At 36.9% G+C, this 144179-nt stretch overlaps 1 protein-coding gene across 2 annotated transcripts; it reads left to right on the top strand.

The window, feature by feature from the left end:
* The first annotated feature begins 2819 nt into the window (after nucleotides 1–2819).
* LOC116171816 (insulin-like growth factor-binding protein complex acid labile subunit) lies at nucleotides 2820–114163 on the top strand. 2 transcript variants are annotated; one of them, XM_031488818.1, is made up of 4 exons: nucleotides 2820–3007; nucleotides 57751–57783; nucleotides 102623–103256; nucleotides 112150–114163. In XM_031488818.1, coding segments are annotated over exons 2-4 (1797 nt in total). In that variant the 5' UTR covers nucleotides 2820–3007; nucleotides 57751–57781; the 3' UTR covers nucleotides 113311–114163. The 2 variants fall into 2 exon arrangements, with proteins under 2 accessions (XP_031344678.1, XP_031344679.1); XM_031488819.1 differs by lacking the exon at nucleotides 2820–3007 and adding an exon at nucleotides 33413–33508.
* The last annotated feature ends 30016 nt before the right edge of the window (nucleotides 114164–144179 follow it).

Raw genomic sequence — 144179 nt, forward strand, 5'->3', positions numbered from 1 at the left:
TTTTTAAAGTCATTCATACCAGCTTGTAAAGCACTCTTATGTTGCGGAGGTTGTTACTTTACGTAGTACACTGTACATTTTTGTTTCTTTAATAGATTATGCTTATCTTGGACACTCTTTCCAAGCGAGAGAAAGCCCGTACCAATGAGTACCTCATCGTACCCACTGTAGTTTATAGTAAATCTTAAATTACTTCTTAAACTTTTGGTAAATTTAATCCCTTTATGGCTTAATTGTATGTTGAGTCGTCCTCAGAGGCACAGGTTGGAATGAATTTTGTAGTCACGGCAAACCTTGCCCTTTTTATAAATAGAATTTGCGGACATGTTTTTAAAGCAACTGCAGATGTAGGGTAGGTATGTACGAATTTATATTTTATATCTTGACGATTATTTTCCTAAATTAATTAGGCTAAGAGTTTCCTATTTGCTTGGCTTAGAGAGCGTCACATGTTTAGATAATGCAAGCACAACAAAAAAAAGAACTATCTTATTTGATGCGCGTAAATAAAATTTGAAACAGGCTGTATACCTATACATATAACCAAAAAAAAGGTAAGGTTTTGTACCACGAGTTATTAACCATCTTAGGAGCAACTACTACAAGTGAACGAGTCAGCAAGCAGCGTGGAGGTGTCAATTTCTTCCCTATACATTGTGAAACATCACAAAGGATATTAGTGTTCCTCTAGGTCAAATATTAACACCAGAATAGAAATGTTGGTAAATCTGAAAAATCCGAGTTTTTTAAAATATTTCAAAAAACAAAAAAAAATTCAGGGATTTCTAAACGCTATCTTCTTAGACCTCGGATTGCGCAACTAATCTCCTATATAACCACATTTGTATTTCAACCCTTTCTAGAATACCCATAGTAGCCCTCCTTGTCTCGGACGCAGTTCATATATCTGTTGGATCTTTTCAGGAAACAGATTCAAACATACTTCGTTAGCAGTTTGTAGAGTATTTGGTGAACCCCCCCCCAGCCATTTTCTAAAGTTTAACTTCGCATCACTAAAGGCATGCGTATGCAAAATCTGAGACCAATTGGTTGTCGTATGTAAAAGTTATGCATGTTTTACTTTCAAAAACAGCATCTCAGGAAATAATTCGTAGGGGGGCTTTTAGACAGCGAAATTTGATGGCCGTCTGGCACACCTTCAAGGTATAGGGTACCTACTGCAAAATTCCAGGACTCTAGGACCATTCCCCTAGAAGTAGTTCAAAACAGCAGAAGTGGATCCGGACGGACGGACAAAACGCAAACAAAAGCACATTTTTTTAATTCTTAAAAAATGCGCTAAAAATTCTGATAGAATACTGTCTAAATATGAAGACTCACTTTACCTGTTAAACAATCGACTATTATATCTGCATTGTATTATACCAGAAAAATTGGTACAAAATGAGTAATGTGACCAACTTTCCATGTTAAAAAATCGGGACACTGCGCACCCCCCCCCCCCCCCCACTTGCTTCACCATTTTCAAATTAAAAACTCACGTGAAGTTAAAAAATATTTATATTATTAAAGAGACAAGAGACATGCATACATAGTAATATCATTGAAAGTATTTAAACAATGGTAGGTATTAAAAAACAAAACGTTAATTTAATTATCTTTAATTTTAAATGAATACTTTTTTTCAGAACTGATGGCATTCAATGTATTGTCATTAGTGAGTAATAATGAATGAAATTCATTACAAGTAATCGAGTAATCGCTTTGCTCGTTGGCGTTGGCCGTTGTCTCGTTTACATGAATTTGGGTAACACTACTGCAAAAGCGAAAAGCGGGACTCGCGGGACGAATTGGTTTAATTCCGGGACATATTTGTTAATTTTTTGAATGCGGGATTGCCTTTGCCATTACGGGACTGTCCCGCTGAATACGGGACGGTTGGCCGCCTTAAAAATGAGCACAAAATTAAAACAAAACATTTTGATTTTGGCAATGCTGACAATGCTGTACAGGTACATTTACCACTTTACGTATACCTCCAAATGAGCATCAAGTGCTAAATTGTCAATTCCCTCAGATTAGTCAGATTGAAGAGTTTTATTCGGAAAGATTGTAGGTAGGTTAGTAGCAGTTGGCCCTATACTTGATTAAAGTGAATGATGTAGTAATTGACAAAGCATTCAACCAGATAATTTCTACATAAAGCATTTGTGTCGCCACAAGATGCTCTATTTTCGCTTTAAACATAAAAACAGACACGTATGGGGGATTTTTTTACCCACAAAAAATCGCAGCTGCAATGATTGACAACTGGCTAATTAAATTTTAAACTAATGCTATTTAAAGTAACGCGTCCACTAAATAAGTTACGAATTTGCAATGAGGTACTTTTAATTTCCTGTCCGAAATTATTCCCGCATAGGTATTCAGCCTTGATTTTTATAACTGCCTTTTATCCATTATGTTGTGAAAGATTCTTTGTATAATATTATACAATGCGCTACCTATTAAAGCAACACCTGTCTGAAAACTTCAGGTAATCGTGACTTTTGATCTGCCAAGTCTCATATAAGCAAAAAATTGGAATACGCCACTACTGACTACTGTATTATTACACCCTACACATGAAAGCTGTATATAAGGGTAACCTGATGATAAGCAGAGGGGTTGCGTACTACTACTACAGGAAGGGTGGTAAGAAAAAAATTGGAACCCTTATTACTGCTTCGTAGTACAAACGAGAGTGTTGCAGACTGAGTGGTGCTTGCATTCAGTAAAGCTGTCTTAAATTTGGTAGGGGAAAAAGGACAGAATTTCAGGATGTAAACAAAACTTTGCGCGTTAGTTGGTGGCGCAGCTTGAAGCAATCGAGCAGGATTTGAATTTTGTAGCGCGATGCGCGAACGTTACCCTTCTAGTGTTCCTAATACGTTTGATGTACATAGTAGGTGTTTTAACTAATTAAAATCACGTGCTATTTAGTGAGAAGTTTAAGTTTAGGAGCTGTGGACAATAACTTTGTGTACATATCAAACGACAACGAAAGGTAGGTCAAACTCACCCATTTCGACTGTTCATACTTTGGAAATCGCTCAAAGCTTTCGTATCAATAATTATTTGAATTGGACGTGATTGCATCTGATTTATTTGCTGGTATCAAGGGAACAAATAATCATTTCATAAGGAAATTCGGCGCATCCTTTACATGTTTGCTACCACGCAGCATCCAGAATCATTGATTGAATCCCTACTGCCCTTGTAAGGTTGCCTTGCATTGTTCATAAACCTCAATTCTACACGTACTTACGGGAGAGATGTTTGTTGGTGTACTACTGACTGAAAGGCATTGCTAAACGACACAGTTTTATAGAATACAAATTCTCCCACGTTGAATGAACGAATGAATGAAGGCGCTCAATTAATTTCCACCGCAGGTATTTTTGAATAAAAACAAAAAGTAAAAGCGGAAATCGTTTACGCTGACATAATTCAGGATGTTAACTATACCGTAAATAGCCAAATTTAATTTGTAAGGGGAATTTATTACAGTTTTGCATAAATTAATACTAAATAGGGTTGTTTATATTAATCGTGCAATGAATTAGTCGCACGTAACGTGTATGAGGATGTTACATGCTCGCTCAGTACAAATTAACATAGTTTTTAATTGAATCAATTAATTCAAGGTAGTAATAATAGAGCGTGGTGTTTAATTATAGTACAAACCTTAAATAAAAAAAATTCAATTGGGATTATTAATAGGTGCCGTATTAATTTCATTCAAATTGGCATGCGCCTGATTTTGAAAGAGATTACCTCGGAGATTACTTTGTTGGAGCGCTAGGCGTTTTTTAGGTACAATCTATCACGACAAATGAGATGAAAAATAAGGAGTTAATTAATTTAATCTTCGGAGGGCAACCCGATAGGATTGAGAAATCCCTTTTTCATTAGTTGGTTGTACTAAGATTTAGGTTTTCTTCGTCTAGTCGCACATAAAACATTCAAACTAACAGGAATTTTATATTCATACTAGATCATCCCCCGCTATTCGCCGATATATAGGATATACGGAAACCCAGCGAACAGAATGTAAAAATCGGCATAAAAAAATGTAAACAAAATCCTTCCAGTCATTTATGTTGTCACAAAGATTTATATTTTTACTCAATTATAAATTCTAGATTTACAGCGAAAATGAATAAACAAAAATGTATACAGGGTGGCGCAACTGATACGAGACAAAGATAAATGTCGCGTACATAAACAGTTATAAAAAGACCACGAAAAAGAGGAGCAAAATTTATTTAAAACGTTAATAAAAAATTATGTGCTCCTGATTACTGATACCACTTTTCTTTTATAAATGTATAATTGACATCTTTTTTCGAGTCATTTACCTATCCGTTTGCTTCAAATTTGCATGCCACAAGCTACTGGATCAAGATCACAGAAACTCAAAAAAACTGCAACATTATTGAAAAGCATACATTTCTTTTTCAAATATTAAAAACTTTGTGCTAGGATCAGAGAAATGCAAGTTGTAGTATTTACTGATACTCCTGATACAAATTTCTTTATTAGTTTATTTAATTTTCTTAATTCTTCGGAGTTTCAGCGAAGGCTGCCCGATCAACCCAACCCACTATACATTTACAAATATTTTATTATATTCTTTTCTTTCCTTTTCTTTTCTTTTCTCTTCTTTTCCTTCTAGACGTCCGGCTCCTGTCACAATGAAAAATCTCAATCACTCTAAAATAACAGTTTGGAGACTCAGTAGCCTCGATCAACTTCCGAAAATTCCAAACAATTAACTGCACAAATGTGCTCTAACACCTGACATACCTCTTGGACACAACAAAAATCTGACATGAAAGCTAGAGCATTCGGGTCGCGCGATGGATTCGAAATTATTCCGAAACATATGAAACAATTGAAATAAAATCCCTGAATGAAAGAAAAGCTTACAAAGCTTGTTTGGACATACTACCCCGCACGCAGGCTGCGATAATTAAAAATAAACAAAATCTTGAATTACTTACAGATTTTTTTCGATAATCTCATGGTGGGGCCGCGGAACTCGAAGCCTTGTTTTTACATTGTCTTCAGTATTTAACGAAACACCACTTCCACTACACCAAAATCTTCTTCAACCATTTTTCAAAAACATCCCCAATCACAATTATATTTGATTACGTCGAAGGAACACTTACGCCGAACGCGTTTAACGCGCATATCGTAACGTCTGCATTTCCGTTATCTCTTAACAGCGATAAAACACGTGCGTTAATTAAATTTCGTTGATAATAAAACTTCTTATTGCAAAAGATCAGATATGTCTTATATTTCACGTTTTACAGTTAAATACATAAATCTAAACAAACAATTAACAAAAGCGATAAAATTTAAACAAGAATTACTCAATTACGAGGTAATTCCAAAAGGAAAAACAACACTGAGACACAAATTCAAATATAATTAACCAGCTTATTTCCTAAATAATTATTTAACAAAAGGAAAACTTCTCATATACAGGATGTCCCGTCATTATTTCTGGTGCTTAGACCGAAATAACGTCGACATGACGTTATTTACACAACAGTATAATGTATGATGTACTCGTAACATAGAAACGCCCGTACCGTTTGTCACAATAAGTGATTAACCACCCCTCAATCGTGCTAATTAAAACGAATTTTCAACTGCAAAAACTCAATTTTTTATCCAAAGACACTAGTTGAATGATGGCTAGCTTTAGAAATAATATTCGCTTCTTATTGGAAATTTTTGAATTTTCTTTTTGATCGTAAAAATTAAAATTAGGATTTTCTTTTGATTTAATTGATTGTAGGCAGGAAATGCAAAATTAAAGTTAAATTTTGATGAAATAATGTAGATCCAAATTCCACATTTTCATTTTTTTACTTATTTCAATATTTGTTGTGTTTACGATGGACATTTGCAGTTAAGTTATTGTGGCCAAGTTGCTTTCTAACTACCCTTATTTAAATTTCAACCAACAATAAAAATTATGGCAATTTTTCACAAAGAATGCACACCTTATGGCTAACAAACTTGAAGCCATTTACATGGAAATTCTCATTGAAACTGACTAAACTCACCTTAAATGGAAAAGAAAACCAGATTCTTGCGAAATGGGTTCGTGCGTAATAATTTTACGGAATACAGGGCGGCTCCAGTTAGCGAATTTATACAGATCGATACCTTTAATCAATCATTTTGTATAAATTAAGAAAAATTACAGTACCTCCCAGTACCTAATCTGGTATTTCACTTATTGTAGTAACGCTTTAAATTGCCCGATGGCTTACATGATGTTCTCGTGGTCCAAAATCAAAGTTCTCCAACGCTATACCGAAAAAACTTATTTTTGGACCATGTACTTGACGGTCTGGCGGCCCAAAACCGAATGCTCTAATTATGTTCACCCTGGATTACTTCATTTTTTAATTTAAATTTACAAAACCACCCACAAAATGGCACTGAGTAATTAAATCGGCCTTCTTTAATAATAAACGAATGGATGATATCATCCTGTGTAATCCTGACTGGGCTGTATTAGGCAAAGCCCATTAAGATTGTATTATCGCTTGATAACACCCGACAGGATGTCGCCAGTAACTTTCCTAAGCTATTAACCAGTGGAAACTAGTGGCCCATAAAATAATGCTACGCGCCATGCTGGGTACCATATGTTTGTTCTGCACTTCAACTTGCTGCTTTTCTTCTTTACTTCGACAACTTCCTCAACTTGTACTTCAACTTTGTTGTATAGGATCTTCAAACTGCTATTTATTTAACTTCAATTTCTTGGTGCTTAACTTCAACTGTGACCGCTTCTTGTTTGTTTATAATTCTCAACTTCTACTTTGTGAGATCTTTGAACTTATTCAACATCTTGGTTCGGTTTCTCTTCTAACTGCAACTTATTTTCTTCCTCAGATCCATTTACCGTTACTTCATTTTCATCTATTGTTTTCTCTTTTACATATTTCTTTTACCTTTTCATATTCTTCTTCTATCTCATCAGGTTCCTTTTTTCTGTCTTCTAATTTACTATCTTTACTATTAGTTTCTTGCACTTCTTTCTCCACCTGGTTCAAGTTCCGGTCCACCGTCTTTACTCGTCCTTGCATACGATCTAGATCTTATTTCATCCTTCAATTCCGTATCTCATCAAATCGCTTAATTCTTGTCGTGTCAATTTTATTATTCAATTTCTGATGCTGCGAATCCATTTTTTCATTCATGTCTCTTATTATGTCACTCAATTCCTGATTTGCCTCACGGTTTGGGCGCCAAATAACTAATGCATTAAAACAACATTTCTGAAATAAAGAGAAGCTTGTTTTTACACAGTACCCCGTACACAGACCGTCGAAAGAAAATCTGAAAATTACTTAGTTTTTTCTTTTACTAATAAATGAACTGGGGTGTTGAATCCGATGATAAAAAATTGTGGGCGGCTGCTCGAACGGTATAACTTTTAATTTAAAAAAACAAGAGAATCTCAATAGAAGGTCTCCCTTTACTTCAACTTGACTAATTTTTTCCGCCAAACGGACAACACGCTTTAAACTCTGCACAACCTCTAAACAACTTCAATAAGGGGTATTATTATTGAGAACTACCTATTATTAATAAATTTTTCTTTTAGGCGATCGATTTCGACTTTATTGTCATCTTCAGGCCGTAGCGTCAAAGTTAAAATATAATAGAAAGTGGATAAATGGTGGTAGAAATTTTTTGTGAAAAGATTACAACCACAACATGGTCAACCGCCCCATCTACATCCACATCTTTTCACAAAAAAAAAATTTCTTATGTTACCACCATTCATCCACTTTCTATTATATTTTAACTTTGACGCTACGGCCTGAATATGACAATAAAGTCGAAATCGATGGCCTAAAAGAAAAATTTATTAATAATAGGTAGTTCTCAATAATACCCTTCATTAATGACCTATTAACAATGGAGTCATACATCAAGCAACTTCAATAAACTTTCTTCTATATTATGAAAATGATGAACTGCGTTTTGATTCACCCGAAAAATAGTGTAAAGAGACGTACACTCTCTTCCAACCGTTTCGAACTAGCCCGCTTTTTTTTCGTTGTATTTCAATTCAAGTAAAATGAACCAACTAGGTACATGTTTATTCTTAAATAGCCCCCCCCCTGTACTTTACTAAATTGAAATATCTCTCATATACAGGGTGTCCCGTCATCATTTCTGGTGTTTCGTTTACAAGACGTTGTTTACACAACAATACAGATCGTCAATTTGATTAAGAAGCTACTGATTTTTAAAACATTGGCGCCCACGCCCATACACATTTTGTAGAAACCAACCCTCTAATGGGAACACCCTGTCTACACCTTAATAGCGAGCATCTAAAACGGCGCTACCCTAACGAAATTTTAAAAAAATCAACCCTATTAAGGGGGGAGATTTCTCATAGTTTCCTTGTTACAGTGTTCCAGCCTATGCGCCGTCATTGCGTTGTATTAATAACAACTCAGGAATTCAGTATAAAAAATGTATGTAAGTTTCCCAAATTTTACGGAATGGAATTTTCTTTGTATTGGTTGTGTCAACCGCTGATGGTGCGTCAATTGGGAACGTAAAAAATTCGTATAGTTTAATACTCCTCATTGTCCTCCTACCATCTGTCCCTATCGAAAGTTTCTGAATAAAAGTTATCCCATTTGAATGCAAATACCAGTTCTATTGAAATCGTCATTCCCCATAAAGTTTGAAATAAAGTAGTCCGTAAAAGGTCTAAACATTCTTGACGTTACACGTGCAAAATAATTTAGAACGTCGATTTGCTAGCATCGCAAAGTTTTTGTGCGGAAACCCAGTTTCGCATCGAAATGAATAAGTAAAGGAGCGAAAGGCAATTAACCTAGGAAAAGGAATTTTCCTTTAATGCGCAAAAAAATTGGGTGATATGAAGTGTAGCTGACTTACAACGCGATCATCTAATTAAAGCCGTAAACCGTCAGTTAAGTTTACACAACGGCTCATTTGTTTAATCGTACGTGGAAAGTCAGCTTTTCTTGCGAAGCAAGGACGGCGAGCTTTTTGCGGAAAATCCTCTTATCACTATTAGCAGTTTGTACAAGTAATTTTATTCGGGCTTTCATTTTTTGTGCTAAATGCCGCTACCTCATTTTAGGTGCTTTGGCTTTAGTATGACGTCGAAGGAAGGAATTTGCGATAATAGCGAAGGACGGAATTGTAGTAGGATTTTAATGAAGGTGGTGGTTGTATTGTCTAAGTAAGAAGTTGCTGCAATGTGTCCCAAATGATCTATACAATTTATAACGACTGTGAAAACAACTTGATTCAAGGAAACACGAAGACGTGTTTTAGTATGATTAATGCCCTTCAATTGTATTCCTTTGCCTCGGGTTTCCATTTAAAATCGCAATCAAAGGAAATGAAACGAATCAGGTTGGAAGTTCGACATTGTTATCTGCAAAAGCTTACTTTTTGCTGTCCCATTAGAAAATTGACACTCCAGTCCAATTTACGAAATCAATCGTAGATTGGGTGACAGAACAGTTGGTGAAATAAAGTGTTTCCTACTACGTATGGTATGCATTAAAAATTTCGATTTTTGAATTTAGATTCCAGCCAATTCTAAGTTAGACCATAGGTAAAAACAGAAAGCTTCGTGGATGTGTTCCTGCAAATTGACATCGCAACATATTTACTACGGGCGCTCAGGTAAAGTAGGAAATATCAAATCTCTATGCGTACTTGGAAAAAACAAACTCTTTGTTCCAAATAAAACACAGTAACTGAGAATTATTTTTAAATCTGAGACTAAGGGTGGAATTCATTTAATAATTATATAATAGATTATCTTCAACTTCGTCTTCAATCTTTTTTAACTATCGATATTGCTACCCTACTGTTACCCTAACATTCGGTCGCATAAAAAATAAATGCAGCTGCCAAAAATGAACCATACACACCTTCAACCTAGCCAAGTTTCTCCTAGGGCACATCTGAATCATGGCACAATAAAAAATTTCAATCTCGACTTCAAACTCTAAATTTTAAGGCAAGTAACGACAGCCATCAAATTCCGTAAATCAACAAAATTAATCATAATTAAGGAGGAAACAGAATCTGGATCGTTAAAAGGGTTCGAATAAACATGCGACTTACCTAAATTCACACAAACAAAATTTATTTTAAACACACTAATTAATCATAAAATTAATAAAATTGAACTATCGAATATCAAAATTTATGACGTAGGGCAAAAAAGTAAAAATTAGTAGAAGAAGAAAACGGTACGTGAGTTCAAATTTGAGAAGGGCTGTAAGTTATTTGAATTCCGAAAAAGCCGCGACAATAAACTGCCTTCTGTCAAATACGCATATGTTCAAATTCGTACTAAGCGATAGCATAAACTTTCGATTAATAAAAATTCTAATTTGAAGGCAAAAGTAACCAGTTTCGGAGATTAGCCTTGCGCTAGTTTGGCCCTATAAGTGATAGCGAAAAGCTAGTTTGAATGTAGTCGAGATAAATAGAAAGTTCATTTCCATACAAAAATAGGTAATAGTACGAGGAATATTCAACAGTTTTCCCAGGAGATCCAATTCTTCGTTTATATATTGTCCAGTTTTTTCAAGAAGGACCGCATCGTTTTGTACCATATGGAAATCACTGATTTTTGAAATTTTAAATTAAGGCGAAGTGACATTTTTTAAAAATTTGTATAAAAAAGATCCAATTTTTTTAAGAGATTTGTTTTGTATAGACCTTTGTGTTCATAAAACATTTCCGAACAACTCAAGGAAAGTGTGCCAAGTTATTTGATGTCAACTGACGATATCGACCATCCTTGATTTTGGTAAAATTCCGCTAATCAACAGGAAGCAAGATCGAAGGTAGAGGTTCCCATTTGTATTTTTGAAATGCAAATCTGATTTTTAGAGAAAACGGAGTAGTTCAAAACCAAAGCTAATACCCTCCAATTAACTCGATCATTGGGTAATGCGACTACTTGCGTTCCATAAGAGTTCGCAAACAACAGAGTACTCCTTCCGCTATGAACGCGGGATTAATTTCAATAAGTAAATTGCCATTTTCTCAAATCCAAATAAATTAGACGGCGATCCAGGTGTTTTCCAGGGTTGGACGTGTTATAAACACGGTAATGTGTATGTTTATATTCAAAACAGAGTGTCCTTCAAGTATTCTTATGTAAAATGTTGAACCGTAAATTACAAATTCGATTTAATTATTTTGTATTTGTTTGATGTTATAAATATAAAAATTTGTTTATTGTAAATAAAAGTCGTGTCGAGCCTCGGTTAGCAGAAGTTAGTCTAGTTGCCCGTTTTTTTTTGTTATATTCAAAATTAAATAACGGAAGTCTTCTAATTGAGTCACGTATATGTGTATTACAAATTTTCAATTGTTGTGTAAGTTTCATTTCGTAAAATTTTGGAAAGTGGACATAATATTTATTACACTAAATTTCAATATATGACAAATGTTATCAATTATTGTCTTATTCAGACCCAATTACTTTTAGAACACATGTCCACAAATAGAGTCTAACAAATAATTATAAAGATAAAGAAAATTTACACAGAGAAGACATTCGCACTTTATCAGCTTAGGACGTCTTATCAAATTAAATAAAAGCAATAATACAGAGTAATCGCCCAAATTCAATTTAAATCTTTCTCATACACATAAAATAATAAACTAAACAAATATAGAAAACGAGCTCTTGGGTATAGCTATAGCATGTGCAAAACCAAATTTTAAACCTGATCTTAGTTTTGCTTTTATTTAAAGTGTATATGTATGAAATTTCATTTAATTGCTTCCATAAATAAGAAAGTTGCCACTGCACATCCTACACAACACCAAATTTGGAAAATGGCGCTACATTTGCTTTTATTCTAAGTGGCTATGTATCAAATTTCATTTGAATCCCTCCATAAATAAGAAAGTTGGCACTGCGCATGCGCAAAACCAAATTTTGAAACTGGCGTTATATTTGCTTTTATTCCAAGTGGTTATATATCAAATTTCATTTAAATACCTTCATAAATAAACGTTTGCAATTCGGTTCATAAATAATCGAAATTCGAATTCGAATTAGACTCAACTTTGGCATTACCTATTTTATGGCTAAAGGTATGTCTATATTGAATTTCATGCAATTCAGTTCATAACTAATGGAGATGCCAAAAGGGCCTTCCTTATATTTTGGCCTATATTGCCAATTCCGATTTACAAATTTTATAAAGGATCCACCTGATCGTTATCGGTCCACTCGTTTTCGAGATATCGTGCTAACGGGCAGACGGGAGGACGGACAGACACAGCAAAATTATAAACTCGCTAGGAGCTTGTTAATAACTCGGTTAATAACGCAAACTAAGATTATGCGTGGTATATCTAAAGATTGACAAATGCTTTGAGTTTAACAGTCCATTTTATATGAAAAATGCAGCTGATACCTACGTAAAGAATTCCCTCTGACTGAGGTTTGTGATCTCAATACTTTACTTAGGTTATGTAGACAGTTTTTTATCAGAGTCATGTCAGGACCCCATAAAACTTAATATCTCAATTTCCAGATTTTCATAATTATCATAATCATTTTGGTTTTTTAAATAGCGATGTACAGGGTGTCCCATTTTCGACACTTATACCGTATCTCCGTAATTATCAAACTATCAAACAAGTAAAATAGGTGTCACGTGCCCTTTTTGGGTCAAACTTAAAATGGTAAAGTCAAAATTTGAAAATAATCGCACGCTTTCCAAAAAATAAAAAAAAGATTTAAACAAATTAAAAAAATCTGTTTGAATCAGTAGTGAATTTTTTAAAATTTTTTAGTGATATTTTTGAAAAGAGAATTTAATATGCAATCATTTTAGATCAAAATCTACAGCGTGTTCCATTTAACAAATTAGGTTAGGTTCCATAACTTTTTTCTCTGACACCATATACATACTTATTTTAAAAGCGGCGAATTGCAATGGCAATAAGTTTTGCAGTTTCCTCGTCGAAATTGGTGTATAGGTAGATAAATTAATAAATAAAAAGCAGTCTAGAAAAAAATGCTTCTTGCAGCTATATCCATCAAACGAGTTTTCTACGATTTCCCATTGATGCGATCCCGTCACACACAGATGGGCCGACGAACAACATTAAAAAAATTATCAAAGTCCTCGTGTGAGATCGAAGGGACTTCAGCGCATTTTTGTGTGGCAGATCAGTATTCTATTAGCCACTTTTGACTCAACCATGAATAAAAGATCTTGTCGAAGAATACCACAACCACATTCCCTTTGACGGTACCCACTTCCGACGTCCCGTTCACCCACAATTCGCGTTTGAAGATTTTTCTCCACCATCAGTTAGATCTTGTCGGAGGCTACCACATTTCCTTTTTCGGTGCATACTTATATTACACCCACATTTTGGTGGATCTCGCTAAAAACCTTCCACAAGATAGTACTTAATTTTTGGGGGGCACTTCTCATTGCTCGAGCTTCTATTGGCGACACGAGAAAGAGAGACAGCCATTCGAGATTTACGAAACGTTAAAACGCGTGACAGAATTCGCAACAGAAGGTAAAAGGTGCCCGAAGTTGACTACCTCTCGAAGACGCGCGCGCGCGCCTTGCAACAAGTCGTTAATTTCGCCCCTAGGACAAAAAACAAAATTCCGCCACGCAGGAGTCTTGCGCGTTTACAACATCTTTCCGACGACACCAATTTGAAAAGAATCGGACCAAAACTGTAGTAGAAGATAGGAAAAAACTGAAAAACCTTCACGTTAGTATACTACGCTCGAGGACGACGCCCAGATGTCGCCAACCCCACATCATGTAGCCCTGTCCCCAAGGTTTACAAATTACACTGCCTTGTAGATACACGTACACCCGTTGCCTTTCTACAAGAGTTCTTCTACGCGCCCACATTTGCTACCAGCCAGCCAGCCAGCCAGCCAGCCAAAGTGAGATTAAAAGCTACTTTTTACAAATAAATTTGCAAAAATGCGCTAAAAAAACACCAATTTGGTGTATAAATGTAGTGCGCTAACATAAATCTACAGCTTCCTCGCGCAAAGTGTGCCGGTTACCACATTTAAGCATCGTTTCATTATTAAGTTTGGGCGAAAACTTTAGAAGCTGTAATTAACCGTTTCCTATTACTATTCAAACCGCATCGCAGTTGTCGAGATTTCCCACGGAAGCACGTGCTAGGTTGCCCCTTATAAATGGACATGGGATCCCTAACAAAGAGAAATGGACGTTTTAGGCGATCTACAACGCGTGTCATCCGTCGAGAGTTTAATTTCCCTACCTCTAAGAGCTATGATTGATGGAAGCGTTATCCTGTTTCACCCTCACACTGTTTTATTACTACCGGTAGTGATTCTACCCCAAAACTTTATAACGGTTTTAACACGGATAGATACCGTCTGAAACATCCACAGGCCTTGACTTAATGATGAATAATCATTTTTGAGCGAGCGATGGTGTTCCGAGCTGTGGAATTAAATTCATACACGGTAGGTAAAATAAGCTTGATCTTTTAACTTGTTCGAATATACATATTTATGTCATATAAAATTTGATCTTATCGGTACACCGGTTAAGTAATAGGTGAGTAAGTACATAACAATGTTGGTCAACACTTATATTTGATACCCATCTGTGGTTACGTGGAAGTATCCTTTCAGCTGTAGTAACATGCAGTAATACAGAATATAAAATTAGGCACCACTGAAGTAAATTGTTTGGGGAGAATAACGTCTTCCGTCCTAAGCGAGGTCCTAAGTAAAAGTTATTGTCTTAAATACAAGAACCGACACGTCCTCAAGACATTAATTTGTGCCCGTTTTGTGGGCCAAATTCTCACGTTTTATGCATCAATATTAACCAACATTCCCAATCGAATTTATTTTTCCAGGGCGAATTGTGTTAATTTGTGTGCAAAGTTTCACGTTTTGTGTGTCAACTACGAGCCGATCCGATCGATCGATCCCATCACGATTACTCTATAGAGCGATGTAAATAAATGAAGCTACGTTTAGTCTTGTCTATTTATAGACTTCTCAGGCTGTGCTGTTTGAATCGCGCCCGCTTTCTAAGAATTGATACGGGGACAATAATTGTTCTACCTAGACTTATTGGATCTTTAGGTATAATATCTGTGTCTTGATATATGAAGATGAAGATGAAGAGGACAGAAAAATGTGAACTAATAGCTCAACTTTATTTTAAGGAAACACGCTAAAAATAGAAGGAACCAAAACAAATATCTTTTTTCAAAAACTTTAAGGGCACAAAATATTTCGTTTAGGAGCCGCGCATTATAATAAAACTTCAAAAAATTAGGCTTTGGGTATGTCCCTTTTGATTCTGTAAGGATTTTCCAATCCTGCTCCTTGTTGGTGCACTCTAACGCAAGATGCGAAAAGTTTTGACTTCGAAAAAACTTCGTTGCTCTTCGAGATGAAAGTAATAGTAGCTAAAAGTTAGTTTTTATTAAAAAAATTCAAATCAAGATTTTTTTCCAAACAATTTATTGGACTGTATTATACAGGGTGGCGCAATGGGTATTGACGATTTCTGAGACGCCACTGTCCGAATATGAGTAAAGTGAAGGGGGTAATCTATCGCTTAAAATATTCCTCATGTAAGTGACTCAGTGAATCAACGCAGTTTTTGCGTTTGAGCGTATCACCGATCAGAGTCTGTTATTGAGGTCCAGCGACAGTTTCGGCGCAAATCAGATTTAACCAGCCCTGACTTTTTCTTATGGGGATATTTGAAGGCCAGGTTTTCGAAAATAACATTATTCGCCAAACCAGAGCCATAAACCAGGAGATCCTGCTACGAGTTACAGTGAGTTTTTCTTTTCATTCACGACTGCAGGAATGTTTACACAAACGTGGTGGCAACTTAAAAGACATTGTTTTTTAAAAATAAAATTTGTTGTAAAACTGCATTATATGTGTAATAAAAATATATGTTTCTGACCTTAGTCGTACAGTGTGTTTTCAAGATAAGAATGAACAGCATGTAAAAATCGCAAACCATAAGAGATACACAGTGGGTTGAATTAGAAAAAAGTTGTTTTAAAAATTCGAAAATTCCGATGAGTTCCGAACATGTTTGAAATTAACTATATTTGTTTTAATTTTTTTCTGACCCTATTTCGAAATATATCAATAAGCAAATAACAGTTCCTCATAGAAACCGTGTAAGCTCTACACTACAAGAGGGTGCCAATGGATCTTCACTACGACGTTTCGTCTTTAAAAAAACCACAATCAACAATTCATATTTTTATATGGATTGGAAAAAAAGTACATACTGTATTGAGTAACATTTTTATTACGAATACAATTCGGAATACAACGATGCATGGCACAATGTGGTTCTCTATTATGTCATTGAAAGGAACCATCAATGAATTATTTTGACATTTTGTCAACGCCTACTACACCGACGATAAGGACTCAAAGCTGATGTGACGCATCGTTTGGGGGAAATGTTCATTCGAGAATGCTCTAGAAGTTTTATGTTTGCTCTCGTGTTTGCTATATAGGCCAATTGAATCGTCTTTTAAGTGTTAAAAACTAGGTTAAAAAGTCCATGTTTTGAGTAAGTGATAAATAATAAATTATTGTTTATAAATCAATCTACATACATAAGGATCGCTATAAATTCATTCTTAATTAAGTCGGTTAAACTAGCAAAGTTAAATTGTTAAAGTTTAGGTGCTCGGATTTGGTAGAACTATTTACCGCACGTGTAAAACTTCATTAAAATAAATTTCCATAAATACCCACAAGATCTATGAAGGCAAACAAGTAAAAAGGTCTAAGGCGAGTAACTCAACGCATTGTCCGTGCATTGACTAGTACTTTCCAAAAGTCAATAGCTATGTGCGCTATGTTTTTCTTTACTAGAGGCATCTATGGTTAAAATTTCAAAGAAATATCTCCATAAATAAGAAAGTTGATATTGCGCAGCATGCACATGCGCACATTAATCGTCAAGATTTTTCTTGGCTCAGGTGCAGAGCTATAAGTCACAGGTCACAGGCTTGGACAAAGACTAAGGTGAAAAATATTTCATTGATAGTAAATAGCAATAAGGGTATCGCAGGATAGGACTTTTTGTATTATCTACTTTTTAATTTCAAAGGTTGCTTTAATGACCACAAACAATATCAAAAGATGTCAATATCGTTACACAAATTTCAATGTGAAAAAGTGATGTAACTATGTGTTTATTAATTAACGAAAACTTTGGATTGGCCAATCTTCAAATGCGGATAGTGTCAAGTGTCAGAGAGAGTACCTACTCTCAAAGGAGAAATGGAAGGTCTGAACAAGACGTATCTATTAGCGGGATCAAAATTTCAAATACGAATATTTTGAGACCGGAGTGTCGGAAGCCGGTGCGCTCTAAGGCAAAATGAAAAGTGTGGACGAGACGTATCTGTCAATGTACTATTAGTGTGTCAGGTGCATGGCTGACAATGTGTCACTTCCTGTAGTCATAGTTGATACGAAAAGGTAACTTCCCAGATAGGGAGCCACGTGAAAATCCGTGTTGAATACCAAAATGGCGGCTATTACAGATGTACGCTGTGTCAGCTCCTATTGTTGAGATTTAAATTTTTTTTTTTTTTGCTTGCAAGCTCATCTGAAGAGCACATTTGTTTGTCCCTAAATATTCATTCCGTCCAAGCGTTTGACAGTTATCGTGTTCACTGACAGACGGACGGACGTACAGACGGACACCATCGACTCCCCTATAAAGCTTGCATGGCTTTGCTCTGCCGCTTAATAAAGGCCTTAGACAAATTCTCAGAAATATTGCATTTTCCCTTTTTCCTCCAACACTTCCGAGATATTCAAAATTACGTTTTCATATCGCTAGTCGATGTGTTTCGTCTAGAAGATTTTTCCACCCCTGGAGAGTACACTTCGTATTGAAGATATTCGCTTGAACTTCACCAATCTCGTCCAAACGATCTATTTTGCCTTTGAGAGTACTCCTCTCCCACAAACCGTTTTCGGGACATCCGATCTTAAGATTTTGCCAGCACCAATGAATATCGAGATGAATATATTTCTTCCAGACGTCCTAATCGCGCTTATGCTTTTTCTTTGTAAAATTTGAAATGAATAATTACTCATTTTTTAAGAGTAGCGTTGCCCTCCTAAAGTATTCATCCCATTTTGATCAAATTTGAGATATGTATCTTCTATAGTATTTATCCCGCCGGGAAATCCCTTCGCCAAGGCCACGACCTTGTGACGTTACTACATCCAAGATGGCGGAAAGTCTCGGTATTCTACTTTCGTTATGGAATTGTTAAATGGTTTATGAATTTCTTTACTTACAATGCAATTTAAGTTTTGTACTTCAGCTAATTCATCATCAGGAAAAAGTATCTAGTCGCCATAAGCTGAAAATATTGAAGTATTTGAATTTGGCAAATTATACTTCAGTTTCAGAATATTATTGTCCCATGACCTTTATTGTACTTTTACCATGTCTCCGACATTTTGTAAGTAGTCAATTAGTCGCTTAATTAAAATATTTATTATCCAAACTTAGTATCAATTTAGCCCGGATGATGCTAGATTATACGGTCCAATAAAGCAAACGTTTCGTGAGATAAGGTCTCCACTTTTTTAAACTAGACAAATGTGCCGGTCTCAGTTTTCAAGCACTCACTTAGAAGTCGAAAAATGAAACAATGAAACAAAAACAAATTGTGCTATTTTTTTCTTAAATTTACGACTCTCATTCCGAACTTCACTTGTATCGAAATTCGAAATATACACAATTTCACCTAAAACCGGCTCTGTTGGTGTTATTTGTTTACCTCAAATTGTGATGTGAATAACAATTTGGTTTGTGTTTTTAGCGCATTTTTTAAGAATAAAAAAAATGTGCTATTGTTTGCGTTTTGTCCGCCCGTCCGGCCCACTTCTTCCGTTTTGAACTACTTTTAGGGGAATGGTCCTAGGATTCTGGAATTTTTTGCAGTAGGTAGCCTTTACCTTGAAGGTGTGCCAGACGGCCATTAAATTTCGCTGTCTAAAAGGGGTGCCCCCTCCACGAATTATTTCCTGAGATGCTGTTTTTGAAAGTGAAACGTGCATAACTTTTACATACGACAACCAATATTGGTCTCAGATTTTGCATACGCATGCCTTTAATGGTGCCAAGTTAAACTTTAGAAAATGGCGTGAGGGAGGGGGGTAAACACATGTTCTACTGTTCATGGTATTGTACAAACTATAACTTTCCCGTGCGACTCTTTTTCGAGATTAGTGAGCGACGGGGCATGAGAGGGGGGGGGGGTTAAAAATTAATTTTCTCTCATTGTATTCTAATTAAAGGTCTCAACGAAAGGAACCGTTTTCTACCAACTACTACTGCTGGGGGGAGGGGGAGTGGAACTAGTTTTGTCCTTCATGGTACTCTAATGAAAGGTCTCAACGAAAGGAATTAATTTCTACCAACCATAGCCCTCCTCCTCGACCTCTTATCGTGATCGGGTATATTCCCTTATACCTCAAGAACGGATTGTCGGAAGAGAGTACTCACAAAGGGCGATTGAGACGTCTGCAAGAAATATATCCATTGGTGATGTCAAAACAAAAGCTATATCGGTTAAAAATGCGCTTTATCTGCACAAGAGTTGTGCACAATTTATACCTACTTGTTTTATTTTCTAAAAGTAATTCTTAATATTAAATTCAACCGGAAGTAAAATTACTCTAGAATATTCGGTGCATAAGCTACACTGAGCAATTGTTTTTCGTTGTTAATTACACCCAAAGTGAGACAAACGCGTGTTTAGTCCTTCAAGAGTATTTCAGAATCAAAGATCACAAGTAAAGACTGGACCGCGATCTGCATTGCGACAAGGCACTCCTTAGTATATTTAAATCTGTGGTCCTAGTCTTTAACTTTAGCACAATAGTATATTGAAAGACAAGTGTTACAATGCGACCTATTGTAATACGACTATCTTGTGGCACGAGTGGCGACGCGAAGCGTAGCCACGAGTGTCCGCAAGATAGGAGTATTACAATAAAGCATTGTAACACGCGTTTTTCATACTATTTTTTCTATTTCGGTGATTTAATTTAATTATAAAAATCATTATCAGAAAGTATAGGGAACATTAGAACTAACATGTTTTATGTTGGGAACACTTTTGTATGCCGTTAAGTTTTAGGTTGGCAGCGTAGTAAGACTGAAATTTTGAAGTTCAAACATGGAAGTACCCAACGAAGTACCTACTTGTACTAACTAGTAACTGCCAACTTAAGAAATGAGTTACCAAAAAAAAACGACTATAATCACTGTCTTTGTACAACTGTTTTCGGCCGAAAACAGTTGTACAAAATCATCATTGTGACACCGAAATAGAAAAAATAAATTGCGCTAAGCTGGGAAAAATTGCCTTCCACTTTCTTAATTGCTAGTATCCTGTAAAACAATTACGCTAACTGAACTGGTACTACCCTTTAAAAGTGAGACAGTAATTTATTGTGGTGCTAGCGTTAGCATAGCACCTACTTGCGATAGGTAAGAGCTTTATTACAAAATCTCTAATCGCGCCAAACCAGCAGTGGCCCTCGCAATTTTTCTTTAGCTAAAAATGTGATGGTACTAAGTTAACGGGGCTGTGTTGCCATGGTGAAATTTTTAGCAAATGTGTATTAAAGTTGCTTACATTATGCGTTTGTACATCCAAAGGGCGGAGGTATCGATTTCGAATTTAAACCTTCCGAATTTTATAACTCAACAGGATACTGTTCAATTACATGACACTGTTAATCAACAGTTTTTGTTTAAACAAAACATCCTACAATATGTGTGTCTATTTTGAAATGAACTCCAAATGAACAACTGTATGGCCCCTTTAATAATAAACATTAATCAACATGTGAAAGTAATAAATTTTTTCGAATCTGCATATCGAACAAGCACTAAGGAAATGCTGTTATGATTCAAATTACCACATGAATTAGATACCCCCTACAAACACTACGAGGGGGCTTAAAGCGTCTCTCCCCCAGTGAATAATAATACTACGCGGATTATCTACTGCGTTGCCATTCGAATTTGGCCGATACATTTATTTAATCTGATAACAACTTTGCCGATGCACTCTCAATTAGTAGCTTTCGTTGATACAACAACGGAAGTGCTACGAAAACGCCACCGGAACCTCGCTATGTTTTTAAATAAAATCGGTTAATGAGTTGTGGACATCCTTCATTATACGGAACGCATTTCGTATTTGTATCTTGTGCTGTACACCAGGTGTTCCACGCCTGACTTGAACTTCAATACGCACATTTCCGACCCTACTATTGAGTTAAAAACCGATTACTATTACCCTCATAATTTTAACCGTCACGTACCTACTACGCATTTTGATTTTTGTGTGTAGGAAGTCATCAGATTTTGATTTCTCTTGCATAATTACGATAGTAAACTTCCGTCTCTTCCACAAGTAACAATAAGTTGACGAGAAGAAGAACGCGGCATTCAATTTTTCCTTCCAAAGTTACAAGATAGTAAGGATTATACCTAGATAAGATGAACCTGAAGCTTTTGCACTTTAACGACTCCAAGGTTGACACATGGATTTTTCGCATTCACCTCGCTTTTCACTCCGGACTATTTTCCCACTTGGACTACTAATGATGATTTTTGAAAAAAAACTTGCTAACTGGACCACGAGGTTGCCCTGAATTTCCCACAACGTTTCCTATGCTCGAAAATGCCAAAACGAGAATGCCATAATTTCGTGCAGAATAATCCCATCTTTGAACACTAAGTCATGTTTTACGCATACTCAATGGTGGAATAGCAATGGCGATTGTGGCGGTCTGTTATTAATCTTTATTGGTTCATCTGGGTTTCAGGACTGTATACTGAAATTCGGATTCTGCGATGTCAGCTCATGTTTACCAAGCGGTACTTTAGTACTTAACTTGCAAAGTTGCGGAAGTAACTTAAAGCGACCTATTTCCAGCGTGTAATTCAAAACCAGAACCATATATTGGGGCGAGTTTAAAACAATTCATTCGCGCTGCTATTACAATCGACAAAATTTGAACTTAATATGTAATATTTGTTTGGTGGAATGTTCATGAAACATTGACTCTTTTTTACTTAGAAATTTTACTTCCGCGTAATTCGACGGGAAAATTCGCAAATAAATGCTCCGGTTACAGTTTCCAGTAAAAACAAACATATCGCATATTATAAACATCAGATGTGCGCATGCGTAGATATTTATTTCAAATTTGAACCATAGATGCATCTGGTAAAAGAAAACAGCGCATATAGGTATGTCCTTTTGGTAAGTAACTTTAGTACTTGTTTTATGTATCCTTCATAGAGTGACCTTTGAAAAGAAGTTAGGTTAAATTTCTAAGGGCGTATTTAAATAAATTTAATTGATATCGCGTTCAAACGAGAAAGTTTTTCTCAGAATATTATTAATATTATCCATTGTTACTGTCGTTATATTAGAGGCACATTAAAATCATGTGTGTTAAATGATTTTAAACGAGGCCGAAGCATGAATGTTTTCGAGTAACTCCGTGCGGGCGGTGCCTGTAAAACAAAAACACAAACATTCCAAGTAAAAAGAATAATTTCTTTGTAAGGGTAGTTTGCGCGGTGTGTGCCTGCCGAATCACGATCATTAGTTATCCATTAACATTTGTGTAGTGCTGTGTAAACAATGTCAGGTTGGGACGTTGAGGTTTGGATCTAGGCATTTGAAATGAAATGAATAGTGCAGTGATTAATTAAATCGTCATTCAAATTCAAGCTAATCAATTTCTTTGGGATTAATTACGAATTAACACAAAACAATTTTGCGAATCGAGCCTGTTGTCAAGGTCTTGTTTGTTTATTTCATTGTAAAAGAAAGGGTCTTGGAATTGAATAAAATTAAGAAAATTTTTATTTTTCAATTTTGTTTCGTTAATGCGTTTGTGACTTGATTTATTGAGCTTTTCGCTGATTTTAGAGAAGATTAAGGTAATTTTTTCGAGATAAGGTGGCGTTTTAATAAAAAAAACTGTTGTTTTCGTAATTTCGTAATTGGTTATCAAATCGGGATACAATGTAAGAAGGGAAGACCGTTTGAATACTGGAGGACGCGTTTAGAAGGGGCTAGTTTGCCAGTTTCGAGGCCGAGTTGCGGTCTGCTGTGAGGAAAGGAAGTTTGTTTTGCTAAGTTCGAGGCCGGTTTGCCGCCAGGTTAATAAACGAAGTTTTTCGTCAGATTCCGAAGCCAAGTTTGATTTTTTTTTTTGGGATTTAAGAATACACGCCTGCCAACGTTAAGTTGGTGGCTAAGTTTAGTTGCCTTTCATCGCTTTAAGCAAATTCGTCGTCGTCCCGACTATACTAGCTAATTGTTCATTGAAGTTGTTATTTACCTAATTCGCAGAGTCATTCGAATCGTCGGTGGGGTAAATTTCCGTTGGCCAGATACAACAATGAATGTCGCTGCAATCTGTTTGGGGATATGAAGTGAGAAGATCAAGTTTTATATGTCGAGTGTTGGGTGTTTTGCTTCCCGAAATATGTTTGGTGTGTCCGGATTGTTTTGGGATATTGTAACTCGAAAACTGTAAGTAATTGTAAGATTGCTTGGTAGTTGTGAAATGTTTTGTAATTGTACGCAAATCCGGGATTTATTTATTCGGACGCTGTAGTCCAGATAGGATTTTATTGTTTCATTTCATGGTTGATTGTAGAATACATTTTATTTATGTAAAATTATGCAAGTCGTGTGTTCATTCGATCCCCTTCAACGACGATAGTGATAGTGAAGTCTCGTGCTCAATTACGTTTAAATTTATTGATTCGCGCCCAAAGTTCATTTTAAGCATTTTTCAAAATTTGGTAATTGACCGTTTGGAATGATAATCTTGGCCATCAGTGTTTGTTTAGAATCAGGAATTTAAAGTTAGAATTGAATTATTTTGCTCTGCTGGGGTGCGGATGTGTACCGAGAAAAATGTTCTGCAAAGAGCTAGCTAGCTTTGAGAAGTGTTGTAATTGACCGAAGTCACAGCATTTTTATTTGCTTGCCCAAACTCAACTCAACATATTGGCCGCCATCTTGGAAAATGGTGTAGGTTAAAATTATTATATTACTGTAGTTCCATAACCACGGGTCCAAATTGAATAAACTGTATCTCAAAATGTTCTGAAATATGTTCGCCATCGTTTTGTCTGCACCGGAAGTGGCTAAATTAAGTCGTTTTGAGTTTATCAGGCCTAATAGGAAAAAAACAAAAAAAAACGGATTTATTAATCTCTTGTATTATATTATAGTATATCTTCTCTAAATAAGCAGGGCTGCTAAGCCCAGCATTATTATTTACATTTTTATATCTATTCTGGTTAATGGATGCCAATATTTTGGACATGCGCACTTACAAAGATGCGTGCAATTCAGTTATTTGGCTCTGCAACGCACCGACCTCTGCAGTTTTCCTTGCAACTGCTCTTGACCATTTCGTCACCCACACAGGAAGTAATCTGTCGCAGCTGAGCTTCCATCCATGTAGGCAAGCATCTAGAACCTTCATTTCTGCTTTATGCGAAGATGCCCAAATTCTTGCTTGATACGTAGCACGTCTGCAATGTTGTATAAGCGCATCCTGCGTAGGAGGAATCATTTCAGGGTTTTGGTTTTTGTAACAAAATATGTGTTTTCTCAGCCCGCTATTTTCTTTGAGCGAATTTTCACTGAGGAGGTGGAATCACAACCAATGAGCCATTTGTCCGGCATTAGTTAGTTATATGTATGTCTTTTCCTAATAATAATAATACAAACATTAATGAACTCGTTTTTTTTCCTATTAGACCTAATTAGCGGCTTTGTAGCTCAGTAGTAGAGCGGTGGGCTACAAACCCGGAGATCAAGTGTTCGAACCTGGGCTGAGGTAGGAATTTTTCATCTGTGGGAGAGATGGCAATTTCTTTAGATCAGTTTCGAGCACTCTGCCGGCTACTCCGAATGAGGTTTTCCTGCAGTTTTTCCTAATTCGTAAGGTAAATAACCGGAGTAGTATATAACAACTTAAGACCTTCTGCAGGGGCACCTCTAAAAAGCACTATGCGGGTCACTCTGTAATTGGGCGTAAGCCTGTTGAGGGCATAGAACAAGAGGGACAATCAATCAATTAAATCTAATACGCTCAACCGACTGAATTTAGCCACTTCCGGTGCAGACAACATAGATGGCGAATGTATTTTGGACCATTTTGAGATACGGTTTATCCAATTTGGACCAGTGGTTATGCAGCTATACTTAGTAATAATTCTAACCGACGCCGTTTTCCAAGATAGCGGCCAATATGGCGACCACCGAGTTTGATGCCCTAAAAAAACTGATCCTCGCACCCCACACAACAATCCTAGAAGGGTAGCCAAAATTTTACAAGCACGTAAGTACTATTACAGGGTTTTAAAATACAGTGCTTTAATTTAAAAAAAAACGTATGGTTCTGTTTGTCCGGGCTAATGCACAGAGCAATATTTTACTTTTCTTTTCCGTGGATAGAGATTTTGTTTGTTGTTTTTCTTAACTGGTCTTGAAATATGTAAAATATTGCGAAGAAGGGCGAATACTGTCTTTTTATTCTTATTGCCCAATGCAAGAGCGAATTTGGAGTGCGTGTCTAGGCACTCCTTCGTTTATAGCTTTTTGTAGTTTTTTTTTGTTAATTTTTGTGAAATTGTTTTTCTCTTTTGTTATTTAAACGGCAAAACTTTGTTTTTCCTGGAAGCCAGCTTGGGGCTGTAAATGAATTTTTACGTTTAATTTTATTTGAACTCGTCAGGTTCGTTATTTTTTGATATATCTGATTTCGCCACAGGCGTTTGGAAGTTTTAGAAATACATAATTCATTAAATCCTGCAGAAGGGGGGAAATTTCGCAATAAAGTACATTATTTCAACATCGAAAAAGTTGCCACGTGTATTTTGCAAATGATCAATATGTTTATTAGCATTTTTGTCAAGAAAGTAAAAGCATAATATGGACTCATCCGATGAGATGTTGCTGAACTCGACAAGTTTCCATTGGTATCGTAGGGACATTTCGATACACTTTCTTTCTGTTCTGCTCATCACTGCCGGGTTTATTAGTTAATGAAAATAATTGCCAATTAAAGAGGGCATTAGCTCGGGGAATAAAAGAAAATTACGTTTGATTATCGAACGCAATCACACTTCCCTCATCCATTTCGTATTTCTGTCGTGTTTTCATTATCTCTGTCATTACCAAACAGTTCGATTCTCTTGCCTAAGACACAAAACAAGCGCGACACAGTTTCCCCGTTTAGAAAAACCTAATAAATCACACAAAAAAGATGGAGAGAAGATAAATTCGTAATCAACCCGCCACTGAACCGAAAACAACACGAAGAGCTCGACAAATTGAAAGGGTGAGATTTTTGTTATTTCCTTATTGAACTTCGCCAATAAATTACATATTTAAAGCACAACTCCCCCAAGTTTGTCTGTGGACACAAAACATCTTCAAACAAGAGTAATCTAATATTCCAACCACCTTTTAGCCGACGCAACACAAACACGCAATGACTTAAAATGGCAGGATACATTAACGTACGGCAATTTAGTCTTACGGCAACAGAGGTATTGACAGCTTTTAACTTTTTCGTCCAACACCACCCTTTATATCTTTTATTAAGTTAAACAGGGCGTTGTTTACATTGCTGATGGAATCAAAGCGCGAGCTTTCTTCCTATATACATTGTGCAATTTTCTCATCTTCGGGAAGCCAATTAAGGAATGCTACGGCTTGAAGTTTTGAGTTTCTCATTTTGTACCTTCGCATTTAATTGCGCAATTCTTTTAATTACACCCCAATTAGGAGTTTCGCCAAACACATACAAATTGTCAAAATTATTCCGGCGTTTACAAACGTTTCCTGAAGTGCCGAATGTGATTTCTCCGTAGCGGTAAAAATTTTAATCTTGGTTTTGAAGTTCATGCCATAAGCGCGGGTGTTTGTGAACTCTAAGCCGTTTAGCGACTTCGAGAACGAGGTTAAACACAATTTAAGAGCATGGCTTGAACTTTGCACGCTACTTAAAATTTATGGCTTATTTTCATACATGAACTACCCACTTCCACGTTATTAAAAGTGATTTACGTTAGATAAAAAAGCAACACCCGATTGGTCACATCACCCCTTTCTTAATGTGCGTCAGAGTTCCTGGAGTCGAGACGAAAAATTGATTATTAATAAGTACATGTGTACATTTTATTTTTATTTAATGGCGATTGCACATGGATGTAAGCGTTACATTATAACGTGTATAGGTAGGTAATTACAGGTGGAGTTTTGCAAATGGAAGTTCCTGGATTGTTATATTGTGTTAGTCATGTACCAATTAATGGCAAAGTTACTGACCCGCAACGAATGTCGCGAGGATACAAACAATAATGCTTTTTTTTTCGCACGATCCGTTTCGTCACTAGGCTAAACTTTTTTTTAAAGGATTGGGACACCTTTTATAGACTCCCCCGCAAGGCTCTATATCGGGGTGTATGTGCGACTCCCTTCCGTCAAGGGAAGGTATAGCCACTAAAAGACGGCCTTCTTTAATGCACTAGGAAGCATCTCCTACAATTGGGGCTCGGGGTGAAAATTCTTTTCATAGCTTGGTCATATTCTGACATTCTTCTCGCCCCGAGCGCCGTTCGTGCTTCGGTTTTCAGAGTCCCTCCTAGTTCTGTTTCTTCTTCTCTGTATTAGTTTTATATTCCTGTCTAATTGATGGTTTTTTGATTTCGAAAAGGACGGAATGGTGTACCGTTGAACAACATTTGTTTGCGGACTTGATTTTGTCTTAAACATTCATTCTTAACCTTCTTTTCATTTAGGATTATCAACGACAGGTTCACAGGCATTCATTAGTTCAGTATAGATGTAATATTGGCTTTTTGATGGTGGACAAATTCCCTTTAACAACTACTAAGAAACCCTATAGAAGGGACTCTTCCTTTTGGGTTAAGCACTCGATAAAAACAAAACTCCGACTAAACTTTTTCGCAAACGTAGACAAACACTTCCGCTTAAACTCGACCTAAACATTTACTTTAAATGACGGAATAAAATCTGTTAGAGGACTATATAACTTTCTTCTATAACCACTTCTTTATCACCAAGGCTGACTGTCAAAAACAAACTCGATTATAACAGTCAATATAAAGCGACTATCAAAAAGCAACGTTACACGACCGTTTCTTCGAGTCGCCCTGACCGGAGATAACCTAACAATAACAACACTGAATTATTTTCCCAATGATTTGTTACGTTCACTTTGAGCACATGTAGTAAAATTGCCTTTAGTTAAGTAAGCTCACACAAAGTAGAGGTGGGTCGGGGTGAAAAACGGTGTTCTCGTACACTAGCCAAAACGAAGAAAATGGAAATATAGTAAACCGGATAGGCGCCAACTAATTTACCATGCAAAAGCAATGCACTAAACCGGTAAACAGACTAACATAAAGGAAATGAAACGTAGTTAAGCTAGTACGAATGAATGTTCGGTGTAAAAAAAGTAAGTAAAGTAAAAGTAAACAAGTTAAAAAAGTAATCGTAAACGATTTACAAAAAGCGCATTTCCACTTCATTCATTTCCCATTTGTAAGATGCAACTTCTATTGAAATCATAAAAATCCGGTCACAAATATGAGAGATAGCGTTGCATAGGTGCAATCAATTTTTGACGTCCTATTTCAATTTCAGTTTATAAGAAGAGTTTAATTTCAATGCTTTCATAAATAAGAATGTTGCGCATGCGCAAAATCAAATTTTGAAACTGGCGTTAGATTTTCCTTTATTCCAAGTGCCTATGTATCAAATTTCGTTTAAATTCTTCCATAAATAAAAAAGTTTGCAATTCGGTTTATAAATGGTCGAGATGCGAAAACGGCACTGAATTTTGAATCGATTCCACTCAACTTTTAGCATTGCGTATTATACGGCTAAAGCTATGCCCATATTGAATTTCATGCAATTCAGTTCATAACTAACGGAGATGTCAAAGCGGTCGGACATTTCTAAACAAAGTTATCATTCACACGGACAGATAGAGGGACAAACAGACAAAGGAACAGACGGACAGACCAACAGACAGACGACAGACAGCAATACAAAATTATAAACGATCTCTAGGATCGTTAATAAACGGCAAAAGTGTAAAATTATGGAACATGTAAAAAACGGTTTTTTGTTTTTTTTACAATAACTTTTTTAGCAATAAACACAGAAAAAATTCCTTCCTTGGTGCAAGCCTCGACACCATGACGAACCAAATAGCGAAAAAAGTAGAACAATATAGCTCTTAGGATAAAGAACAAGTAGCGTCTCATAGCAAGTAACCACTATGTATGCAGGATCTTCTATGAAAAGTACTCAAAAATGTGAACTCTATCGGTAAACTAAAGAACTAAGGTAATAACAATTCTACCATTTAAACTAAAAATGACATTGACCCTAATATGATGGAGTCTGTGTGCAATCTCAAAAAACAACTACATTGAAACTTAAACAAAATTGAAATTTACATTATACAGGGTGACCCATCGTTATTATACGTGGTGAATCGAAAGAAAACGTCCGCATCGCGTAGTTTACACAACAATATATTTCTTTCAAACGTCCCAATCGCTTTTTGTTAGTACCCTCCTCCGACATGCCGCTCCTGAGATGTGAGAAATTAGAACCGATCACGATACGGGGTCAAGGATGATGATTGCGGTTGGTAGAAATTAATTCCTTTCGTTGAGATCACCCTTACCGCCAACACTTCCCCCCTTTGATAAGCTAGAAGAGCGGTATTTGGTGGAAAAATTTCCTTTCGTTGAGACCTTTAATTATACTACCATGAATTATACCACTAATTTCTACAACCAGGTATTACTCGAGATAACGAATGAAAACGTGAGCACAACTCCGCAAAAGCACATAGTTTAAAACCACAAAACGCGTAGACTGCGCTAAAAATTAATGGATGAAGTGAAAATTACAGTACATTAGGTACATATTTTGAGAAGAGGATGATCTGATGTAAGTTTCTCATGGAATTAAAGTACTTCCATTTATTGATAAATGGTCTTATTATTATATTATTATCCCTTCCGTGCTCGAATATATCACAATATAATGCCCACAGTATCCCCCTGCGTAAATCATTTGGTATTTCGCGTGTCGAAAATTGTTATAATCCTAATGTGAGAACACGACCTGTCATTAGAGAAATTAAGTGCAATTTATTGTGAGGTTAAATTAAGATACAACCCCAATCTCAAGTTTTGATTAGTTTAATTAACTCGATTATACCATCTACAGGTATGATTCAATTTGTCTTGCTATTTTTACCAATTCTAATTTAGCGTCCAGAGATGCAGAAGTGCTTCAGAGCCCTGAAAGGATTAACCTCCCTCCACGTCTCAGCGTGAAGTGCACAGGTTTTTAATAAGTCATTTCCGTTTCTCCACAATATTAATTAGTGATGCGTTTCAGAAATTAGTAAAGAATTTTAATTAAATTTCTGGGCCTTCGCTCGCAAATACCATTTTGTTTCCAGTTTGTTTTTTATACCTAGGTGTAGCTGTTTTTTTACTATTCGAATACGAACTTTAATGTTATTTACGTAGCCGTTTCCTGACTGTGCTGTAGGTACTTAAAAGGATGTTGCTTCTTTTTACAAACTACTAAAAATGTCATACGTGCCAATAGTACGTCTACTGCACATACACAAACAAACTGTATGAGAGGAAATCTCACGCCGAAATGAGCTTGAAATAAATTAAATTGATTGCTTTTTAGCGCATTTCCACAAAAATAAAAAAAAATGCGCTATTGTGGCCACTTTGTCCGTCCGTCCGTCCGTCCGCTAACTTTGCGACGCTACTAGTTTTTTATCTTAAGAGCTATTGTTCTACTTTTTTCGCTATTTGGTTCGTTATGGTGTCGAGTCTTGTACCAAGGAAGGAATTTTTTCTGTACCGCTTACAAAAAAGGTTATTGTAAAAAAACAAAAAACCGTTTTTTACATGTTCCATAATTTTACACTTTTGCCGTTTATTAACGATCCTAGAGATCGTTTATAATTTTGCATTGCTATCTGTCGCCTGCCGGTTGGTCTGTCCGTCTGTTCCTTTGTCTGTCTGTCCATTTATCTGTCCGTGTGAACGATAACTTTGTTTAGAAATGTTCGATCGCTTTTACATCTCCGTTAGTTATGAACTGAATTGCATGAAATTCAATATGGGCATAGCTTTAACCATATAATACGCAATGCCAAAAGTTGAATCGAATATTCAAAATTCACAGTGCCCTTTTCGCATCTCGACCATTTATAAACCGAATTGCAAACTTTTTTACTTATAAAAGTATTTGAATGAAATTTGATACATTGGCACTTGGAATAAAGGAAAATCAAACGCAAATTTCAAAATTTGGTTTTGCGCATGCGCAGTGCCAACTTTTTTATTTATGGAAGAATTTAAACGAAATTTGATACATAAGCACTTCGAATAAAGGAAAATCAAACGTCAATTTCAAAATTTGGTTTTGCGCATGCGCAGTGCCAACTTTTTTATTTATGGAAGAATTTAAACGAAATTTGATACAGAAGCACTTCGAATAAAGGAAAATCAAACGCCAATTTCAAAATTTTGTTTTGCGCATGCGCAGTGCCAACTTTTTTATTTATGGAAGAATTTAAACGAAATTTGATACATAGGCACTTGGTATAAAGGAAAATCAAACGCCAATTTCAAATTTTGGTTTTGCGCATGCGCAGTGCCAACTTTTTTATTTATGGAAGAATTTAAATGAAATGTGATACATAGGCACTTGGAATAAAGGAAAATCTAGCGCAAGTTTCAAAATTTTATTTTGCGCATGCGCCGTGCCAACTTTTTTATCTATGGAACTATTTAAGTGAAATTTGATACTTAGGCGCTTGGAACAGAGGAAAATCTAACATTAGTTTTAAAATTGAGGTTTGCGCATGCGCAGTTCCAACTTTCTTATTTAGAAAAGCATTGAAATGAAATTCTTCTCATAAACTGAAATTGAAGTAGCACGTCAACAATGGATTGCCCATGTGCAATGCTATCTTTCGTATTTGTGGCCGGATTTCTACGATTTTAACAGAAGTTGCATCTTACAAATGGGAAATGAATGCAAGTGGAAATGCGCTTTATGTAAATCGTTTACGATTACTTTTTAACTTGTTAATTTTTATTAAGTCACCCAAACGTAAACTTATGTAAATCGTTTACGATTACTTTTTAACTTGTTAATTTTTATTAAGTCACCCAAACGTAAACTTAAATAATTGAGCTACTAAATTCCTTATAATAATAAATTAATTTTCACGTAATTTGAAAATACAACTTTCTGCATTTTACGCCCTCCCCATTACAATTGCCGTAATCATTATAAAGAAGTTATCTTTACCTTAGGACCCATTAACTTCTGTAATTGCGTTCCTCAAAATTTACGTTGTGCGCTCTCATAATATAGAAAGCAAACAAATAATTTTCCTTGTAAAGTTTCGCCACTATAAATTAGGGTTATAAACACATAACCGTTAGATAAATTTTGCATCATTATGAAAACGGCTCAATGCAATTGCTTCTTCAAGGGTTCTTATTACCATGAGTGCCGTCGGGACGTTTATTATATTTACGCCTTAATAAAAATGAGTTGTTTGTCCATATTTCTCACGTTATCGCCAAAATGTGCCGGGAAGTGCCGAGCGTTGCAGAAAGATCCCCCCAGGAGGCGCATAGAAGGTACTTAATGTGTCATCGATGAAGCGCCACCTCGTAATACTGGAACAAAAAAGGACCATGAAACGAATAAATCTAATCTAATTGTGAAGTTAACATTGAATTACAGTGACTTAATAAATGTCGGTGCCACAAAAAAAAGTTTAATCATCCCTCATCTTCTGACACACATACTCAGGTTGTTATAAACTGTGATAGAAAGTAACCAACCATTAACTGCGTGTACAACATATGGGAGATGAGCCTGAGAAAAGTGGTGCATCCGAAGGGCATTCGTCATAGTTTAATGTCCGTGTCATTGTAACAAGATATCTATCGAGTTTAGAATTAATATTAGTTACCTACACCTTTTTCGGAAAGATACCCTTTGCGTTCGATAATACCTATCGATTTGGTGCCGATTTTGATAATAGCAGTGTGCAGAAACTTAAAAGGTGTCTTTAAACTTTTGACGAAGGTTAGAAGGTTATACCCTGCCCTACCCTCGTTTTAGTAGAAATCAGTAAGAGGGTGTAAGTAAGGCAGGTGGATACAATTCAGTTCACGAAACTATCGAATAACTTATTTTTGGTGCTGTGAACTGTGTTTGGGTAAGTTTCAATTTCTATTTTAAGACTGTGCAAGTATTTGTCATTCAGTACTAATTTTTTTGCAATATCTTCACATTCTATTAAGTGTTTTGGCAAATTAGTTTTTTTACGAAATTTATGCAGCCCTGAATGTAGCGAATTCATTTGCAGCAAAATGCCCCTAACGAATCAAACGGCTAGATTGCAATAGAGTTTGCAATACACATTTTGCGGCACGTCACGTTTGGTTTGTTTGGGGGATTTTGTTGCAAGAATGTTTTTTGTACAATACAAGTGGTTTATGTCAGGTGGTAAGTTTTGTATGAATGGCAAGTGGCAGGTGTATAAACGATATTGAATTTAAATAGAATTGAACTTTTTACCTACATCAATTTACATACAAAACATAGTTGTGTGAGCATCCACGTGCTGAAATCTATCTGGATTTGTTAGGGGGTTAGCACACAAACTTGCGTGTATAATCTTTCGTTAAAAGTTTGCGGTTACTTTCTCAATTTATTTCAGGAAAACTTTTTTGCGGAATATTCACCTGTGGATATCCGCTCCTTATTATTTGCGGGGTATTTCGATTTTCGCCACTGATGATGCCGCTCGAGAGAAAATATATTTCTCTAAGTAAACAGAATATGTGCCTGAACTAATTCACCCCGAGAAAGGACAATGTTAATTCGTACCAGACAATTCTAGTGTTCCTCCAATTTGTTTCCTTGTCATATGCATTCTAGCGGATTTAAACAAGTGTAAATTGTGCACAACTGATGTTCTGCAGATAAAGCGCATTTTTTTAACCGAAATAAAATTGTTGCGTTATTATAAGCTTTCTTGTTGACTGGTTAATGGGGAGACTTAAGTAATAGGTATGTCTCGTCCAGCCAATTCATTTTGCCTTTGTGGGTACAGAGTACTTTCCACAGACAAAGCGTTTTCCAGATATTTGCTCGTAAAGCTTTGTCATCACAAATATAAATATTTCTTCCAGACGGCCCAATCGCCATTTGTGAGTACCATCCTCCGGTAGAAAACAGTGCTTTTTGTCGAGACTTTTAATTGGAATACCATGAAAGATAAAATTAATTTCTAATATCTACCACCTCACAACCCCCAGCCCCCCCTCCGACAACCTACCTATCTCGGAACGGAGCCGCGCAGGAAAGTTATACTTTGTACAAACCAATTCATTTCGGTGAGACCTTTCATTAGAATACCATGAAGGGTAGAACGTGCGTTCCTTCCCCCCTCCCATTTTCAAAAATTTTACTTCGCTCCACTAAAGGTATGCAAATTCTGAGACCAGTTGGTTGTCGCAAGTAAAAGTTATGCGGTAAAGTTTGTTGCCTTACACAGTAACAAAATTTTGTGCTCTGGACTCTGCCATGGGGTTCCCATGGTTAGGTTTGAAGAGCAAATCCATCAGACAGATTTCGGACATTCTCGGCAATCCATAGGATATCATTGGAAATTCTCGGTTATTCCTGGAACTCCATGGATATCGTCGGACTTCCATGGAATATCTTATATTCTGTTGTAAATCCGCCGACCGCTTTGGATTTCATCTAGGCATCGGTGGATGTACCTACATGCATTGCAATACCCTTTGGTGACACCTAAAAGTTTGCAAATATTGAGTGGAAATTCTTATTCAATTTATTTTATTGCGACACCTACCGTACCATCCGAAATTTGTTGCAATCATATAAATACACTAAAGATCGGGTTGCAAGTTCTATGTAATAATCGAAGTATACAAAAATGGAAAAAAAGATTACTTTCCGAAAGGTTATGTTGCGGACTATTTATACGTACAAAGGTAAATTGTTCAGGCACAAATATTCTTATAAAAGAAACTTAGTACTTCGGAGTCTGAGCATGCGCACACCTGATATGCTACATGTTAGCCTTTATTAGAAGAATCTTTGGTTAAAATTTCAAAAAAATATCTTTATAAATAAGAAAGTTGACATTGGGTAGTGTGCGCATGCGCACACCTGATTTTTACAGTATGCTTATCTGTCATAGAAACCTATGTGTGGTTAAAAATTTAAAAAAATATCTCCATAAATAAGATAACATTGCGCATGCGACAACTGATTTTTACAATATGCGATAGGCTAGAAGCATCTGCGGTTAAAATTTCAAAAAAATATCTATAAATAGGCATTCCGCAGTCAGAATATATCAGTGAAAACCGAATTTTGATATCTGCTCCTATAGGCAGAGATATGCAATATTTATCTTCATCCAAGTTGGCTTTGAAATAAAAGAACACATAACAAGCGATAATTAAAATTAACACTCAAAGTTTTTAAATTATGAGCAACAAATAAATTATTCAAATTTTAATATAAACAGAAATATACATTAAACAATAAAAGAAACAATAAATATAACGAATCTAAATGTTCAAAATGCTTGCTATCATCAACATCAAGTCCTTGCGGAGTAGTTTTTTACGTGGAAGTGTGTTTCTTTTGTTTCAAAGCCAACTTGAATGAATATTGCAATTGAAATTTTTTATTTTATTTATTATTTTCGCGATATCTCTGCTTAGGAAACATATAAAAATGCGGTTTTCACTGATATTTCTCTTTTTCTTCTTATTTGATAATATCAAATTAAATCGTTCTATTTGAAATTTTCAAGAAAACCTGTAAAGCGTATGTTAATGTCAAACCGTGCCCTTTACCACTCATCACATTTACTAAAAAGACTCTATTCATGTAAAATATGATTAGACGAAGAGCTCTTTCCAACAAGACCAATTATGTTAAAATCGGATAACCTAAACTGAAGTTACATTCAATTCCAGAGATGTCCCCCTTCCCCAATCCCTCATAGTTTATGAACTAGAGCAATATGCGTTGCACAAAATAATAATACTAAATTCGATTCCTACAAGATTGCGGTGCATGCATTTTTTATGCATGTTTGATGGTGTTGGGTATATTTTAGGAAAAAAAACATGTTTCTACTTAACCATGAATCGTACGCCCTCTAGCGAAAAACCTAGAAACTTGAACATAATTTCCAGCGACCTGTTTTTGTCTCTTTTGTTAACAAAATCTTTTTTCCTCAAGCTGTGCAATTGACGGCGCATGTAACCAGATCTTCTGTTATTTTTGAAATGTGAGAATAAATTTGTTTTGTATGGATTAACGGTTAGGTAGCTTTTGGAAGCGATCGATATTTATTGAATTTAGGTATAACTTTATTTATTGAGTAAGGTATGAGCAACAAAATTATGATTAATTTATTATATTATATTAACATTAATTAATTAGTCAGCTTGCGTTAATGGACGAGGGAAAAAACTTGCAAACACTTCGTATCCAAATGCGGTTTTCGGTATAGTGTTCAGAAAAAGACGAAGAAAAATGGTGTGCGATACTCGCTGAGCCATTTTTTGAAAATTGCATAAAGGGTGCAAAAATTCATTTTATTATTGCATCAAAATTATAAATATATAGGTAAGTATGAAAAGCCGGAAAAATCGTTTAGAAATCATTGCTCGGAGATTTGGCGGTCTGCTGTCGAAATTTTCCGGGGATGCCCAGGGGTAGCGATACGGGAGACGCAGCGTTGACTTTTGAGCAAAAATGTCGATTGCGATTTTCTAGCAATTTCCCGACACTGTTAATTTTTCCAGGGCCGGCTCAAGGCAAAACTTACATATAAATTTGCGCCTCTGTCCGCCACGCTAAAGCCTGAATAATGGGCACTTTTGGCAACCATGTTTTGAAAATACAGGGTGTTAATTAATGTCATGCAGATATTTCAGGGGGTTCATTCGTCAAAATAAGAAAAAATGCAAATATGTGCGTGATGTAAAGGGTGTCATTTTCGTTATACAGGGTGGCAAGGTTTCCATTTTTCTCTTGTATTTTGGGTTGTCTCTCTTATGTTCTGGGGTAATTGTTTCAAATTTGATACATCAATTATTTTGCAGAATCTCTACAATAAAGTATGAAAATAGTTGGTCGCGGTATACAGGGTGTTGCATTTTCTTTGCCACCCTGTATAACGAAAACAACGCCTTTTAGACCATGGATATAGTTACATTTTTTTCTTATTTTGAGTATTATCGCCCCCTGAAATATCTGCATGACATTAATAACAGCCCGTATAAAGGTTCATTTAATACATTTCTTACGAGCAGACCCGAAAAACCTCGTACCGCCTATCAATTATTGTCCCACTAATTCCAGTTCAGCGGAGTTGAACATTAAGTTATTTGTAGCATTAAAAATGTGTTCTCGCATTTTTTGAAAATCAAAATGCTACAGGGTTTTCCAAAGGGATAACACGTTTGCTATTTATCGACAAATATGCCTCCCGTGTACGGATTTTTACGTCAGTGGTCTCCGTTAGTCACTAAACGTGAGTAATGTTTGCGCCTCTTCCTAGCAGGATGAAAGAGAAAGGTACCATGGACGAAATGGATAGGGTAAATTGATCACATACTTCAGTCTTTGACGGGACATGGAGAAAATGGGGATTACATACACCGCTTTCATATTAGGGATTCGGATAGATCCGTGGATTGAGGAAAATGCAATGGGAAAGGGCGATAGATGGGAAGAAAGTCATTGCACGTCTCGTGAGAAAGAAGAGAGGACTTCAGACGCGTTCCTTCGAAGTATTTCGCCCATTCTTAATTTAATATCGGAGAAAGGAGATTATTGTATAATGGAAGTGGTGTTCACTTAAATACTGGAGACAATGGAAAAAGCTAGCTGGTTCGCGATGGTTGGAAAATAGAGTATTTTTCTTTACGCCATTTTTATTCGGGTAGTTTACCCTACTTGATTAATTTTAGACTTTGTTTGTTGTTACAATTCAGTACAGAAGAAAGGTAACTGAAGGTGTGAGAAGTTTAAAGCGTGTTCCGTTTTAGGATTAAAAGTTATATCGTTCGTGGAGTCACCGATAATATCATCATCGTATTCAACATGCCAGTTTGTTTGTCATGAAGTTTGTGTGTAAAAGTAAAGTTCTGAAGCTGCCAGCGATTGTGTTAAGTGCGCCTGTTTATCGCAAACCTGTTTCCGACCAAATTGTTTGGATTATTTAAAAAGAACAACTGTAAGTAAGTATTATTAAGATTTTTTGAATTTTTGATTATCGAACGCCTACGTCCGGGGTAATTTGTTTAATCAAGTTTTGTAAACTTCTCTTTCTTCCAGGAATGTTGTTTTAATTTTTGTCATTTAATAATAAATTTTTGTCACTTATAATTGCACAAGAGGTTTGTATTTTACCGAGTAAATTTGGGTTGTATAGGTAATGAAAATCTGTTGCCTAGAGAAAAACTGTCAACTTTCGGTGGAGCATTTTTAGGTTGACAAGCCATGTTGAGAAGTTTGGCAACGTTGTTCGAAAGTCAATCGGTGGGCCGATTCAAGTTTTAATGACGTATTGTTTCTCTTGAAAAATGGTATTTTTCCTCTCTCCTGTGTTTCGCCTTGGTGGTTTTAATACAGAAGAAAGATACTTAGGCAACTTACAATTGTGCACATTTATTTATTTACAAAAATGGATAATAACATTTTTATTTGACTTTAAAATTCGGAACGCTGTAAATTGGTAACTGCATTATAATGTGTTTTCCATCGAGATCTCCGAAATTGGTAAACTTCTGTCGAAAGTGAGGTGAAGCACACGCTTGAGCACTCAATTTCGGCAAAGGGACAGTAAATCGCTCTGCATCTGTGAGGTTTTATCAACGACCAGGTGTGATTCGGAATGGCAGACTTGAAGCCAGTCGCTACTCCAGTGGGTCTAGGTACGAAGCTTTTAAAGAGGGGAGCACCGTAGACTTCAAATTTCCATACCGTGAACTCCTGGGAATAAGTCGGAAGGTTCCTTCAGAAAATCGACTTGACATGTCTTTGCTAGAATACCTGAAATACAAACTAATTGTGTTTTTTCACGATAAACACTTACCGTACTTACGTACCACGTAGTGTGTAGGTCATATTTGAGCTTGTACAGGTACTTTGAACAAATACAAGTGCTTGTAAAGGGTCCAGTAAGGAGTAGTCTGCTTTAGAGGTTATGACAACAAATCGATATATTTCGTTTACTACCATGCAGTGTTGCCATAATTCTCAGCACGGCTTGTAATTATAGACGGTTGTGGTCGAACCCAATTGCTAAAAGGAAACAGATTTGAATTGCCACAACCCAAATTTACTCGGTTTAAATACAAACTTCGCGTGTAATTCGGCAGGACAATTTAACGAACAATAAATTCAAACCCATCAATTATTGACAAATGTCAAACTAGTCATATGGGAACGGATAATGCGATAATTGGTTAGAAAATGAATAAGTGAAAAAACCACTAGTGATTTGTCGCAGAGAAAAGTTGCAGGTAACTTTTGCCGCTGTCAAGGTGACAATTGCACTGCTGCTTTGTGATTTTTTATACATGAGTTAAATTGTCATTGTTAATCAACTTGTGTTTATTCGAACCCATTGTGCGACCCGGATAATGTTCATGTCAGATTTTTCTTTTTTATCCTATATTCATTTCCGGTGTTGATCAAAATGCGAATTTTCGAAAGTTGGTCGAGGTCACTTAGTTTCCCAAATCCTTAATATAGTCAATATTGGGCCTTTTCTGTGTAGGAGATGCCGGAAGTATACGAGGAGAAATTATAAAAATTTATCAATTTTGATCTAATTAATCTGTGTTTGATGTAGTGCTCCATTTTTATAAGTTTAAAGTATTGAAGGAAATAAATGGACGAAAATTGTAAAACTTATATTTTTTTGTTGTACACAAAAAACCTAATTAATCTAGTTGGACCGTAGTTTTTATTTCATACCATTTGAGGTCTTTTGCATTGATTTTTCGCGGAACTATTTTTATGATCTACGTAACTCTAGATGTTCATTTTTCACCCAATGATGGACTGCAGGAAGCTGGCCCCCATATTTTGAAAATTGATTTTTATGACTCAAGGTTTTTCAAGAACTCTAAAAGTGAAGTGTCTCCAGTTGCAAAATTTTGTAAATGGGAGGCTAACATCACATCATGCGTTATGAAACCGGGAAATGCAAGGAGCCACTTTTGAATTGACACCACGTTAAAATATTTCGAGGAATTCCCTGATGGTATTTCATTCAGAAAGAATCGTCTTCCGTAATTAAGTTGTTATTTTTGCATAAATAAATAAAACTTAATAGGCTACTGTTTGACGGATGAGTTTATAATGAATAAGAATGATAACACCATCATTCATCCATTCCCTGTACGTCATGCCCGCGGCAAATTACATCGGTCACCACACTTATTTATCTTACCTTTTTCAACACCCTGCACTCGTTATCTATTCAAAACAAAGCCGCCCTATATGAAATGTCTCATATTTATTTATATTCGATAAAGTGACGGATGCGTTTCTAGAAATACCGACGACGTGAGAACGTGGCGAACTCATCGCGAGAAAATCACACGGGAGATCTAATTCACTAAAGTAGCTCTTGAAGGGTATTAGGTACGTAAACGACATGATTATCAGAAGTAATTCTCATAAACGTTAGAGACGGAAGCCCTTCACCTAACTTTTAAGAATTTATACGTAATTTGAGAAGAATGAATGTTACTATAGTCAACTTCAGTTTAGTGAAATGAAGCCATAGACACGTAATTAATATCACATAATATAGGTCCTGTTTTTGAAGTATGATCGATTTGTTTGTGCTTGTATAAAAACATCAGTCATTGTGAAGTGGCGTGCAAAAAAGAAAAGATAAACTATTCGTGCAGGGGACATCAAGTGGATTGAGCCTATACATAGGATATAACGATAAACAGATGCCATTTACGAAAATAGGTCTCATCTACTGCCATTTCAATAATTAAACACCTGCGCGACACAAAAATTTCATCATAAAAATGAGGGAATCATGCGAATTACAAATATTCGACAGATAAAGAATCGCATGCGAAAAACCGCCTCTCCATATCTGCAAAATTGAAGGACTAGTCGTCATCAGTTAAGGTTGAAGAAATTTCGGAAGGTTCGGAAAAATTCCAAAATTTAGGCTTTTCCTCGGGCTTTTCATAAAAGGTTTAAAGTGTCTTTCTCATAGATTTGCCATGAGCTCTGTTAGATCTCCAGTTCCAAAAAGGCGAACCAACTGACTGTAAAAATACCTAAAATCCACCATAAAGGAAGCAACAATAATGCCACTAGAAAAACCAATTTCCCTCAAAGCAAATTAAAATCTTAAATTTAGCGTATTAAAAAATACTGCGTTGAGGTGCGTTTTTTTAAAATTTGATACATCTTAATACATGGACAGTGTGTCCCAAATTTCAGGGTGACCATTGGGATGTCGGAAACCGATACGCGAAGTTGCGCATTTTCTGGCCAAATCTAACGCTACTTAGAAAGTGAAGGAATTAAAAAAAGATGTTGTGTTGTGGCAGGTGCGCATTTAGGTAGGAGAATCTTGTGTGTATTAATAGAAGACCGTCTTAGCACCGAACCCCGTGTTACACTCGGATAGGCACAAATAATGGGGGTATTCTTCTCTCTAACCCCGGCGCCGATGGACTCTATAAGACATATTTTCTGGTTCCTCATGTCGAGCTATTGACCTCTTTCTGGAGAGTTATCAAGCCCCTAACTACTCCTACCACGTGTGAATATTCCAATTTCTGTACCAATCCAGCTGTTTATAGTTTTTTCCAATTTTTGCTCAGCGAAATCTAATAGACTGATCGAACGGAAGGTCGCATTCCCATTCACGATCAGAATCAAAATAGTCTTCTTCCAAATGCTGTCGTATTTCCTTTCAGTCAGATACTTGTAGTGTAAGTAACCGCCAGGTTCTACGCTGACTTCACACTACAAGAACACGGAAATAAAGTCAACCCGGCAACGTTTAAAAATGGCCACCCGAATGACTATTCCCTCCAAAATTAAACAAGATCCCGCTTAAGTTTGAAATGTGGCACGTGATAAAACATCTAAGGCAGGGCCCCCTTACGTTAGTTGTAAACAACGCTTTGACCTGAAGCACAGTAGGGAAGGAACGTAAAATAAAACACTGTAATTGTGAAAAGTTTGTTTAATATTGATCGTAGTTATTATGATTGTAAAAGCTCGGAAATTTAAGTTGAAATAAATTACATTGCAAAAATAAACTTTCAAAATGGTAGTTCACAGAATAAATATAGTAATAGGCTGGGAAAAAAAGAACTTACCAATAAAAAACCCAGCCGTCAAATTAATATCAAATTGTGTTGTAAAATTATTTGTTTGTAATCATGTGAATGCGTAACATAAAATTATAACATCACAAAAAGTAGCAGGTAGACTTCAAGAGGTAGCATATAGGTTAAAAACAAGTTTTGGGAATTATGGGTCAAGTAAGCAGGTACCAAGATTCTAAGAAAGGGTGAAATACACAGTCACTAATCTTTGGCGCAATAAAGTCCTTTTGTTAAAAGAAAGAAGGAAAATTACATGGCCTTGTAGGCAAATTTAACTATCGGTAAAAATATGTGGAAATTAGTGAATCGCCACACATCACACATAGATTCTAAACCGAAGAGTTTTGATTATCATAATCTCGCTCCCGTAAGATAGGTAGCGTCGCCCCTCGTTCGGGGTTTCGACCCTACAGTTGAATGTCGAAGACAATCACGCAATTAGGTGTCGTAGCTCAATTTTGACTACAGTTTCTACCTTTACCTTCTACCTCATTTGCTGTGCATTGGGAAAAGCTGCTCTCGATGTTTATCTTCATTCATTTATCCAGTTCACCTTTTCTTGATTCTCCCAGTGGCGATTTTGTATCCTTTCTCTCAAACACCTCCGCCCAATTTTTCCGCAACTCATTCCAACACTCCCTCTTGTCTTCCATATCGAAGTTAACAGAAGCGTTGACAGTTTAGTAGTTAAATCAGTTAAGTAAATGCATTATCTTGATGATGAAAGAGTACATCATGTGCACATTTGATAACCGTATGCGAGCGATTCAAAGATGTTAAATTATTTTTCTGAGGTCATATGGATTTTGATCAAAATATGCCAAAATCGTTATTTATTCACCAAGATCGTTGGGAAAAAGACCAAGAGCATTATCTCAATGACCAAAGCATGAATTTGATCTATTTTTGGCGACCACATGGATTTTGATCAAAATATGTCAAAATCGTTATTTATTCACCAAGATCGTTGGGAAAAAGACTAAGAGCATTATCTCAATGATCAAAACGTGAATTTGATCTATTTTTGGCGACCACGTGGACTTTGATCAAAACATGTCCAAATCGTTATTCTTGTACTGATATCGCTGGGAACAAGATTAAGAGCATTATCTCAATGACCAAGACATGAATTTGATGCAATTTTGTTAACTATAGGTATGTATTATGTAAGATTAAAATAAATTGTCGTTAAAAGTGGTTGTAATGGAATTCCAGTTTCTCTTTGTCCACTCTACGTATTAACACCTATTAAACAAAAAAAATCGGAGCTTTCTACATGATGGGAGTGCTGAGATCTCAAGCCTTGGGACGGACGGAAAATATGCTTTAATTTGTAGCTTTAGCAATTGTTCTAGGATGTTATTCTACAATGTTAATTTCAATTTTCAAAGGTGCTGTATCCGTGAGCTAATTTTCCTGGAATTTTCCCACGTTGTCTATTGAAACCATGTTCCATTGTTGTTACTCTACAGCAAGAGACTATTTAATTTTGTACTAAACAAAATTTACTTCTTTGAACAGATTTGCTTCTAAAGTGACGGACGTGAAAATCACAATGCAACCTTTCAACCGTTAGGATCAAGAAATATCCTTCGTATTGTATGGATTTATATCAGGTAAAAGTAAAGAATGACATCTTGCGAGGTATTTTACACTGGCATGCCATGTTCAAATCCGAGAAATACCTAAGTTTTAAAACTTAATCCGCAATTCACTCTTCTTACCTATTATTACCATGCAGAAAAGGAGTGAAGCTAAAATCACTAGGTTACTTATTTAATCATTAGACCGATGCGGAACCGAGGGCTAAAAATACGTCGCCTGCCATAAAAGCAAGTAGGTACTTGGGGTGTATGCATAACTTTATGGACGAATGAATTCCAAAAATTACCAGAGAAGCCTCCGCTTGGCCTGTTCCATCTGCGTGTAGTATCTACAAGACATTTATTGCAACCTAATTATAGATGTCATGTCAATTCGATTTAAGGATTTTGAACAAAATGGCAATTAGTCCATTAATGTTATCTATAAGAAATATGAATATTCTTTGACGACACAAACCCCAAAATTATGCTCAGGATAGACATTAACAATTAACCAGAGGGATAACGTGACGTATTTCTTTAATTGGCTGTGGTGGCTGTGAAGGATGGAGTGGTCAAGCAATAGATAAATATGAGAGAAAACATTAGTTTGATCTATGTAGTTGGCTTAGCTGTGCGACATTTTAGCACTAATTACCTTTCTCTCCTAATTACATATACCTAATGTGCTACAAACACAAATATCATTAATCATATTCGGACCGGAAGACATGTAATAATACTAACTATTGAGTTACCACCTTCCGTAAATTAGGTCAAATAATATAAATTACATAACGCGAGGGAAATTCTTCCAGTAGAAGTCATCCACTTGTATCTTCTCGGAATTGCCGTAATTTTTAACATACGACCTCTAATTACCAGTTCCTTTAATTTCGCATTGCTCACTATGGAAAGATACGCCCCTCGTAAAAGTTCCATTTACATAATCCCTTTGCTTACCAAATTTTGCAATGTTTACAAAGTAATTTGTCAACTCTAATCCTTTCGAGATCCTTTCGCCCTAATATCAATCAGCATTTTAAATTAAATTACAACATCTAAACTGTCATCCGCCTGAAATCTTTTTTTGTAAGTATAATCATTCGTCTTGAAAAATGGCACGAAAAGAAACAGATTAATGCCGGTCCTTTTCGGAGGGTACTTTGCCAAGTTGCCAACTTCTAATGCATTCTGATTGAGGTTGTCACTCGTATCTTCTTAAATAATGTTAAAAGCTAGTTAATCCTTGCGAAAGCAGGCAGTCGCTTTCGGTTGTTGCTTAAAAAGATTATGCAAATTTCTGTTTTGGAGTGCCGAAGGTATTATTGCTACATATTTAACTTATTGGATATATATTTGGCCGCTTTAAAGAAGAATACAATATACATTGACATGCATATTTTTCTAACGCTCATATCATCTTTATTACCTTTAGAAAATGTTAGCTTATTATCCTTTGTATGATACGTGCAGGTAAAATAATCACTGCAGATCAAGCTATTGGGTTAATTTCAATTCAAGCATGCAAATCCCTTTGTTTTAACCAGATTAGAAGGCAGTAAAGGTACACAAATATGATTAATTCTATGTTCTGCTGCTTTGTTTAATATGCTAAGCGGCAAGCGCTTCATAATATTAAGGTAACCAGGAGCGTGTACAATGTACCTCATTTTCACACACTTGGGCTCGGTTCCTCCAATATAAGACTCAAATAATTCACTATCAAACAATCATTTTCATACACACAAATTAACACTGTGCTTGCTCAAACTAACAAGAGACTCGAAATTTACTGAGTGCTTAACACAGGTGAATACATTTTTTTAAAACAAATTACAACCACCTTAAATCTAAAGTTAGACCCTAACTTTCCCCAATACTACCTAAAGTAAATCTACGCAAAACAAATTTAACATCAAAGATCACAGACGAAAATAGAAAAAAAATCTTGCCTACTTCTTAAACGTGGTCTTCATGGTATGCGGTCTTTTTATTGATGAATTAGAAGTACGTTTTTTAAGTGTTGGTTACGGTAATAATTTGTAGTTACTTTCAAAACGATTTTTGGTCGACCTATTATTATTACACAGTAGTATTACACTCGCAAGTGACGACAACGTAAATTATAAAAACTCCGAACGTAAGTGCGAGTAAAACTTCGAGAATCTAATATGGTAAAAAACACCTTCGTAGGAACGCCCCACCGCGAATCACCTCCACATTCTCTTTTAAAGATGCACAATTTTTCCGTATTCGAACTTTTGCATTTTCACGTGAATAAATTCATTTGCTGTCTAACAAAAACCCATTCACTTTTGACGCATCTGTCCATTCTGTACAAAAATAATCTGCAAAGAGATAAATTTTACACAAAGCAACACCTGCAAATTTTATCAACGCAAATGTCTTATGAAAATCAATAAAAGTAATAATTTAGCATATCAATTAAACAAAAACAAATTATTTGTCGTGTGGAACTTAATTACTTTGCATAGAGTCTAGTTCACCCCCCCCCCCCCCCCCCCCCCCGAATAAAAACTTTTTTCCAATATTTATATTTCAGGATGACGTATCCCTACACAGGAATGTTGAATGTAGCAAACGTTTGAACCCCTTGCGACGTTTGGCGTTGTGAATTACCACTAGGACAGTCGTGCTTGTGGACAGCATAAATCGTTATCGGGAAATTGTTCACGTTAATGTGTCGAAATTCGAAGTGGCATCGGAAATAGATATGACCATTTCAACTAAAATGGAATCAACTATATATTTAATAATGCCGTCAGTCAGCAGTAGCAGTATTTAAAGAAAATATAAGGCGGACACGGTTAGGCCGTTATAATGGTATAGATTAATATGGAATTGTGTTGATGTTATGCTAAATACTATTGAAGCATATAGCGAATCAGTTTTTTTCCAATTCTTCAGTTTCTTCCGATCTGATTCAGCTGTTCAAATTTAAGATCTTTCGGAATTTTTACTTTCTTCGAATTCATTCGATTATTTCTATTACCTATCAATAACATTTCTTTCGATTATTGTGATTTTTCGTATTTTTCATATTTTGAAATATACAGATTTTTCAAATTTGTATTCTTTGGAACCGTGTCCTCCATGGAATTCTTCGAATTTTTCACATCATTCCATTTCTTGGCATTCTTCAGTTTCTTAAAATTCTATCGATTTTACCATGTTTTTGGATTCTTGTGATTCTTCGGACCTTTCACTCTTGATTTTTCAGATTCTTTAATTTTTTACGATTTTTTGGATTTATTTGATTCTTTAGGTTAAGTCTTGTACCCGATTCTTCGGTTTTTCGAGTCAAATTTTTTGGAATTACAAACTTGAATTTTTTCTTTTTCATAAAATTCTCCGGATTATTTAGATTTTTCAATTCCTTCATACTCTCAAGATTCTTCAGACTGTAATAACCTACCTCCAGACGAGAAATGGCACATGATCGTCAACTAACAAACCTGCCTAGTAATAGGACAGACGTTGTGTTGTGAAACGAGTTGCTCGGGAATGTCTGTCTGCCGCTCTACCAACATAAAAAAAACGCAAGAAATGGAAAGAATCAAAATCTAAATTCAATTCAGGGTTACCCTCTCTTAATCACACGAGCATAGCTCTAGGGACTTCATTGATTACAAGGAAGCAAAAAAGAGTTATTCAAAACTTTCCGGAATATGTATTCAGTTACTTTTCACTCCTTTTCAATATGCATTAAATAATTTTACATTATGTTCAGCCTGTACGACAATTATTGGGGAATTTCATTTCCCTCATAATCGTGACTTTACATCGATATTTAAAATATTCTGCCACCCCACGGAAATGATATTATATACTAAGACTGTTATGTAATGGAACCCGACATTCACACCAAGGGCTCACGATACGAAGAATACACATAAAATATTAGGATCGTCAGAATGGCGCCAGGTAAAAATATATTATACAGTTTATTAGTTACAATTTAGATTTATTTATGGAAAAAATGACCGCGGTATGGAAATGTCCAGAATTAGCCTTACAAGGGTTTGCAGCAAAAGAAATCATAAATCAATTGTGTCAATTGTGTTTAACTTTTTTACGTACTGTTGTATTGATAATGTGATTAACACCTTGAATAAACAAAGTAGGTGCAAAATTTTTATTAATAAACCAGTTTTTAACGTAACTTGTCACTCCAAATATAGCGCAACGAAACGTTTTGTACCTTGGACCCGAACGTTTTTGTGGTAATAATTTATTCTGACTCAAAAATTTTACTACTACGTCGTTAAAATCTTCACTTCGTAGTATATTTACGGTTAAAAAACAAATCCGCCGCCCGATTGCCTCCGTTACGCAATAAAGTTCTCTTCTCTTTCCTCATAAACCATCAGCCACGTATTTTTAATTTACTTATATTGGCAACTCGTAACAAACAGTATTATTTTAAAAGCGGATGTTTTACTGAGACCCTTCCACAAAAGAGGAATCAATGCAGTGCGTGAATAAGGGCTCTCCGCCGCAGAAACGGGCAAAACCTAAGCATCTTCCGGAAAATTGATGGCGAGTGGTACTGTGATGACATTTCGCTTATTCACTTATTGCATAAATGGCAAAAACGGTTTACGAAAACAAGATTCAACGCTTGAAGGCCTTTAAAGCAAACTTATGTATGATGAACAAATCTGCGCTGTTGCACTTCAAAATACGTCTAAGAAATGCTAAAGGGGTAGTTTATGGAATGAATCACCCGGAGAAACGGTGAACTAAATGCATTAGTGTAGATTGTAGTTACGTAGAGAAATTTTTTTAAGCTCTAAAGATGGGAAATGGGCATCGCATGTACTATAGCTACCTGTTACCATTTACTGAACTTTTAATAAATCCGATACAGCCAGGGGGTCTTAAACGGAACGGAACGTAATAAAACACCCAACTTCTTTAAGAATGGAAGGCAAGCACACAATTGAAAGTGTAAGGTCATACACCGGATCTTCTTCGCGATTGTTCTAGTCTACTACCCCGCACCCCAAGACCGTTTAAAAGCCTGTGCACATATCCGCCTTTATTTTTGGACAAAAGTGTGTAACCACGTTAATACCTTAATCGTAATGGCTTAAAGAGGCTTAATGTATCCAAAATTAGAAAAACCCTCGAAAGAAATTATCAAAGTGGAACCGGATGCATCAGACATCTGTTCGTTGTTTTCTATATGCTTTTTTATTTTACTCATTTTCTCGTTTAATTATACATTTGTCTTCCAAAGGCCGCTCGTTTGACGTTTAATTTCAGGTCGATTCAGAACTGTAATTCGGGCTGCAATTACGGCAAAAGGCTTGGGAGTGTTCCGAATTTAACAATTTCTAAAGCAGTTTCTGTTTTAATGAGACACTCGACGCCTAACGTAAAGAATTTCGCACATGTGTTGCTTGCTTTTAGTTTTTGCACTTCGACGTGTGACGGTAGTAAATCAGTCTCTTGCATGGGGTTTTAAGGTCTTGAACTCTATGATGTTATCTTCTGTTCAGCGACACTAGGGAGCAGATGCGATTTGTCTTATGTATACCACGATATTATTATTATCAAAACAAAACTTTTAATGACTGGATATAAATAGAATCTTGTAGGGGAAATTTTTTAATAAAATATTTACCTACCGACCGAAAATCTTAACCATGCAAAGTGTAAAATAATAAATATTTCCCTAACACCGTAGTCATCGGTTTTAATTTAATTCTTTGTGTTATCTCATAATCCAGAGAAGTTGCGTTAAACTGTTGTTTATACGTCTGTATAGTAAACATAGTTTTAATTTCCCTGAAATATGACAACAATAATATAATATAATGTCTGGATGTCAGACTTTTTCTTGAAACATTAGGCAACCAAATGTACACGTGTGAATTATCTGATCCCAATTTCCGGCGTGTAATTTTTTATATGTAATCCATTAGTATAATATAATATGATAATCCATTATACAAGATTTGGCTATTAAAAAACAGTTAACTATTAATTATGCAAGATGCTCCCTAGTTCCCATCCCCATCCCTACACTGATCCATTCTAATTTTTCTTTTGTTGGAAGCAGTGCTGTAGGTCATTCACTGACAAGCTGTAGAGTAGCTCCGCCGGCCTGTAGAGTTATCCCTTTCGTATCGATTCAATTTTTGGGAGGACTTTGAAGAACAGAAACTTTTCTTTTGGCCAGGAACTGCTTCACAGATCACAGATAGCGCATTGTGACCACTGGTAACAGTTTGGTTCTGTGGAACCCAATTGATGTGGATGACGCATCGAAAACTTGAAACTAATTACGTAAACACTAACTTTGGACAGCATTCGGAAACTATTCCTGTATCACGTCTTTTTAATTTAACTGACAATTAAGACTTCAAAACACCGGCTGACTACCGGAAAAATGCGTATTTGAATTTACACGAAACGGACTGCTACGTAAGTCAAATGAACCGATACCGTCACGTTAGATCGGCGCGTCATCCTTTTTAAGTCTCGTCCATCTGTATCACAATTTTTGTATTCGGAAACGGCCGACGGAACGCGAGCACTTATTTACATCGCACTTCCTTATCTTCCAACGTTGCATATCGTGTACCTATCTAAATTTTACTTTGATAAAGTCCCCTTATAAAACATCTGCTAAATAAGTCTCAAATAGACGCCATAATTTTACCCACATTGAATTTCTGCGACTTAAATTGCAGAAACAAATAAAACCGACAACATTATTGAAAAAAATTACAGCAAAAGTAAAGCACCAATAAAATTCATTATTCATGTGCGTATTGGAACAAAATTCCGCTAGATTTCTCGATCAAACTTTGGATAAGGTTAAAATACAGAGTGTGCCGTTTGCCATTCCGATAACTTTAACCGAAAATTACTTATGCGCGTTCTTTACCTTTACCAACCCAAGAAGGCCCCCCCCCCCCCACACCCCGGTTTACATAGCAATATCATGTTTTTTAATTTTTGAAATGTTCGTTAGCAATTTTTATTGATTGGTATCGGCTGCCTTAGTTACCATGGATACAATAAACAAAGCAATATCTCCACGAATCCATGGCCTACCATTGGAAAACGGTAAAAAATAAGGTTTTTAGTTTTGAGTCATGGCTAAAATTTAAAAAAATATATAGGTACTGATGCATCAATGTAATCAGTGAACAGAATGCAAAAAATTGCCGTTAAGATATACAAGGTGTTGCATTTTAAAATTTTTTTAAATACTAATTTTTGTTGACTGGATTTTATGTAAAAATATCTAAAATAGGCAGGTTTTACCTTTTTTACATGGGTACTAAGATATGATAACATCCCTCGTAATATCCCAAAAAGTCAAAATTTTCATATTCACCTTGTATCTCAGAAACAATCGTAACTAGACTCTGTTTGTGGTATTACAAAAGTTACAAGAAAGTGGCAAAGGGTCTCGAAAACCGTAAATCTCTGTCTTTAAAAACGGCCCAGATACACTGCAGTGTCAACTAAAATAGGACACATGGTACATATTTTGGGGGAAACGCAAGATGTGCATAAGAGGGGGAGAAAGACGCGAAGATGCTTTGATGGAGGTATAAGAACACCTAGAAGTGCCAAAGTGGCCCGCAATAGGCGTCAAGGAAATAGGCGTGAAGAAAACGTAGAGCGAAGAGGCAAAGGTTAATAAGGTTCGAAGTAGTAATGAACCGAGCGCGAAACAGAGCTATGAAATAAATGTCTTGAAGGAAGAAGGAAGGTGAAAGTGCCGTGAAAAAACTTCACAAGGTGCGTAAAGGGTGGATAAGAAGGCTAGAACAACTCAGGAGTAATGAAAACATGATGTCAGGACACCTTCAGTGGAGGGGCGAAGAAAATGTGAAGTGAATATGGAATAGGCGTGGTAGGGTAACGAACCCCGTAGAAGGTGCATTAAAGAAGGTTTCAAGGAGATTCAAAATGTATCAGAAACAGACAGTTGCATGAAGCGAGCAATGAGCGAAATGGTCTTGAAAGAGGCGTGAGAACGGTGGCCATGGGGCGTGTACACTGCAGAAGGACGTGTGAACAAAGCTCGAACGAGAAGCGAAGCAGAAGTGAAGGTTGCGCGAAGAAAGCGAATAATAGCAGATGAGAAAAAAGAAGGCGTAAATGAGCGCGTATAGTCAAGTAGGGAAAGGAGTTTAAAACAAAAAGCATGGGAGAAATAACCCTAACGGAGGGGGTGAAAAGGTGTGACGGTAATGTAAATAATCTTTTAAAGGAGTTATTGAAGAAAGGGGGAGTAAGAAGACGTTAAGAGAGAAGAAGAACACATTTTCTGCATGGGGTTGGGTCCAGAAGAAACAAAAGTGCGGCAAGCAGTCGTCTAATGGGAGAAAAAGTCGTGAAGATCACAAAGATTGGACATGAAAAAGGGTTGAAGAAGGTGGGAGTGGTGGAGGTGTAGGCGGCTGTGAATGAAGCGCGGTAAAGCGTGTAAATTATGAGAGGGAGGGAAGAATATATGAGATGACTTGAAGGAGACGCTAAAGGGAAGTAATAATACGTGTAGGAGGCTTAGTCTGAAGATTGCATGTAGAAGTCAGAAAGGATTAACTAAGGTGCGGTTGTGCCTTACAGAAGGGCTGTGGATGCGAAAAGTGGGCGCAAAGAAAAGACTGATGAGGGAGGGTCACACGTGGAAAACATGATAGAACGGTGAAAAAGACGCGATGGCCTAAAGGAGGCGTAAGGAAAAATACGGCTAAAAAAAGTATGAGAAGAAAGAATAATAGGACGTAAGGAATGCTTCAATCAGGTATGATTTTGAAGAAAAGGGGGGTTGTAGAGTGCGCAAATTCAACACAAGTAAGGAATGTTGAAGGATATGTGAAGGGGACCGGAAGAACACGCTCAACAGGTTGCGAGAGTCAGGCGTTAAGAGGTAGTTGTGATAATGACACATAGGGGTTGAGGAAGTGAAGCAGATAAGCTGTGCGAGAGTTGAGGGAGTAGGGTTGGGGTGGAAGTGAATAGGGCGTAACAAAGTGTACAAGTGGATTGAAGGTTATGTAAAAAGGCCAAAGTGAAAGAAACGTAAGAGGGCACAAGGAATGTTTCAATCGGACATGAAGCTTGTGGAAAACATAAAGTATAATCCAATTTTGAAAAATGCAAAAGAAAACTTTAAAGTGTCCGAAAAGGGCTGGAAGCAGGAGCGAAGCAGGCATGACGGAAGCATATTTAAGAGGGCCACAGAGGGAGGTGAAGAAATCTCGAAGAAGATTTGTGGTACAGTGGCAGGGGACTTACAGTAGCGAAACAGAATAAAAAAATCCAATCGCAACCATCCTAAGAAACTATTGACGTCAAGTGTGAATTGGCAGCAACATTTTTTGAAAACCCGGCTCTGCTCGTAATTAGAGATGTCCTATTTGGCTCAAAAAAATAAGTTCAGCTCGGCTCGAAATTCGGCTCGTTTTCGAACTTTGGGTTCCCTTGGATACTTAAGGAAAACGTAATGTGCCCAATTAATTGTACTTACACAAACAAGGGGCCAGGCTACAGAAGAGGGTTCTTGTTTGCTAAAGGGATGGGTAACTGAGACATGGATGAAGCTCATGTTATGTCACACTCACCAACTAAACTAAATGATAAAAGTCACACAACCTTCTCCTTCAGAAGATAAAGGGGAATGATGTAGGTACAATAAAGGTAAATTCAGATGCTACGAACGAAAATTCGTTGGTACCTAACGCCATGCACAAATTAGTCCGACAATCAATAATTAACCCGCTTGTCAACTCTGTTAATAAATAACTGAGCTGTCACGTAGTGCGAAACATAGGAACGACAAAATGTTCAACAATGAGATTATGGGCTACAACGACAACCTACCATTGTGCACAGTATACGGCATTTATGAAAGCACAAAAAGAATAAATGATTGAATATTAGAATGGACATCAGCTACAGATGTAAAAATGTAACACACCGCGTCGCTTTCGAAAGCTGCAATACAATACCGAATTGTTGAATATTACGAGAACGCCGAACGCCACTAGCAGAATATTTGTAATTGTACTATATATCTTTTTGATGTATGAGTTCCGGGCTTTGGATGCGGACGCATGCCGTACAAATCTTAGCTTTTTGGTGAGAAGCGAACGTAAAAGCTGCTGCTCGAAAGGGCGATTGAATTATCTTTGATAAATAACGGAGCCCTACGGCTCAATAGATTGAGATTGTACGCTTATGGAACGGAATAATTGTTTATCGTTTTAATAAATTTTCTTTGAGATGCTGTGCATTGTCAGAATCAGACAACAGCCTTGTGTCTTATTATACTCGTCTTTGAAGATGAATTAAAGCAGAGCATTCTTTTGCAGATCGTTGAATTCGTTTTCATATAAAGATAAGCAAAGAGAATAGACTACGAAGAATCTATTATAGCTGAAACTCAACCAGCTTGTCGATGACGTAATGTGGATGAGTCATACCCAAGTGAGTTTGAGCTACACTTTCAAGGAGGTCGTATATTATGTGACAATATACAACCTGGAATTCTCTGCGTTAGATGTCACCTATTTCGCTCCACTAGCATGAATACCTGTGCCTCCTTAGGCCTAGGCTATTTTAAAAATGACAAATTATGCATTTATTCACATGCGATAGGGATGCACAGATAATAATATCACTATAACCGCGTAATGCGTTAATGTTGTCGCGTCTGTAGACAGCCGAATCCTAACAAGAATAAAAAAAAAACAAGTTACATTGTGGACGAAAAATTGGTTGCCTTAAACTTAATCGAAAAAATGAAATTACAATGTATTAAATATATAAAGTTAATTTACCTTAAACGGTGACAGTTGCAGAAGCGGAACGGTACGGTAACTCGAGCGCCACCAAGGGATGCAACGTTGCCCTTGGTTAAGGTCGGCTGTAGTAGTGGTCTACGTGAAATCAAATACGGGAAAAGCAAAGCAATACCCCCCTTTTAATTAACGAAAGAACGATATCAACTACTTTCCTTTAAAATCAAACCTAGCGGAAGAATATCTTAATGCTATGTGACTTGCAAACTTGCAAAAGTGAAAAAGGCAAACTAAACATCGCCGGTTTTCTCAGCCAGCTCAGTGTATTCGGAGTAAAGCGTTCAAAAATAGAAATTTCTTTAATTAACCTTTCGGCTTCTGATCATCACAAAAATCGGGGACACATTTCAAAATCTAAACCAATTAAGCGCGATTGGTTCGGATGCGATTCACTGCAACTCATTTCATTAACTACTGTTAATTATACTTACTTAAATGAACGAGATAAAATTTCTGCATTCATACTTCTAACTAACCCCCATTGTCTCTTGCAATTTCTCAGCTCAGCAAAAGGTCTCTTATCAAACTGATACCGGTGTAAACCTGCATAGCCTTGTAGTTTTAATGCTGGTTTTCATATACCATTGGAAACTAAAACCTGCTAATAGGTATAATTAACGGAACTGTAACTTATTTTTCCCTCGCTTTCCCATGTCGTGGGCGGTCGGATGCTACAAAAACAATTCTCATATCCCTACGGGAACGGCTGCAAACGGCAAATTAATTACGGTATCTTGATTTCTTTATCAGCGGGCACAACGATGCCACAAACTAAAGCAATTACTTTCACCATCTACTCCTTAAATAGCATAAACCCTTTCGGCACGACACTTTCCGTAACGAACCGCCTCCAGGTACCCGCCGGGTGTTCATGTACCGGGTGGTCATTAAAGCTAGTAAATTCAAGGCGGAAAACGGGTGCTTCGATTCAGCGAGATGTTGATGTCGGTCGATGATAAAAAAAGTTGCCGGTAAAATGCTTGATTTTTAATTAATTAGAAATTAGATGATGGTGTTTTTGTGTACCATTTTTTTTTCAAAACTTACACCTACATCTTCAACTCACAATTCTGCATAAATGGTGTCAACTAAATCATTAAACATTTCAAAATGCAATGCACTATGGACAAACTGCCCCATAACACTGCCCCATAACACTTGATTACAAACGAAATCATGAAGCAATAGTTCGGCCATCTGTTTTTAAGGATTTAAGCATTCATTACGACACTAGCTTGTTATTTAAGTATCATCTCGTGGTGAGAAGATCTGCTTTAAACACTTGGTTTTGTTTTGCGTAACAGTAAATCCTGTACCATTCCTTCCTGTACCTTCATTGTAAAATTATGAGGATTAACTTTTAGGAAGATATTTGAAATACGTCTCAGAACCAGTAAAAATTTTCGAGTTTAATTTTATAATAGCTCCATAAAAAAGATTAATTAAGATCTTTTTGTTTCTCAATTAACATTTTGAGGTTTTAATTTTAGGAAGATACTAGAAATACCAGGCCCTACGGCCTTGAGTGATTTCCAACGTCGACGATCAGCATTAGTCTAGCAAAATGTATAATATATTAAATTAAAAAATTCTGCATCGACCGGGAATCGAACCCGGACCGCCCACGTGGCAGCTCAATTAGACGAATGACCCCGACGACGCTAGCATATTAATAAATACTAGAAATTAAGACATACCAGCCCCTATGGGCCTTTGTGACATCCTCAGAAAATCCAGGTAAACTCGAAAGTTCTGAAACGCATTTCACATATCTTCCTAAACTGGAAAATCTCAACCTTTTATTTTAGATACGGAAAGATTTTAATTAAAATCTTTTTTATCGATCTATAAAATTAAACTTGAACATTTTTATAAATTCTGAAAGGTATTACAAATGTTTGCCTAAAATTCAAGCTTCAACATTTTTGTGAAGAAATGGTACAGGAATCATCATCCAATTTACAATTAATTTAAAATATATCTGTTTCTCTATCAGTTATCGTTTTCATCGTTCGTTTGTGTCTTTTGTGATAGCCATGATGAACTATATAAAATTAAACTCGACCATTTTTACTAAAAAGCTAACACAAACATCGTCCCTCCTTAGTTGCGCCACTGGGAAATCCTCTTCACCAAGATCGCGACCTTGCACCACAAAACAAGGTCACTCATTAGTGACGTCAGCGGGACTCTGAACTGAGTTACCGGAGCCAAAAATTTTTGATTCTGCCCTATTTCCCTTCTTAACTTTCAGCCGCTCCCTCTGAATTGGAAACTGTTGATTTGTTCATCCCTTGGCGTTTATCGATTTTTATCTGTCACCCTCGACAGGTGCAATTAGCCGAGTCAGTTGAACCCTTCTTATTCCATCCTTTTCTTTTTGATCCGATTGGCATTCATATTAAATTAAGATTATTAACCCAAGGGTTATTTCTACTTTTTGATGATTTTTTGAATGTTGGTATTGTTTTACTAACTGTGGAGTGGGAGGCTGTGAGAGAAATGATGCATCAAACCTTGCTGTATACAAACTACTCGATTAAACTTTAAATTGATTACTCATTTTTGTTTCAGATCGTATCCGAGGACAGGAATAATATACAAAATGTAAGTAATTATCCTAGTAAGAGCATTTGTCATGTAAATTCTTTCAACAAATCGCCCACCAAAATTGCGTATTCGTTCTTCTAATGGGAAGACGAAATGTGATAGGCAAAGTACTCTTACGCCAAGCCTAGTAATACTCGTAATACAAATCTGTAGACATTATTACGGGCGTATAAGTGAAATGCTGGTAAATTATCCCATTACCTAAATTAATGTCAAGGGTACGCACTTCCGAAAGGCATGTTTGTCCTATATTGTAAACCAATACACCACCTTTCTTATTTTATTAAGGCGCTGACCGGAAAACTTGTATTATAAACAGGTTAGGTGTACACATTTGCTATAGAAATGAGCACCTAGCATCCATCATTATTGTCTTTTTGAATACTAGTACGATCAAATGAGAAAAGGTTCTGTCGTTCAGCATATACTTGCTAGAGAGCTTGTGCAATTATTGAGTGTAACTTTCGCTATTAATTAGCTTTTATTGCCATTGATGATATCACGCAATCTGAAATACGCATCGCTGTGTCCATATTAACAAATTACCTTTTTTGGCAGATAGGACAAGAGAGAGTACACATGAACGGTTGGCTAAAATGTAATCTAATTACCAATTTTGTTAGAGTAACGACATAAACGCACTTAATTGTGTGGAAAATGTCCAATATTCTGTAGCATTATGATCCGGTAATTATTTTGAACGGACAATTCAACCCATGTATAAAAAATCGCATAAGCCCAAGTGAAAATTGTCACTTTGACAAGCGGCAAAAGTGTACTGCAACTTTTCCAGCGACAAATGCACTAGTGCGTTTTTTTCAACTTATTCATTTTCCCGAACCAATAATCGCGATTATCCTTCTCCCATAGAACCTAGTTTGACGTCTGTCAGTAATTGATAGTTATGTGAAATTTCTTTGTCGTTAATCTGTCCTCGGCCGCATATACACTCGAGGTTTTATTTAAAACCGAGTAAATTTGTGTTGTTGCCAAATAAGGATCTGTTGCCTTTTAGCATTGAAAGCTCGAAAAAAACTGTCCAAACCTAAAATGCTCCGACCTAGCGTTCGCATTTTATTAGTGACAGTTTTTCTCGTCTAATTGAGGCAACAGAATTTTCATTTACCTAACACCCAAATTACTCGGGTAAAAATAAACCTCTTTGTGCAATTAATAAGTGACAATTGCACAAAAACTTCATTTTACGTTAACTTCGTTTCAGGAAAGCAATTTTTTGCGAAATGTAATGTAAATGGGCTTGGAAACGAAAAGGTTGATCTCGATACGCCAAACCGTCTGAACTAACACTCCCTCAATGTGTTTGCAACTCATCATTAGTGCCATGTAATCAAAACATCCGTGAACAAATTTCTGCTCATAAAATGACGAAAGTAAACTATGCCTTTTTTGTTTAAAAAATAAAGACACATGTTTAGGTAAATCACACTTATGTTTAAATAAACGACACCCGGCAACATCTAAATTCTATTATTTCTGGACGAAGTGTCTTGCTAAATTAAATCAACCTTCTTCCCCATTCCAAATTTACTCCCTTAACAATATAGAAGGGCAATCGATTAACACTACAACATGAAGTACTTCATCTACGATCAGGCAAGTCTGCGTTCTTTCTGCTTTTACAATTAGGTAGCCCAAAGAATTACAAAAGTAATAATTTTATGTTAATTTTGGAAGATCTGTTGCTGAAGATAAAAGCGACTGTGGCTGTGCTACTCAATTTATTGGTTTAGAATTTTCATACAAATTGCAGCAAATGATTTTGTTAACTTTGTGCTATCTGCAAAGGGTTGTAGATTTTTTGAGGTGTGTAGTATGGCTCGTGGTATAAATTCTTCTTGTAATTTCTGCGTCTTGTTGCTGAAGTACTTTTGGAACTTACCTTTGGGAAACATAGTTTCAGCACAGGAAAGAATTTAGTTCGTTTCTATTTCCCTGATATTTCATCAATTGTCAACATTTTGTAACCAAAATTTGGAAAAATACCCTACGTTCAATATGGCGCATACATATAGATAAGTTAATTTAGTTCACTCTCTTTCGCTATCAAATGCAAGCAATGAAACAATGTACCTTTTTAATTGTTGCAATTGTAGCAGTCGCTAACTTCAGACGGATGGAGCTTTTGTGTAAAAATGGCGGGCGATGAAGATGAAGTGTCTGGTAAAGAAACTGACGAAAATTGTGTTTTTAAATGTTGTAAATCTAATTGTAAAGTGTGTGTATGTGTAAATTGTCACACTATTTATCACCAAAGCTGTGCTATGAGAAAATCTTTTACTAAAGTTAGTACTACGGAAATTATCTGCTGTTCAAATTCTAACCCTAAAAATGAGAACGCCGTAAAGACTCTCTTACGGGAATTGAATTGCTGCAACAACTAGTAACCGAGGCACAGGATAAGAACGTAATACTAAAGCAAAACAATCAATTACTCTTGGAGAAAATATCGCACCTATCGGGTAATAAAACTACTATAGAGACCAGTGCTGCTCAAAGTATTCCTGCACTCACGTACTCTGGAGTGATAAAGAAAGATAACCATGTTAAACTAAACCTGTCACGTAAACAACCTGTTTATCAACAAGCAAACGTCACCTCACCTGTAACACCAAATTTTGAGATTGGCAACACGAAACGAACTACACCAAAACTTAACCTTGAAGCAGAAGCCCCAACTAATAACGAAGCTCTAAAAAGCTCAAATCATGTTACAGCAGTGCGGCAATCTAAACCAATAATTAAAAAAGTAGGAACGAAAGATAATACGGATGGAGAATTCCTGGGCGTGGAGAAGAAGGTATGGATATATCTACACCGTATTAAAAGATCTGTTACAGCGGACGCGGTTGTGAAATATGTAAAAAGCGATTCTGCTTTTGAAAACGTCGAAGTTTCAGTCAAAGAACTACCATCGCAAGAAAGTCAAAATAAATGTTTTGTGTTGAGTGCACCGTTCTCATTTAAAGACCAGTTATATAACCCTGCTTTTTGGCCAAGTGGCGTTGGAATTAAGAGATTTGATTTTAAGAGACGTAATGAATCTAGTAACAATTCTTTTTTAGGAGTACCGAAGCAATAACTAAATCCACCATGCAAGTATATTACCAAAATGTTAGGGGTATTAGAACTAAAATGCAAAATTTAATGCAGTCTGTGTTTGCAACAAATTACGACGTTATTTGTCTTACAGAAACATGGTTAAACCAGGATATTTCTTCAAGTGAATTACAAATTAGTAGTAATTACAACGTGTACAGGCAGGATCGTAATATCCTAGCTAGTAACTTAAAACGTGGATGGTGGTGTACTTATCGCGGTGAATAAAACATTGATGTCTAAATTGATCTCAACCACTGTCGATAATGTTGAGCATATTTTCGTATTGGTTATGTTTCTCGGTAAATGTTACATCATAGGTAATGTGTATATTCCACCCAATTCACATTCAGACGTTTACGACTTACACTGTACTGCAACTGAAAATGTTCTTAATCGGTATCCCGACCACGTGCTAATTTTGTGTGGCGATTACAATTTACCCAATATCAAGTGGATCAACGACCAATATGGTCTTCATGCAACGGGCCAATTAAATGAATCAGGAACTATAGTAGCTGATCATTTTGCCTATCTAAATTTATATCAAGTAAATAACGTGCGCAATGATTACAATGTAATTCTAGATTTAGTGTTTACAAATGACTTTAGCTTGGTTACACACACAGCAGAGGATTTCTTACTTCCAATTGATCATTATCATCCCCCTATCAGTCTAATAGTTGAATCATGTCAACTTGGTGCTGATGAGCTGAAAGCTGATTATTTTTATTATGATTTTAAAAACTGTGATTTTGCAAACCTGAATTTGCACCTTTCGCTAGTGAATTGGGATTTATTGTTTTCCAGCTGTGATATGAATGTTTGTGTACAGTCTTTTTATGAACTACTGCATCATTTTTTTGAACTATATGTACCTAGAAGGAAAAGTGCCACTTCTAAGTTTCCTAAATGGTTTTCACGTCATGTAAAAGAACTTCTTGTGCAGAAAAAGGTTGCTCATAAAAAATATAAACAAACGCGCCTGTCTGGTGATTATTTAATATTTAGTGGTTTACGAACTAAATGCAATAAACTCATAAACGAGTGCTACAGTGACTATATTAATGTTACCGAAAATAATATTCACACAGACCCTAAATATTTCTGGACATTTGTACATGACTCTAAACGAAGCCATTCCTTACCTAACAGTATGTGTTACAATGGTAGTGTTACAGATGATCCGTGCGAAATTGCAAATTTCTTTGCCAATTTCTTTGATTCGGTGTATCCAAATGTGCGTGATACTTGTGTACCTGATTTTCAATATGTTAAGACTGTACATTTAAATACTTTAACTGTCTCTGCAAATGATGTTTTCACAAAACTTGAACAATTGAATACTAAAAAAGGTGTCGGCCCAGATGGAGTACCACCACTAATCTTAAAGGAGTGCCGTTTTACTTTGGCAAAACCATTGCTGTTCCTTTATTCGCTATCACTTAAATCTGGATACTTTCCTATACAATGGAAAGAAAGTTTTTTAATACCATTACACAAAGCGGGAGATAGGGAATTAGTGCAAAATTACAGGCCAATATCAAGAATTTCACAAATACCAAAGATTTTTGAAAAAATCGTTTCTGATAAAGTTACACCCATTTTAAATTGTTTATTGACCGATCACCAGCACGGTTTTGTGAAACATAGATCAACACAAACCAACTTAATAACGTACAAACACCACTTACTCAATGCCATGGAAAATCGTATACAAGTGGATGCCATTTACACGGACTTTACTAAAGCATTCGATAGGGTGTCTCACAAAATTTTGCTTGCCAAACTGGATGCAATGGGGGTGTCTGGTAATTTTAATGTATGGCTTTCTAGCTACTTATCCGAACGAACACAAACTGTATTGATACAAAATCATTTTAAATCTAAAAAAATCAAAATTACATCTGGTTTACCTCAAGGTGGTCATTTGTCTCCAGTTTTATTTAATTGTTTTATTAATGATGTATGTGATTTCGTAATACACTGTAAATACCTTTTGTTCGCTGATGATCTTAAAATGTATACTGAAATCAAATCAGTGCAAGATTGCCTTAATATGCAGCTTGACCTTGATAACTTGGAGAAGTGGTGTAAATTGAATGAAATGGAGTTAAATGTAGGTAAATGCAAATCCATCAGCTTTTACAGAATAAAAAATCCAATTAAATTCAATTACTGCCTAGGGCAAAAAGTACTCGAAAATGTGACATTAATTAAAGATCTAGGTGTTCATTTTGATTGCGAACTTACATTTACTGATCACATCAATATTACTGTTAATAGAGCACTAAAGATGTTAGGGTTTGTGAAAAGGTCGTGTGGAATGCTTAAGCGTGTGTCTTGCATTAAAGCTGTTTACATAGCTTTTGTCCGTAGCATTCTAGAATATTGTTCAATTGTCTGGTGACCATATTATGTAACTCACTCTGTTAGACTAGAAAAAGTACAAAATAAGCTGTTAAGATTCTTGGCATACAAATTAGGAGATAATGTTGATAGCATAGACTACTCACTAATTAGGGTCATGGTAAACATCAAACCATTAAATCTTCGTCGACAAGCAGCTGAGCAGATCTTCTTGTTTAAATTATTAAATGGAGAAGTTCATGCTAGTGAACTACTACACAGTCTAAATTTTCTGGCACCCATCAAAAGAACTAGCAGCAAGAAATTATTTTACATTAATATGCATAGAACTAATTACGCCATGTTTTCACCAATTGATAAGATTTGCTCAGATGCAAACGGACTTAATATTAACATGTTTAGTGTACCATTCTCGAAGTTCCGGAGAGAACTGGAACATAAATTGTATGGTTAAGTTATTTGTAATTTTTATAATGGATATTATTGTCCGTCAAATATATATTATTATATATTATATTATTATTTTGTCGCCTCGGTTCAAATTCCCTCGGTATGCTGTATTGGCAACCAAACTCTTTGGTAGACTTCACATAGTAGTTTTGGTGGATATCTTCTTGGTAAAATTTCTCTAAAATTTAAACTAAAAATTAAACTTGTCCCGTAAAAACAACGCAAGCGCAAGGGCATATTCGAGCTAAGAACACGTCCAGAGTCATCAACAGTTTGTCCTGATGAAATGCATATTGATTTGAAATTAAAACCGGTTGATCCATTAACACACCTTGTTGCATTCAGGTATTCTTCGAGGTAAGAGTGTTACTTTAAAAACTTTGTTTTGCACAGCCTCTCTTAACACATAAACACTAACAAAGAAAGACCACAGGGAGTACAATGTAACACGAATTATATAAAAAATTAATTACAAATTCCTCTTACCGCTGACAGTTCATTTCTGCATCAGATTTTAATTAAATTCAAGGAAAAAAGTTGGAGACTAATCTGTAATGCCCTATTTCCGTACTTTTTCTGTAAATATCTTTCACAACGTTATATTTTTATTTAAATGCCTACATTGATTTTCTAAATAATAAAAAATTCGATTATGCTCTGATAAAGCTTTAATTTTACATCACAAAGGAAGATATAGAGGAACTGAAATGTTATTTTCAACATGCAACATTCGCGTAGCCATTGCAAATGCATGAAAAATAATTAACTTCTTTTGTACCTGTTTTAGTATTTCAGGATAAATTGAAATATTTTTGTATTTCTATTCCAATTCCCTCAAAATTAATCAAAATGGCAACTGCGGGATGATCCTTAAAAAACATTTGTTTTTTTGAAAGAATTGTATTGGAAACAGGCTCAGGAATCTACCATCCAAGTCTTCCAAAAATGTATATTGGAAACTTTCTTGAGAATTTATTATAAATCTCTATTTCTGTTATCTATTTTGTTACAAGTAAGAATCTTCTTACAAACGTACATACTTGGAATTGTATAAATACATTGTTGGTGAAATGGAGAAATTTGCGCACATCTGATTTTTACTATATCCGATATGTTTACTAGAAGTATCTGTGATTAAAATTTCAACAAAATATATTAATAAATAAGAAAGTTGACATTGCGCATCCTGCACATGCGCAGTTAAGTCGTTAAGATTTTCATTGGTTCAGGTGCCACAGCTATACACTATACCGAATGCATAAAGAACGAACTAGATATCTTGGAAACCGTAGGAGAACTGACTAGTTAAGGCCTCGCACAAAGGGATGGACAGAGAAAGTGGCTGCAATAGCGCATGCACCCGACTAACCCAAATTAACAAGACACTCAATATTTACTGGGTTCATAAACATATGTGGCAACATTTTAAAAAAACAATTACAAACACCTTAAATCTAAAATTAAATCCTAACTTTCTCCAACACTACCTACATTAAATCTACTCAAAACAAATTTCATCAAACAAATGGAATGAAATTGTCACTTACTTTTTAAACACTTATATGATCTTCTCGGTATGCGGATTTCTTCTTTTAACACTGTTGTCCATTTTACACAACCATAAAGCCTAACAAATAATAATTTTTAAGAGCAAGGAAATTTTATACAGAGAAAAACCTGCAAATTTGATCAACTGAAAATGTCTTCTCAAGTGAATAAAGCAATAATTTCGCATATTTCTGTATAATGCACAGGGTGGTACAAATTCGTGGCTCACCATTGGGATCTCCCTAACGGTGAGAGATAGTGTAAGTTAAATGATTGTGACTAAAAAAACGTATTTCAAATTTATCAAAAATCTTTGAAAATAATTGAGGTATGACCCAAAAAGCTGAAAATGTCAAATTTCGTTTTCACGGTTCTCGTTCTCTCAATTTGTATTCACAATTGGAAATTACCTTAGACCAGTTTCGAGCATTCTGCCGGCTTTGGCAGGAATTAGGTTTTCCTGCAGTTTTCCTAATTCGTAAGGTAAATACCGGAGTAGTATAGAACAATTTAAGACCTTCTGCAGGGGCAGCTGTAAAAAGCATTATGCGGGCCATTCTGTAATTGGGCGAAAGCCTTTTGAGGGCTCAGAACAAGAGAGGGATAATAAATAAAAAATAAATAAATAAGTATCAGTATTTTACCATCAGTACCAAAAAACCGAGCTAAAAACCAAGACTAAACAATGGCATATCAGATAATTCATCAGTTGCTCATAATAAGGATAGCTTTTACAGGTTTGATAAGTCTAAATGTAACTATAAAACTATTAAAGAGATGGCAATACTGGTTAAGGGGTTGACACCACGTTTTTCTGTCTGTTTCGTTTTCGTTGTGCCATCCTGTATAACAGCGAGTAAACTACAACATACATAATTAACATGTGTCTGAAACGTATAAAATCGCAACATTTGAAAGTGATTTGTACGTAGTAAAAAACGTGGTTTAAACGCTGTGTATTTATTGCGAAGAATTTAGAAAACAAATTATTATCTAAAAATTAGTTACAAGTACCTGGATAAGAGCCCTTTCATTAATCACAGGCATAGAATTACTATAGTAAGATTAAAGAGATAATAAAATAAATAATTAGATCATATATCATCCGAGACCTTCACTAGATTAGTCCACCATCCCATTACCCAATAAAAATTGTTGAAATAAATTCTTTAACGAAGTAGGGAACGCTCCGCGCTCGAGAATAAAATCTATTGCCCAATTAATACTTTCGTAGCGTCATCATTTATTGTTACATTAAATAGACACATCTATCGTCTTTAAGGGAAGGATAAGAACGGTATCAAAAAAATTCGTAATCCTCCAAACCAAGATACAAGCCTCCGAAAAAACTTGTTACGGTTGGATTATTTGCCGTTTTAACCGCCAACCGTCATTTATCACGTTAGAAACTACTTCAAAGATAAATAATGTCGGATTTGGCATTTATGTATATTTAACTGTCGATTAAATTGCGTGTAATGGCCGAATTCACGTGTTATAATTAAACATTTTAATAAAAACAATCGATTTTAATGTCTTCCGGTGTATTTACAGGCAATTTCCTGTCACAAAAATTTTAAATCCAATTTATCGTTTCGTTAAGTTTTGAAACGATTCATTAGCGTTTACATCTCTCGATAATTGTGTGTGCCGCTAATTGTTCACACACTACTCGCGGCTAATTTACAGGATCATTTGGGAGAATTTATCAGTTTATCCCGTCTTAAAAGGACCCCTCCTCGAACCTCCGTTGAATACTTAACAAACTTTAAACGGGAGCGAAACGACGCCCTAAATTTTAAATCTTCCTAAAATAAAGGTAGCGACGTTCCGACCGCATCCAAATTTTAATTACCAATTATGGCCGAACTACAACAAGGTGGGCAATCAAAGTAATTTACTACTTTAGTAGAATTAACGAGCTAAAAGTGTGGACGCGTATAATTTTATAGTTTCGTTTAAATTGATGGGGTTAATATAATAGGAGGGTAAATTATTACTAAATTCTTTCTTTATTACGGCGCTACTCTACATAATTAAAACTTTATAAGATGGCTATTATAGTATACCTGATGACCATTATTGTCGATCTACCGAAATTTTCCAACCATATTAATTATGGCCCCACGTATAATTTAAAAATGCTCAAATTTGCATTTATTCTTGTTTATTTAGCTATGGAATTTTATACAGTGCCATTTATTATGATACATAGCGATTTATGTGTATTGTTTTCCCTATGTCTACTTTTAAGTGATAAAATCTCTTCTAAAGGCCGCCTAATTTTATGCAACCAAAATAACTTAAAACAAATGAAGATCTGACTATCATATTATAAATTTGAATGTTTTTGGTTTGGCTTCCGTATCTTTATTTACGCTTTTGTGCGATGTATTCAACTGAAGAAAAAGTTGATATCGGTATAGTGCCGGTAATAGTTAAAGGAGCGCAAGAGATTGAGTATTGTTGCTTTGGCTTAACAGGAACTAATTAATATGACAGCCAGATGTTTATTGGTTTTACAAAGTTATTTTGGATGCATAAAATTAGGCGTTCTTCCAGAAGATAGTTTGTCATTTAAAAGTAGACATAGGGAAAAACAATATACATAAATACCTATCTATACTTCTTAATAAATACCACTGTAGAATGAAGAACTGCGTTATGAGTTTATGACCTTCTGCAGAGGCACCTCTAAAAAGCACTATGTGGGTCGCTGTGTAATTGGGCGCAAGCCTGTTGAGGGCCTAGAACAAGAGAGGGATAATAAATAAATAAATAAATGAACATGTTTGAACTGTAAAAGAATTTTCTTTAACAACGGGGCGCCCCTGAAAATTCGCCTTCGACAATCGTTCCAGACCCGTATCTAAAATTTAAAAGTTGAGTAAAATATGGGTACAATAAAGTACGGAGAATTACAGAAGAGTTCGGTGCGAAGTTGAATGTGAGAATGTAATAATATGGAAGTAGATACATGAGACGGAATGTGGCTCCTAGGGTGGCTCAGTTCAAAGTCGCTCGCCACGTTGCGGTGACCTTGAAAACTAGGCCATGGTGAAGTTTAAAAGTCACTTTCCACCTGGCGGTGGCCTTGGAACGTAGGTTATGGTGATACTCAAGGGGACTCTTCTGGTGTTGACCTTAGAACGTTTGTAACCTTGGAAAATATGCCAAGAAACGCTCGTCTCCAAAGGCCAATCACCCTATTTCGTGATGGCATATTTCTTGTTCAAGATTATCTAAGTTCAATGACCCCCATTTCTTTGCGGTGTCATTTTATGTGTAGGTCATCAGGGGTCAATGACCCCATTTTTTGTGAGGTCATTTTTATTGCCAAGGTTATTAAAGTTTCATTAAAGTCCATTTGTGTATATAGTGTCATATTTTACTTTTAAGGGTATCAAAGTTGATTGACCTGCACTTTTCAGCGGTGCAATATTTCATTTTCTAAATCATTCAGACAGGTCAATGGGCCCTATATTTTGCGATCTCAGATTTCATTTTTTAAGATCACCAGAGGTCAACAACAATATTTTTGGTGGCGTCATATTTCATTTTCAAAGCCCAATGACCTCATTTGGCGGTGCCATATTCCATTCCTTACAGATCAATGAAAACGAAATACGACCCCGCAAAATATAAGGCCCATTGACCCCTGATGACGTTGAAAATAGAACAGAAATATGGTACCGCAAAATAACCGTGGTCATTTACCTCTGATGACCTTAAATATGAAAAATGGTACCTGCCTCACAAAAATTAGGTCATTGATGTCTGATAACCTTGAAAGCCAAATATGATGCCACCAGTAAATTGACATGTGATGGCATTGAAAATCGAATATGACACTGCAAAATGAGGTCATTGAACGTCGATGACCTTGAAAGTAAAAATGATATCACAAAATGAAATATGATACCGAATAGAAATGTGGGTTATTGAACTTTGATAACCTTGAATAAGAAATATGACACCGCAAAATAGGGTGATTGAGGAGACGAGCGATCCTTGAGGGTCACAAATGTTTCAAAGTCAACACCACAAGAGCGCTCGGGGGACGGGGCGAGTGCCCTTGAGCCTCACCTTGACCTCACCCTCTGATAACTCGTACCCAAAAAAATTTTGCATTCAGGAATTTTCCACTGGACATTTGTCACCCCGAACAATGCGCCCCGGATAATTTGCATTGGAAGGTTTCGCAGTAGGATAAATAATTTGCTCAAGGATAATTCGCTGCTGGATAATTCTCACCCGGATAATTCGCACGGGAACAGTTCACACCCGGATCATTCGCGCCTGGATAATTTAACTCTGCCATTTCGTACACTGAACATTTGGCATCATGGGCAATTCGCTTCCGGATAATTCCCACTGGAATACTTTGCACACTGATAATTCGCACAATGGGAATTGTTACATGCATTTTGAGAACACGCAACATTTCCTTTAGTTAAGCACGGTAAGCTCAGATAAAATAGAGATGGGGCTGAACTAACGGATCGCAACTTCTCCGAGTTCAGAATTCTGCCAATAATCTGCAATCAGATAAAATACAAAACACAACACAGAAGAGAACAATACTAAGAGGCGTTTTTATGCAACAAGGGAACGTCGTCGTGTGGTGATAACTAATGGACGGATTAACTGTCAACCGTGAATGGTAAAAAGTATACCTATTAAAGCGTAAACGAACAAATTCGTTTCGTAGTAGTATCGGATTAGCGTGCTCTCATTTAAATAAAATGCTACCACGAAAGCGTTGAGGTCCGAGGTGCAAAGATGTCATTGCGCTATATTTGGAGTGACTAGTTACGTTAGAAATGTTTATGAACCACCTGTGCACTCTACTGTGTATACGGGGTGTTATTAGATCTACATTAAACGGCAACCGGTACAAAAATTAAAGACCATTAATTTGTTGACTATAAACACCTTAAGTTATAAGGGTTATTTTGGACATTAAAATTCTACGGAACATTCCAGTAGATAAACCAAATTTCAACTAATAAACTGTGTAAAACCTGATAAACGTCAATTGTTCTGTCGCCATTTCTGAGGATGGATACTTGGTGCAGGTTTTCAAGAGTTAACAATCAAATCGTGAAATGTGTGAAACTCATTTATTTGGTTTTTTCTTGGGGTTTGACATTAATTTAGCGGTGTTTGATTGGGGAGGTTAAAACAAAGGTACCTAATGGACGCAGTGCATTAAGATATACGTGGCGTATACAATTACCAATTATAGGACACAATATGAAATAAATAGTAATTAGCGTTTTTGTGCGTCAAAGTGTGCGAAAAGTGCAAGAGGGAGAGTATAAGATAGAAAATATATTTCTGTAAAGCACTAAACATAGTACTAGAGAGTGAAGGTAAGGATTTTAGTAAATTAACATAGAATCCCCCAAGGCAATTAAATTAACACAACCTGTTAAACTTCTGAGTCGCTTTCCACAAACACTGTCAGACTTATAGTCCTGGGAAATCAAAATTGCATCCTTTTCTTGTATGGAAGGTGTTTCTGATTTAAAATCGCAGTACTGCTTTGCAGCTCTAAATCGCACGATAAGGTTTCGAGCTTCATCAAAAACCATAGCGACAGAAACGCTTCAATCCGCCCTTACAGTTCATTGGGCGCTTATTGCTTTCACCAACTAACTCTTGTTTTCACAAATTAAACTTTAAGCTAGCAAACGTACCTTGGAACAGCTTTAGCAACGGTTACAGACGACGGGCACGCACTCAACGTTATTGCTTTAAATGTTGGGGAGATTGACTGCTTCCATGCTATCGTAACTGCATGAGCACATGATATGGATCAACTCAACTAACTGCTCATTATCGTATGGCCGGAATATAAAAGGTTTTATTATGATGATTTTCCCCTTAAACAATGGCAATATTGAAAGGACTTTAAAAGAATTTAAAGTATCCCATGTTAAATATTTCTCAATTAAATTTCTATTAAAGGAGAGCCCCTAAACTTATTTACGTAGCGGAATTCTTTTCGGTTTATAAAGTCATTATCATTCCTCGCAAGTTTTCGATCTAACTTTTTGTTTTAACTGCATTTCGGAATTTAAGGTGATTTACTTCAAAAATATTTTGAAATTAAGTTTAAATTAATTTCAAATACCAAATATATAAGTTTAAAACTTAACAGAAACTTATACTTTGCACTTAGCACCTAATTTAAAATTTACTTCGGCTCGGCTGAACCGGAAACTACGGTAACTTTTAAAGTGATTTATGATTTTTTGCGAAGGCCGCCCATACTTTTTATTGATCAAATTATTAACAAATTAATCTGATTGAATAAAGTCGGGCGATTTTTATGAAATTTATTAGATACTGGTGAGTCGGCAAGTTAGTAGATTCCTTTGCTGGTAGAATGGACGATTCGATGAATACATCCCGGGATTCTTCTGATTGTGCTATACAAGCTGATTAGGGGAAATGTGTTCCATAATATTGCAATTTGTCGTACCCAGTCGTACCTAATGAGTGACGTAATATTCTTTTACATTACGTTGCTTCCTTAGATATTAATTCTACTGGAAGTAGGTACCCGTACAAAACAACACATCTACTTTAATGTTTATTGCTTGTTTCTCTAAAAGGAAAATAGAATTATATGATGCTACATTAGAACGATATTCATTTGGAATATTAACACCCTAAAAGGTTCGTTTTAGAAAAACGAGCTAGTTAACTACCAAGTAGTCGCTATTAACCTCCTTATACTGCATTGACACGTTTTTCTGTAGAAAGATACTGATCTGTAGCTTTGTTGCACTACGGCTGAAGACGAAAATGTTACTTTACTGTTTCAAATTTGAGAGATGCTTTTAAAACCGTTCGTGACGTTAGGCTTGCTTCTAGAACAGTCAACAGTGTAATTCTTTATACCGTGTGTAAATCAAACCAGACTTACCCCTGTTTAACAGAATCGGTGACATGAATATAAAATTTTTGTGGGCGATATTATATATTATACATATATAAATTGTGTATAGAGTTCAAAAATGGAACAATATACAGGGTGTGCTATTTAAATTTCGAAATACAGGAGTATTCAATACGTTTTTATTCATACCACCCACCAAAATTTTATACTCGTATTTATAACGTCAATTCTAAATGGTTTTCGCATTGGTGTGGGTACATTTTGACGGCCCCTGGCGGACATTTTGTTCTGGTGACATCTGTCAAATCTGTTGTTTATTATTCAGGTCTTTATGCCAAATCACAATGGCCAGTTATACGATTGAAGGTGTAGAAGGGAAGAGTCGTTAAATTGAAGAGACGAATGAGAAACGTGGCTTTTTGGTGGGAACATTTTTAATGTATGACAGTCTGGCAGAATCAGGTTTGAAAGACAATTCCTTTGCTGTCTTGGGTTTTGTTTGATTACGAGAGAGTAACGACATCTTCTACCATCATCAATATGGTTTTCGGAAAAGCAGATCTACATCTGATGCAATTACCTCTCTGGTCACAAATGTTCTACAGTGTTTTGAGAAAAAACAGTATATGGTTGCCGCGTTTGTGGATCTATCTAAAGCATTCGATTGCTTAGACCATGATATCCAATACGAAAGCTTTTGCAAATTTACAAGTTTGGTAATAAAAGTGCGTCTCTAATAAAGTCCTTCCTTACTAACAGATACCAGTGCGTGAACTTTAATAAGGTGGTTTCTAAGAAGTTACCAATTAAACGAGGTGTACCGCAAGGGTCTATACTCGGGCCCTTGCTTTTTTTAATTTATATCAACGACCTTCCGGAATTTCTACCGGCTAAGGTTCATTGTATTTTATATGCCGATGATGCAACACTAATTTCCACAGATGTAGTTTTTAATTCGTCATACTTGGATATACAAAACAGCATTAATGTTGTCGCAACATGGTGTGCTAACAACTCTTTAAAGTTAAATCAGGCGAAAACTAAGGTCCTGACTTTGTCTTTGAGGAATGATAATCCTTTGACTGATAATCAAACGAATTTCTTGGGCTGTGTTATTGACTGTAGACTAGAATTTCATAACCATTGTAGTAAGGTATCAAAAAAGTTATATAAGTCAATATTTCTAATGAATATGTTAAGGAACAGTACATCGCAAAATACTATTAAGACAGCTTACTATGCATTTGTTCATAGTACAATATCATATGCGATCCTTGCTTGGGGACACAGCCCACACTGACGGTGTATTTTTAAGCTGCAACGTAGAGCAGTTCGACTGATAAACAGAATGGGTTATAGAGAGGACTGCCAAAAGGAGTTTGTAAATCTTAAAATTCTAACTTTTCCAAGCATCTATATTCTCGAGGCTGTTTGCTATGCAAAACGTAACATTTCAAAAATTTACGTCAATGTGAAATACATGCACATGACACCCGAAATAAAACAAGTATTCGAAATGAATTTTACAGATTATGCAAATCCCAAGATGGTGTCCAGTACCAATCGAATTTCTTATTCAACTGTTTGCCATCTAACATACAACAACTACCATTTTGTAAAAAAAACCTGCTAGTCGTGAACGCTTTTTATACTTTCGAAAATTATGTTATTTATTGTAAAAGAAATCTGTGATATTTTTCTGTTTGTATATTTTGTATTTTTTATTTGTATTATCTATTCAGTGTATGACAAGTGTAAGTGAAGCATCACATGAGCACAATAAAATATTATTATGTATCACAGTTGATTGATTGATTTTGTCAAATAAATTTGTTTTGTCTGTAAATGATTAGCTTTGTGTTTAATCTAACCCAAATTACGACCCAGGATATCAAGGTTCTCATGTCAAATTTTCTGTTCGTACCCAGGATTATGTCAGGTGTTAATTTTGTAGTGCGAATATTCATGTAAAAGATTTTGTTAGTACCTGAGATTAATTGAGCTAGCTGGACATGTGCTTATGTGGGAGGTTTAGTGACCGTTTGCCATTGCACATAGCAATATATAATTATGTTACCTATTTTAAAAACAGTAATTTAATAAATCGGAAACTATGAAATCAAAATATCGTAGAAGTAGTCTCAAATAGTTGTAGATATTGTTGTGTAATCAACGGCATTTTAATGGTTTTACGAATGGCAGTTAACAAAGCAGTTGTGTGATTAGTAAAAAAAAGAAAAAAGTTTCTACTGTCATAGCAGCTGTCTAGAACCTTTTTCTTCTTGTTACTTCGAGCTATTTATTCCAGTTTGTTTTAATTTTTTCATTAATGTAATTTGTCAATCATAATTGTGTGTTTATTTGAATCCATTGTGTGACGCGGATAGAGTATTCATGTCAGATTTTTCTTTTCGTATCCAAGATTTATTTCAGGTGCTGTTAAAAATTTGCGTAGTAAATTCTTTGGAATTTTCGGAGTCTCCCAAGTTATTAACTTAGGCCAATAATTGGACTTTTCTTTGTATCAGATGCCGGAAGTGAACGAGAAACAATTTTAAACATTCTGTTTTAATTTTGATTGGTTTGAGATAGCTGGACAGATGTTTTGTGGATGGTGTAGTTGACCACACGCAGCAATATATGATATACAGGCATCTAAGACCCCTAGGACCCCATAATTTTATTCCTTTACCATAAATGATACCGAAAAGTCTTAGAGCGAAATTGTATACAATTACCGTCGCCACGTTTCTGAAATAGTTCTGACCACAAGTGGCGTCCCTTACCCGCCGGCGCGATGGAGTTTATCTCAACAAAAAATTCGAAAAAATGTCAAATTTTGAGGAAAAAAGGTTATAACAGCGAAATAGTTAAAGGTATAATATGTTACATAAACAAATAAGTACTTTTTCAGTACTTTCCAAATCTGCAATAAAATATGGGGCGTTCCATTAAAAAAAAGCAATTTTGATACGCCACTGGAATACAGCGGGGCTCCTGGTGATCAAAAATATTTTGGAAACATGGCGACGGTTATTGTATTGTATACAATTTTGCTCTTTTCGGTATTTTTTATGGTAAAGAAATAATGATCCGAGGCAGTGCCGGATTTAGTTCATGGACCGCCGGGGGCTAAGTGATACTATGCCGCCAGTAGGTAGGGAAAAAAGCTAAATCTTGGTTTTTTTGTAATACTTCATTTAATTTTTGTTGTTTTTCTAAGTTTTGTCGTTTCCAAAATGCATCTTCTTCTTTTTCCCTCATTTTTTAAAAACTTCACGAAAACATTCCACTAATAAATAAGTACAATTTTCTGTGCATGAAAATTTATTGAAGTAAAATAATTTTACTTTTATTTATATGGGAACTCGACCATCTCCATAATTACAAAAGTTATGAAAAAAGTTTAATATGAAGTTTACTGACTAATAAAATAAGAAACTCAAAAATGATATCAAAATGATATTCAAGGTGTTACCGATATATAAATATCCCCATCATTTGTTTACATGGGTGCCATATTGGATTTTGCATGAATAAAAGATGTTTTATTCTCTTTTCAATTATGTAAGACATAATATGATTAAACAAAGAATAATCGTAAAATTAATTATTTTTATTACTGTGGAAATCACCTGGTTGATCAGTATGACCCACACAAAAGTATAAAATTCTAAAAAGTTACGCAGAGCTTCAGAGCTAAAATAAATAACCTCACCCACTTGGCTTGCCTAAATTACAAGAGACTCCAAATTTACCGGGTTCGTAAACACGCGTGACAAAATTTAAAAACAATTACAAACACCTTAAATCTAAAATTGAACCCTAACTTTCCCCAATATACTTGAATTTTGTTTTAAACTGGTAAAAACGATGGGTACGGTAAGAACCACGAGGACGTCGCCGCGGCTTGGGAGGTAGCAAAGCTAGACGCGTGGAACCAGGCAAGGTAAATAATTTTATCACTTTGCATCGGGAAGAGGGGGGCTGTTAGAAGAAGTGTAAAAAATTAGTCCAGTCCGTGGTGCGTACGAATTTTTGTGGTACGGTAGACACGCGATGCGAAGCGGAGCGTGTGCACATTGTTCGAATAAAAATGCGCTTTTCGGTGGTTAAACGGAGAAAAATAGGAAATCGAGGATATCGAGTTGCTGTGTTGCGTGTTGGATTCTTAATTCGACAGCGATTCCGGGTCGCAGTTTCGAGGGACATGGGGGGAATTAGTTTTGTAGTTTAGATTGTGTTCCATGGTGGCGTAGAGGATATAATTGAAGGTTCGGCGCGTTTAATAGAAGAGGTGAAATCTGCCCCTACAGAAAGAAGTAGATGCCACAAGGGATAGCGAAAATGCATTTTTACGCTCTTGGTGTTTTTAGCTTACTCGGTCACTATACTTTATAATTTTGAAGAGATCGAAGTCCTAAATATGTCGAGTTTCTTCTAACCGCGTGAATTGGCTTTTCGGGGTTCAAGAGGGGGGGGGGGCGATGTAAAATTTCGAGTCGCCCCTTTGTTTTTTAGCTGCGGATGATGGTAACAAATAGAAAGCACAAAGTTTACTCTTTCCAAGAAAATGCAAACAATTAGCGTGGAACATACGGGGGGCATCCTATAAATAAAACATAAGTAGAACGTTGCCGTCCGAATTCATTCTTAGGTTAGGCAAAATTAAAACATCGGACCAGTTCTCGCAGATGATGTGTTACTTTGACGGGTTAGGGCTTTCGTTTCAGGTGCAATTTACAGTCCTAAAGATATATCAAAACCACATTTTCAAAAATGTAATGTAAAGAACAAATAGCGCGAGACAAATATCCGTTTCAGCGAGGCGAGGCGGCGCAGTCGCGGAAGCCGAGCGTATGTCTTAAAAAAATCAATATCAAAAATTAATGAGTGGAGAGGTTTGGCAGGTATTTGAGATCCTTAAGTGACTTATCTTAAAAATCCATGGTTGGTGATGGGCTTAACTATCTCGGACCACTCAACGTGAACACTCTCGTGGCTTAACGCGCATTGCCCCACGGTTATCTATCGACGACATAATTCCCACTACATACATTTTTTAAAACTAGGTCTGTCGACCAATCAATGAAATCCCTAGAAAGCCAAATTGACGGGCATATCGACTCCACGTTGACTAAGTCCAGGGGCGTGGCGAGGTAACATTGCGCCTAGTGCAAAGCTTGTCCGAAGCGCCTTTTTTAATAATAATAAACCGATACAACGAAATATCGAAGGATCCTCAGTATTACAATCACTTTTAACGACAATTTATTTTAATCTTACAAAATACGTTTTATAGTTAACAAAAATGCATCAAATTCATGTCTTGGTCATTGAGATAATGCTTTTAATCTTGTTCCCAACGATATCAGTGCAAGAAAAACGATTTTGACATGTTTTGATCAAAATCCATGTGGTTGCCAAAAATAGATCAAAATTCATGTTTTGGTCAATGAGATAATGCTCTTGGTCTTTTTCCCAACGATCTTGGTGCATAAATAACGATTTTGACGTATTTTGATCAAAATCCATGTGGACTCCGAAAGATCATTTAACATCTTTGAATCTCACATATGCGGTTATCAAATGTGCACGACGTGATGCACTCTTTCAGCATCAAGATAATGCGTTAGAAAGCTTTTAAAATTCCCAATTCATGTGTAAAAAATAATACATTTTGCCCTAAGACTTTCGACCTGTACCACAGAGATGAGTTATATTGAATTATTACACATCTAAAAGCCATAGGGAATAATCTAGCGAAAGTCCGAACTCGATACATTGACCTAGGGAATGAAATAATTATGTTAATTTCTATTATATTGAGCCCGCAGTTTTTCCTGTTCCCGATTCACTGGAAGCCCTATAACTTTTGTTCCTGTTGAACCAGCGTACTGAAAATCAATAGCGTCCGTCCTTAAAATCCAAAGTACCCATACACCAAATTTCAACACAGTCGGCCACTTTTAAAAAGAGTTAGAGCGCACACGGACGGACGGACGGACGACAATACAAAACTATAAAGGATCTGAGGATCCTTAATAATGTGGTCTTTGCATATTTTTTATTATAAATAATACTGCACTTCTTAAATATATAAATACAATTATAAATCGTTGACCCTCGAGCCTGTACGCTGTACGGCTGTTGCTTAGCTTGCTTTTATTTATTTCTCTTATTCACTATACTCATTTTACAATTATTATATTACTTACAACTTATTTACGATCAATCCTGACTCAAGTGCACTTAAAATTGCAAAATAAAAACTTTGTAAAATACTTTTGTATAATTTTTATTTTAAAAATCTTAGGACTTTTTGGCGCCTAGGGCACTTGCCCGGTAGCCCTACTGGATGCCACGGCCCTGACTAAGTCCACGCAAATTTAGTAAAAGTAACACGCTGCGTATCAGGCTTGAGAACGACCTATCTCAGCTTTGCAAATATATGGATTAAAATAAAGCCGTCCGTAAATTCTCAATTCATCGCCGAGGAGAAGGGAGTCAAACCTTGGTGGCACCTGAGCTCATATTTTCTAAATTAGAAAAAAAATCTTTTGTTACGCGCACTGGTATTAACAATACGATTCAATAGAAGTGAAGGTAAGTAACGAAATCTCTTTGTTAAGGAGATAACTGAACAATTTCAGTCATTTCCGATTTGGGCACAATCAATTTAAAGTGGAGGAAATTGGCGGGCGGTTGTTGAAGATCGCGAAAGGGTTTCTGCTGCTCAAATTAAATGTACCAAAATCGAATAGTCTCAAAGTTTTCGTAGTGGAAAGTGTACACTACATAGATATGGTATGGTAACGGAATACATCCAGGCTTTGCACATCAACCTCCTTAGCATTCGATTTATCAATTACGATGACTTCCACATACTACACCGTAGATGACTTTTAAATCTCGTTATACAAAATTTTATTTTTGCTATAGAAGTACGCTTGAGTCGATCTTTTTAGTTGCATCCATAAAAGGCGCCTTTGATCTCCTTGGTAGTGCATCAGAAATTGAAATATGGGATGAAATTAAATTATTGGCTTCAGATTCCATCCCATTTCCACTACAATTTATAGCGGAAACCAACAACCCAGATATTTCAATTTTTAATTTGCTATTGTGACGTTTTCCCCGTGATATATTGCTCGAAGTGCAGAATTTAATTAAAGAACTAGCTGCATCTATACTCTGAAAATTTTAAGAAATTTAATGCAGATCGCATCGCGAGAGAAATGAAACCTATTCAAACAGTTTCGTTTAAGCTGCTTATCTCACAAATTTAATTAAAGCGAGCTTTATATTCGACACACAGAGAACGTTTGTAGCTTGTCTTGTCGATGTTAAACTTTTGCGAAATTGGGGATGATGTAATCAATCAGTTTTAAATGTCGCGCATGTCTTTTGCTGTAGGTCTATCATCATACAACAAACAGACATTTCATATCAACCCCATTTTCAAGCATCTCAAATTAGAATCATTATTAATTTTAACTTGGACAATTAATAACTGATGAAAGTGCTAAAACGGGCTATATGTGGGAGTGAGTCTGACTATAGTAGTCAAATTTCATGTGTTTGACCTATTGCGAGGTTTGAGTATTTGGTCGAACACCAGAACACTAAAAAACGCTAAAGAAACAAGAGATAAAATATTTACAATATTATCATGGGAAATTTGGGAAACCTTGAATTATTGATTGTATTGTTTTTCCAGCAGCTTTTATACAAGTTAGGTATAATATGGTTTTCTACAGCTGCAATCTTTACATTACACTATATGTGCATATGTATAAAACTTCTTTATCAAAGGCTGGAAATGGTGTCTGTCGGAACAAAATAACCTTCCACGTGTTTTATTCTCCTGGTGATACGTGATACGGATGAGCGGCAAGTAGTTGCCTTTGGACTTGGATCGATTAATTAACTGTAATTCAATTAATTATTTACCTGGCATGCGTTCCTTAAAAGGAACCTTCCGAGCGATTCAAACAACCTTTACTAAGTGCGAAACTAGACGGGCGTTTTTTCCGCCGCGATAGTCGTATCGCGATAGTCCTAGCCTTTATTTGGCAGCGATACATTGTGAGAGACGTATTCCTTTCCGCAGCGCAGCGATAATATCGCTCTCGTGTAGTTGCAATTGTAGCGGAAATTACGCTGCGTTGATTCCGCCGCGGAAAAAAAAACTTCTAGTTTCGCACTAAGAGTCGGTTGAATCTCTTGGCCATTACGGCAGACTGCGTCAAATCGTGTTCGAGTCAGGTCTATCGACCTAAAGGTCAGTGCGGTAACGGAAGTCCATAGGTTACGCCCTACTAGAATTATCATTACGGCTAGCAAGGCAAGTAATATGGGCTAATGAATCAAAACTAATTGACAGGTCTGGTGAGAAACTAAATATGAATTAAATGACTGGACTGGACTAAAAAATAAAGGATAATGATCGAGTCTGAAATACACGGAATACGTTTCCGGGTGAATATTTACTATCTAGTCGGTCAGTGAGTTCTGGGTAAGCGCCACGGAAAAAGTTTTTGGTGAAATACAAAACCATGGTTTTATAGGGACATGGAGCAGGACTAACAAGTGGGGAACTAAGAAGGGATTTCATTTGAAAGGACGGCGACTACGGTAGGGGAATGTTAATTTTACGTCAAATTCGAGTATTGGGGTTGTACGAAATTATTACAGTGGTCGGTTTTAATTTAATTTAATTTCCTTAAATTTGGCGTTTTCTTGACCAATAATACAATGAGTTAATATGCTCTTTACTAACAATTTACAGTTTCAAATAGAAAATGAACCATCTTTTCTTTAAACGGGTCCACACATTTATACATTTTGATTTCTTCAACCGGATAAAGTGAAGAGTTCTTACCTACTATTTAACTGGTAAAAAATTCAAATCTTCAACACCATCAAAGGAATGTTTGGAATACAAGAAAATGGTTACCTTAAGTAGGACAGCAATAATAATAGCGTTATCGCTTGGTCGTCCAAACTCGAAGTATTGATTGATCCACTAGGCCGAGCCAAATGATTGAAAAAATAGTCGATGCAAAATGAATGGCACTTTTGGATGTTCGATTCAAATTACGCTCCAAATTGCGTAATTTGACTGTAAATGTCAATGACAGAAATATTATCTGCGCACATTCGGCCGCTTGAGAATTGCAACATTATATTTTAGTTTTCAGGGCACAGATTTTAATTTCGCGCTTTTAAAACTTCCGCTATCGTTCGTATTTACCGTGATAGTTTCTAATTCTCAAGTTATCCCTTGAATTTGAAGCCACCCAGCTGTCCGATTCGCAATAATATCTCTGCGCGAACTATTTCTTCACCGGTCACAAGAATTTGATATCGATCGAGCCCACACTCAATAATATACGCGCTGTCGCCAAACTGGCCGACAGGCAACACACAATACAATTCGATAAAGAATACAACATGGGGAAATCGTCGCGAACAGTACCAGCTCGAACTCGATCAAAAAGACGATTAATACTGTAATTTTCGAGTGTCGCTTACACGTCGTTTGAATGAGTTCTCGTTAGAAATGGATGAAATAGGAATGTAGTGTGACACATTTTTCTTATATTTGGAGATATTGGTAAAGGAGATTAATGGAAGGATATCCGATACGTCGTTGGATGATTCAAGTCCTTCGTACGAACCAGTTCGTAAGTTAACGAGCAAGTTTTAAATGGACAGAACGTGCTATGACGACGTCCTGCATCCCAGAGCACGGATTTCGGCTGTTACTCCAAAATCGTCGGAAGGAATTTGATGGATCGGCAGCATTTGAACTGACGGAAGAATAAAAAAGATAAAAAACCTAAGAGGAATGCCGAACACACGATGAATCCAAATAGTCCATTGCATCTGATAAATTAGGCTAATTAGAGGAATGGAAAAAGGAAAAATGGCATGGATCAGGGGGATTCGAAGAACTTTTAGAATCTGAACAATCTTATGTGTCTAGAATAATTGAGAATCGGAGTCATTGAGAGGAACAGAAGTATCCTCCACAAAATAATAAGAATCTGGAAAATTTGAGAAATCTAAGAACCTAAAGAGCTCTATAGATCGGAAGAATTTGAAGAATCTGAAGATTTTAAACCATCGGTAAAGAAGGAAATAATCATATGAATTTAAAAAATCTGAAGAACGTCGGGATCTAAAAGTTCTAAAGAATCTATAAAACCGAAAGCAGTCGAAGCAATGCAAGTTGCCGAATGGAACTAAAGTTTCTGAAGGAACGGTAAAATAGGAATAACTCAAAAACATGTAAAAAAACGAAAGAATCCGAACGACCTGGTGAATTAAAAAAATTGAATGCTATGCAGTATACGAAGAAATGGAAAATGTTAAAGAATCATAATACCATAAGCAATCTGAACAGTTATTCTGAAGAATCTAAAGAAGCTACATAATTGAAAGGGTTTGAGAAATCTGACGAATTGGAAAAATCGGAATTAATCTGAAGGCCTTCAATGATCGGACAAACTCGAATAGTAGGTAATAAGAAGAATCTAAAAAAATAAAGGATCTTAAGCCGTTAGAATCTGATGAATCGGAAAAAATCGAAATATCGGGACTCCAAAGGATCTCAAGAAACTGCGAATTCTAAATAATCTGAAGATTTGGGAGAAATTGGAAAAGTTCACAAATGAAATTGAAAATTCGAAAATATCGATTAGAACTTAATTATATATAGTTACAATTATCCAAAAATTCAAACAATGAAAAATGAACCAGAATAATCTAAAGAAACTGAAGAATTGGGTGGATCTGAATAACGATCCTACGTTACAAATGCTTAGTGTTCCGCCACTGGGCACAATTAAATTACATTAATATTAAGAAACCAAAAATAAATGCACCAAGCTGATGACTCAAAACTCTTTTTGAACACCTATTTATTGGTTTTGGTGGCGCAAAACTCCTTACTCTACTAGTTGCATGATGTAACCCTCTCCTCTCTATCCCCCAACTGTATTTCCTTATCTCACAAATGAACGCACACTTAATTTTTTAATTCAAATCCATTAACGTTTTATTATCCGCATATTTTCAAAAGTATCACGGAAAATTGCAGGTTAATTACGGATCATCTTGATACCCACCGACGAGATTTTTATGAACTTTACTTAACGAAACGACTGTTTCACACAGCCCCTCCTCACCCTCTAACTCGAAAAAATGCACAGCAGGATCCACATTCCCGTGATGTCAACCAAAATTGCGCACCCCAAACCACCGATGCTTATGAGAATTACATCGACCTTTGAGCAAGCAAGTCATCTCTTCGTAATCTTCCAATTTTATTTCAAAAATCTCCAGGATTTTCAAACACACCGCCAATCACAATTACATTTGATAACACCGGTTTCGATGGAACGAGACCTCATTTATGCCGAAATAACGCGCAATTCTTCGAAACATCTGCACCCCCGTTATCTTTTAACAGCGATAAGAACACGTGCGTTAATTAAATTTCGTCCGATAAACCATCCCAAACGACCACGCATTAATTTTCGCCTGATTATAAGACTCCTTATCGCAAACGAGCAGATGTTCCTTGATTTTAATGCAATTTCATGTTTTACAATTAAATCAACAAATAATTGATAAAAGCGCTAAAATTTAAACAACAATCATGCAATTACAAACAATTTTCGAGCTGTACACTTAATGAAATTTAAATATTCTCGTATACAGGATGTGCCGTCATTATTTTTGGTGTTTAAACCGACATAACGTATACATGACATTGTTTACACGGCAAAATATAAAAATTATCTTGTATCATATTATTTTATTATACAGTGCGTACATTTTAACTCTGAACATACAAATCTGTTCAATTCTCAAACATACAAGTCAAATAACCTTTAGATATGCAGCCAATCTTACTTACCTTCATCTTTTTCAAATGTTTTTCAATAAACGTCAGTATATGAATTATTGATTAAGCTCGCGATACTCACATTCAGTTCGCCGCTAGTTCGTGGACTGTCAGTCCTGCCCCTTGAGATAGCGAAATTTGATGACCGTTTGCCACACCTTCAAGCTACAGGCTATACCTAAAATTCCAAGACTCTAGGACCATTCCCCTAAAAGTAGTTAAAAACCGCAGAAGTGGGTGTGGACGGACGGACAGACGGATGGAAAAAATGCAAACAATGCGCTAAAAACACTATAAAACATATGTATCTAAAATAACTACAAGCAAATAGTAATATTATTCTTTGCTACAAGAGCCCGTATGAATAAAAGTAAGCAAATGTTATACTTACTCTGTGAAGGAAACTGAGCCGTGTGTACTATCTTCTTTTGTGTATCTATTCTTGTACTTGACTTGCATTATCATATACCATATACAGGGTGACAATTTGAAAACTTACCACCCCCCATATCTTAGTAAATAAACGAGATATTTAAAAAAATCAAAATCCGTTTCGGTAATTCGGAGGGGGAATCACAATGACATAGTTGGAGACGCACCCCCTCACACCCCCTACGCCCCAGCCACCCCAACTTTTAAATCTTAAATAGTGACCCCCCATGTGTGATACGTCGTTGGAAAGCTCTGAAAAAATGCTTTCCAACCATACCAAATAGCATTACACTTAGGTTAGTAATTATCGTGCAAATCAAAAAATAAACATGGAAAATCGTATTTAACTTGAACTTCCAAAGCCGACTCGACAGCAACTCATTTTTGATCGCCAGTTATAATCTATTCTCAAACTCTTGTCGAACCTTTTCAAATGTTGGTTTTGCAATATTTCGACATTCTTGAATTATTCTCTGTCTGTCTGTCTATGTTCGCCGGTTGCGTTTTAAATACGATAGATTTCAAATGTATCATATTAGTTTATTTTTTGATTTGCACGATAATTACTAACCTAAATGTAATGCTATTTGGTATGGTTGGAAAGCATTTTTTCAGAGCTTTCCAACGACGTATCACACATGGGGAGTCACTATTTAAGATTTAAAAGTTGGGGTGGCTGGGGCGCAGGGGGTTGGAGGGGGTGCGTCGCCAACTATATCATTGTGATTCCCCCTCCGAATTACCGAAACGGATTTTGATTTTTTTAAATATCTCGTTTATTTACTAAGATATGGGGGGTGGTAAGTTTTCAAATTGTCACCCTGTATGTCAAGATGCTAATAAATCACTTTATACTTTATACTTGCAAAATTCAAAGTAAATACTCGTAACTGCCCCTTCATACTGGTCTCTTTAGCATGGTTTAGCAGCGCTGCACTGCGTCCTGTCCTTCTGCTTAGAAGCGCTGCTAAGTCGCCCAGTGCGAAGGAGCACTTACGAGTATTTACTTTCAATTTAGTATAAGCATTTGCTTACTTTTATTCATACGGGCCAAGTTTTGTTTACGCTGCTGTGTGTAAGGTGGGTTGCATAACTGTCAGGCATATAAATGATTGACTTGTATACTAATACCACAGATCTACACATACACAGATTGCTAACCTTATGCATTTTTTGGGAAACAAATTTAGGTATACTTAAAAGCGCCCTCTATTGCGAAGCAGTATAAACATGTACCGTTTAAAACTGTAATATGACGCTTATGTATTTATGCATTAGATGTCACTGCAAAAAATTTAAAGCGGTAAAGTGTGCATATAATCGTATATAATTCAGTTTAATTGTATTTTACCAGGTAAGTTGTGGGGTAGTTTTGATTTATTTGATTCTATATGTTTTTTGGGGTGCTGAATCCGAATCTGAGGTTTGCTAACAAAATTTCATGACGCAACAAACGCAAAAAAATACAAAAAAGTTGAACAAGATATTTTTTGCGCGATCGGTCATTTCTGACTATTTACGATGGGTGTTTCCATGACAGTACGTAGAATTTACCAGTTACTATGATTACGACGACGCCAAAATTACTTACCGATCTAAAAACAGAACAGCAAAAATACTTACCGACGCCTTTTTAAAAATCAACAGTCTTACATTACATTTAATCTTTAATTATTGTTAGGTAAATTAAACGTACAATTTGTGCTGTTTTTCCTATAGCAAGACGCTCATAAAGTCATAAAGGAAGTGCAAAGCTAGTAAACTACATCAGACACATGCACATTTTTATGAAATTATTAATTTCAATTTTGACATTTAAACTGGTTGCCTAGTGATGTACACCATACCACTTCGATCATTTCGATTTATTCTGCTCGTTAATTTCTTAGTGCATATTTATATTGGTTGATAATTTTAATTTCGATCGCGCAAAAAATGTTATAAGCACGTCGAACGTTAAGGGTTACCGTTCTCAGACAATAATTGGAGTCGTCGCTTCGCTCCTCCTCCAAACAATTGTCTTCGAACGGTAAAAATCCCTTACCGTTCTCCATACTTAATATACTATTTTTTAGCAGTTTTGTGCTTACAACTCGAAAACTATCAACTTTTCGAAAATAACCTCCCTATCTTATATCTTATCGGCGTGGTAAAGAGTGTAACGTTAATGATGGCAGAGATATACATAGTTTGTAAGTATGCCCTTGCGGTTAGCAATCTGTCAAGACCTTTAAAGCCGCAAATTGTTTCCGCCAACTTCAAAAAACCTTCGCGATTCTTTAAGGACCTGCCCTATGTTCGTGTGTATCTGTGACCACAGGGACCCGCTGTTAATAACTCCCTTACGACGAATGAGTAGCTCCAGTGCTAAATTAAACAATTATGGCTCAACGTACCTCCTATCATATCATACCACTGTAATAATACGAATATTAAGGAATTCGAATTGTGCAAACTTTAGCGCTTTAATTTTGTTTCAGCGACATCTAACGCATAAATCCATAAGCGTCATATTACAGTTTTAAACGGTACATGTTTGTACTGCTCCGCAATAGAGGGCGCTTTTAAGTATACCTAAATTTGTTTCCCAAAAAATGCATAAGGTTAGCAATCTGTGTATGTGTAGATCTGTGCTAATACTAAAGAAGTGAATATAGGGGATTTGTATATTCAGAGTTAAAATTTCCATCAATTTGCTAACACAAGAACTTATATGTGTAGAAGAAAATATATTATAATTTCTTATACAATTTCTGGTGCAAGAAACGATATATTAAAATGTGTAGTAACATACCCTGTTAATTGAATGCATTCTCCATTTTAATCCGCAACGTCCAGGCTATTTTAACTTTACAAAATATAATCTTCGTCAAAACAAGGACAAGAAATATGCAAGTAATCTGACTCAGTGAAACATTAAATTATCTCCAGAATTTTAAAATTCAAAGCACATTGTGTAAAACTACAAAACAGAATTGTATGAGCAACGTAATCCACGAAGTCTTTGGAATGCCTGCCTCTAAGAATATACAATGCTCTAAGCAAAACCAACCCCGAGTTTCTTACCACCATCCTCATTATGATGTAACGAGAAGTGGTGGATTAAAACTGCATCTGCACACTAGAAGTTATATATCCTATCAGTAGAGACTTAAACCATGCATGTTTCAAAGGGCGAAAATTCGCTTCCTGGTGGCTGCATGTAATAATAACGCCAACCTCACGATGAACGTTGAGAAAACTTGTATCTTAAAGCCCTTATAATGTCTGAGTAACACTCCGCCAAATTCGCTAACATAATTTAGAAGAATGTTAGCTTATAATTTAATATTCTATGAAAAGAATATACGTTTAAAGGATTTCGTAATACTATTACGGAAGCGAACGGTAAACATTCCAGAATTTTCAATTTCCATTAGGGAGTTCCAATCTAAATATGAGCGTTTGGTAAAGAGAGTTAAAATAACGCCGGTTACTTTTAAAGTATTAACGTAATAGTATTAAAATGTTATTGAATACGTTAGAATTCACCGAGCGGACTAATATACTTACCTTCACGTTATGTAACGAACAAAGTACTGCTAGGTAGATACCGTATAATTTTTTTAAATTTCTTTCTGAAGCGCGCATCGTTTAATTACAGTTTTAGCAAGTTATACTATACTGTTTCTGCATCTAGAATGTAATTTTTATATTTTACCACGTGAAATAGTTAGTTGGAAAATTGACAAGTGTGTCTACTGAGTCATTTTCAGAATAAGCGAAAGACTCAATTTCAGGAGAACTGTGTGAAGATGGTTACGATTAATTGATTGAATTCTTAGAATTCGTGTGAAAGAGATTTTTCCGAAAATGTCTACTTTAGTCTCAAATTTTTGCACTAGACCGGTCGTTAGTGCTTTCAACGAGGGTTGGAAGTCAGCACTGCACAAGAGGGGGTCGATTTCTCGGAAACGGCCGGTCGTGTTGATGCAAGTTATGAAGCACTAAGAGGCACTAACGAAGCACTAACGAAGCACTAACGATTAGTACTTGCCCGGTCGTTAGTGCTTCCAACGCGGGTAGGAAGTCAGCACTACACAAGGGGGGGGGGTCGATTTCTCGGAAACGGCCGGTCGTGCTGATGCAAGTTATGAAGCACTAAGAGGCACTAACTAAGTGATCATGTACCGTCGTTAGTGCTTTTAATGACCGTGCTAACTTCACGGGCCTGATTTATTTCAGGTTCAGGTTCAGGTTCAATGCGGGTTTGCCGTATTCGGAAAAGATGAACCAAGTTGAAGTAATGGAAGCAGTTTTAGTGCACCGTAATTGGGGGGAAACTTATTGAGGGCCCACAACAAAAGAGGGAGCATAAATAACTAAATAAGTACCGTTCGTAAAGCCACCAACAATTTTTGTCATTGTTATTCAACAAGCCAGTTCGCTTATTATCAAGTTTGTGTGAAAGTCAGAAGCTGTCAACGTTTGTGTGGGGAGGGGTGCGCCTTGTTTGTCGCAAACTGTTGAACGACCAGATTATTAAAAGAGAAAAAAAGCGTAATTTTAAGATTTTATTAGTCGACTGACTGCTTGCGGGGTAATTAATCTAAACAAGTTTTTGCAAGCTTCCCTTTCTTGTTGCAATATGGTTGGAATTAAATTACACCAGCGGGCGAAAGTAGCCGCACTGCGCGGCAACTTGGAAGTTATCTCAACGGAACGGACGGACGGACGGTCGGACTCGAGCACCACCAGAAGATTAAAGCCTTGCTTCAGGCCAAGATTGGCGGTTTTGGAACAGTTGGTTTGGCACAATCGGTAGCCACAGGAAGTCAGTTGAAGAAACGGCTTAGTCTAAAATCCTACTGGAGGGAATGTTCAAGGAAGCAACTACAACAGAATTACGGCACACGGACCCGGTAGCGATTGCCCTAACGGAAACGCAATCAGCAAAGCATAAATTAATGAGCGATAGCTACGGGAAATCAAATAGAGGAAAAGCAAAGCAATACCACCTAATAAATTAACGGAATGGCCATTTCATAGTGGTATCGACGTTTTTCTAGCCGACACAGCGTATTCGAATAATATCATCCCAAGGTTCAAAATTCTTTAATTAATTGCGCCTTTCCCTGAGATTGGTAAAATTTAGTTCAATTCATTTCATTAGCTACTGTTAATTACCGTTACTTAATCTCCCGGATTAAAATTTCCAAATTCGGTAGCCCAGTAATGCCCATTGTTACCTGGAAGTTCGGGTCAATCGCAACAGGTCTGCGATAATGAAATAAACTGCACGACGTTGCAGCTTTAATGCTCGTTTTTAATTAACATAGGAAACCAAATTACTTACGGGCTAAAATTCGAAAATATCAATTTTTTCCTTGCTTTCCCATGCCGAGGACTGTCGGATGTGTACAAGAAATAATCTACATATATCTGCGGGAGCAATTATAAAACTGATCATTTATATCCAGCAACTGGTTACCGCATCAGCGACTAAGACGGCACTAGAAATTAAAGCAAGTACTTCTACATTCTGTCCCCAACTCCTAAAATAAATAAATAGTTCCAGAACACTTTTCGTAACTAATCACCTCTAGGTACAGGGTGTTCAATAAAGTTGGTGGTGGTCATCTATGCACGGTGTGTTCATAAATTCCATTATGAAAACTGAGTGCTTTGATACACTAGCCGCGTTCCTCGGCTTACTCTAACCAATGAGATGCTTAGAAACCCAAAATGACACATCTTTTCAAACTCGCATTGATTAATTTCCTATCGGCTCAGCAAAACCTTCACCATAAATAAATAAAATAAATAAAAAATAAATAAATAATGATACTACTCTCGGTATTTTGCCCATATCAATTCTAAAAAGTCGCCCAATCCACTCCAGACCATAAACTAGAAGAAACCAGCCCTTACAACCGCGTTGACTACAAAAATTAAATTAAATACTCGCCCACGCCCATGTATCCTTGTTATTAAAGCGGACTGTGTCTGTGATCAGTGATGTGGGGGTAGGCGACATCTGGGCGCCATCCCCGAGCGTGCTATACTAACGTGGTGAGTATAGGTACCTATATCAACTTTTGCTCGATTTTTCTATTATGGCAAATAGTTACCAATGTCATATTTCACAAGATCGGACCGTTCAATGTTTAGTGATTTCTTTGTATTATTTTCCTCTTGACCTTTTGCTTGCTTTATTTATGCTACTTTTCCCTCTCGTACATAATAACGGAGGTCGAAAAACGACTTGCCTCTAAGGTCGGAATTGCAAATTATATCTATTTCTCTTTGTACTACGCAAAATACCTATACGTATATGATGAAATTCATTTGGTCGATATACATCATCAAAGTAATCAAGAGGTAATTCTGCGTTTAATACAATTTTCTTGGGCGTCTCTGTTGTGTAATGAGAAATTAACAAGGGAGTAGCTAATGCATATTACTCTTAAAGGAATCTAAATAGCAACCGAACGCGACATCATCACAAAAACCACAATATTACGAAACTTCTAATCGTATTATCACTTCCCCTTTCTTGTTCCTACTGAATTATAAGCTAATTTACCCTACAACGGCTCGGAAGAACTAATATAATAAATTGATATTTTAGGTGGTCTTTGACGTTTAATTATGTGGGTATTGTACTTCAAATGAGAATGTAGTTTCTCACTTCTCCTCGTTCCAAATACGATTAGATGTGCCATAAGATTATTTGATTTTGAAGAGAAAAATGCGACCACATAGAATATACGATCAAATGTGTGCTGCAGAAAAACAATTACCGACACCGAGTGTGCAATAATTTTAAGCCCTCTTCGTAAATATGAAAGCTACTTTTCGAAATCAAACAAATCATTTTCCTTGACGCGAAATGCGTTGTTAGCCCAGTTTATCCTACAATTACAGTGATCGCGTAATGGGACGTTAAAAATTTAGTGAATTGGATGTCAATGATAAATACCTAAAATTTCTCCTTTGGTTCAATTGTTATGACCTATTTACGTTAATTGAGTATGGCCACTCCAGAAGGATTTATGTTTCGTTTATGTACGCAAAAACACAGTGCGAATCGTATATCTTTAAATAAAAGGTCAACATTTCTAGTTAAGTTTGTATTGCTGTGCCCCACGTTGGGCGCCAAATAAATAGTGCTGTGTGCAATGGTAACCGGTCAACTACACCATCCACAAAACACCTGTCCAGTTAGCCTAAACAAATTAAAACTGAAACTTAAAATTTTTGTAATTTCTTCTCGTACACTTAACCGCATCTGCTAGTGCTACGAAAAAAAGTATTAACTGAAATTAATAATTGCGCACATCGTTGACGCCAACTCCAGGAATCGGATGGGTTCCACAAAGGGCGGAGGTCACTTCGGAAAAACTAAAACAAAATTATGCCAAACGCCCTAACGGAAATGAGAGCAACAAGACACAGATCGACAGAAGTAGAAAAAAATTCGCTAAAAAGCCAAGTCCAATGGATACGGTGCTGTAATTTAATGTAAAAGCAACAACGAAACGATACGGATGCAATGGAATGTAACTCATGGAAGTGCTAAAGGCAAAAAGATTTAAATACGGATAAAACACCAAAATCAAAAGCTGATTATTTAAATACGCTAGGGTTGCAAAAGTAAATTTACGACAAAGCTCAAAATTTCGGTACTTACAAAAGGTAGTTGCGAAGATGGAAAAGGCAAAAGATCCTATTTCATAGTGCGTTTTCTATTAATCTAAATGTGCAATTTGAGGAGGGACAAACTGGAACTGCCATCTCGTACGCTTATAGCCTTATACATTCAATACGTTTAAACAAATTAAATTGTTTATAATTAATTACGCCTTTTCGCGACATCAGAAAAATATGGGTCCGTTGTCAAATTTCAATTTTTTTAAGAGCGCACCTAACACATGTAATGTCGACTTAATCGGAGGTTGCTACTGTAACCCATTCACCTAATTACGGTTAATTATACTTATCCAAATAGTCAGTGAAATCTCCAAATTCGGCAGTCCAGCAATGCCCTTTTGTTCCTTGCACTGTGAGATCAAGCGGCGTAATCTGTTATTACGTTGATGTTTTCCTTAAACTGCACGACTTTGCCGGTCGGTTTCAATCCTGGATTTTCGTTTACCATTAGAAAACTAAAATCGATTAATCGGATGTTTCACAAAAAGTGATAAAAGATGATATCAACATCTGTGATGATTTTTTTTCAGGGACGGATATAATAGAGAATACAACAACAAAAATGCGGATTAAGATAAATACCGTTAGGAAAGGAGGGAGGAATGTAGAGAAACAGAAAGGCGAGTGCAGGAGAGGCGTGCAAAATTTGCGAGACGATTCAGAGAGAACTGGTGGGTAGTAGACAACGCCACAGAATACGGCCTTCTCAGAATAGAAACAGCAATGTTAAAAATTTGTATGGTATTTTGGCGGACCCTGGTGGGTGTACTGTGAACTAAAACATCAAAATCAGAGTAGCGCCATCTGGTGACCAGCTTCATGAAATAATTTCCCCAATTCGATCTAAATCATAAATATCGATAAAGAATACACAGTTGTTAAATTAAAGTGTATTTAGATATAATCACATTAAATTATTAAACACAGAGAACTTAAATTACATGTTTACAAATTACCTACATATAAAACTCAGAAGTGAGTGGAACTTACGCTTTGTAGATGTTAACACTTTGCAGAAAGATCCTTACATAAGGATTTGTCGTACGAAATATTTGGTTTTAATTGCTGTTTGGACTAAGTACATATTTTTGTTAAAAAATATCTTTAGAATTAAATTTTTTGTTCCAAGAGGTAATAAAACCGTTTCAGCAAATTGTCACACAAGTTTTTGACAACAAATGATAACTTGATCCTGGTGCTTACTTGTTACTTGAGAAGCGAGGGTGGAAGTTGTTAATTATCTAAAACGTATTTTTATTCATTGTCTAAAAGGAATTACAATATAAGTATCTACGTCTATATAAATATAAAATTCAAGTTTACACCCTTTTGCGCCTTTACCGTTGGTAATTTATAAATGCCATACCTTGCATAAATAGGAGAGAAATAACAGCACATTTCAACCCTCTTCGCGTTTCAAACACAAAACAATCTGTTTCAAAATATGGGAAACGATGCCTTTTTGATATTTTATAGTTAAAATCCGCCACACAACACTTTACGGTCACATAACTTGTTCATATTTTAAATCTTTTAAAAGTCAAAATTGACATGTGTAAAACCATGTGTACGTATAAAATCGACGGTAAACATATTTCCTGTAACGAGCAAAATTAGAGGTTTTGCAAAAAAATATTTGAGTCTGCGATAAATAGTTCTCCGTACAACCACGGGAAACGCTGTAATCAGTAACAATTTAGCGCCATTTATGTTTCTGTTCTGTGAAGGTCTTATTCTGTGGACAACGCGGAACCGGAAAGGAGACAAGTGAATCAAATTTTATAGACGAGAAGAAACATCCGGGATGAAGAGGATCAATTTAGAGGGGTAATGTCGTGTACGTGGTTTAGTGACCGTTTGCCTATTTGCCCAGTATACATTTTTGGCGCCCAACGTGGGGCACACAGCAATATATATCGTGTATTGAAGCTTTCGGTATCACTTCCGCTGTAACTCTTGTTTTTCAATTGCAATATCGACGGTTTTTTTGATATATTTGAAAAGGGCAATCATTTTGCTTATCAATCATCAGAAGATTCAATATGCGATCGGATAGACATATAAAAATTGTTCGTATTTCTCTAAATAAAGAGATATTGAGGTGGCACTCTGATCTTGAACGCACTGTATAATATAATATTCTCTCTGCCGGTAAGTTTTATAATTGAGTTTTTATTGATCCAATGTCTCCAACCTGGTCTCCAACAATCAGGTAAAATACGTATTTATGTAAAGCACGAACCGACAAATTCCGAAATACAAACGGTATTCTAAAAATGTCAACAGGAATTATTTTCTTAACCGCATCGCGCCAACTGTTTAATTAAACATTCTTCACTCGCTTTACCTTTTCACCTACATTTTCCTCTTAAATTGCGTATTCATAGAGAATTCAAGTGCGAAACGATCATTTTCTTTTATTTCTCGCGTTTTCGGTGATAAAAATCACGTAGAAGTTCTGAATTCTGCGAAGAACACTGCTTGTTTAATCCCTCAAATTAGTTTGAGGCGTATAATCCGTCTTTAGGTCTTGGGCACGTCAATCGAATTATAAGGTGGTTACAAAACTCTGGAGAATTACATAGTGTGACGTTGTATTATACACACGTATCCAATTAGGATATACTGTTGTAGTATTTTTCTAATTCTACATTAAGTTATAAGAGACCTAATATCGCCATATTATATTTGTGAAGAAGAAATGATTCAAAATTTATGTTGAAATAGCAGCATAAGTATATAAGTACAGTCACTGACAGAATTAATTATCAGAAGTAATTGTCGTAGTGTAGTGACCACCAGTAGGGGGAATCATGTTATTTCGAGCGGAAGTTTCCTGGGATCACCTTCTGTGTCGACGCCAGGGTCGTCTCTATGTAAAACTCCATTGTAGCCTCCCTGTACGCACCGGACAAAGTTCTGAGCAGACCCCTCCAACCCGTTTATAAAGTTTGCTAGTTCGGTACCTTCCAGCTGCCTCTCCCGCCATATCTCCGCCCCTATGGTCGGTATGTCGACGAAAACCTGCATTGCAAGCTTCCACCTGTTGGAATTCATTTTCCCCGGAGTGTAAATTATTTTTATGTTCAGCGCTTGAATTCTGAGTACACACCGGGCAATTCTCCCAGTTGAGTTTTTTATAGCGCTGCACAGGTTAGTGGTCAGCCGCAATGGTTACATCCGCGCCCTCTGATTTTCACGGCCCACACTACTGCAAGCTCTTCTCGTTCGACAGTAGAATAGTTTCGTTCATCGGAAGTGAAGAGCCTGCTTGTACATTCTATGGGGTGCTGGTCATCGCCATCCTCCTGCATTACAACTGGTAGGTCTGGATTCTGGATTCTGGATTACGATAGGAGGGTGAACAGTGTCCACGCGTACTTAGGCCTCAAATTCGGGCCCTTTGTACTACCTCCCTGACTAGGGTCGCCCGACCCCTCAACATCACTCAAGCCATCCCACACGTGAGATGAACCTTAGGACGCTGGAAGGGGAGGCGGCTCTAATCGTAGCCATGTCCGGCCAGGATTCCCCCAACATGGATCGTCTCAGTTGGACTAGAGCGGGACATTCACAGAGTAAGTGGTATGCCGTCTCGTCGTCTGTGTAACATCCTCTACAAGATGGTGATTCCACCAAACCCATGCAGTGCATGTGCTTGTTTAGTTTACAGTGCCCAGAAAGTATGCCCACGAGTAACCTCAGGTTCTTCCTTGATAGCCCTGTACAAAAACGCGCCAAGCTACGAGATGGTCCTCTGAAGGCTTCTCTCGCATGGCGACAATCTAACATCAAGTTCCACCTAGCCCTGTGCTGGGTTTGGGTGTCTTGAGTTATTAGGTTGTTTACAGTTTTAACTGTAAGTGGAAGAGCCGGCTCTGGACCATAAAACGCCTGTTTTGAGGCCAGTCGGGCTAATTTATCGGCTTTCTCATTACCTTCCGTTCCAGCATGCCCTTTGACCCATACGAGCTCAAGGGTGTTGCTGCTTGCTACTTGCTCTAGTACGTGGTGACATTCGGAAACCATCCTAGAGGTAATTTTACAGTGACCAAGTGACTGCAAGGCAGCCCTGCTGTCACTTGAGATTCTGATAGTTTTGTTCTTTATGTTATGCATAAGAACTGTTCTTGCACTAAGCGTTAATCCTACCAACTCTGACTGGAATACAGTAGGAAGTTTACCTAGTGGTTGGGTGATATGGAAGTTCAGTTCTTTGGAGTAAATACCAGTGCCTGTACCTTCCATTGTCTTAGATCCATCCGTGAAGATGAATATATCTGGTTGGGATGCCATATTCTCATCAAAGAAGATGTGATAGTTTTTCCCTAATATGAATTGAGGAGTGAGTGAGTCCGATCTCCCCTCTAGGATAGGCAGACGCTTGATCGCCTCGCCCAGAATTCGGGAGTGGCCCCCCTCAATGCCTCTGCTATTCAACAACCCCTTATTTTTCAGACGCAGGAATGCCAGAATGGCCTGCTCTCTCACGTGGAGATCTAGTGGAGGCAGATCCAAGAGGGCCTCCATGACGGCTGTGGGGGTCGTTCGCATCGCGCCTGTGCAGGCAAGGCACGCTAGTCTTTGCACATGATTAAGGAGTGCTACAGTTGTGGAGAGTCTGGTTCTAGGCCACCAGACAATTGCTCCATAACAGAACATAGGTCTAATCACGGCAGTGTACAGCCACAGGACAGCCTTCGGGGATGGTCCCCAAAGTTTGCCAATAGCGCGGCGACTTTGCCAGAAAGCCCTATTTGCTTTTTCGGCTTTAAGCTGGATATGTTTGCTCCAATTCAGTTTTTTGTCGAGTGTGATTCCTAGATATTTCACTGACTCTGAAAATTTGAGGTGTTTTTGGAATAGCAGGGGAGCTCGAATACCCTCTACCTTTCTTTTTCTTGTGAAGAGAACTAGCTCCGTTTTTGTCGGGTTGATGGACAAGGAGTGTTCCCTACACCATTCTTCGGTTACTGTAAGAGCTGATTGCATCAGTCTGCATAAAGTAGCCTCAAATTTGCCGGTTATAAGTATGGATATATCATCCGCATACCCCAGCGTATAGTACCCACTGTCATTAAGGCGACAGAGGAGCCTGTTTACAGTCAAGTTCCACAGAAGTGGTGATAACACCCCACCTTGGGGGCATCCTCTCACTACTGTGCACCTTAGTGTTTCGTCGCCAACGCTGATGTGCACTGCTCTGAGATTCAGCAGCTGCGCAATCCAGCCTCGTACGACGTTCGGTGCGCCATGGTGACGTAGAGCCATTTCTATTGAATCGAAGGTTGTTTTGTCGAAAGCCCCTTCTATATCTATGAATACTCCCAGTGCGGACTCTTTATAGTGCAGCGATCTCTCAATCTGCCCTACAACGCAGTGCAGGGCTGATTCCGTACAGCAGCTGTATGTGGTTAGGGCAGCGGAAACCGTGTTGTTGCGCGTATCTTCGCACTATTTCAAGTGTCTCTTAAGAAGAAAAAGGATTGGACGATATGCTTTAGGTGTGGAGTAATCACCTTTTCCAGGTTTGGGGATAAAAACAATTTTTATCTCCCTCCATTGTTTAGGTATGTATCTGAAAGCGATACAGCCTGTATATATTCCCACTAGGTAGGTAGCAATAACATCCAGTTCCCATTGCAGGAGAGCCGGTATTATGCCGTCCAAACCGGGTGACTTGTATGCTGAGAACGATTTCACCGCCCAGGTCACCCTCGCCACGTCCACCACCACCACCACTTAACTGGTAGGTAGGGATTGTTTGGACTAGCTCGAACCAACACTGGAGCGATTGTCAGTTTCTCCTTTAATGTCTCGAATGCGTGTTCTGCTTCACAAAACCTAAAAATGGAGTTTTTATTAAGTAAGTTAGTAAGCTGACTTTTGATAAACTTCCTATACCAGGAGCATGTTTGCACAAAACTCTGAACCTGTTTTTTATAACACGGACACCACAAGTTCTGAACGGCGGATACCTTTTCAGGATCCACGGGGTAGATGCTTTATGGACTACCGATTTAACAGGCACTTTTCTTTCCGCGTGTGTAGGATGAACACTTGCAGTCTGACGAACACTGCACGAAAAATCGTCTAAGTGTTGTTGTTCCAGTGTTTCCGAAACCCCAAGAATATCGTCCAAGTATACGAATATTCCGCGATCGCTCAAACCCGCACGAAACCGGTCCATCAGAGGCACAAACGTCGTGGGGACATTCCGTAGTCCGAAAGGCATCCTCGAAAATCGGAAACATTCGTAGGGTGTAGGGAAACACGTTTTATCTCGGTCCTCGTTGGCAACCGGTCCCTTCCAATACCTTTACTGTAAGTCAATTGTGTTGTGGATATGTATGAGATGCAGTTAGAAAATTGTAGTAGTTCGTCCAAACGTGGTATGGGATATGTGTCGGCAATCGTGACAGCGTTTAAGCTACCGTAGTCGACACATACGGGAAGTTCCACCCTTCTTTGGGACCAACACGACTGGGCTGGCACTCTTACATAACACAATAGGACAATAGATCGTCTAGTTGCTTGCATAGGAATTCTTTCTTGGCTACACTTAGAGAATACGGTGACATGGAAATGGGTGAGTGGTCGTTGGTGACGATGGGATGCACCGCGTACTCCCTCGGTTCTCCCCCTTCTCAAAAGACCTCTTAGTGTTCCCTTAGCAAAGATTCAATAGATTGTCTTTGACTAGACTCAAAATTTGGACAATTTTCTGGTTGAATACTCACTTCAGATACCTAAGTGTCCTTGAATACCCCTTCCTCGCCGAAGTACTGAAAGGTGACACTCGGATCATCATATTCTGAGCTACGTTTAGCACGATTCCAGCATCTTTTAGGTAATCGCCGCCAAAAAGAGTTTTCTGGTTCTTCAGATCTGGTTAAATCATAAATGTTGTGGGTATGCACCGATTCTAAAGGTGAACATCGACCTTGGTGGTCAAAAACTCTTCTTATTTTATGATTCCATCTGCATATCCCAATCGAGCGGAAACATTCTTAAATTCCGAGGTTGCGACGCCATCAAGATCTGCAATGCTGACTTCCATAAGCGTTCGTCTACGGGGGTCGATCACAATGCCCTATGTAGAGACGCCACAGAAGTTGATGGTCTTGGCTCCAGCTTCGTTTTTCGATGCAGATTAAGATTTGCACGTGCCACATTTAGCACGGATTACCCCTGGTGTGCCACATCCATAGCACACTGTTTTGGGTTTGGCAGCTACTGGGGAATGTTTGTTGCTCCTTGCTCTTAAGTTTCATGCTCTCTTCTTTTAGGTGACCCAAAGCTTTACAAAATGCGCAACGTGGAAGCTCTTTTTTTCCGAACACGTTTTGTCTTACCGTGGGCGAGACTGTTATACTTATCGCGCACGACCCCGGTTTTTTCCTCACTTTCCTGTTCATTAAACCGTCGATTTGTACAGTCAACGGTAGTTTGTAGGACAAATCTGACAACAACTCGCGAAAATACGAAAACTTCTGTTGTTTCGTTGGCGCTCTGTTTGCGGTTGAATATTTCGTGAAAGGTCTTATACGGCGGTAGCTTGTTTGTAAATGCCTTTTTAAGAGCAATTACCGCATCGTTCCCTCTAACAACAATCATACAACAATCACCCACGGAGCGCATTTTCGTCCGAAACGTTGAAAATGTCTTTATATGTTAGGACACTGTCAAAAAAACACGTCTACATTTGGATACATTTTGATAAGGTGACGCTTACGGGAGTAGGTGCGCCGGAAGTACGAGTGTTATCATTATCATACTGATCAGTCGCTTCGTCGCCCTAGGATGGTATGATTGCTGAACTCGCACTTGAAGAGTAGCAGAAAAACAATTGCAACTCTTACCCGCAACAGATTTCTCGTCAATCCGACTAAGCATAATGCACCTTCCGTGAAATGGAATGCTGATGAGATGACGCTTTACTTCGGGGGCGTACGTTCAGGGGCCAGTGTAACAGCTAGTAGTGGGTTACTGTAATAATTCCCCGGTTATATCACCAGTAGAAAACCAACTTTATTACACACAGAAGAATAACACAAAATACGAACATTAGCCCAATCATTTACCGAACATAAAATACAGAAAAACAAATGACGCGTGCATGATTATTCATCCCCATCATCTAGATATCGGCGCGGTGGTTAAACGACACGCCTCCTGTAACAGTTTTAAAATAATATTAACATTTCTGTCCATATTTCAATTTCCACCTGTATATTTTCTAAATTTTCTCGTCATTGCATGCGACCAATTTCTAGTTATTTTTGCATTTCTGTGTTTGCCTCTCCGATTTAACTTGTCTTCTTGTCGTTATAGGACATTTAAGGCGGATTTTAAGTTCCGTAACCGTAAGAACGGAACCGTAAAATCTTACGTTAACGAAAATTATACGATTTATAGTTACCGTAGTGTTAAGAGATGAGCTTGCGCATTAGTGCGAAACGAATTCTGCCATTGTATGTCATCTGTCAGTAAGAGTAACGTGCATTTCGAAATAATAATAACCAACAAAGTGTCAATAATTATTGTAATAGGGTTACAATTTTTTCCGAAATGGACTTTTAATACGGAAAACTCAAGCATTCCAAATCGTAAGTGCTTTCTTGTGCACGAATTGAGTTTACCGATGTTCTTTTTTTTATTTAATTTATATATATTTAATTTCTATTAACTACACTTGTTGCTTAGCGGTACGAGGTGTCACATAACTTCAGGGGTTGTTGGTGCGTTAATTTTTGTGTTAATAGTTTATGGGAAGATTTCATTTTTTTTAAATTTTGCATACCCTTTGGTTAATAAACAATAATTTTTCTTGTGGGTCAATTGTTGACTCTTTTTATACTGAAGCTACCTTTCCTAATTCCGATGGCTGCAGATAAAATTGTTAGCGTAATTAGGTGGCGCCCGAAAAACTTGAATTGAAGCACCAGTAAGTATTAGTGGAGGAGATTTACTTGGAACCTTTTATAATAATTTGTGGTCAAAGTTTTTAAGTCACTTACCTACTAGCCTGAGTAAGAGCATATCTCTCTACGCTGTTAACTATTTGGCTAACAGAGCTAGCTGGCTGATCAGCGGCGTGTGTTGATTTCAAATTGCACATGGTATTTTATAGTGCCCTGCATTCTAAGCTTGCGCGTTATACTCCCTTCTTCTCGGACTCCAGTGGCGGAGCTCACGTCAGCTCCACCTTTCATTTTATTTAAAAAGCACCTAGGGAACATGGCTATTGTTCAGTTAACACACTGACCTAAATACATTTTACCATCCTATTCAGCTGCTCCCCGATAATTTAATGCGTGCAGCTGAAGTTTTATTAATTAGTTATCTTAGGTTGTCATTATTACGTTGTACTCTGGTCAATCGCCTAATGCCAACTGTAAACTTGAATTTGCGATTTTGCGCATTTCTAACTTTAATTCTGAAACATTCAATACGAACGAATGTAAATATCTTAAAACTACAATCCGGAACAAACAAACTGTAAATGGAAAGACATAAGATCTGCTTTGTACCGTATACAAGCTCTAATTGGTGAATTTTGTTGGGAAAATGTATACATATTAACATCCTGGCGAACTGAAAGGCAGACAAACGGGGCATACGATCTCATACGGTATATTCAACCTTTCCCACAATTAACATTGTTTCTATGATTAAGGGATGAAACGTGGAGCTAGAGGTCTCACAAAATAAATGGCTTATAATTAATCTTATCCAAAACCGTCAAATAAAGAAGTCATATACGTTGAATTTTAGTTGTAATAATTAGGTACACATTATCCTTGATTAGTCAAATGAATAATCACAAATCCATGAAAACCTCGTCCTAAGCGCCTTGCCGCCTTCGATTTGTTTCATGTAGGCAGTCACGATCCATTTCGGAAAACTTGCTCAATGAACGGTTTTGGATAAAATCTTCTATTTGACTCGTGTGTAATTAGTTCTTTATCCACTTGATAAATTAATTTCCGAGGCCTTTTCTCATGTGGATAAAGAACCTAATGATGAGCTTTATAAATAAATAGCTATTATGCCCTTTGAATCTGAATAATACAAATATCTTATTAGACGAAGACTCCGTCTACGGTCTTTTTTAGTAAAATACGGCACGCAATATGTATATTGGAGCAATTTCGTTTTTTAAGTAAACTCAGCTTATATCGCATAAAAAATAGCACTCCCAAATTTTAGATTCTCACGGAAAACTTCTTTGTGTATAAATTAGGACGATTTCAATGAAACACGTCTGTAATAAAATGCTTCGGTAACGAATGGGAGACGACGCAAATCTCACCTAAATCTAAAATTCAGTAGCTAGATGTAGTTAAAGCAGGTTTCCGTTTAATTTGTTTTGATATATTTTCCCTCTATTGTTTCAGGATGTCGGCGGCCCACGTCTCCGGATTACTACTAATTTTAGTGATAAACTCAATTTTGCCATGGATGTGTTCATCAAGTGCCATTCCTTGTCCCACCGTTTGTTCGTGCTTCCTCGACGCGAGAGGAAGAAAAGTCGTCGCGTGTAATCAGGGCGGTTTAACCGCGATACCCTTTAAGGAGATGGAATCTCGAATCGAAGTAATCAACGTTTCTGCGCCCGAATATAACTTAAACACGCTAACGATGGATCCAACGATACAAGACTTTAAATTACTAGAAGAAATTCATATAACGCGTTCGAACATACCCGAGCTCGGCGTGCACTTATTTTGGAACCTAAAAAAGTTGAGTGTGCTAAATCTTTCGCAGAACAACATCACGCAACCCTTAGACGCGAGTTTTCGCGGTTTGGGCAACCTGAAGGAACTTTATTTGGACGATAACAGAATACATTCGTTGCCCAGTGGAACGTTCCGATATCTCTTGTCATTAAAAATCTTATCGCTACAGAGGAATCGAATCCACGAGATGATGCCGAGAATGTTTGAGGAATTGGGGAAATTGCAGGTTTTGAAATTAAGCGGAAATTATCTTAGGGAATTGAATCCCGAATCGTTTAAGGATGTTTTGAAGGTAAGTAGTTCTTTTTGTGTTGTTTTGAACACTTACGCCTTTTCGTTATAAGTTAGCCAACAGTACAGTTTTTGTAACATTCTTTCAGTATTTATATAAATAAATCTCTTTAGTATTTATCGAAGTATTTATGTCGATTCATTAGGCCCTGCTTTTCCCTGTTTCTGCAGATTTCGTTAGTATATAGATGTACCTACTCACCCCACTTGTACTCTGTACCTGAAGCCAGGACAAAAGAATACAACTTACCTATACTTATTTATGATTCTAAAAGGATCTCACACAAATTCCGGAGCCGGACATTAGGGCGCCGCCGAAAGGGCGCGGCCGTTAGGGCGCGAGACATAAGGACGCGTGGACATAAGGGCGCGAGGACAAAAGGGCGCGGGGACATAAGGGCGCAAGGACAAAAGGGCGCGGGATAGAGTATTCTCCAAAAAAAAATATTGTAGTTAGTTTGTGTTGATATGTTATATCAACAGGACGTTCAAGATACACAAATATAGGTATATAGGTAAATTTCAGCGTAATCGATTCTTTTTTAAATGTTTTCTTAAATAAATGGACGAGAAGTTAAAAAGGCATTGTGAATTTTGGATCTATCATGTTGGTTCGGCTATCCATATTGGAAACTTGTGCAATTCGATGCATAACTAGCGAAGATGTCAAAATGGCACAGTTTATTCTTTGGCCGATATTGCCAATTCTCAAACTCCTATCTACAAATTTGATAAAGAATCTATTTGTAGAATTACATGGTAATTGGTTGCGCCGTTCTTTTTTAAATGGTTGGACGTGAAAAAATCGAGCGAGCCAGCGATTTGGAACAAAGCGTAACAGTATCGTTTAAGCAACTCGACGTTACAAATATACAAGTTAAAGTGACAAAAGGTGTGATCCAATATTTTGCGCATTATATGTTTTTGGTATCTTAAACGTCCTGCATAATGACTGTTGGTATAACATATCAACACAAACTAAATACGATATATATTTTTTAGAGAATACTCTATCCCGCGCCCATATCTCCTCGCGCCCTTATGTCCCGCACCCTTATGTCCCGCGCCCTTTTGTCCTCGCGCCCTTATGTCCACGCGCCCTTATGTCTCGCGCTCTAACGGCCGCGCCCTTTCGGCGGCGCCCTAATGTCCTAGACTGCACAAATTCGGCGAATATTAACAAGTATAAATTGTGCACAACTCCTATACGTTATAAGGTAGTAGCATGCTATGTTTATCGATGTTTTCTTTCACGGTAGATATATATGTCTCGTCCAACAGTTCATTTTGCATTTGTGGGTACAGACGTCCTAATCGCCCTTGGCGAGTACCATCCTCCGACAATCTGTTCTTGAGATATAAACAATTATTTATATCCGATCACGATAAGGAGCCGCGGAGGAGGCTATGGTTGGTAGAAATTAATTCCTTTTGAGACCTTTCATCAGAGTACACCATGAAGGATAAAACCAGCCCCCCCCCCTCATCCTCACTTTTGTTAAGGAATCAGAAAGCAGGGTGGTAGTTGCTACAAAACAGTTCCTTTTGTTGAGACCTTTAATTGGAATACCATGAAAGATAAAATTGATTTCTAGTATTGAACGTGCAGGACCAATGGTGAAGACGTTTGATAAGGTCCAGAAAGACTGTCACGCCATTCTCCCTAGTATTTTCCGGGTTACTTAATTCAGGCTGTATAAAACCAGCATTGGAACTAGAAGCTGTTGCTGGAAGAGCAGTAAAGGTAGACTGTCTAACTGATGGAGGTCCACCACTGTTTGACAACATTTCGGCAACTTCCATTTCTTGGGTACAAACCCTACCGATAATCGTTTCAAAAATGCTTGAAACTTCATAAATTTTGAAATGTCAACGTTTTGTCGGATGTTTATCATCAATCGAAGCATCGAGTATGTCTTCCATAATGTAGAACTTTTGTAAGTCTTACTAAGAATTTCGAAGTATGCAAGCAAAAATTTTCTGTGAGGGTTTGTACCTTGTTTTCAATGCGCCAAGATTCAAATTTTTCATACTCCTTTTGGTACTCATTTTTAGACTTGGATGGCACCAAATCATTTACCGCATTATCAGCTAATTCACGCAATTCCGGTGGTGTTGAAGTTAGTTCTTCGTCTGACATTGTAGGCTCTTTAGTGAAATGTAGGTAATGGATTTTATTTTTCAAATCTAAAGATAATTTCGCAAAAATATCTCGTGAAGAAATTTGAAAGATCGGTTACTATGGAAACCAAGCAAATAGTCAGTACTGCCAACACAATTTATATCGAAAATATTTTTAAATTTATCCATAATTAAACAATGCGAAACGAGCCCGAAACAGAGAAAATAGTATAAAACATTCGTTGCAGAAGGCCTTCTAAGCACTCGTTCATTCGAACCCTCGCCGCTACGCGGCTCAGGTTCGAAACTTGAACTCGTGTTAGAATAGAGGGCCTTCTGCAACTTATGTTTTAATATACAGAGTGAGCAACAAAGATTGAAGCGTGCCGCTTCAGCTAAATTGGCAATGTGCCGCTCATAGCATATGCTGATTTGATACAAGATACGAAATACGAATAGACGCACGTCACCGTGACAGCGCAGAACGTCATTTTCGTATACAACTCCATACAAAGAAGGTAGTTTTGATATTAATAGGAACAAGCGGTGATGACGCACGCTTCAATCATTGTTGCTCACACTGTACTATTCTACCCTTCCCCCTCCCTTCTCCCCCCGGCCACCTATTGATCTCGGAAAAGAGTCGTGCAGGAAAGTTAGTTTGTATAAACCAATTCATTTCGGTGAGACGTTTGATTAAAATACCATGAAGGGAAAACGTGCCCCCCTCCTTATTTTCAAAAATTTTACTTGGCAGCATAAAGGCATGTGTATGCAAAGAGGCCAGTTGATTGTCGCATGTATAAAATGCAAAAAAATTTCAGGACTCTAGGACCATTCCCCCACAAGTAATTCCAAAGCCGCTGAAGTGGGTCCGGACAGACGTACAGACGGACGGACGGACAAACAAAACGCAAACAATAGTGCATTTTTAGAAGTTAAAAAATGCACTAAAGATTGACATGATTTAGTGTCGTTCAAGTAGGTAAAAAGTAATTTCCAGTTATGAACGATGTTTCGTTGTTCGTTTACTTAGCCCCCCCCCCCCCCAGAATTTATATGGTTTTAGCTTCTCTGTTTTCAAGTTCGGATTTATTGATAATAGCGTAAATTATGCATAGTTCAAAGTTCTTCAACTTATGCGCGATTTGTGTCCGGTAATGTACGCATGCAATACTTTATTTCGTGCGAACCTGGTGATTTCAGTTTTTTCCCATCTATATAGTGTTGGCCCGATTGTTTTCAAATTGGTGTCGTCGGTAAGATCTTGTCAACGCGCACAACTCCTACGTGACGGAAATTTGTCTTTTTTCTCGTGTCGCCAATAGAATCTTGAGCTATGGAAGGTTCCCCAAAAATTAAGCACGATTTACTGAAGGGTTTTTCGCGAAATGCACCAAAATACGAATTGCGGGTAAACGGGACGTCGAAAGTGGTACTACCGACTAAGGGAATGTGGTACGTGGTACCCCTGACAAAATGTCACTGACGGTGGAGTCAAAACCAGCTAATAGAATACTGATCTGCCACACAAAAATGCGCTGAAGTCTCTTCGATCTCCCACGAGGACTTCAAAATTTTTTCATCAGTGTTGCTGCGAAAGGAGCGGTCAGTCCAGGGTTCGCACTTGAAGAATTGCTCTACTCCCTTTTCCAGAAACAAGCTGATGGGTCTGTATGCTTTAGGTTTGACGGCAGAGTGGCCTGCACGTTTGGTTGTAAATAGGTTTTTGGGTATGCGAGTCAGAGGGCCCTGTATAACTTAATACAATTATGCATGATTACCGATGTAACCCATTTTCGGGTAAAGATTTTTGCCGCTGCCATTTTTGTTTACTACATAGCGTGGTCTGAGTTGCCCCTCCATCTACTCAGTTTTTCCTTTTGTAGACGCAGCGACGTAGTAGGTTTCTGAGAGGCTGGAAATTACGTGCTCAAAAGGAGCTCGATCGTCTCCTTTGCGCTCTCAATGCAATTGCCGGAGATTACCAATGCCCTTTGCATGATCTTTGATTAGGAGTTTTTGTACGCAAGCAGTTTCTGGGGTCGTACTGATGTTCCCCCAGAATTCTTTTTTATACCATGGACTTCTCATAATTCCTATCGTTTCTTCCTTTGGCCACGCTTCTGGTTATTCCTTTGATTGTACAACTGTTTTCATACGCTCCATGTATGAGTCGGTGTTATTGCTCTCATACTACCCTCCTTTTTCGAGATATCAGGAATTATAACCCCTCTTGGAGGAAGGATAGTAATTTCCAGATATGATATTGTATGGTTGAGACCGTCCATTGGAATATCATGGAGGGTAAAACCAGCCACTCCCCTAAATTCCAAAAATTTGGAATTATAACGGATATCGATAGTTAGTTGGGGGAAGATGGCGGTGGTTGTAGAAATAGATTCCTTTTCTTGATATCTTTTAATGGAATATACTAATAAGAGTAGAATCAGTGTATACCTACTCCTCACTTTGGTCTGTTCCAAAAGATCCACATGAGACCCTTGAGCAAAAATTGGACACAAACTCCAAAACAGTGTCTCACGAAATAATTCATGGGTTAGAACTTCGTGAGAAAAACATTTGAAGGGCGTACCTATTTGCAAAGCACTTTTGATTTCCCACGGTCGTCACAGAAATTCGATTCGGCACCGTTTAATATTTTGGAATACACGTTCTGTTAGGTTTGGCATTTATTTTATTTTAGTTTATTTTATTTATTATCCCTCTTTTGTTCTGGGGGCCTTCAACAGGCTTGCGCTCTATTTCAGAGTGACTCGCATAATGCATGTTCGCTTTAAAACTTTTTAGAGGAGTTTCTTTTCTTTCAAGATATGCCTGTTGTACTAAAGTCCATAATGTCTATTCTGGTTCAAGAAAAGTAACAATCAGCAGCCTTTTGTGTAGGTACCTACCCAAGAAAGCTTACCTCTCCTTTTCAAAGAATATTTTGGCAATTTCCACACTATAGGTTGGCTACAGTAGTTTGTTTGTCATATATCAACATAATAATTATACAGCGTGGTGACTAGCGTAACGCATCATAGGGATTTCAATGTAAAATTCATAACATGCGATTATTGGCTCCCCAAATTATTTTAGAGCAAAAATGTATTAAGGTTTTTTGTAGAAAAAAATTGTTTACGTCAATAAACCGTATCACGTTTTCAATTTTTTACATAATAAAGACGGAAAATTGAAAAAATAACACACGCATCTTTTTCAATAATCTGCGATGCCATGGAATTTTCTAAAACAAAAAGACATCCAGTTATCAATTAGCAGCAGTTCGAAATGCATGATCGACTTGGTTACTGTCTTGCAGTTAATAGTGACTTCTTTGAACATTTATTGTAAATTGTTATATTAGGAAACTGTTTTTAGTAATTTGGTCTTTCTTTATGTTTAATTCGCTGTTCTAAATATAATACTTTTTGATAGATGTTTTATAGCAGACATTCCATGGCATGACGGATATTGGCGTAGTTTTTGTATTATAAAATTTCATTTCATCACAGATTATTGAAAAAGATGCGGGTTTTATTTTTCCAATTTTCCGTCTTTATTATGTAAAAAATTGAAAACGAATACGGTTGATTGACGTCAAAAATTTGTTTCTACAAAAAAGACAATACAAAGACAAACAAAAAACTGAACAGAGTTAAGACGTTAAACTTCTTGAGAAAAACTACACAAGAAAGCTGGCTGGAGCAGCTTTATACAACTGAAAGAAGGAATACACGCATACAAATTCGAAACGAAAAGGTAATCCACTATTCGACCCAAATAGAACGATCGAGCAATAAACCCAAAACATTATGGTTACTGGTGAACTCCGTACTGAACCGAAGTGCGAAAGGGTCTAAATCAGTAACTTACGAAGGCAGATCTATTACACGAAATGATGAATTATGTCATGTATTTGCAGAATTCTTCGAACGTGTAATTCCACGTAAACTGGAAGAACATTTTGGACAACGTGCATCTCAAGCATGCTCCACGTCCGCCAATGTTCCAGAGAGCATGTACCTGAAACCTGTTACATCCTCAGATATATGCTGCATCATAGATGTCCTACAAACAAAAAAGGCAACAGGTTATGATGAAGTACCGGCAAAATTCATCAAACAATATAAAAACACGCTCGCCCATCATCTTGCGGAATCCTTCAATGACTCGTTACAAAGGGGTGCTTTCCCTGACGCGCTCAAGTTAGCTGTGATCATACCGGTTTCAAAAAAAGGGAACCTCACGAACATTGAAAACTTCAGACCGATTGCTCTGTTGACCATAATCTCAAAAATATTTGAGAAGCTTTTGGCGCAGCAACTGTCGGATTTTCTTAACAAACATCACCTCATTACAGAATGTCAACACGGTTTCCGGAAAAATCGTTCGACGGAGACGGCAGCCACGGCTATGATACAAAACATTATGGACCACCTTAACAACGGCAAGACGGTATATGGAATATTTTTCGACATGTCGCGCGCATTTGATACCATAGACATCTCATTCTTGGGAGATAAGATTGAGAAAATGGGAATACGCGGACACGCCATGGCATATATCCTATCCTACTTGAAAAACAGGAACTACATGGTCAAATGCGGCGAGGAACTGTCCAAGCCATTCACAATAAACATAGGCACACCTCAAGGCGGTGTTCTGGGACCTCTGGTGTACCTCCTATACGTAAACGATCTTCCGCAACATATACATGAGGGCGAATTGTATATGTATGCCGACGATACTGCAATTATAGTGTCCCACTCGTCGCCAAAATGTGCACACGTTCAAGTACACCAAGTCATAGAACAATTTAGCCAATGGTGCTCACAAAACAAGCTTATAGTGAACCAGAGCAAAACTGCCATTATAAACTTCCGTCCTCCATCTGCTATCCATGACACATTACCAACAATCAGTACTGTCAAATATCTCGGTATATCCGTGGACAATGATCTAAAGTGGTCTTCACATATAAATGAGCTCGCCAAAAAATTAAACAAGTGTTTCTTTGGTATTATGACGTTAAAGAACTTTTTAACTCAAAAATCATTGTTGAGTGTTTATCACGCTACTGTACATTCACTGCTGTCTTATAATGTTATAGTTTGGGGCCAGTCCTCGGAATTTAATCGTGTTTTTATTGTACAAAAACGTATTCTCAGACTTATATTCAACTTGGGTGGTACCCAATCATGCAGAGATACGTTCAAGAAGTATGGCATCCTAATAGCAACGTCATGTTACCTACATAAAATAGTCAACTACATTTATGTAAATAAACAAACCTTCGCAACACAGGGATTTATCCATGGACATAACACAAGAGGAAAGGAGAGGCTCTACCCGTCCAAACCCAACAGCACGCTGTACAAACGATCTCCTGTATATGCCGGTATTCACTTTTACAACTTGCTTCCAGAACACGTCAAATCATGCTCAACGGCCCAACAGTTCAGCAGAAAAACAAAAAAATTTTTAACAACAAGATGTTACTACACCATCAACGAATACGTTGATGATTGTAAAAGTCTGTGATATTTTAACTTTTTTATGTTGTTACGTGAATGTCTAATGTAAGAACCTGTGATACTCATCTACATAATTTTAACTTATCTATATGTTGTGTCACGTGAGTTTAACGTTTTTTATGTATGACGCGTCCTATGTACTGTTGTATGCCAAAGGAAAAGAATTAAATTGAATTGAATTGAATTGAATTGAATTGTTGCTCTAAAATAATTTGGGGAGCCAATAATGGCATATTATTATGTTATAAATTTTACATTGAAATCCCTATAATGCTTGACGCAAGTCACCACTCTGTATACAAAATTAGTTGCTTCAGTCCACCACGAAAATGACTACCAGCTGCCCACCGCACAACTGAATTTTTTTAACTTTGAATGTCATAGTTGGTAATCATAGACTGTAGCATTCCGGCCTGAGCTCTAATGACCTTTTAACGCATTTTGCAAAAGGAAAATGAACGCTATTGTCCGCACTTTGTCCGTCTGTCTGTCCGTCTGTACCACTACTAGTCCTCCAGTTTAACCTTTTTCGTTGTGGTTTCTTTCTTATACGCCATACGGTATCGTATAGCACAGCACCGAAACCAGAACGACAATAGATTTTTTGGATTAGTCACTTCCTTCCCGAGTTATTACTGATTCTGTGCGGTGAAAATGTGGTTTCGTCGGTCGCGAGTGACCACATCTATACTAGTTTCTATTTCTATGAATAAAAAAAAACACTTGTGCGGAATGTGAATCCACTCTCCAAAGCAGCAGTTGAAGCTTACAAGTACCCAAATTTCACACGGGAATGATTGTTTTGCATACACTAGGCGAATATTCCGAAAGATAACAATAGATTTTACAATAGTTTGGTTAAATTTCTTTATTATAATTTAACATCATAAAATGCAAGCTCCTTTTTTATATTACCATCATTCAACCTTCTATACAGGTACATAAACAAATTACAGTACGGTAGGTGTAATATTTAAACGCTTATTCTTCGTAAAGAAAAATTAATTTATCTTACCTTTTTCCTATGGATTTCCGGCTTTCTACTTTTTCCTTGTATACCCGAGAGCAAGATAAATGTTTCTCATGAGAAATTGTGACGTTAAACGCTGCGATGCAGTTTAGGTACCGTAGTAAAAACGCAATATCGATAAAATATGATGCTACTAACTCATACGGTTGGCTAATTTGTAACCTACAAATGATTAAAGCGTGATTGTTGCTCTTATGTTACAGGATCTCCGAGTGTTAGAATGTCAGGGGTGCTCGTTACACAAAATTAATACGCAAGTGTACGGGTATCTGCCGCACTTGACCCACCTCGAGTTGGGTTACAACGAATTGGAGACGCTATCGACGCAGGATTTCGCCAATTTGACCAATTTGAAATACATAGGTCTCGACGGCAATAAGATATCGGCCTTGTCGGACGACGTATTTATTCACGCGAGAGGATTGAAAAAAATTAATTTATCGAAAAGTCGCATATCTCGCGTTAGTCCTAAGACATTTAGTAATCTAAACAATTTAACCGAACTGGATTTAAGTTATAATAAATTGGAGAACGTGGAGAATACTGTACTGGAGCCTATCGCCGGGAACTTGCAGAAGTTGTTATTAAGCGGTAACCACATATCAATGCCGAACTTAAAATCGTTAATGAAAAGTGTTCCGCTGCTGAGAAATTTGCAGCTGGCCGAAGCGGGTATATACGATATACCCCCGGATGTCTTCCCAGAAAAACTCAGTGTTTTAAATTTATCCGGAAATTTCCTAACGGTATTATTTCCTGATGCCATACCCGCGACTCTACTTGAACTGGATTTGTCAAAGAACCGTTTCGGTGGCCTATCGGAAGCATTCCTACAACGGGTCGAGTACATAATACGACTAAATTTGGACAAAAATCCGTGGGCATGCGATCTGTGCCACATCGTTCCAATGCTTGAGAGAGCGAATGTAAGCAGCATATTACGGGAAGTTAAATGTAAATACCCTTACCGACTTGAGGGAATGCTTTTAGGCGAGCTGCGTTCGAGTGATTTAAATTGGTGCAGTACCCCAGAGTTTTCCGGAGACGCCAATTACTTCCTAACTGGAAACGAAGACGGAAAAGTAGGAATAACGGCGGCCACCGCCGCTATTTTATTATTACTTCTAGCCGGAATTGTTGCGCTAATAGTGTTCTGTCACGGGAAAATGCACGCTGCCATTTATTACACAAATGAAGAGAAGCGCACGGCGGAAACGGAGGCGATTTTCGATAACCAAAGCGCATTGTTCAGCGACGAGAAGGAATTGAGTTTTAAATTTCCTGTAGACTATCCTCAAAAGAAAATCGCAATTGCCACGATCGATGAGGAATTAAAAAAGGAGCCAATCATGAACGAAGCGTAATTTTTAAGTGCGTGACGCTCCTCGGGCTAGAAAACTTATACTGTGTTGTAATTGAATCGATTTGAAATTTTGTGCTTTATGTGAGTCATGTGGTGATAGCAAATTGGTAACGAAAATACGCGAGGAGCACTCGAATAACATTTTCAATCCAATAAGTCGAGAGCACAAGCATCCCCTTATTTTATATTTCCTCCAATATAATGGGACCATTAAGTTATTTTTGTTTTTGTTTCCCTGAATAAAAACAGAGTACCTACCACTTACAGTTTCTTCTTCGCGCGAGAGAAGTTCTAAATTATGCCCTGCCTATACAAAATCACACCCTTGGGGTGTAACACGATTTAAATTATTTTTCTAACAAAGGAAGTTATTTATTTTGTATTAATACTTGTAGATATACTCAAATGTGTTGGTTTATTTTTTGTAAAATACTTGTACTTTTAAGACTGAAACGAACATATTGCGTAATCAAATTTTATTTAAAGTACAGTGCTATGGAAGGTGAAAAGGAATCAAAGGAATTATAGATGCCTACCTCGAAATATTTTTTTATATACAAACTTTATTTTAAATACTTCCATTCTACATATATATTTATAGTCGATGGGTGTTTCACAAATTTATATTAGCGATATTTAGAGGTACTTAAAGTATGTGAAATGTTGCAAATGCTTCTATTTTAAGTCATTGTGATTCGTAACATTGTAAGATAAAGTCGATAGTTTTCTATAAATGATATATTTATAATTTTTTAGTTAAATGCATAGAATATCGTACGTCTTTTTTGCATTTTAAATGTAGCAATTAAGGATAGTTCCGGCCTCTTATTGTTAATAAATTTACCTGTTTCTTACTGTTGTATTTATTTTCCTGCTACTTGAAGCTTACATTTAGTACTGGTACCATAACTTCGGTCTACAAGAAGAATAAGGGCAAGTCTTACCCATGGAAAAACTATAAGGACCTATAACATACGCCGAGTTCTTTCAAGAGTTCCAGCCAATAAAATTGTACGTACACCATTTATTATATACCTACCACTTAGTTATCAAATTAACATTTATTGGCCGGCTGCTAACCGGAAATAAAATAACGCCAGACTTTCTATAGGTACTATACCTACTTACAATTCATTATTAAGTTGATTTTAAATATATCAATATGCAGGTTTAATGACTAAACCGATTCTTGATCGATAGCTAATTTAAAAATAGTAGATGTTCTCTTTTAATTTTAATTAAATAGTAGTAATTAATTTAAACGACTAAATATTTCGGATAACAATTACATTTAAGGATAAATTAAGCCTGCATTTGGTTCGATTACCTCATTTTTATCGCACAATTTGAGATAATTTATTTGTGTATTTTCTCTTGCATTTTGTTGATGTAGTTGATTTATTTCATGGTGTGGGTTATGCCGGGGTTTTTGTCCCGTGAAAGGTTTCCCTTGTGGTTTGTGTAATATATTTATTTGTTATTGTCTTTTTTACTCACAAAACTGCATTTTATTCAATTTCCCTCCCGACTATGACTCACATAAAAGACCCAATTACACAACGTAGGAGTTCATTCGCGCCATCCATCAATGAATAAAGAATACCAGGAAGGAGAATATCAACAATATACGTGCGACCGCGATGGCTTTTGCAAATGGCGGACAGTAGTTTCCTGTTCCAGTGGCGTACCTACCTTACAGTTGTAGAAGGATACAATTATAAACAATTTTACACGAAAACAATCTAAACCCTCATGTGTCTACTCCGCCTATGACTTTGTTTAACTAACCTCAAACTACATTCCGATAAAAAATTTGTAAATTTACATGTACTATAGAAAAATAATATTGGTATCAATACTTACACATGAAATGTAATTCCCAAATTTTTATTTTTTTCCGTTTTGGAGCAACCACAAGCACAACAACTAACCATTATTTTATGTCGCTGCATAAAACCACAACAAAAATGAGTCATAAGTGGCTTTTGCAAATGGCCGACTTCCATCGCACTCTCTCTTGTATACAACCTGAGTAATGCTCCTTCCTGGTATTCTTTATTCATTGCCATCCACATCGAACCGACTGCTATAGAGATTTAAAAGTGTCGTGTCTGTTGTTTCGACTTCAAAGTTAGGTGGCTCTGCTTGTAGTTCCCTAGAGTTGCCAACTGTAGGTATAAGGTAAGTCAACATGTTCAGTGTCGGCTTGGGAGACCTCTAAGAACACTATAAGGTGCATGTGTACAATCCTGATACATGTACAGAAGAAACAATTTGATATAATATGATCGGCTCTTCAGCATATGGATGCAAAAATAATTACTGAAATGATGCCATTCTTTCAATAACATGAAACGAAACGACATGTTCTATTGAAAATCTCTTAACACTGTCTTATGGAGCTCAAAAAAGATTTCGGAAGTACCTAAGTAATCGGAATTTTCTGGTTTTCTTTAAAGCAAAATAACTCTTTAATTACGCATCTTTTCTCTAATTTGACCATCTTCGTATATTTTATGGTTTTGGAGATTTCCACGATAGATCTTGACACAGTGTATAAGATATTCTAAAGAAGGTAATATCATTGAATAAGTAACTATGATTACTTATTCAATGGTAAAATATATAATTACTGATGAATCAATCAGTCATCAATCAATTTATTATGAATACAATAAGTGTAATAATAAGTGATTTATTTCATCGATGCATCGATGTTGGAACTGGTATTAAACACGCTTCAATTTACCTATAGTAAATGGAACATTCTCGAAGACTCTAGAGGGTTTATCATATTTGAAGGAAACAATGCGTCTCATCCGCTCAATTCCTTATTTGCCGGTGACTAATCTTTTATCGACTTGATGCAATCTGCTGCCGCCCAGATGTATGGGGTAGGTAGGGTAGGGTGGGGCAGGTTCGAACACGGGGCACCTCCGGACAATTCAAATTTACCACCTTAAAGTGCTATGACACTTGGTTCATATTGACAGTGCAATATGCTTAAACACTAGTAGTTCTGTGGTACGTAAATGTTTGGCGACATCGATCACTCAGGAATTATTTATTTGAGAAAATTCAGAAATAGAGTTGTTCTTATAAATTTCAATAGAGCTATCGTAACCTTAGTCGGCTTGAGAACACCAGTGAGGTAAGTTTTATCCCATTTACCGTAGATAATAATATGTTTTATTTTTCATTTGCCTATTATATGTCAATTATATCTGTCACATGAGATATATAAAGCAGTCTATGACGACCGAGGGCATAATGAGATGACAATCCATTATGCCCTCTCATTATGCCCTCAAACTGCCTGTCAAATATATTGACGGAGTTATGTAATAAAAAAAGATGCTACTTGATTCGTATGAAGCACTAACAATAATCATTACATTTGTATATTGGAAATGCATTATTTGGAACGATGAAAAATAAAATGTTGTATGCACCTCAGGCATTACTCGATATTTAACCCTCGGGCGACTTACAATCCCTCGGGCCAGAGGCCCTCGGGCTCTGTCGCCCTCGGCATAAATATCGCCTTAATGCCCTTGATACATAAATAACTATAGCGATACATAATCTCATAAAACGGCATATATAAACCTTGTGCGAATTTTTATTTTATCATCTATGGATTTTTGTAACATGGGGCACTTCCGGACAAATCTAGTGGGGTAGCTTCGGACCAACAAAAGGACACTTCATTACATCGGCAGAGTGGAAGCTTGCAATAATGATGACTCTTACACATTGAATTTTTTGAGAAAGTATAAAAACGGATTCCGCTTTCCGGACTTGCAAGATATTTCGACTGTTTCCAGAGAAGATATAGTTTCGAAAATACCTAATCCCGAGGCAGCACCAGGCACTTCCAGGATGTGTTCGCTCTTCAAATTCCATGTCAATTTTGATATATAACCTTTAATTTCTCTTACAAATTAATAAGTTCTGAATTTTATTAGACTTGTCCGAATGTACCCCACTACACAAATGCAACTTTTTGGAAAAACTGTAACTGAACGAAAACCACTGCAGTTTTTCGCTTGAGATAATGCCAAAATGTTAGAAATAGACTAAGGTGTCCATGGCAGCTAAATAAGTTTCAAAATGTTATCTTATCTCTGAAATATTAATGTTTGAAAAAACTTGTCCGAACCTGCCCCACCCTACCCTACTCGCTACAATACTAATGCGTATCTGATTCGCAAACGCTCTAACAATAACTTGTTGCATTTGTAGAGTTTTTTCTGTGTTTACACTGCCGCATTTATAATACAGTCAATGCTTATTTATAAACAACCCCTTATACGGGAAAGTGATAATTGATCTGTATTTTCCTTGTGTGAGTGCTCTCTTCCGATATTATGTTCTAGAGATATGCGCATTTGGAACCCATCGACTGACGCGTATTGTCAAAAACTTCTTGGATACAGAGGATTCGGAGGGGTAAGGGGATGATACAAACCATTTTTTCTTCGAGAGATTTCGTGAATTGAAGCGAAGCATTCTCATCCATGAAGACAGCGCATAAGTAGTTATTAAAAATATTCGTAGTTTAGTAGGGTAGTTTGAAATTTGACTTCTCTTAGTCTTTCGGCAGAGGAAGGAGTTTTTACGATCCTTCTTCAGTCATGGTTTATTTCAAGAATTATCGATATTAGATACAAATGTATTGGAGTAAGAATAGTAAAGGTAATACACAAGTTCTTCGAGTCTAAAAAGAATACGTGTAGGTACTAAAGACATATACGCTAAAAAGGTAAACTTTCTAAGGGGCGAAGTATAAATAAAAAAGTAATGCTCTGCACTCTGTGCTCGTGCTGGTATATTAAGGGTGAGTTTTTTTTCATTTTCACTATAGGGATCTCGTAAACCGCAAGACATAGTACCTAAGTCTTATTTTATGCTTATGCTGTATTTTCCCATTCTAACTTTCTTGTAGCTCTATAAATAGCGAAGTTATGGCTAAAAAACCGTTATTTTCGAGAATGCGCTTATTTTCATAGGTATTAAAATAGTATATTATGAAGCAAGTGTGTAATAACGCCTTTAAAGAACGCGCAACGAGTTGAGTTTTAAGCACGACCGTGTTTAATGACTTCGGTTGAACAAGATAATACACCGTTCATTCAGGGGCTTGTTGCATAAGCAGAAGAAAAGATGGTACCTACAAAATCCAAAAGCAAAAGCCTATTATAAAGAATATGGAAAGTTGTTGGCGGGGATGAATAGGAAGCATCACAGTCTTAAACGCAGCAATAATACTGGCACAAATAAAGCAAATGCCAAAGGTATTTAAATCTTCTATTCAATTGTGAATTCATTCACAACTTCAAGCAATGCTGCGATTAAAAAGTGGAACAGATTTGGCAGCATAACAAACAATTAGAGATTTTCTCTCAGCTCTCTGATGGTGCTAAATTAAAATTTACTAAGTGTGTAGTATCACTGGTTTCGTGATTTTTTTTCGAGTGGCATTTCCAATAGGGTGTACATAGGAAACATGAAAGTTGATGTATACTAGAAACTCGCGAGTCATAGAAACTTTATTTTAGCACCATCCTGAACCAAACTGAGAGTTTGTGAAGATTCTTTTTTGATATTTTCGAGAGTAACCTCAGCGCATACCCGAAAATGATATTTTTCGGATTGTTGGACTTCGCTATTTGTAGAGTCTTTGCTCATTTAAGCCACTTTGTATCTCTTACGGTTAACGCGATCCTCAAACTCACCCCATACGTAAGGACCTTACAATGCAGCCCGATGAAGCGACACCTGTCGCACAAATGCGCACAAAAAATTAATGGCCATTGAAACACAGTAGAGGGCGGTACGGGTATTGTCATACATATTATTTCTCTTAGTCTTCCACCTAGTTTTATGCACTCATTTTGTCCGATCGCATATTTGTTCATGACAAACTTTTATTTTAATACGGGTCGTTCATCTTGATTGAACGACAGTCTCGTGTAGACGAATCTCTACGTTCATGCAAATGTTTCATAACCGAATGCGTCTCCTAAGTAAACGTTTGTTTAGTAGGCCCTTAAGCATCCCTCGCAGAATAATCGTTTTCATATCAGACAGATTTCTTCTCAAAATCTTTCCATTGAAATTTATACGCCGGGGTATTAGATGAATTATACCCAAGAAACGGCTAAGCCTATTAAAGTTGCTAAACTTTGTGTAAGTACACACAAAATGGAGCTGTCGAATTCCTTTAGGAAGTAGGTAGTTACCGTCATCAATCACTAGCACCTTTTATATTATGTATATTTCCGGTTATATCGGGGTAGAGGTGTATTTGTTCAATATCATATTGTAAGTTGTAACAATGCTTTTTCATGTTCCAATCACATGCCAATCTTTAATTTGAATAATTACATTAGACCACACCACAGACTTGTTATATGTGATTAGACTTACACAAGAAACTCTTACTGCCTACTGGTAGAAAGATATTACCATGTACTTATTAGCTAATGAGATTATTTCATAAGTTTACTTTAGGTTTCTGGATGCATTCTGTTGATTTACGTAATTTGAGAACTGCAATATCTTGAGAAACGTTAGCGTGTTCTACAACAGCAGTTTCCACAATGTTTATGTTCGCTAATACAATATTCAAGACAGACGCCGGAAAATATCACAAAAACTTTTACTGAAGACATTTGAAACAATATTTGTACAGTACATACGTCATCTTATAGGAATAGAATTTCTAAAAAAGGCAATTCAAAGGTAAAATGTGAAAGTGAATGAGCTTTTAGCGATCACTTCGTGTTTCTGTTGGTTATGCATATTGCTGTGATAACACGCATAATTTTGGTTTGTGTGTGTGTGTGTTTTTTCGATTACGAGACAGACCGATCACGCCACAGATGGTTCGTTTTTGACTAGAAAAAAATGCGAAACTACTGCTTTTATTTAATTTAATATTAGACATTAAGTTGATAACATTTGCAGGTGTTTCTTTGTGTAAAATTTCTTTATCCTTCGAGATTATTTATTAGGTATTATTTTTGTATAAAATAGACGTGTGGATTGGGATAAACATTTTGTTTTGGTTGATAAATCTTTAACTTCGTCAAAGTGCGGTCTTGCAAAAATGTGGGGGTGGGGTTAAAGATCACGCGGTATTTTAAAAGGCTTTAAAAGAAAGGAGGCAGACGTTCAGAGATTTTTAAGTTTTAGCAGAATAGGGATTGCCACCGTTTACGGCATTGGACTCATTGAAGCTATTCAACTTAATCACCGTTATTTAAAGTTTTAGAATTTGTGTGGTCTTCTTTTAGTAAAGTGACTGTGTTATCCGGTTTTGCGCCAGTCAAGTCTCCCGCTATACAAATGTAAGGTCGCTCTATATCGTTCTAAAAGTAACAAGTGCACTGCAAATTATTAACTTAACCAACAATTAAGACGCTTCTAAATACAGTAGTCAGAAAACCGCATATCGTGAGATAATACAAGTGTTAAGAAGTAGGTGATGTTTTCTTTGTCATTTCGTTTGTAGTGTTTGTTGAACGTTAAATTTGTTTTGGGTAGATTTAATTTACGTAGTATTGAGGAAAATTAATTTTAGATTTACGGTGCTTTTAAAAATTTTATCATGTGTGTCTATGAACCCAGTAAAGTTTGAGTTTCTTGTAAATGTAGGCAAGCCAAGTGATTATTTCTAAAATAAAATTGTTTAAGGTGATTGTGAAAATAAAGCAATTACATTTTGTTTTAAAATCAAGTTAGTGTGGCCTTTTGAAGTAATTTTCCGAGACGAATAATGGGGTGACGGATTTATTTATTAAGTAGTAGCCTTGAAATTCTGCGTGTATTGTCAACATTTTGTATTTTTGTGTGGGTCGGAATAAATTTACGGAAATAGGCACTTAAACTTTGTATTTGTTTTATACAGATTCGGGTTCCTCAATGTGTAAAACCGCATTAGTTTTTGTGGACGAACTTGCCATGACACATAATATGTACTAGAAATTCAATTCTTCTTTGTAAACCGGATCACTTTCCTTTATTGATTTTAAGCAATTTGTGATAGTATCTTTAAGCTCCTTATGGAATCGCCTTCATCTTTAGACAGGATGATGTAACGGGCTAGTTACATATACAGGAGTTAGAAGCGCCTCTTCTTCTTCACGGAGTCCACAATCCTAGGATTGGTTGGACACAGTCCTCCGCCTCCCGTCCATTATTTTTCGCTACCCGACGAAGTTCCCTTGTTGAAAAAACTCTTCTTATTAATGGTGGCACAAGTCTTCGGTTGTACGGCTACGGCTTTTGGTTTTCACTTTTAATTAACAATAAAATTTCACGCGATCTCCAAAATGGCGTACCCAACTCACATGATTTGTCTTGAAAGCTTAGCGAAGAATTTCGCGCTACGTGATCTTAAATTTTTTTCGCGTTTTTCAAAGACTCCATGTTCTTTGTTTCGCCGACAGAGGTCGTGCAGAAATTTCTTTAATTCCTCTCGGCGTACGCACTTCCTGAGTGGAAACCGGCGAATTTTGAATTTTCTGAATATTGCTCAAAGAAGTTTCATTTGGAGAGGTCTACCGCCATCTTATCAATTAAAGCGCGCAATAAATGAGTTTCTACATTACCGGTTGTGGAAATTCTACTTCAATTCTACCACCACCTGTGACCTAGTTATACACGAAGTTTGTTGACCTACACTTCTATAATTGCCAGTGTTAACGAACCGTTTGGATAACATTACTCGTATAAATTGCTTTGACACCTCTGTTTTTTCTTACACTACCTGTGTCGTTGCTGAAAGATATACTTATTGAGACTCGATTTGAGCTAGATTACCTACGCTTACTTTTGTGCGACTCCAAAGGTTCATTTCTATTAATTTAAGTTTCATATTCATATCATATCCTTTATATTAATTGGTTTAACAATATTAGCTACCATTGCTTTTAAAGTAAGTTGTTAAAGTTACCGAGACTCTGTTCGAAGCGGATATCGGATATCAAAATGATTAAAAGCGTATCAGGTTCAAACAATTCTCATGAACATAAAAAAATTGCACAAAAACTAAAATTGCGCCTGTCATCATAGAACTATACACAACATGGTGCAAAAAGCAGTTAGGTAGATCTCTAATGTTCATATTATCATCTGCAAATTAAACTTTGTTTTTAAAAAATATGACCGAATCACCAGAAATTTTGCAACCTTAAAATTTTCCTAATTTGAATAAATTAAAATACAGATTAATAATTAATTCCAGGCATTTACGTACGTACGTAGACGACATGGTTTGTGCATGTGGGAAAATTTGTTGAGAGGTTTGGATGAAGTAAAACTATAGTTACATTAATTTTCAGCGAGTTGGAGTATATTGTTGCGAACCTTCTAGAACGTTATCGAGGCGCGATGTAGTCAATAAAGGATTAGGCACGGGCGAAAAGAGATGATTCACTCTTTCTATGAAATATAATATGTTGACGTTCGAAAGTGTTCTTTAATTTTCGAGAAGCTTTTTGTTTATTATTTGGACAAACCTACCTGTGCTTAGTTTCAGTTTTAACATCGATGTCGAAGTGATAAATTTGTGAATGTAATCCGTGGGAGTGTTTCAATTTAAGTGATATTGCAGGTAATTGACAAATATTAAATGAACCGTTATAAATCAATCTATTTAAGGACCGTTTACATTTAGTTATTGCAATAACTCCATCCAAATTCCAATTTGACATATTTGAATCTACTGTAATCAAGATTTGGTCAGTGCTTTCGCCTAATAATAAAATGTTTAGTTGAATGCGATCGTTAAGCGACAAAAGCCGTGAATCCATTCACAGCATGAGAAAACAGCGTCGGAGGTAAATTAATATACACACGTTCAAACTTAACTCTACATTCGGATCCATAACTCTATAAAGTGATAATATCCGTCATGCGTCGCGTCGGGTCAAAATTTAATATTCTCCTCCGATTTAGTGAACCGGCACTTCTGACAATTTTTTTGACTGTTACGTAAATGTGGGGAAATGTTTTCCTGAACGACGAGAAAATATAGTACACAAAGAAAAATCAATCAAAACGAAGTAAAGTTGCTACGTTACAAATAAAGTTTGCTTGGATAGTCGAACCAGTTGTGCATCATGCTTTATCCCGATAGAAAATTTTAAATGGAAGGCGAAAAGGAAATCCTTCGCAGAAATTTGAGTCTAATATCTAATCTAATCTAATATTGAAGAGTCGCCTGCTGAAATCCCCTAATTTTTGGGAATATCCACTTTTCAAAAAGTTATTCATCTCACTATTTAAGGTCCCGAATGAAATCGCACGTGCTGGTTTAGCGTGTTTCTATAAACCTACACGTCAAATCTACTTCAAAACGCTATTCCTTTATGCGTAACGTCGCTTTCCACATCCTGACTTGTTTAAATTATCTCTCCACGTCAAGTTGCCCTCGTTTACACATAGGGTTTCAGGTTTAATAATCATCCGCATTTTATTTCATTTTCCATCGGATTAGATTCTGTTTGGTAAATGTTTAAATAACAGCTGTAGCGCCTCGCTGTTTTAAATTCTAAGTTACGCCAACGGCGTAGTCAAATTTCGTTAACACCATAAAAAGTTGTTATATCTGGTTCGCTCACATAATTCGTTGGCTGCCGCTAATTGGCAACCGTTCTGCACTCAAAAATAGAACACTTACGTTTGAAACTGGAATCCTTTCTATTTATTCACAACACGAAAAAGTCTCCTTACATAGGTGATGCGTGTAGGGGGATGGACCCTATGTTTTGAGGTGGAGAGGTGGAAAGGAGAGCGCCTTGGTTGCGAATTTTTAAGGATGAGTCGAGCTCGGTCGTTCATTTGAGTACGTAGGACGGAAGGTGATTATATGGTAAAGAAATATTGAGGGGGTGGGGGGTGGGGAGAATTTACATTGTTGTCCGGAAATGTATTGCTTTTACTACTAGATACACAATCTACTATACAATTCATCGTAGTAATATAAAGCGCTTATTCGGTTACAACTGCGATATCTATAAATCTATAAATATGAGTGTAAATAGTGGGAAGGAAGGATTCATTAAGTGACCGTAGTTGTTGACAAATATCTGTTGGTCGTTTTCGCAGGCCCCGTTGTGCATATTCAAGTTTAATCATCCACTGGGTGGATTCCGAAGGTGGAAATAAACCCAAGAGCGAACCATACACTCCATCAAGCCGTCGTCGTGCTGAGGACGAAGATTTTCGCAGCACTTCCAAGAAAGAAAACAAGAAAGTTGAAAACTAAGGTGTTACTGGATCGCTATGATGGTGGAACCAGTCAATAAGAATCGACAGAGCTGCTTGCGCGTTGCAAGTGCGGAGAGTTTCTACGTGTTCCGGCAGTGGCCGGTTGGAGTCTGCCTTGATTAGATGGTCAAGGTATGTCATGGAGGTAACCCCAAAATGGCACTTCTCAGGTGCGAGGCGTAGGTGGTGTTGCTGGAGTTCCTTCACCATCCGCAAGCGGTCGAATTGTTCTTCCCCTGAATTACCACTATGCCGTCGAGGTATACCATGGCGAATTTCCTCAGGGTCCCCGGGAGTACCTCAACTTCTGAAATGTGGACGGACGGACGGCATCACTCGAAACTAGTATCAGGCGCCGTCCGGCCCCGAGAAGGCGGTAACCGCGCGAAATTCCGGTGAGAGCAACTTTCCAGATTTGAGATCTGGTGTGGAGAACACTGCTGTTTCTAGCTCCCAAAGCATCTCGTGGATAAGCGGCAGGGTGGCGATTTCGTCCCGGGTGCCATCGTTCACCCTACGGCAGTCCATGCAAAAACACACTTTACCATCCCTTTTTTGAACAATGACGGGGGGGGGGGGGGGGGGGGTCCATAACGTGGTCGGTGATTTGTGTAGAGCAGTTTTTGAAACTGAAGCATCAGTGGAGTAGGAAACCCATAGTGTACATCTCTGAGATTCAAGTTGATGGTCTCGGCCAATGGAGGTGTCTCAACTTCTTTTTGTCTATTGGTAAAAACGGTGGGGATTCTATAGCCGGTCCGTGCAGAGTGCAGTTGGATGACCAATTTTAATTCCAAATTTAAGAAACAGTCTCAGCCGTGATTTTATCTTATTCGGACTGAAACTCTGAAAGTCGTGAACAGCACTCATCTAGAACTCCTGGTGCACAAACGATAAAAGTGTTTATGAACACTTTGTTCTATCGCTATTTAATGTTGTACACTTATCTCACGGCGATTGTGGGTATTGGTGGACACCGAGTGCCAGCAGAATTTGGACTGGAGCTTCAGTCCTTAAGATACTAACGTATTGCAGTTCTCTTTGTTTGTATTATACAGGATGTGCAACAATATACAATTAATTTTTTTTAGTATCTGGAGGTTCTTAATTTTTTATTTATTTTATTTTATTTTATAAAGGCGCTTGCGAGCACTTTTCGAAGCGGCCGCTTGGTGCTCGGTACTCGAGCGTTTACTTAAAGTACTCGGCGCTCGAGTGCTTTTTTCAGCCCACGAACGCTTTTTCCGCTCCCGAGCTGTGCGCTTTTTGCGCTCTTGAGCGTTTTTTCCGCTCACGAGCACTTTTCCCGAGCACTCGCGATAAACCGCTCGAGCACTTTTAGGAGTGCTCGGAACCCGCAAGCGGTTTTGCTTTGCAAAACAACTCGATACTTGCCAGCATTTTTGAGAAAATTAGAGCGCTCGTCGCTCGAGCGGTTTTTTAGAAAGCTATACCCGGGTCTGAGACAGACAGACCGATCGACATAATCGAGATTTGGTTTGATTCGGGTTCCTGGTGCTTTCAAAACGTGGATTTCCGTGGGGGTTATTATTTATCCCAATGCAATACCTCCCTTACTAACAGTGCGGGTAGTAAAAATCGTGGCGAACGTCGATCTCGACAACGGAGTCACGCCTCCCGGGAAACAGATTGGTCAACAAGTATTTACTGAGTACCTTAAAGAAATCGGGACCAGAGGATCCTGGGTTGTGGGCGGTCACTCAAAGTAATAAATCGGATGGGAGCAGGGAAAATTGTTATATCTAGGTTTGGAGCTTGATTTGCACTGAGAGTTTGGCAAGGGCTGGCTTCGGAAGTGTGCCTCACCTGCGTGCAAGTAGAACATTACTTCATAAAGGGAAGGGAAGACACCTCTGAACACATGGAGGTGAATGGGTCACTTGGGAATATGTGTAGAAGTAGGTAGGTCGACCGGAAATACGGAAGTAATGGGTGGTTTTGGAATGGTTTTTGAGAATTCATTGATTGCGATGTCGGGATCCATCTGAGTCATCGTGCAGAACAAAGGTTTGGTGGTGGAGTTCCGAAGTCTAGGGATGGACAGTTTGGGGAAGGTGATCGATGGATTGCTAGAGCGTGTTTTAATTAGGCTTCTTGATGGGGATTAGAGTAAGCGACGGATGAGGTTGTGGTGTGTGGTTGGGTAGGTACTGCCACGGAGGTGTACGTGGTGGTGTATACGACGGCTTTCGTGCGTGTCGTGATGCAATATCTAGTGGCGGAAGCATGTTTGAGGTTAAGTGTTACGTAATGCTCACAGAATTGATCCCACGTCAGGTGGCCCTCGCCCGGCGATGGGGCATGGGACAGGGAACGCCTTCGATGACCTCGCTCGAAACTCCCACGCGTCGGGACTGCTGTGATGCTAAAGTAGAACTCAACAGATGAAGCTTAGTTGCCGGAAAAGATTATACTCGAACCCAAACTTTTTTCTTTAAAATCTGCCATTGTTTTTTTTTAATTAACGTTCATTAAGTGTCAGTAAACAGGAATCTCCAATAGTCATGTCAATTAACCCGCAAGTCGAACCCAGTTTGAATTCACCACTTGCACTACGTTAGTTAAAGGTATCAAAACTGACTGCTGTAGGTAGAGCAAAAAAAGACTCAAATTTCAACCATTATCAACTAACCATGGACCTTATAAAATTCTTGAGGCATTGCTTATTACTTGAAGTCCATACCATAATTATTACAATCGTGCTGCACGTATGCTAAATTTTAATGTACTGATAAAAATTGTAAAAGAAATAATTTAAAAATTCCTTTAACATTCAAATGATACAATAAACCTAAGCAAGTTTGCAGAATTATGAGCTTGCTTTCAATGAAGTCTTACTTTAAGAAAAGCTCTCCTAGCTGCTAACAAGCGTTCCTTATAATCCTCTTCATCAATCATCAGTATTTGTATTTTCAGCAAGAGGCTTAAGTTTAACTAATTGTCTTTATCTATAAAGTCAATGCTCCTGGAACGTTTGATTATACATTCTCAAGGTTTTATTTTTGCGTTTGAAAATGTAATACAATTTGTTAGAGCTTTTGAATGTTTCTCTGGCACCTGTTTATTGTAAGACATACTCGACTGCAGAAATCTTCCATTAGATTAATCAACCATACACGTTTACAACCCAATTTACATATATTGTCACCCTTGTATACTTAATACTTGTAATTGACATATTAATTTCGTTCGCGAAAAACCATTTCATAAAATTACTTTCCAGTTAACTTCTTCTCTTCCGTACGATAGCACCATCACGAAATGTGTGCATGTGTCACATAATGAAACCTGCCACACGCATCTACCAATTTAAATTGTGTATGTTGGATATTATTAACGAAACTTCTGAAAAGTTAAATGAAAGTGTTGTAGAGAAGCAGAGAAACGTCAGAACAATGTGAAAGAATTGACGGAATTGAAACATTAATTCAGTGTTTGAAAGAAACGGCGCTTTAGAAGTTATTCTTTCCATTCGGAAGTCGATACAATTTTTTGCGATTCTTTTTAACGTACAAGAAGTCTAATCTGATCAGTTGAGGTTTGTGTTCCTTCAGACATTATTGTATACCTTTCCGGTTCATTATATATATACTTTAAAACTTAGTGATAATAATTTGAGACGTTTGGTATGCAAAGCCATGCAAACAAATGATTAGGAATTACAAGCAGATCAGGTGACAATTTGGTAGGTAATTGATATCTTGCGTTTTGTCAAACTTATGTTTCATCACATCTCTATGGGGTGCTCTAGCGTTCATATTCGTACAGGATTTAAGAATCCTTCTCCTGCGGGCCTTCGGTCATTGGCAGTTTCTTTGTCTAGTTCGTTCCCACTATCATCTCGTTTCCTCCCAGTTTTCCAGTAACGATGTTGTAAGGTTCCAGGCATCCTGCTCCAATCCCTCGTCCACTTGCCGTCAGTAAATCTTCTTCCTTTCGATTGCATCGACCAGTAATCTTTTCATTCGGTCTATTCAGCGATCCGAAAAAAAAACTTGTTTGATTATCATAATGCGTTCAGTGCCAATTTGATCCCGTATTTATTTGAAAAGCGGTTCTCCGACTCGAAAATGTTCCTTCGCGAATATTTTCTTCAATACTTTTCTTGTTATCGCTTGTAATCGCCAGACATAGTTCTCTCAAAACCAAATTTTTGAAACGGCAAAAGTGACCACCCGTTACACTGCATATCTTGGATCACGTCATTGATGCCATTTTACAAATGTCGGTGCTTATCATTTTCTGCTAAGTAGCACTCGCACACTGTAATGTCCCCTCCAGCTACGCGTAATTTCAGCCATCTCCGACTCTTAACATTAGAACTGGGGTTCAATAATTCACCATGTCCACCCACACTCTTGAAGCTACCAGCAACAGACCAAATGTGGTTTGAGGGTTGTTGATGTTGGATCACTTTAAGAAAGATGTAACTACGAATATACAATATTGTATTCGAAAATATAAAAAAGAAATTAAATAAAATTGCCTTAACCCGAAGAATTAAGAGGAAGGAGATCTTAATAAAATAAGTATTCAGGCATCAGACCGGAGGATCAGGAATTGGGTAGTATTCTGGTACTGGAAAAGTATGTCAAGAATTGAATAAATTTGGGAAAGGTACACTATAAGACAAGCGGACAATACATGCTGATAAAATTCATAGTAGGGCATTGAGGGAAGGGTGGGAATGAGTGACAATGACAGTATTCTTTCACATATTGGTTTTACAACACCCAATATTTTAGGGTCGTGTAGCTAGAAGGGCCGGGATGAGTGCTAATTGGACATGTATGGTGGAAGATACTAATAATGGCCCAGAAAAATCTTAAAGAGAGTAGTCTGCACATTATTTACTACAGTGATAGCAGACAGTCGGATTTAGGGCGCAAAAAATATGGCTTTATTTCATTTAATAAAACGTTTAAATTGAATGGAATTTGAAGGTGTGTTCCTGTATTAAATTTTATTCTCCTTACGAGTACCGTTTAGGCATATTATTTATTATATAAAAATGTACAGGTGTGATAAATTTGATAACGTGCTGTCTAAGTGTAATACGAGTGTTTAAGTTCGTGAATGCTTGCGTGTTACGACATATGGAAGTGGAAGCAAGAAAAAAGGTTATTCAGGTCATTCAGTTGTTACTAATGTGGATTAGCGTTAAACAAATCACGTTAGTTCATTTGTGTTTTTAGAAATTTTGAAGAATTTGTGGTTACGTGTAGCTTGTGTTTGTGTTGTAGTATACCAGTAGGTCAGGCAGTTAACACGTTAACCGGAATATTTATTAACCAGCTAAAGCCGACTAAGATCGTCATTTGGAAGGACAAGTGCACTGCAAAACTTGTATCTTTGCAAACGATTCTGGAGCTTGTTTTTCACTTCACAAATAATAATGGGGAAGGGAAACTACGAACGCGTACATCGAGAAAAGTTTGAGGTTTCATTGTAAGTTTAAGGTAATTGTTAAAAAAACTGCCACGTGTGTTTAGGCACCTAGTGAATTTTGAGTTTCATGGTAGTTTAGGCAAACCGAGTGATTGTTAAAACAAATGAAGAAAATTGTAAGGGGCTCGTCCCTCAGTGAGCGATGGTGATGAACTGGTTTGACTTCAGAAGTCTTACATGTACTGGAATTTGAAGGATTCTATGGACTACGAAGACCGAGAATTTTAACCACAAACTTACTATACAAATTTCCAACTAACCTTGTGAGGAAACAAATACAGTAAAGTGTTGCATATTGCTGTTTGAGCCACCCAGCCGCCTAGTATGACTTATACATACAAAGTACTGAAATATCACGCAAACTGACAAAGGGGACTGTGGCCTCATTATTAGTCGCTAAAAATGACTTTAAAAGACCACAAAAACTAGACCTTGGGTAATGTGTGTAGGAGATATTGAGTTATTTGCCTTTGTTTAACTTACTTAGCCTTTTCCTATCTTAGTTGTAGCACGAGATCGCACATGAGAAAAATAAGCTCTTCCGAAGGACCACAAATAGATGTTGTATATTTATTTTGGGTATAATGACGCAGTCATTTTATTTGTAATGGGTGTTGTAAATTCCTCGCATTAGATGTTACCTGCTGTCGTTTATTCTAAATCCCCATCCATTGAAATTCCTTCTTTGTAACGAGAGGGTTATTTTACGGAAGATTCGGATTAACCTAGAAAAAGTGCAAGTTAGTTTTTGCTACCCTTACCGGAATTTGCGTGTAGTTATCGCGCATCTTGTTTTGCCAAAAAAGTGCTTTTCGAAAAAGGATGAACGTGATACAAAACTACGCCAAGGAATATTTTCACATTAATGTGTAGAAAACTCGCAAGCGTAATTCAGTTAAATCAAGACACTGTCCATACTTATAAACGACGTGCTATTCAACAAATTCCACAAACATTCAGTCGCCCTCTAAGCAGTGCCACAAACTAGACAGAAAGATACTATAATATCCCGTGTATAGTGAAATTGCGACAAAGAAAACTGTAAGCATCGTCGGATAATATTTACGTTCATTTTATGACGCCACAGTGAAGGGTAAATCGTAAACTTCCCACACATTAAACTTAAAATTCAACAACAAGCTCTAAAATCGAACTCTATGCTAGTGTTCGTTTCTGTTGCCAACCCAAAATTTGTACTGAACAGGAAAATTACTTTCGTTACCTTATCATTTACTTTCACCGCTTGCATTTGCTTAGTTTTTTTATGACAAAGATTGCTGAGAAATAATTCTTCTGCAATAAACTAGTAAAAAACACGGAAATACTAGAAGTTACGTTTATGTTATACAACAGCATTCATCAATGTTGCACAAGAGTAGTAATTTAAAACTGATATGTTCTAGGAACTCTTCTCCATGCATTAGTTTGTTTCTCGTACGAAAAAGAAACATTTGTCATCAGTTCGAGAATCTCATCAGTATAAAACGGAGTCGGTATCGAAATGGGTTTCTGAGCGAGATCGTTAAGAAATCGTAATTTACTGACCTATTACTCGAGTACCTATGTTAGATTCATCTATTCTAAAATGGGGTAATCGTTAAGCTTTTCGTTTACCTTCATTCTCATTGTAGGAGTAGATAACCGGTTACAACACTGCGGTTTCAAAATATGAGGTAATGGAAGTTCATCCCAGCGCTTTTAGTCTTCATCAAACCACAAGGAATACCTTTGGAACATTCGGTGACACAAAAATGAAAGTAAATTTTGTTTACTGCCGCCGAATAACGCGAAACAATTTACCAAAGTCCTACATAAATACGTTTCTCTGAATTATTATATTATAGCGCCACATATTGGAATCATAAATAAAGTTAATTTCATTTTCTAGTGTCGGCTTCTGTCCTTTACCCCAAGTTGTGTAATAATTATTTAAGAGGTTGCAGATTCCGTCTTCAAAGAAAGTACTAAATTTAGAATAATTTCCTTTTAAATTTATTGGACGGAATTAACAGATCGTGAAATTGTGCTTAAGGTTTGCTGAATATTCAACTCTATAGATTGAAAGAATTGATTGATTACGCGCGTATGAAAAGGACTCCAGCGTTCATTACACTTTTAAAGAGGTTCCTTGAAATTAACGAAAATTGAATTTAGTTCATTTTGTATTTCTGCACTTTTTTCCGTTCCTTCTGGCTCATCAAGTTAAAACTTCGAGTATAAATAATGATAACGTAAGCATCCACTTAAATTCAAGAATACTATCACACTCTCACTCTCTTTTGAGATTTTTAAAGTTTTAGATAAATGTCCTGTTCTATTGAGCACTATTTATTGGACCCTACTCAGTTATAACATTATAATAATCGTAAGCGGAGTTTGATTAAATACGTCTATTCAGTACCGATGTGGAATAGACAAAAGCGGGTAAAAGAGGTGCGCAGAACTTATAAACGCTGCGTCGTAGTGAGATAGACGGAAGTTAATTACAGTAGATACTAAGAGAAGGGATATAAATATAAGTGAATTTGAGTGAGAAGTGAAGTGATTCCACGGTCAGGCTCAGACGCCGAATATACGCCAGTTGTTTTGCGGATTCGAACCGTGTCCTTGCAAGCTTCTCGTGTAGCGATTCTTTAGAGATAGGAAACGGAATTGATCGGCTGGCCAGAGAAGAGTTTCCCATAAATAATGAAAAATATTGTAAACAGCGGAAATATAAAAAATATGCTTACCTAGATTAAGGATAGCACCAACTCAATTCACGTTAATACGTTTAGATAAATAATTTCGGCAATTTTAACTTGACGCCTCAGGAATTGCATAAGATCTCAATATCTATCGCAAAATTAGTATCTGACATTCTAACGATAAAAGCAAAAAAGGACATTTCTTCAATCCCAATGGTACCACCCCATATTCTCTATTCACACTCTGAAGGTGCATTCAGTCAGACACTTCTATGGGTACATTCAAGGAGAAACGGGACGTTACAATCGTTGTCGCGACGATACCTGGGCGAGAGAAGATTATGCCGAGTTCCAGCAGCATTTTTGAGAACGAAATACTCGAGAATTTTCATAACAAAAAGCAGCGCGGCTAGTCCGGGACCAGTGACGGTGATTCATTTGACATTGAGTTAGTTTCATGATTATAAATAAAGTTTGAATATTTCTTACCAATGCGAAGTATGATTTTTGCGAATGAATGTTGTTTAACCATTTGCCTTACAGGATCGTTCCGTCTTAACCTCATTTATTAAAATGCGTTCTCTTACAGTAAGTCCCTTTACCCTTATCCTTGAGCCCAGAAAAGGGTTATTACCCGACGAACAGCCGAGGCATATCAATATAATTATACACTAAGAACCACTCGCAATTTTGCCATCTAGAAAAGGTAGGAGAAGAGGTAAACTTCCATTATAAACTTACTGTATGTTTCGTTTTCTTCGTTATAGTTATAGCAGGTGCTGAATACTATAACGAGAGTATTGGGTTGTACTGAAGGATTAATTTATTATGTTCTAGGCAGAGGCTTACGGCATCCAAGTGTTTTTGCAGCTCTTGACGTCGTCTAGTTGAAAGATTTACCTCTCGACCACTTCATTTTTATTAGTAAATTAAAGACGATGGGTCCTAGCACAAATCCCTGTGGGACTCCGGACGTGGCGATATACTAGATGTGAATCTCTGAAACCACACGTATCTGAGTAGTGAAATAGGGTTTGAAGAGAAGCAATAGATCCAAATACGTATAAGCCATAATATGTGGTTGCATTGATGACAGTCCTTGGCCAAACCTGTAAAAATGCACTATGGCTTCGTTTATACTGCTGTGGACGAACGTCGTAGAATTGATCAGGCTGGTAACGGTATAAATGTCCCCGAATGTCCCGAAAAGTTTTTTCAGTGCTTAGATCTAGCAACTCACACAAACGAACAGGGAATGGGAAACCGACATAGAACTTAATAGCGCGTTTTCAAGAATTAACTTTAACTTCAATAAAAAGTGACTGAGAAAATCATGTTAAACGCAGCAAAGGAGAATATTTTCATCAAATCTCGATTGATCAGAAACGATTGTAGTTCTACTAGTTGAAAAAGAACTTCAGATCGCCCACATAGACGAGTACCAAGGGTTGTCAATCCGCCTCAGAAATGTTGTCGACGACTCGCCAGGTGCATTTGCAAGCCCAAACGGCATTCTTGTGAATTGATATAATCTTTTTCCAGATATCGCGAACGTATATCCTTTAGATGCCTGAAATGGAGGAATATTACAATAAGTGGATTTAATGTCTGTACTACTGAATACGTAGCACCTCACAGTTTATCCAGTATTGTGGAAATATAAGGGAAGGGGTAAGCGTCATTCTTTGAGTAAGAATTTTATTGTCTATAATTGACACAAAAACGATATGCATTGTCTTTCTAAGAAAGCTTATCTTTTAGTAACTGATCTAATTACGATCTTTGGATAGACATATACATAGTCAGATACCGAAGAGATCAAGGAAAGGGTACTGTCACTAGTAAAATGCCAAACATTTTTAACATCGGGTTAAATTTTCTTAGTCCTTTAGAAATCAATGCTGAGAAGTAATGTGCGGTAGGATAACAACGTCAATTACTTTAATTCTTCCCAATAGGTTTATAGTAGTAGCAGTCACTTCAATGACGTGAGAGGATTTTCTATTAGTTAGCATGACGTTCATTTCGATACTGTTAATAGATACGCCCTAACTGTTTTAAACTGTTCCAATTAAAGTACAGGTAGCGGAATCTCATAAACCTAATATTGTGTGGCCCATGATCGAAATTTTTGGGGTGTGGCGTTTCATCATTGGATACATGTGAAATGTTAAAATTAAGAAGTGCCGAATTCGGAAAAGAGTCTGCCGTTGCATTATCAAACCTAGATGTTAGACTCACGAACTACTTGCTTTGCCTTAAGTTGTTTCCCGAAGAAGAACAATTGTGTATAGTGGCGTCAGAATCTCCGCACCTATAGCAATGAAAAATTTTTGGTGAAGTGCAGTCATGATTAGCATGGCCAAACTACGACAATTTAACTTGAATTTTAGGAATAGCGGTGGAAGCGAGACCAGGGTCATAATCGTGCGGGTTGGATGCAGTCTCCGATTGATTTTAGATACGACCCTTTATTCGTCGTAATTCGCTCTGGTGAGGCGGGAACCTAAGTCGTAGGCGTCAAATCGTCGACACAACCAAACAATTACGACGACAAATGAGGAACGTAGTTAGTATATTTACAAAACGTAGAAAACGAAGCTCTTACGAAGATTAATCAAATTTCAGGACATCACTTGCAAAGAAACGTGCACTTGGCATAACGTTTGAAGGAAATAATGTGATGAGAAAGCAACTTTTAGCTAAAAAGGATATAAGCTTATCAGATACGAAAACTTCGAAAACAGAAAAGTACTGGAAGAAAGTTGAGAAGCAACCCACAATACACGGGGGTCTGAATGTAAAGTATTATTAAAATGAATAAAAGAAAATGACCCGTTATACAATCACTAACGTCCATTTGATTGCAACCGCTTATACAACTGTTAATTACGCACAGAATTGCATGCATTTAAAATTACATGAATGATTAGCATTTCACTACGGCCGAACGTTAAAAACCAAATAATTCTGCAACTGCAATATAGCCTTTCTGACCGATATAAAAAATCTTATCCAGAAAATAGTACTTGTTTGTGTGATTTGGAATTAAATGTGATTTAATCATCATGAGTCATTAATATATTTTATAAGTGAACCGTTGTGGACGAACAACAAATCCAGGGGTATACAAAATAATAAATATTATACTTTAAAAACTGATTACGTACATGAGAACAAATTGCAGTTTTTACTTCTTATGTACCCCATATTTACTTACAAAATGAAACAAAAGGAGACCGTGTTAAAATGTAAGTCATGAGGGACCTCTCCGAGTTCACAAAATACAAGCTGGCTTGTTAAATGAATAAGACAACTTTACATAATCCACTTTATAAATATGAAGGTTTTACGAGTCATGTTATGCCTTAAAGATTACTGCTGCCACAGGAAAAAAATACAACTCGTAAAAACGTGTACGCTTTTATAATCTCGTTCGGTTAGAATGGGCGCGCAATTGCATTAAAACTTTCCTTCCCTTTCTACTTTTATTATTCATAACTGCAACATTGCATAAAAGTAGTTGAATTATTAGGAATAAAGTTAGTTTTAATTATTAGGAATAAAGTTAGTTTTATACTCTCTCTAGTTAAATATCTTCGCTATGAAAAGGGTTGATAGTCTTTCCAAAATTACTACATAGCTGATTAAGGTGTATATTCAGCTGTTTAACTACGGCGTGTTGACCGAGAGGATAATTAAGGCTTTAAAGTTCCGGAAGTCGAGACATAATATTAATTATTTAATTACCCTACTTACTAAAACTTTGCCTCGGCGTTAACCTTAGGCTTTCGTGTATCATTGAATAGTTTTCGTGTTTTTATCGCCCGTAGCGTTGTTCGCAAATTTTCATTATGGCGACAAGAAGGAAAGTTACCTAAATGTTTTAACATAGGTTTTGATTGCTCGTTTGGAGTCTCCATACTGTAAAGGTTTAAAAATGCATACAGTTTGAAAGAAGCAAGAAAGCGGAAAGTTGATCGTATAGGTAACCAATCAGTAGATGAGCATGTTTGCATTAGTTTAATTTCAGACCAATCTTATTTTCTGCATGAAGTGTAGGTAATAATCGAAAGTGTGTATTATTTGCCGAAAAAATTACGTGCGCCTAGAGTAGCGAAGTTTAAGTACATGTAAAAACAAATGCATAACATTTTAAACGTGCGTTTTAAACTCCTTGGCGACCTTATTTGCCAATGAGAAACTATTACGATAAATTCGAACACTAGTGAAATTAATTCCTGTGACGCTGAACACTAATAGAAGAGAATTTCATGTTGAATACGTCCAAGTCTGAGGCGGCGTTGATTGTGCGCAAATAAATTTTTTTCTTCAAACATTCAAATCATAGGTAACCGTTCGACTGAATAGTAGACGCCAAAGTTTGACATTATCGCTAGAGCAGATTTTACTTTTCTTTTTCCTGTCTTCGGAGCGAAAAGTGTTACGGAAATACAACAAATTAATTTTTCACAGACTAATTTACTTATTTTCCGCGCTACCAAAAAAACAGCACCTAACTAATCATGAAAAGGAAAACAAACTTACCTACGTATTTGACAATGGCGTTTAATTTAAAAACGCTATTAATATCCCTTAAAAATATCGTTAAACTAAATGTTTTGGTTTGAAGAAAAAAAATATAATATATTAGTCATAATTAACCCTTTGAAATTTGGGAAAACCATCGGGTACATTTTCTTTTCCCCTGAATACGTTTCTGCTTCTTTCAGATCAACCCTTAAACCTGTCATACATCCTGTATGTAAGCGAACCCCTTTTGATTTTCATTTCTACATTCCACTGGCACACCTCTGAAATTTTTCATTTTTCTTCACTCTTTGTTTTAAATTTCAAAACTTGAATTTTAACTACGTAATTAATTTTCCACATCTCTGCTCTTGCACATTCCGCGCCCCACGTTCCCATAATTGCCTTTCATCCACCCAGTTTTAATTTACACCCGCTTTAAATCTCAATTCTCAATTTTCAATTCTCAATTCCATATTCCATATTCGAACACCCGAAAAGCATAAAACACAAATCCCACGCCACGCGCCTGTAGGGTGTTAAAAAATGGTTACTGCGTGAATTATACGCGGTTTCGCAGTAGGACCCATACAAAAATACAAAATACTGAAAAAATGATACAAACACAAACTCGATTTACAAACAAAATATAGGTAAGTGCATTTATCTTCAAAAACAATTTTTAAATCACACACTCGGCTTGCTCAACCTACACAAAACTCCAAATCTACTGAGTTCCCACGCCATTACCAGAATTTTAAATCTAAAATTAAGCCCTATATTTCTCCAGTACTAGCTAAATTATATCTATACGAAACAACTTACTTTCTTTTGGTTGAATTCCCACGCTATCTTGTTACTTGCCAGTGACTTTCAGTGCACTTAATTCCAAGAAAAACGACGTACTGCAAAAAAAACACTAGAATCTAACTTAATTAGTTGTATTCGTATACAGGGTGTTCATTTGAAAACGTCCACCACAGGTTGATTAAATAAATTACAGATTTTTCTAATTTTCTCGAAAACGAATCGATCGATTTTAAAAAATTAAACGTCAAAATAAAGAACTTTTAAGGGAATGACCCTGGGGGGCAGAGGGTGAAGGGGGTGAAGTAGTTTTTGGTTAAAACTTGTCCCCATTGGCAAATATTTTGACGTGTCTTAGGGGTTTTTATTTTAATCAGTGGTTTTCGATAAATCCGTGATGGGAAGTTTTCAAATGAAAACCTGTATAGATACTAGCAGACCTCGCGAACTTCGTACCGCTTCCCTTGGAAAATCTCGTTTTCTTTATATGGGACATACGCCCGGTACGCCTATCAGTCTGTGTTTTCTTAGGTGGGACGTAAGCTCGGTTTCGGCCGCCTCACCTCGCGCCCTCACCGTACTATATAATCACCTATCAGCATCAAATATAATTCACAACCTATTCTCATACTTAGCAAATATACACAACATTTCATAAAAATCTGTCGAGCCGTTTTGGAAGAGTGCGACCACAAACACCGTGACACGAGATTTTTAAGCGGCAGAGCAAAGCGATGTATTCGGTTCAAACTTTGCACAGTTAACCTACTTGCTACATATAACAAGCCTATTGAAAATGGGTCAAATCCAATGACTCCGTGGGGTCACGCCTCTCTGGCTCTGGCAAACGCTTGAACCTATTCGGTTCAAACTTTACACAGTTGACCTACATGCCATAATATGTAATAAGCCTATTGAAAATGGGTCAAATCCAATTACCCCATGGGGTCACGCCTCTCTATCTCTGGCAAACGCTTGAACCTATTCGGCTCAAACTTTGCACAGTTGACCTACATGCCACATGTAAGCCTATTCAAAGTGGGTCAAATCCAATAACCCCGTAGAGTCAAACCGAGGTGCTCCGTTGCTTTCTTATTAGATCCGCTTTATATATTGTAACGTGATTTATAAATTTCGGGTTCGATTTATATCAATATTTATTAAACAAAACTAAAACACTATAAAATCCGTACAATTTATATCGATTATTTATATCACACTTCGAAATTTATATCAGCTTTTCGCGCTCGATGTTTACGTACTCGTTCGGTAGTAGACTGCCGCGATGTTCGGTCCGCAACCATTTATACACGCAAGCAATGTAAGTCCAGTACATTCTCGAATGTTCCTACTATCGCGCGCGTAGAAAATTCCAGAGCGCCAAAGGCGACGTCATGTCTGGAGCATTTCCGTTACAATATGATAATCACGTAATAACAAGTAAAGAAAGTATAACAGGAAAATTGCGCAGATGTCACCAAGAGCACATTAAAATTTTAAACGATTTCAGCCGTTGTGCTAATTAAACCTCTCAGAAATCCTTTGTTTCATATTAATATTTCCCCAAATCGTGCTCGACCCATCAGTTCTATCATATATTGGCACGTTTGTTGAGTCGTAGCCAAACAGCTCGTTACACGGATATTAATTTCCCCCAGAAATCCTGAGGGAATGGAGAATTCATGTTTATCGAACGAGGTGAGTGAGGTCTGAGTAATTTTCAACTTATTGTTACAGTAATCAGGTGTCTCGACCGTTCGATTACTTTTAATTTAACAAAGCGAATACAATTGAGGCGACCCGGTCCTTAAATGCAAACGGCACGAATCCGATTATTAATGAGCCTAAAATATTAATCGAATTGGGGTTGGTATCGTAAGTGGATCTACGATATTGACATTAGGTAGGCACGTATGTACATATGTGCCATAAGACCAGCAAGATGAATTAATTGAACTGTTAAGGGTGCGTTTGAAGGATACGAAATGTAGACTAATCGATTAGTGTACAGTGTACACATACGGAACGGAGAGGAAATTCAAATTAACTTCGCAAAATACGATTACGTTTCAGTGAAAGGTTTGTATATTGTGTTAAAATTCAAATACCAATTTTAAACGTACCGGTTCTTTTGATTACCTCCACTTAAAAACAGCGTTACTTAAGGTTTTATTAGTTAATTAACGTTATCTTTAGCTATCTGTATAGTTAACTTACATCTTGGTTAGGTATGTATTCATTAGTCACGGCATTACTCGTCGTTCGGTTAGTTAAACTGTAATCAGATATAGTTTTCATTCGTGAACGTTATCATTTACAAACTGTGTTATTAATTAGGGATATAAGAAAATAGGAAGAAGGTCTGAATAAACATTCAAGTATCAGGGATGTGTTTTTGGTATGTGAACGGAGTTGCGTTAGCAGGTTTTATCAGAAATTCAAATCAATTGTGAACGTTACACGGGGCAACAGAACATAGAAGGAAAGCCTTCTTTCAGAATGAAAACTAGTCAACGAAATCGAACGAAATCACTTCGGCGTCGATGTTGCGACTGAAATTAACCACAAGTCAATTTACTTATATAGCAAACAAAAGGCCTCTAGAAAATTCTCAAATCAGCACCTCACACTTCGTGGAAAGAATGCGTCACTTTCATTCCTTATCTCCGGCGACTAATCCTGTATCATATTGAATTAAAGAATTAAAATAACATTGGATGTACCTGAAAATGATTTAAAATTAAGCTTTGACAGCTTTTTTCTCCCTGGACATTTTCGTTGGATTGTGCTTTGTGAGCATGTGCGTAAATGGCATTAAAGGTAGAGTTAAACAGGGTGAAAATTTTATCTGGAATGGTGAATATATATTCAAAACAACTTTTTTTAGAGAATGTGGTCAGTGGCGTTTTTCGGCATGGTCAATTCTTAAAGAGGACACGTTTTTCAATATAGTAGCTTAAAAAACTCAAATTTTAGAGAAAAACTCAAATGAAGGAAAATGGTTTTGTTGAAAAAAAACGTTATTATTTTGTTAGTTATGTGAGTTATGTCTAATGTAATGTACCTATCAAATCAAAAAAAGTAAATTTACACACTTACAAAAATTATTTATAGTGGCGTGCGTCTGCCTAGACGTCTACAAAACTATGAGGGTCACATAAAACACTTGACTAACTAGTAAAATTATTGTTGTTTAAAAAATACAATAATGCTCCCTATGACCATGCAGAGGTACGCCAGTACGTACGTAGATTGCAAGCAATTTTTTTAAAATTTTGGATACCTTAAAAAGCTTCTTTAAAAATAATGTTGCTTTGAAGATCTATTCAGTGTTCCAGACAAAACGTTCATCCTGTATAGTGTGCTCCAAATGTAATCGTTTCTATTGTTAACCTTCTTAATTATTATTGGAGAATTAAGGATATCTGCAACTAGTAGCGGTTTTCCTTTTGTAAGACCCTGTATATTGCTGTGTGCAATGGCATGCGGTCACTACGCCATCCACAAAATACCTGTCGAATTAGTTCAAAAACCAAACAACATTTAAATTTATAACTGTAGTAGTTATTTTCCTCCTAGACGGTCAGCTCTGTCACAAAAAACAATCTCAATGTTCACCTTAGACTAATCATATGGGAGACACAGTAGCATCCGAAAATTCCAAAGAATGTACTATACAAATTTTCATTAGGCCAGGACATAGTTCTTGGACACGAAAAAAATCTGTCATGAAAACTCTATCCGGGTCGCCCAATGGATTCGAATAAACGCACAATTACACAATCACCCAACTTTGCAGTTCAATGGTAGAGCGTTGAGCTATAAAGCCGGAGGTCGGGCGTTCGAACCTGGGTCGAGGCAAGAATTTTTCATCTGTGACAGAGATGGGAATTTCCTTAGACCAGTTTCGAGCAGTCTGCCGACTACTCCTGCAGTTTTCCTAGTCCGTAAGGTAAATCCCGGAGTAGTGTAGAATAACTTAAGACCTCTAAAAAGCATTACGCGGGTCACTGTAATTGGGCGCAAGCCTATTGAGGGCACAAAACAAGAGAGGGATAATAAATAAATAATTGATTGACAATGATAAAAATTTATTCCACAACACATGAAAAAAATTTAAAACAAAATCCGTGAATGATAGACAGGCCTACAAAGATTGTTGGACGTATTATCCCGCACGCATACACTCGACAAATATAACAACAAATCTTAAAATCACTTACAGTTTTTTTCTTAGTAATCCGAATTCTGGTCGTAGTTTTACGATACTAGGGGCACTTCACTCACATACAAACGCTGACAGTTTCTGAACTCCACTTTTCTTTATAACAGAATTATTTAGAAGACAAACAAAACTGACTTGATGAATAAGATGGCAAATTTTCGGTTGCTTTTCGCACGGTAAAAACTTTTAACTTTGAATAAGAATAGAACTCGATAAAACCTTTTCCGAAATCGGACAACACGCGTTCTTACACTATTTCATTATCATTATCTACTATACATAACCTCTTCACGTACATAACATAACTATGTAAAATGTATTTCAGTACGGTCTAATGATGGGATGGTTCGTCCCGAAAACGATCACCGATTAAAAAACTTTTATTAATTACAAAACTGTTTACCTACCTGTTTTTATACTTCGACTTATAATACACCAACAAAACTTATGTAATTCTAATAATTTCTACCAAAGAATACAATTTTTTTAACGATTAAAATCACCCAATAAAGCAAAATTACTCAAAAAAATACAAGCTTACAAAACTTGTTTGGATATATTACCCCGCACGCAGTCGATTAATGAATAAAATAAGAAATCTTAAAATGACAGTTTTTTTAAAATAATTCAAATAATCTAGTCGTCCAAGGTTTGCGATACTAGACGCACTAAAACTGACACACAAATGCTGACAGCTTCAAAATAAGACTGGCTTGATAAATACACTCACAAATTTTTAGGTGGCTGTTCAGACGGTAGAAACTTTGTACTTTGTACTACAACTGCTTGTATTTTCAAACAAAATATTTTCCGTAATTGTACAACACGCGTTAAAACACCACTTTGGTTACCTTGCTTCAGCACATTTCATTTCCGACAGGCTGACTACCATTAAAAAAAATACGCTCTTCAACTGCCGCGAAACTAGCAGCAGCAGTTTCGTTTAAACAGCTGATTCGCGTATTTAAATAGACACCACTTTCACCATAAACTCCTCCTTCAAGAATTTTCAAATATATTACCAATCACAACGAAACGTCCCCACTTCTCCAATATAAAACGCGCAATTTTTCGAAACATCTTTATCATTTAAGAGCGATAAACCACGTTTTCATTAATTTTCGCTTAATATCGAATTTAATAAAAAAAATCGATATTTCCTAAAACGGAAAAGTAACCACAGATACAAATTCGAATGAAACGAACCAACTCTGGTGCTTCATTCGTACATAATCTCCCAGATTAATAAATTGAAATATTCTCATATACAGGGTGTCGCTTCACTCTACCTATGTAATTGCTTAGATTCCCAGGTAATAACATAGTAAGGGCCTTTGATTCTATACATAAGCGAAACACTCAAACATTTAACACACAATTGCCTCAAGAAATTCAAAAATATGAATCGTGAACTGAGAATTTGGAATCATATCGTTGAAAAACTAAAAAAAATAAATATAGTAAACAATGCAGGATTTTTTTAGTTCCTCATAGACATTTATTTCAGAGTGTGACTAATTAAAACGGTTCAATTTGTATTCAACGCGCATCTCATATTACAATAAACTACCACAATTGATTACATGAACCACAAAAACGATATAGCACGATATAAATTTGCAAGTTGCAACGTATAGTTATTAGAACAGCCATAACTGCGTTATGGGATGGTTTCTCCAACTAATTACTAGATCAATTAATCTACGAAGGTACCAATGGCCATTATTACTTGGACAACTCTAATAATAGCAGTTACATTGCATCTGATATATTGGTCGTAGCAGTAACGTAATTAACTCATCCACTTTCAAGTTCCGGGTTCGAATCGCGTACCCACCTACCTACAAGAAGGTAGGTACATTATTATAAAGT

Source organism: Photinus pyralis, unplaced genomic scaffold, assembly GCF_008802855.1.
Source record: "Photinus pyralis isolate 1611_PpyrPB1 unplaced genomic scaffold, Ppyr1.3 Ppyr1.4_LG5, whole genome shotgun sequence".
In the NCBI taxonomy this organism is placed as follows: domain Eukaryota; kingdom Metazoa; phylum Arthropoda; class Insecta; order Coleoptera; family Lampyridae; genus Photinus; species Photinus pyralis.

What these genes read in the sequence shown, in the direction of transcription:
- LOC116171816 (XM_031488818.1), top strand. An exon ending in CGTTTAAGGATGTTTTGAAG is followed by an intron (nt 103,257 to 112,149) that starts GTAAGTAGTTCT and finishes CTTATGTTACAG; the next exon opens with GATCTCCGAGTGTTAGAATG.